The sequence below is a fragment of the Maniola jurtina genome, chromosome 13, assembly GCF_905333055.1.
Source record: "Maniola jurtina chromosome 13, ilManJurt1.1, whole genome shotgun sequence".
Classification (NCBI taxonomy): Eukaryota; Metazoa; Arthropoda; class Insecta; order Lepidoptera; family Nymphalidae; genus Maniola; species Maniola jurtina.
Genome location: NC_060041.1, coordinates 2,765,872 through 2,910,050, shown reverse-complemented (window position 1 = coordinate 2,910,050; position 144,179 = coordinate 2,765,872). Strand labels below are relative to the sequence as shown.

Here is a 144,179-nt window from a genome sequence, read left to right as displayed (position 1 = left end):
TAACTAGGAATCATCTCGATTAAACACGCTTTCAGTAAAGAAAACTGCATTTAAATCGGTCCATCCGTTTGAGCGCTACGATACCACAAACCGACACACAGATACACAAATTTTTATAAGACGTCTCTATTTGCGTCTGAGTTCAAAGCGACTAAACTCAAAAGGGTTTTTTTCTTGAGTTAAAAAACACGCCAAAAGCACGGTAATTTTGGAAAACTGAGTTTTTTCAAAAAGTATGCTACTTAAAATCGAACTATAACTTTTTATAATTATCTACTAAACCTTGGGGTATCACAAAAAGAATCAATAGTGATGAATGAACAGTGACGATTTCATACGTGCTTTATTTCACCGTTAAAGTCACGGAACAGAAAAAACAGGTTAAAGTATTAGTAGCGTGTTCTTTTATAAGTATGCTTTAGCCTTTACCACAAACAATACCTACCTCTCTTGTGGTTTGTGTACCTAAATAACATAGACGTCCATCAATATTGAATCTTTTAAACCGAATTACCTATTAAATATTTACGTATATAATCTGGACCCATAGGGTTCCCGTTCCCAATATGAAAACCTATTTTAATTTCTTTGATATAAAATTACTACTTATCTGAGGACTGCAACTTCATCTGCGTAAATTTGGGTAATTAAGGTATCCAGGATAGGTACCTCCATACTACCTCCGTGGTAAATTAAGTCAAAATCGATCGGTAACAAACTAGACTAGGTAACAAATTTTTATTTTTCCACAAGAAATTTCTTGTGGGAAAATAAAAATTATAATATGCTTCTTTTGTGGTACACGTAGATACGTGCTATGAAAACTCGCATAATTTTGTAAGGTACCGTCTCATATTCTCTCATGATTAGATTTAGGGATTTTGGGCAGTTATTTAGGTAATAGGTAGGTGTAGGTTTTTTAGACACAATGATGGTATTATTAAGGGTTGTTTAAATGTAATGACTAGTGAAGTATTACGCCTATTATTATTTAAGTAGAGCGAACATAAGGTGCACGGATAAACCCGGACAGGTTTTTGATGCACCGGAATGCACATTGAAATATTGTAGTAATTAAAATGGATTATGTTTGTTTTAAATAAAATGAAATAAAAATATGAGGCCCAGTGCGGATTGGCAGACTTCACACACCTTTGAGGACATTATGGAGAACTCTCTGGCATACAGGTTTCCACACGATATTTTCTTTACAGCTAGTGAAAGCTATATTATTATTATTATTAGTGATATATTTAATTGCTTAAAAATTTAACTCCGAGAAGTTAGAGGTGCGTGCCCGAGATAAAACCCCCGACTTCACGAATGGTTATTCCGGCCTTAATATCAGTCTGATATTTGGTCGTTGGACGAAGAGCCAGTCAGTAGTAATTTCCCGCGGGAAATACACTAACGATACACATCGTTGGTTCTTACGTGATCAGGATTGTTGTGAGGTTTGATTTGTTAGGTTTTCACTGAGGCCGGTTGCTGCAGACTTGAATATCAATAGCTCTTAGCTAGGAATGATACCTAGGTGCTTGTTTCATTTTTAGAGTTCCGTACCCGAAGCGTGCTAACGGGACGGGGGCCTCCGTTGTTCGTCCGTCCGTTCATTCGTTCGTCCCGTCTGTCTGTATTTCGGCGGCCTGTATCTCGTGAACCGTATTTTTTCCGTAGGTAATAGTTCAACTCTAACCGTAATAGTTACACACGTGAATGACACAGAATGACGTGATTTCAATTGCCACTAAATGATAAAATTTTCAAAATGATAATTTAAAAAATTAAAAAGTGTCAATTCTTGTATGATGGTACGGAACCTTTCGGGTGCGAGTCCGACTTACACTTGACCGATTTTTTTATAGGATTCCAAATTATTACAAAAACATAAGAATTCGTAATACCAAACAAACATCAGGCGGAAATTGCTATTTATTTTTGATTGCTAAAGTTTAATTGAACTGAACTTGAAATAAATAACTGGTGGATACTATACTAACTACCTACGTAGCGCAAAACCCTTCGTTTAGTCGTTTCATAGCCTGCTAGTGTAAAGCCTCGAGGTTTTGTTACAAGTTTCATTACTATGGTGAACTGAGATCGAGGTATAAGTACTCGTAGAGTACTCGTACTACTACTATAGAATAGAATAGAACAGAATAGAATAGAATAGAACAGAATAGATTTTTATTCAAATAAACTTTTACATGTGCTTTTGAATCGTCAAATAATTTACCACTGGTTCGGAATGCCGCTACCAAAAAGAACCAGCAAGAAACTCAGCGGTTGCTCTTTTCAATTGGTTAATTTACAATAATATTCCATACTTCTATGTTTCTATGGGCACGTACCTACGTTACAATCTGTAAACGTATCGATATATCATGATTAGATTTATCGATATTTTGGAATGATACACTTCCAAAAGATATGCATCGGTTTGATAACATTATGAGCAGTAAGTACTACAGGTAGGTAGAGTGCACAGTTATTAATAAAACCGGCCAAGTGCGAGTCGGTCTCGCACACCAAGGACTCCGTACCATCGTACAACATAATATGACAATATAATATACTTACTTTTTATTTTATTTTCATTTTCATGGCGGCCATTTTGAATTTTTTGTGTTCCGTACCTCAAAAAGAAAAACGGAACCCTTATAGGATCATTTTGTTGCCTGTCTGTCTGTCTATCTGTCCGTCTGTCCGTCCGTCGTGTCTGTCAAGAAACCTATAGGGTACTTTTCGTTGACCTAGAATTATGAAATTTGGCAGATAAGTAGGTCTTATAGCACAAGTAAAGGAATAAACCTGAAAACCGTGAATTTGTGGTAACGTCACAGGAAAAACATAAAAATTTGTTTCAATTTTTAAAGTAAGATAACTATACCAAGTGGGGTATCATATGAAAGGGCTTTACTTGTACATTCTAAAACAGATTTTTATTTATGCATAATAGTTTTCTTGAGCAAAATGTCGCAAAAATACCCGAGTACGGAACCTGCGCGAGTCTGACTCGCACTTGGCCGGTTTTTTTATTATTTGTTGTTATAGCGGCAATAGAAATACACAATCTGTGACTACTCTCTGTCTATTATGGTCACTTGTTTATATGTGAAATATAATATAAACACGCCCACTAAATGACCTATAAATTATTATCGGATAATGAGTAATTAGTATTACAAATTAACACAACATCATATAATCGACTGATTTCAAGAACATTATTAATCATATTTTTAACTTAAATCATATTATAAGCGGTTCCTCTGGTGCTGCAAATGTTCATGGGCGACGGTAATCACTTAACATCAGGTGACCCGCCTGCTCGTTTGCTCGCTATTTTTTATTTAAAAAAATATGCATTGTTTATTTCAAAACCAAACTGAGCAGGTAGGTAAGTACTTTTCGAGAGCACTCTACAGCACATGGTCCTTGGCGTATCTCATCCAGCCACTAAGCGTCATCATGTTAAGGTCGTCTTATCAAGTGGAGGTCCATCAAGAGGTGGAGGTCGTCAGAGGTCGCGTACCTGTATCCAGTCTCCCATTTCCATCAGACAACGATTTTGACGACCCAGGGCTCAATGGTAAGCGCTGTGGTCTTATAAGTGGGAGTTCCCGGGTTCGATTCCCGGTAGGAGTTCGGAATTTCCTGTTTGTCTGGTGGGAGGCTTCGGCCGTGGCTAGTTATCACCCCACCGGCAAAGCCTTGCCGCTAAGCGATTTAGCGTTCCGGCCCAATGCCGTGTAGATACCAAGGGGAACTTATGGATTTGATAAAAAACTGCCATACTCCTTCCAGGTTAGCCCACTTCCATCTTAGACTGCATCATCACTTACCACCTGGTGAGATGGCAGTCAAGAGCTAACTTATATCTGTATAAATAAATGAAAACACGTCTGACCCCCGTCTGCGACAAACATGACCTGCTCAATGCCACTTCTTGCTAATGTTTTGCACTTACTGGCCAAAAGATTAATAATTATTGTGTAAATAATAAAAGTAACAGGGTGTTATTAAAACAGTAGCAAGAACAACGATATATTATTGATAAGATACCATAAAAAACCGCGAAATTAAAATTAAAAATGCTGTATTGTCTTAAAGTTTGCAATGTATTGCAATTACAAGTGTAAATTAAAAATTCATAACACCCCCGACAAGTGAAGGTTTTCCTGGATTATAGCTAAGAACATTCTCGATCAAGCCACCTTTCAAACAAAAAAAACTAAATTAAAATTGGTTCATTAGTTTAGGAGCTACGATGCTACAGACAGATACACAAATACACACGTCAAACTTATAACACCTCTCTTTTTGGGTCGTTTGGGTCGGGGGTTTGACTGACAGTTGACTAGCGTAGTCCGCGGAGTGCTCGCTATACATTGCAGGTTTGAAAAATACTACCTTAGAAATATTAGTACAAGGCAAGAATAAGGCAAATTGTTATTAGTATTGAATTGTGTTATGTAGTATAATAATAGCGCTAGGTTTTTACTAGCCTTCTAATTACATATACAGGGTGTCAACAGAACGCTAGCAAACACGAAGACCGATGATGGTACTGATGATGGTACATAAGATGTTATAAAAAGAACAACGACAATTTTTTTTAAACCCTTTTTTTTTAAAAGTTTACAATATATTGCTAATAAAACATCTGATTGACGCTAGAGTTCAACGAACGTTCCGTAAATAGGCCACTCGAAGTCAATGCCGCGTCGTAGGTGGGGCATTGACCCGAGTTTTGCACGCTATACAATGCGGCTTTGAAAAATACTAAATCACTAAACCTAAGACAAGGCAAATGGTTATTGGCCTTGGATTGTATTAACTATTAAGGTAGTATAATATTATCGCTAAGTTTTTGCTAGTGTTCTGGTTACAACCTGTATATATAGCGAAGAATCCATATACAGTGACATGAACCCCCGGTAATCTGGCCCCTGTCTAATCCGGCACCCTCTGTAATCCGACATGTTGTCGGATTACCGGGGGTCCACTGAAGTTAATTTCAGACATGAATTCTACATCAGGCGGACAAAAGTTGCATTGTCATTATAAACGTAAAACTGATACAAGGAAGAGGATTAACAATAATGGTTTTCCCAGTCAAAATAAAGGAAAAAGGTTGAAATATGACCTTTTGCAAAACTAGCGAGGATAGATTCGTATTACGAGATATGACTATCAACAACCTATTTAATTCCAAACAATACTGTTTGAAACCAAATATAATAATATTCTCTAACATGTTTTATAAGAATTTTTTAAATATGATTTTTTACCCCCGACCCAAGAAGGAGGGGTGTTATAAGTTTCACGTGTGTATATGTGTATTTGTGTATCTGTCTGTGGCATCGTAGCTCCTAAACTAATGAACCGATTTTAATTTAGTTTTTTTTGTTTGAAATGTGGCTTGATCGAGAGTGTTCTAAGGTATAATCTAAGAAAATCGGTTCAGCCGTTCGAAAGTTATCAGCTCTTTTCTAGTTACTGTAACCTTCACTTGTCGGGGGTGTTATAAATTTTTAATTTACACTTGTAGGGCTAATAATATTAAGAAGCATACTAGTCGAATATGTATTTGGATGAGAGTAGGTCTTTATGTACCTACACAGGGGTAATAGCACAGAATATAATAACAGAGGGGTAGTGTCCCCGCCAAAGCGAGCTAAACTAAAGGGCGCAGCACTATCTCCCTTTTCTCGAAGCGTTTCGTCGTATTTTCGAGTCGTTCATATTTACAAATTATTCTATTCATATTTTCTACGTAATAAGGTATATATTTACATTAATATTACCAACTATTCGACTATTATCATTATAGAAACTGACTGCTGAGAACCAACTACTTAATGTATATTTAAAGTCTTAATAATGCCAAGTTCATATTATTTGTTCAGATAAAAAAAAACACACACACACGAGTTCCACTGTCATAATACTTTACGTTTTGGGAACTGTACAAAAAATATTTGAATACCTATCTATAATTTGCATTATTCGAGGCCGAGTCTAAGTAAATATTGTCTATGCTTCACCATTATTAGTCTCAGTCCAAGGAAGCACTTCAGGTAATTTAACTTTTTCAACTTTCAACCAAATATATTTGTAAAATAATACAGCCAACACTGATCCAACTAAAGGTCCCACCCAATATATCCAATGTCCGTTCCAAGTGTTGGTCCAAACTGCTGGTGCAAATGATCTCGCTGGATTCATACTAGCCCCGGTCAAAGGGCCTCCTGCGACTGACAGACCAGCGACAGTCAGGCCCAATTTAATTGGATTGGACCCATCTTTATCCGCATTAACTGGATCCCATAAATTGCAATTAATGAACACTAAAGATGCCGTCAATAAAATTTCAATTCCCAAAGCTTGGTATATATTATGCTTTTCATGAGGTTGGGTGGTACAAACTCCGTCTGTATATAAATCTATGGGCGACATTCCCATGAGAGCGCCAAAACCGATGACAGCGCCCAAGCATTGTACAACAAAATACGCAAATCCAAGAGCTACAGACATTTTACCCCAGATCACTCCAGCTAACGTCACTGCAGGGTTCATGTACGCACCAGATATACCTCCAAATGTCTGGATGTTGATGAGAACTATTAATCCAAATCCAAGAGCACCATATAACGGTGGATTTTTTGGGAAACCATCTATTGGTATACATCCCATACATCCAAGGAATAGCAACAATGACGTGGACACCAGTTCAGAAAGGATAGCTCTCCAGTTATTTGTCCACCAAAGGCGCAGTCCTTTTGACTGTTTTGGCTTGTCTTCCTTCGCCATCATTTCATCTGTTGCAGATTCGAGATGATTATCCATTGTCATTGTTTGTGGTTTAATAACCGGTTGCGTGTCCTGAAGCTACCGAACGAATGAATCACATTACAATAGTCACTAATTGTATGAAGATTCAGGAATAACACGTTTTTCCTTATACGTATACGTGTTAACACAAGGTGTTCTGCTTGCAATCTGGTGAAATCACACATCAGTGTTTGATACAATCACGGCATTTTGTGTTAAATACGTACAGATATGATACCTTTATCAAAACGTCCATATTACGTCTGAAAAATAAAAATTTTGATTAATGGGAATCAAATACCACGGATTTGTTTTGTTTTATTACATTCAACTTTTGAGCAGCAATTCCTTATCTACGAGTATTTAATACCGTTTTTGTACCTACTACATTTTATTTACGTATTTACTTTTGTATTATTCCTAGTTTTTTCTCTTATTTCCTAGTTTCGCAGGTCATTAGACTGACAGATAAAACTACATTAGAGAAAGCCCGCAGACCTTCGTTTTATTATATAAAAGTTTAAAAAGCTTTTTAAGGGTATCTGTTTATAATATAAGACTTTGCCACGATACTTAGTGTCTGGCAAGGCATGATGTGAATTCTAATAAATACTATTCCAAAGAAAATATATTAAAAAATGTACTTTATACTTTGACGTAAGATTTTTTACACATTTGTTACCTGTTATCTCCCAAAGCCACCGAGTGATTTGATGCAAACTTCAGTCACTGATTTTTCCTCCCTTTGTTGGAAACAATACGAAGAGGACTTTTATAAAATAACAAAGGTCTGGCTCTCGCGGGTCCATTATGAGTAAATGAGTGCAGTTTACCTAATAACGATTTATTGCATTATGTTAAAGCGAAAAACGGTAAATGAAAATAATAATTGAAGATCTCATTTACACACAATCGATAGCTAATTTTGATACCTGTTTCCAGAAGTTTATTGACAAGTGCCAGCAACAACAGTACCTAATAGTTTAACAAGTGTAAATTAAAAATTTATAACACCCCCGACAAGTGAAGGTTACAGTTACTAGAAAAGAGCTGATAACTTTCAAACGGCTGAACCGATTTTCTTGGATTATAGCTAAGAACACTCTCGATCAAGCCACCTTTCAAACAAAAAAACTAAATTAAAATCGGTTCATTAGTTTAGGAGCTATGATGCCCCAGACAGATACACAGATACACACGTCAAACTTGTAACACCCCTCTTTTTGGGTTGAATTAGGCCGCGACTTTGCCACGTAAATTTCACGTCGTGATCGGAGCAACATCTAATTTAGCATCTATTCCTTTGTCCCTACATTATTTTTGTTTTTTAACCGACTTCAAAAAGGTAGAGGTTCTCAATTTGTCAGAATCTTTTTTTTTATGTATGTTTCCCGATTACTCAAAGACGCCTGCAACAATTTGGAAATGTTATTTTGTTTTTGTTCGAAAGGGTATACTTACCAAGTGATTCCATATAAATTTTGTGAAGATCTGATGAATATCTTCGGAGATGGAGAACAGAACTCCTCAATAAATAAGAGTAAATTGCTCGCGATCAGTGTAATAGCTTAGTAAACAGTAGGTTTTTAACTAAAAAACCTAAATAAACGTGAACAAAGTCACGGGCATCAGCTACTTTGTAATAATATAGGTAAGTATGGATTTACTTAGTGAATAAGTACCTACTTTGATAAATTAATTTTAGCAATGGCACCCTCCTTTAATTAAAACGAAACGTCTTAGCCTACAATAAGGGAGCGTAATGAGATAAATGGATTGCGCCTAAAAGTTGAATTACTACGAATTAGCAGAATGTTCAAAATTTTTCACACCACTCGCTTGACAATGCGTTAGAGACTTGTTATCTAAAGTTAAAGTACGTCATAACATTCCTATAACTTAGCCGGGTTGTAATTTTGTACTGAAATCCGTAATGTAATTTGAATTTAGAAATTCCGCATCTGAAGCAAATTCTGTTCCTTACAATGAATTTTAACCCCCGACCCAAAAAGAGAGGTGTTACAAGTTTGACGTGTGCTGTGTATCTGTCCGTGGCATCGTAGCTCCCAAACTAATGAACCGATTTTAATTTAGTTTTTTATTTTTGAAATGTGGCTTGATCAATAGTTCTTAGCTATAATCCAAGAAAATCGGTTCAGTCGTTTGAGAGTTATAAGAAGTTTTGTGTCGGGGGTTTTTAAATTTTTCAATTGAAAATATGTTATTACATAGAGTTTTTAGTTTATCATCTATTGCTGTCTCGCTTCGACGTGTGATGGCGCCCCTCTCATTCACGCTATTAAAATTTTGCTATCATGATTTGATGAGTGATGGCGTCCCTTCCACTCGCCAGAAACACGAACCATACAGTAAAGACTAATGATAATTGAAATTTCCCTCCAAAACTTATCTGTGAAACGTTATATTGTGGACTTTGGTGTTTTTTTTTTAATACTCCTGATTAATTTTTATTGCCCTTCGCTTTAAAAAAAAAAAAAACTTTGGTGTTATTGTAATTTATTTTTTGTTTCACTTGAATTTAAAATATCGAGTGACGACGATGAGGGCAGCACTTTTAACTCCGGAAATTATTAATGCTCAAAGTGTGATAAATGATTTGCTTGAATTTGAATTTGTGGTCACATCATTTAAAAAAAAAATGTTTTAAAGTAAGATAACTATACGAAGTGGGGTATCATATGAAAGGGCTTTACCTGTACCTACATTCTAAAACAGATTTTTATTTATTTTTACGCATAATGGTTTTTGATTTATCGAGCAAAATGTCGAAAAAATGCCCGAGTACGGAACCCTCGGTACGCGAGTCTGACTCGCACTTGGCCGGTTTTTTGTTTCAGCATTAATATACTCAGTATTAATCTTGATTAATTAATCACTCTGAAGTTGATCGATCACGGGATTTGTACTATTAAAGCGTACTTACATTGTGTATTGCCAAAGATTTGTAATAATAAAAGGTGAAACCTAGTGTTATCTGTTAATCCATCCATAAGAAACTAATACTTTTTATCTAGTTACTATTTTCTTTATATAAAATAGTATTATTATAAGTAAAAAAAATATATTTGTGTCTTATTTATTTTCTCGGATTCTTAGGCTTCATTTACGGCAGAGTAACAGAGTGCAACGGGCTGCGGGGTACAGTAAAGCTTCATTTACGCCAGAGCAACATAGTTTGACATTTCGGCGTACCACAGTGTTGCATGGTAAAATAAAGCTTCATTTACGCCAGAACAAAAAAGTGTGAATTGCGCCATGACACATTGTTGCACGGTACAGTAAAGCTTGATTAACGCAAGAGCAACACTGTGCTATATTGCGATATGCCATAATGTTGCATGGTACAATAAAGCTTCATTTACGCCAGGGCAACATAATGTGACATTGCAGCATGCCACTTAGTGCAGTGCAGTAAACCTCATTCAGCACGTTACACACCTTTGAGAACAACCATGTTCCCAAAGGTGTGTAACGGGGCAGACTATGGTCCAAATCTCACTCTGAGAAGAAAACCGTGCTCAGTAGTGGACCGGTAATGGTTTGATCATGATGATTGTCGCATGTTGTTCCTCCAGCGTAAAACAGCCTTTACCCTTCCGATATCGAATTCTTAACTTATTAATTAATCTAATGATAAATAAGCAAGAATTATTACCGAGGTCGCCCCAATTCTGCTACGAAACTCCTCGTCAGCGGCAAATTGGCTCGGTTTTAAGCTGTGCCTTAAATATGAAACTCCATCAATCAGCAAAATAAAGGGGACGCTCCATTTAGCGTACCAACAGAAGGATTTCTGATTTCCCACAAAAGGGTTGTGAATAGTATGTAAAAATAACAATTCATTGCTCTGACAAGAACACATTTTTAGTGACTACTAGCTGATGCCCGCGACTTCGTTCGTGTGGATTTAGGTTTGTAAAAATCCCGTGGGAACTTTTTGATTTTCCGGATAAAATGTAGCCTATGTGTTAATTCATGGGGTTATCCACCTCAATTCTTTTCAGCAAAATCCGTCCGGTAGTTTTTGCGCGAAAGAGTTACAAACAAACACACAATATCATACACACAAACTTTCGCCTTTATAATATTAGTGTGATTGACTTTTGAGAGTTTAGCAGTGTTATGACTGGGTGATAGACGGACAGACAGCCGCAATAAAAAGTATTGAAGATGAAAGCTAATATTTGGCTAGTATTTTCCCCCGTTTGGTTTGGCGCCGACTTCAAAAACTACCTACTCTACATAAACCTAAGTTTTGATTAAGTAAAATGGTTTGGAAGTATTATTTAAAAATCATCGTAGGTAGGTACTACTGCTTTTGAAGTCAGTTAATTTTTTTAAATTTCAACTGTTTAACTACCTAACCGGTTCTTGATGCAAGTTCAAAAACAAAAGTCTCATCTGCTCTTTTCTTTTTTTCATTTTGGAATTTTTTTATTTTTATTCATAGGTAAGTATAAAGTTTTATTTGATTTATTTATGATCGACAGTGTTAGATAATGCATGGAATGCTAATTTATCAACACTTGACAGGTACCTGCATACTTAGGTACGTAAGAAATATCTGATAGAAAATATCAATTGTTAACAGGGCTCTCTCCGTCACTCGTTTCCACTCGTTTCATACAATCGTAGTTCCAATTTCATTTGAATATTAAGCAACCAAAGTCCATGAAATTTTGCAGACATATTCTAGAAACTAATATCTGTGTCTGTGGTGTTTTAGATTTTTCTAAAAATATGTAGTTTTAAAATTACAGGGGCTCCAAGATTTGTATGAAAATTTTAAGACCGCGTAACTTTGAAACCGAATATTTTAACAGAAATCTGGAAAACCACAGACATAGATATTAGTTTCTAGAATATGTCTGCAAAATTTCATGGACTTAGGTTGCTTAATATTCAAATGAAATTGGAACTACGATTGTATGAAACGAGTGGAAACGAGTGACGGAGAGAGCCCTCTTAAGAGATCGTTATTTATTATTTTATCTTCAGATTGGGTTTAGTTATTATCTTTAATCCATACTAATACTATAAATGCGAAAGTGTGTCTGTCTGTCTGCTACCTTTTCACGACCCAACAGTTTAACCTATTCTGACGAGGTACAGGGTCAGCTTATATCCCGGGGACGGACGTAGGCTACTTTTCATCTCGGAAAATCAAAGCGTTCCCAAAGACCCATCCGCTTTGTATTGTAACCGATTTGTATGTTTGGTACCAAGGTAGCTTACGTCCTTGTTATTGACAAAGGCAACTTTTTATCCCGGAAAATCAAACAGTTCCTACGGGATCTTTAAAAATCTAAATCCACGCATCGAAGTCGCGGGGATCCTCTAGTTTCTAATAAGCTATATTGGTGAGCTATATCGGCTACTCTGGTTCTCCTACGGATCCCCTCATTTCTGCTTTAATAAACTCCAAGCATCGCGAAATAGTGGATACCGCATCGAAATTGTTTTCCGATGTTCCCGCGCTGTGGGAGCGAACAGGAACTTTGTTCACTGAAACCGCGTAATTAATTTATGGCGATAGTAATTTTCAATTTAATTACTTAAATACAACATTAATTAATTATCGATAAACGCCCACCCACCCACTACCATTTTATAACTAACCCCCGACCCAAAAAGAGGGGTGTTATAAGTTTCTAATCTGTGTGTCGGTCTGTGGCATCGTAGCTCCTAAACTATGAACCGATTTTAATGTAGTTTTTTTTTTGTTTGAAAGGTGGCTTGATCGAGAGTGTACTTAGCTATAATCAAAGAAAATCGGTTCAGCCGTTTGAAAGTTATCAGGTCTTTTCTAGTTACTGTAACCTTCACTTGTCGGGGGTGTTATAAATTTTTAATTTACACTTGTAATAACAGCTGGCGATGGTACTTTTATGGTAACTTAGATGATGTTCCATGTGGATTATGATTATATTATTTTTGACGACCTCCTGGCGAAGTGGTAGGTAAGTGCTGTGGTCTTATTAGTGGGAGGTCCCGGTTTCAATTCCCGGCAGTTTGGAATTTTATAATTTCTAGTCTGGTCTGGTGGGAGGCTTCGGCCGTGGCTAGTTACCACCCTACTGGCAAAGCCGTGCCACCAAGCGATTTAGCTTATATTTAGGTACGATGCCATATAGAAACCAAAGGGTAGGTATGAGTTTAATTAAAACTGCCATACCCCTTCCAGGTTAGCCCGCTTCCATCTTAGACTGCATCATCACTTACCACCAGGTGAGATTGCAGTCAAGGGCTAACTTGTATAAGATAGTAATTATTGTTTTATTTTATTGGTTCCTAAGCCAACACATTTAAAAAAAACAACGATAATGATTTAATGTTCATTCAGTAATTACTTAATTAATTACTTTATAAAATACTACTAAAATTCATATTTTTGTCAACCAACATCATTGCTTACAAGGATACAGATGACCGATTCTTTACACCGTATGACAAATACGAAGTAAGTACGATCACACAATATGCTTTTATACTGTTTAAGAATCTACTGTAAAATTATTTCAGTTGCACCAACACCATGAAATATGTCACAACTGCACCAAGTACCTGGGGACAAGTATATGTGTAGTTAGTACTAATACCCTAATACTTATCAAATCAGAAAATAGAATAGATCTGTAGGAGTTATAGGCACCAGATAATCATAATAGTTTTACGGGAGAGATCTTTAATGGAGCGCACTTTGACTTTGCTCGGACTTAATACAGAGTTAAAATAAGACTTTATATCCCATACATAAATCTGTCTCATTTTAACTCTGATTTAACAGCGCTCTCTCCGTCACTTAGTCCATGCAATCGTAGTCCCGATTACATTTGAATATTAAGCAACCAAAGTCCATGAAATTTTGCAGACATATTCTAGAAACTAATATCTGTGCTTGTGGTGTTTTAGATTTTTCTAAAAATATGTAGTTTTAAAATTACAAATTTCCGTTAAAATATTCGGTTTCAAAGTTACGCGGTCTTAAAAATTCACATACAAATCATTGAGCCCCTGTAATTTTAAACTACATATTTTTAGAAAAATCTAAAACACCACAGGCACAGATATTAGTTTCTAGAATATGACTGCAAAATTTCATGGACTTTGGTTGCTTAATATTCAAATGAAATTTGGGCTATGATTGTATGGAGTAAGTGACGGAGAGAGCCCTGTTAAAAAAGTCGAACTCACAAACGACAATGAAATTGTAGCAAATATTTCAGTGACCGCAGTATAATCAATCAGCGATACTGACTCCAGGGAAGGAGGCGAGGGAAATCACCCGCTTGTTTGTTACTTAAAACAATAAATCTTGCTGTTTTCCCAAACCACTGTACAAGGGTAGTGGAGACAATGGTAGGCGGTAGCGGTAAAAGTTCTATTACTTTGGCTTTTTTTTTTAATAAAAATATAACAATAAAACTTAAAGCTAGCCTTATCTAATTACTATACAAATCATGCTCACGTGGAATGGTGCCAAGAATACTGGCTGCATTTCCACACTGGACAGCCAGGCTAATCCGTTGCGCAAAAAATGGGCCAGCCCTTCTGTCACCCGATGTGAAATATCACGTAAAAATTTTTTAGCACTAAACTAAGACTCCACGGCCCCAGGGTCTCCACGGCAAACGGAACAAAAATGTAACTCTCAATAAGAGAGGCATAAATTTACTTTGGTTGTAAATTTTATGTTGGACATTCATTAATTCTACTCATTGCAATTTCTCTATAACTAAACAAAATTTCCTAAGAGATACTTTTTGTGATTGTAGGCATGAGGTAATTTTCTTGTCGAATTTCAAATTGAGTTTTACTGTCAAAAAGTTGCATCTGCCGAAGTTAAATCTGGCAATATGAATTACTAAATATTTAGTTTTTGTGATATTTTACTATTTAGGTACATTTCATTTCTTCATAAGTCTATGCCTCAATTCTTAAGATAGCTCCTCCGTCACACGTTTCTACTCGTTTCATACAATCGTAGTTCCAATTTCATTTGAATATTAAGCAACCTAAGTCCATGAAATTTTGCAGACATATTCTAGAAACTAATATCTATGTCTGTGGTTTTCCAGATTTCTGTTAGAATATTCGGTTTCAAAGTTACGCGGTCTTAAAATTTTTATACAAATCTTGGAGCCCCTGTAATTTTAAAACTACATATTTTTAGAAAAATGTAAAACACCACAGACACAGATATTAGTTTTTAGAATATGTCTGCAAAATTTCATGGACTTTGCTTGCTTAATATTCAAATGAAATTAGAACTACGATTGTATGAAACGAGTGGAAACGAGTGACGGAGAGAGCCCTGTTAAGCCTCAATAGCTCAACGGTTAATAGGACTGTAATCTGAAAGCTCGCAGCGTTTCAACCGCTGCACTATTGTAGTAACTATAACTTCTAGCACAAGGTTTATGCTTAGTTTCAGCAGAAAATTGTATATTAGTCGTGATAAATATGTCAAATATTCTTTAAAAAAATGTTATCAAAGCCCAATTTTCAACATCGACATTTAGCAGTTGTTTCAATAAAGCCATTATCATCTCTAGCTTACAATAAAAGTATCTGGGCGACTGCTATCCGCTTTTCTTTAAGTAAAATGTCCACAACATTACAAACAAAATTGAAAGACTTCGTGTACAGTAAGTTTGTTAGAAACTCGCACTGTTTGCTCTCGAAAAGCTGAGTGGCGCAGTCGTGCAAATAATAACAATGGAGTGGCAATGAGTTTAAATTGCTGTTTTCAAAATGTAAGCACTAACAACATTAGGTATGTAGTTACAATGAAATATGATTTTAGGATTTCGTTTTGAGTAGGTATTAAGTAGAAAATAAGCATATTTTGCAATAAATTTATAGCTTACATCATTTGAATAGTGAACATCTACCTGTTCTATTTTTACCATGGTGAGATTATTTAGTAAGTACCACTTGATAGATCACTGTGATTTTTGAAATGATCGTTATCAGCGTTGAATTTATTGATATCAGATAACAAGAAAGAATTTTTCAAGTAAAAATTTGCAGAAATAGTGTTCCGTACGCGAAAAGTGCCCATGGGACCCTGTTACTAGTCTACTACTACTACTAGGACTAGGACCCTGTTAATAGCCTTTGCTATCGGTCCGTCTGTCCGTCCATCTGTCTGTAAGTCGGCTATATCCCATGAACCGTAATAGGTAGAGAGTTGAAATTTTCAGTGTGTAGGTATTTCTATTGCCGCTATAACAACAAGTATTAAAAAATTAAAAAATCGAGATTAATACCTTTTCAATATGACCGTCATGCAAATTAAAAAAAAAGTGCATCTACCTCGTACAATGGATACGGAACCCTTCGCGTGCGAGTCCAACTCGCACTTGATAGATTTTTGTTTTAATTTAAAAATTTACAATGTTAACTGTGCAGGCTCAAATGTTTAAAAAAAATATAAATAATTCCATTTTATAATAATAATCACTTTATTATTGTTTAAACCCATACTTACGGATGCGAATAAATCCAGAGAGACAGTAAAGAACTTGGCGCCGGAAATGCTCATGGCTTTCTGGCATTGCTGGCAGACGATCTGCACGAAGGTCTTCGCCTCCTCAGAGCCGTCGTACCACTGGCAGGAGTACGCCGCTTCCATCACTGATGAGCTCTGTGGAATCAAAGTGCATGCAGTATGTTTTTTACTAGCGCTTGGCTGCAACCAGACCTGCTAATATTGTGATGAAATAATAATGCAGCCTAAGATGAAGTGCGCTTGCGTAGAAGATGCCTATTCACTGCAGCTGACTTGAAGGAATCCATATTAAAAATGGAAGGGAAATCTGATGCCAAAAGGGTGTTCCATATCCTAGCGGTTCGAATTAGAAAAGAGGAGGCAAATTGCTTCATACGCGTCCGTGGTATTTCGACTGCATACGGTTGTAAACTTTGACGATGCTTTGCGGTGCGATAGTAGAAAGGTGAAGGGGGTAGGACAACTTTGCGCCGACCAGCCGACTAGAACTGACCAGCGCTTACACCAAGTATTTAAAGCTTAAATTTTCTCTTCTTGACCGAATTTTGGAAAAGGCGACCAAGAAAGCCAATTCCAATTTTATTAGGTTATGGGAAATCTAGATATGAATTTAAATCTAGCTACCTCTTCAATAAGCCTGTTTCCAAAGATGCAGAAGTGAAACACTTGCCCCAGTGTGTAGCTCAGATAACCAATCGTAGTGAAAGCATACACGTTCAATCCATTGATCTAGAAATAACCGGTGATGAAATAAAACGAATCAAAATCAAGATGATAATTATTAGTGTTCCAAAAACATTTGAAAACTAGTAAAAATATTAACTACTTTGGTAATACCTACAAAGGACAGAAAATCAAAAGTATGACTTACCTTAGTAGCTTGATAAGCCAGCAATGTTAAGGTGATAGTAGATACCAGCATATGAAACAATAGAGCAGTTCCATAGGTGTCTCCTATAGAAGACACTAATCTGAGAAACAAAGATATTATGTCATGATAACATTTTCAAGCAAAAGAAAGTAGGTATTTTATTTAATGCTGTAGCAGGAACTGACCCTTTTGCAAAATGTAACTTTCCAAAATTCCAAAATTATAGCCCAGTCTCTTTAGAATGATTTCCTGTAGCTACTCGAGTTCAAATACTTTCGATTTTCACTAAGACATTTCACATTACCACCCGGTCAATTTGAACAACTTCAAAATTTATCTGAATCCATTTACACTGTTACCTTGTAACAAGGTACTATGATGTTCATTAAGAACTTCTCTTTGAAGAAAGATTTTTATCACTAACCTCACAATATGTTTGTGCCTTTCAACCCAATACTTAATAGCGGACCGCGCTAACATCTCTTGCTTCTGAGTTAATCCATTTGGGTTGTTAGGATTCTGCCCAAAAGTCTGTAGCCTGCCGCCAGCACCTCGTAACGTCATACCGAAATCTTGCTGAGTTGAATATATGCCCCTGATGTCCATGTCAATTGGATCTGGTATCTTTTCGGTGACTGGTGATTTTTCTGCAAAGATACATTTTATTGTACATAGACTCTTTATATTATGTTGTTTCTTTGATAGTATGGTATCGATAGTAAACCAGGAGCGGCTTATGTTTGCTTGGAGCATTATTTTAAATTTTGACAGGGCTTTATTAGCATACTCGTCGAAAGATGTTCTTCATGGTAAGTATTTATGAATAACTGTTGCTTGAACATCTAACCCGATAACGAAATCTTACAGTTTTAATAGGATTTTTATTTTTTCTTTAAAAAGCAAGTTGGATCACTAGGGGATTACCGCCGCGCCACCCACGAATGTCTGTAGCTCCCAATACCTTTGTCTTCCCGCCTTTAAGTAATTTCTTTATCCATTCCTTTGTTCACAATCTTTAAGCTAGATTTAACTCTAGTTTAAAGATTCGTTTGTAATAGTCTTTGCTGCCTATTATGAGGAAGAATTTCCAGATGGACAAACAGGTATTGCAGTCCTAAATTGATAAAATTGGACATCATTGGTCTTCGAGTTTAGACCGCGTCTAGTGGAGCGATGACATCCGAAAAATGGCTGGGAGGGTGGATGGCTGTAAAAGCTGAAGTACGATCTTAAAAAGGTCTATACACAGTATAGGTCAGTAGTTACACAACGGCAGATGATGATGATAAGGAAATGTCTATTTGTAACAAAATATTTTTACCATTAGTGTTCACTTTGAACAGCTCAGCAGTGTTAGGTCTATATGTGTCCAGCGAAGCGCTGAGCTCCATCAGCGGTTTCATGATGGCCTTCAGGTGTTGCAGCTGTTCGCAGGCAAAGATCAGCCAGGAGCAGAACATCACGTCCAGCAGATTTGCGATGCCCATCGAGAAGAGGAGCCAGTAGATCTAGAAGACGTATCCACACTGTATGTTATATAAGCCTCGTAAGAAAGTTCGGGAGTCACTCAGAGGAGGAGAGAACTATGCTCGAAGTTTTTCTAACCAAATTATTCTAAAGAAGAGCAACCGACAGTACAAGGAATTGTGAAGCTAAACTCCTGAATAAAGCAAAATAAAAAAGCTCTGTAAAAATAAGGTTTACCTGAAAAGCAAAAGCAGCAATGTACATAGTTCCACTCATAGCGTTAAATGGATACCATGCTTTTAATGGTAATCTCGGCACCTCTTCCGTGAGGGTTTCATTCGTCTCCTTGTCTACCAGGAAGCGGACAGATTCACCGAAGAATGTGATCGTGACCCAGGCTAAAAACATCACATAGAAATATCAGGACTCCACCGAAACGAATGTACTTAAAGATAAATAAATTTTCATTTCATTTCACTGATTCTGAGCACAGTTAAATTTAAGAGTATCTACTTATTAGTCTATAAATGTATATTTTATATATTTTAGTCCTCTTCTTAGTAGCCTATACCAATAAATAAGAATATAATAATACGAATCCGCGGGCATCATATACATAGTTGTGTATAAAATTCCATTTATTATGAGAGTTGAAATTATAATGATACAAGTTTCTTTCTGAGTGAGCGAGACTGAATATCTGAGGGCTAATAGATACACATAATTTCCGTCAGACATTTCAGAACATTATTAGAAAAAGGAATGAAGAAAAAACGGAATCAAAGACCCGTGCTTTTAGAAAAATTATCAAGCTCTCTATTCCCATCTACATAATATTATACCCAATTTTTATTAACAAACTTCTTGAGACTGTCCACATTGGCTCTCTGATTGGCTGACTTTATCAATATTAGCTAAAATGCCCAGTTGAAGAAATCCTCATCGTCATGATCAACCTTCACTACTGAGCATGGATCTCCTCTCAATTAATGAGAAGAGTTTAAGTATAGAATGTACCAGCTATATTCAAGTATTTAGTCAATGTTAGCCTGACTAGTTTCGAACCCATCTGGGGTCCTTTTTCATAGGGAAGTTTAGGTCTTAGGAGAAGAGTTTAGGCCACAGTCCGCCACACTGGCCATGTGCGGATTGGCAGGCTTGACTACCTTTAAAAACGTTATGGTTAACTCTCAAGCATGCAGATCGAGTATGTCACATACTTACCAGTGACAGAAAAAATGGTTGTCCCGCAAATGAAGTACAGCAACCTTCGCATCTTGGTGAGGGCGAGCTGGTGGTATCTCGCATCAGACTCGGTGAACAGCGGGTGGCTGTTCGACTGGTTCCACACTGCTAGAGTCCTGGATAAGGAGGCAAAAGGATAAAAGTTTTTAAAAAATGTATTTATAGACTCTTGGCTGCAATCAGATCTGTAGGCAAGTGATGATGAATCCTTTTTATTAATTAAAAAATTGCGAGCAGGCGGGTCACCTGATGTTAAGTGATTTACGCCATCCATGAACATTTGCAGCACCCAAAACCCAATTACAAACGGCTTACTGAAGTTAAAAGGGGTCTCTCCGTCACTCGCTCCATACAAGCGTAGTTCCAATTTCATTTGAATATTAAGCAACCAAAGTCCATGAAATTTTGCAGACATATTCAAGAAACTAATATCTATGTCTGTGGTTTTCCAGATTTCTGTTAATATATTCGATTTCAAAGTTACGCGGTCTTAAAAATTCACATACAAATCTTTGAGCCCCTGTAATTTTAAAACTACATATTTTTAGAAAAATCTAAAAAACCACAGGCACAGATATTAGTTTCTAGAATATGACTGCAAAATTTCATGGACTTTGGTTGCTTAATATTCTAATGAAATTGGAACTACGATTGTATGAAGCGAGTGACGGAGAGAACCCTGTTAACGAGTTTATCTCCAAAGCCCGCATTAACCGGAGTCTACAGTTGCATATGACGGGATTTAAAGCTATTAATAATACATTATTTAAATATAAAACGAGCTTATGCTTGCATTTCACTGGATTATAATGAAAACCGGTCAAGTGCGTGTTGGGCCACGCAGAAAGTAGAGTTCCGTAGCAGCCCGTTACAACTAGCTGTTTTATATCGTGATGTTACGTACGGTATACGGTATGAATTAAATTAAAAAAAAAAACTTCAAAATAGTGCATATCCAACGACATGGTGTGGACTGTGGGGCGTGGCCCACAGTCCACACCATAAGAAAGACGAATAAAATAATTCACTTTACCTACGTCTAGGGAAGGTAGGTTACTACTACCACAGCCTTGAAAAACTGTGCTACTACCATGCCAAATGGATTTCTCTTATGGCTATAGCCACTATACACATATATATTATATAATGTGGCTTTCTATATGTACTATAAATAATAATAAATCAAGATGGCGAATTTCAAAATGGCCGCCATGAAAATTTAAAAAAATGTACGGAACCCTTCGCGTGCGAGTCCTAGTTACATTTCACTCTTTGTAGGTTCTTTACATACCTAATATAAATTCGTCAATGCCAAAGTTTTTAATTGAAAGTGTTTTGATATCACCATCTTATCTGAAGTGTCAAGATAAAGGCAATGAAAAAGCCATTTCGGAGAAAATAATTTTTCTATTTACAACGCCTTTGTAAGCTCAGGCTACAAGAAAATTGAGTGAAAATTAATTCTCTTGGAAAACTCGGTAACTTGACGGCCATTGTGTCCTATTTTTCTTAATTTCCTAGACTGTGGTATTTTTCTGTTTTATTAGAAAAGTTTTTGTTTTGTTTGTGAATATTTTTAACCCCCGACCCAAAAAGAGGGGTGTTATAAGTTTGACGTGTGTATCTGTGTATCTGTGTGTCTGTGTATCTGTGTATCTGTGTATCTGTGTATCTGTGTATCTGTGTATCTGTGTATCTGTCTGTGGCATCGTAGCGCCTAAACGAATGAACCAATTTTAATTTAGTTTTTTTTGTTTGAAAGCTGGCTTGATCGAGAGTGTTCTTAGCTATAATCTAAAAAAATTGGTTCAGCCGTTTAAGAGTTATCAGCTCTTTTCTAGTTTTTTGTAGAAAAGAAGGTTAGATAACCGTTTGGTTCATAATATTATGTCAATAGACAAATGTCAAGCTGTCAAGATGGACGTTGCCTAAATACATAATTATTTATTTGAAAATGATGTTTTGGAAAACTCAAATACTTTGGATCGTCGGGGGTGTTATAAATTTTTAATTTACACTTGTTTGCATACTCTTTTTTCTATTAAAGAATTTTACTTTCGCTATATCCTAAGAAAACTTCAAAAAGTTTCATTTTCTTATTTTTATTCGGAAGTTATAAGACGATTGGATTTTTTGTGAGTTATGCTTTAGCTAAAATGTAAAATATTTGGTAATATAATAATACAGATAAAACGTACAATAATAACCTTGTTAGGTATATAATATTTGCAAAAACGGGATGAAAACGAAGTGAGTTAGTAACATATACTTTTAAGTAAGTAATGGAATTAAAAATTTGATAATTAATTAATAAATAAATAAATCTTAATATAAACAATTTTATCAGACTATGTTTGAAATCTTATAAAATAGCTAAAAAATCTGATATCGTCTTTCAAAGCAAACGATAATTAAAAAATCTAACCAAATCATAGGAGCTCTGGGTTTTTATTCTAAGTACGACCGTATTTCTCCACTTTGCATTGCAAAACAAAAGCCGGAAAAATTTTGCACACTCCTAAACGATACGAATCTTCCCAGATTCTATCACAGCTAAGAACTCGCACAATTTTACTGTACTCGAGCTGTCCAATCCCGCAATCCCCTTAAGCCTTATATCAACCCAGACCTCCCTTGGTATAAACTTGAACAGAAGATTGGATCTTTGCTGTATCGTCGTTTGTTACTCCTGAACACACTTGAGTACTTATCTAATGCTTTGTTTTTTAACTCCCGACCCAAAAAGAGGGATGTTATAAGTATGACGTGTGTATCTGTGTATCTGCCTGTGGCATCGTAGCTCCTAAACTAATGAACCGATTTTAAAATTTTCCAAGAAAATCGGTTCAGCCGTTTGAAAGTTATCAGCTCTTTTCTAGTCACTGTAACCTTCACTTGTCGGGGGTGCTATAAATTTTTAATTTACACTTTTTTACATTACTATAATTATTTTATTGAATTAAATTCTTTATTTGAACCAAATAATAGGTGTTCATTATCAGCTTGACATCCTGAAACTCTCTTGAGTTTGTATAATAGTAACACAAAATACACAATAGATACCGAAACACTCGTACATGGGCTGCACTAAAAGTATCGGGAATGGAATATTTCCACTGTCCCTGTCATATTAAAATCTTTTTAATTGAAAACTCCTTGTTTTTAAAAATCGAATACCATTTATTTATTTAAAAAAAGATTCTCGGTCTTGTCACAATGTCTTGTCAAACTTGTTTAGTCGTTGAGAAAATGGAATTGACTCGAGAAAATTCTAGAGCGATGATTTATTATGACTTTCGAAGTGGTTTAACACAAAAACAGTGTGTTGACCGGATGATTTCTACATTTGGTGATGAAGCCCCATCCAAAACCACAATTTATTGCTGGTTTGCTGAATTTCAACGTGGACGTGTCAAGCTCAGTGATGATCCCCGTCAAGGTCGTCCAAAAACTGCAGTCACCCAAGAAAACGTTGATGCTGTGCGTAAGCTGATTGAGGAAGATCGACATGTGACATAACGCGAGATTCAGGCAACATTAGACATTGGCATGAGTCAAATACAAATAATCTTGCATGAACAATTATTAGGTGTAAAAAGGGTGTAAAAAAGTTGTTTTCCCGATGGATACCGCATTTGCTCTGTGAAGAGCAAAAAGCGGCTCGCGTTACTTGGTGCGTCAGAAGTCTCGAAAGATTCGACGCAGGATCCTCAAATGCTGTATACAACATCGTATCAGGTGACGAATCCTGGATATATGCGTACGAACCCGAAACAAAAAACCAGTCACGAGTTTGGGTGTTCGAAAATGAGTTAAAGCCAACAAAAATTGTTCGTTCACGAAGTGTTGCAAAAAAAATGGTTGCCACGTTTGTCTCCAAAACCGGCCATGTTGCGACTATTCCTCTTGAGGGACAAAGTACGGTTAATGCAGATTGGTATGCTAGCATTTGTTTGCCACAGGTCGTTTCTGAACTCCGTAAAGAGAACTGCAACCGCCGCATCATCCTCCATCACGACAATGCGAGTTCTCACACCGCGCACAGAACAAAAGAGTTTTTAGAGCAAGAAAACATAGAATTATTAGACCATCCGCCGTACAGCCCCGACCTAAGCCCTGATGATTTCTGTACTATCCCTAAAATAAAGAATACATTGCGTGGTCAGAGATTTTCATCACCTGAAGGAGCTGTGGACGCCTACAAAACGGCCATTTTGAAGAACTTTGGCCAACTTCCGCATGGAATGGTTGCTTCAATGATTGGTTCCATCGTATGGAAAAATGTGTCAAATTTTGCGGAGAATACTTCGAAAAGCAATAAATACATTTTTAAATAGTAATGTTGTGTCACTTCCTTGATTCCCGAAATTTTCAGTGCCGCCCTCGTACTACCACTCAGCTCTGAGCTACTTGTTTTTAGTGTACCGTCCATCAGAATGAAAAACGGAACCCTTGTGTCCGTTGTGTGTGTGTTGTGTCCTTGAACCGTTGTGTGTGTTGGGAACCTTGTGATCACTCGTGTGTCTGTCTGCCTATCCGTCCGTTACATCCAATTTACAACGAATATACTGGATAGTGAAATTTTATATTTCGACTGTATGCCACATAGTCCACATACTACGAATTTCTGAGACTCAAACACGAACATGAGCCATAAATAAATGAATTTGAAATATGGGAGTCACTTTTGTGGGGCAAATTAGAAAACCTAATAAAAGTTTTGCAAACTGTAGATACCGTGTATTATAATATGAAAGAGCTTATTGTGAGGGTCTCAGTTTTTTTTTATTATTTAAAAATAAAGAGTTTTAAAGTTATTTGAGAAAATTTATGATAATTGATCTGTCCCCCTTATCTTACTGAGTCTAAAGTTTTGAAAAAAATACTGAAAAATACAGATCTTGACAAGATTACAGAAAAATGTTAAGTCTATAGTTTTAAGACAAAATAATAATAGTATTTATCTCTCAATACTGTGCTTACAAACTTACGTATATCTATCTATTCATCGTACGGAACCTTCTCCACGCTGGTTCAACTCGCGCTTGTCCGGTTTTCTTTAGCTCAGAATAATATTTTAAATACAGTGCTTTTTCGATTTGTAAACATAAACCATGCTTTTACCTTTTACAGAATATAAACAAATATCTCTGTTGAATCAGCTCTGAAACATCGGTTTATTTTGATATTTTTACTACATCGGTACCTTTTCTTTATAAATGGTTGCCTTTTGAAATCAAGTACCTATTGGCATTATTCATTTTAGTATCCACGTTTCACAAAAGGAAAGAACTTTTATTACAGATAAAGGATCTCGAATAAAAAAATTTATACTATGTTTTGTAGCAGATAAAAGCCAATTATTATTTTTTTTTCAATTTTCAATCAATTTGTTCTAATTGCTTCTACTATTAGAAACACATCGTTTTCTAGAATTAACTTTCCCTCTCTTTCCCTCCCTCATGATCCTCATAATCCCTTTCCATCAATCACATAATGTAGGGGATTTTTTGAGACAGGTACCTTAATACAGGTTCTTCCGCATACAACTCGGCTAAGAATATTTACTATTTCAACCTTAAGTTTAACGATTCAGATGTTAGCGGTAATAAACCGGAATCGATGGCCTAGTGCTCTCGGAGGCACGGGTAGAATTCACTTTAGAAATATGGAAATCAATCGAGCTGAAGTGCTTGAGGGGTTTCCGGGTACCGCCTACACTCAGCAAGGTAATTACTCTCCATTGAAGCTGAACACGCTTGCACCGGGTACCTAATGGCGGCTCCATTTATTAAGTACCGAGGAATAGGTAGGTATACACAAGTGTAAATTAAAAATTTATATTAGACAAGTAATGGTTACAGTAACTAGAAAAGAGCTGATAACTTTCAAACGGCTGAACCGATTTTCTTGAATTATAGCTAAGAACACTTTCGATCAAGCCACCTTTCAAACAAAAAAAAACTAAATTAAAATCGGTTCATAAGTTTAGGAGCTACGATGCCACAGACAGATACACAGATTCACAGATACACACGTCAAACTTATAACACCCCTCTTTTTGGGTCGAAGGTTAAAAATACAACGAGGTATACAGTACCTACTACTTACCAAATAGTCTTTCGTTGTTTTTAATATTTGAAAAATGTTCATAGGATCCTTCAAGAACCATCGATGTTGGGACCTCAATGTTTATCGGTTTTTCGAAGTATGTGCCCTGCTCATTGCCACTTCAGCTTCGCAACCCGTTGTTCTACCGTCGGTCGGTTACACTGGTTCTACGTATCTGCTCATTCCTAATTTGATCAGGTAGAGAAACGGTTAGCATAGCCCTCTTGCTTTCTTTCTTTGCAAAGTTAAAGAAAGCTTACAGCTTCACAAAATAAAAGCATACCTGTAAAAATTCTTCGATGTGATAGCAAAGAAGACCAATTTGATAATTGAGTGGGCGAAGAACAGTACTGTGATGGTGTTAGCTGTCAATTCGTTGACTTCTTCAGAGTACTTGGCCATGTTGACACCCATGCAGAGGTAGTGGGCCACTATCAAGATGGCATGGACGCTGGAGTAAACCTTGCGGAGCAGAACGGACATTCCTGCATTTTCTGAAATAGCAATACTGTCAGTAAAAATAATTAATCAATAAATTACGGGGACTATCAGTAATTTACGGGAAGTATTAATCGATGACTCTCTCATGTATTATTAACATTATTTTAGTGAAAGGTATTCTTTAAATCCCAGAAACTTAAACGAATCCTACAGAATTTTTAAACCGAATCTCACACGGACGAAGAAGTGAGCAATATAATAAAAGTAAGTACACTTTTTGAAAAGTGAAGAGTTCTGAAAAGGTAATTCATCATACCAATGATTTTACTAGTAACTTAAACTACTCTTATTTTATTTACCTGAATGATAGTTAAACAAGAAATGTCCTACTGCTTGCATCAGCTTAATATTTGGCATTAAGTCGGACACAAGGCCCTGCGTCTTCACTTTGGTCATCATCTGTAAAAAAAAATTACAATGTTACAATAAAACTTGAAGCTAGGCCTTATCTAATTACTGTACAAATCATGCCCGCGTGGAATAGTACCAAGAATACTGTCTGCATTTCCGCGCTGGACAGCCAGGCTGATCCTTTGCGTCAAAAATGAACCAACCCTTTTATCACCAGATGAGGCTATTAACCGCGGTGAAATATCTCATATTTTTTTAGCATGACCCCAGGGTCTCCACGGTAAACGGAACAAAAATGTAACTCTCGATAAAAGAGGCATATTTGCGTCGCTTAATGGTTTCAGCCATTTCTGCTACGACTCCCAGTCTTGATGCTGTCTCCCCGATATGAGACCAGACCAATGTGTGAACATACATTGCGTTCCACATCAGGTCCAGTCCCAGGGAACCAGCGTCAATCCATCAGGTCTATTGCCACTATCCCAACTAAACTCATGAACGCATGGTATCAATGGTGGCAAGAGCCCTTTTGATCGTATCGTTAAGAGAGCCTTGCCGAAATTGCCTACAGGCGCTCCTTTGGAAAGAGAGTCCGTTAAATTATCATGTTTATTTGTATCAGTATTTGAACCACCATTTATTAAAGCCTTATATTATGGTATATATTCATTATCATGTTTGCATCCACTACGAGACATCTAAGGTCCTTCCTAAGGTCCATCTGAGGTCCTAGTATGGAGTTATGGAGACGGGGTCTCCATAACTCCATACTATATGCTTCTTCTATCTTATGCAGCCACCTCCTGCCAGTTATTTATTAATTTAGGTTTTTAACATTAAAATTATTAATATTATGACCTACCAATATAAACAATAAGTATTGGCTTTACCTTGGTAGATTTTTTGAGTCTTAACTACGCAATTTGTATTTAGGTACTTCTGAATGTTTGAATGTTTGGTGAATAATTATATAAAGTTTATAGCCATTTTATTTTCTTCATTGTAAACTTGTGAATATTTGAAACGTCTACAGTAATAAATTAATTTATTTATTTATTATAAAATTAATATTAAATTAGCGTCTAGAAATACGTGTTATGTATCGAGGACTTTTGGGTCAAGTGATCGATTTTTTATTTCACTGTCATGTTCCAAGTTTTGCACTGACGTGTTCCAATTTCAAAGTCATACGGACCAATGGGAGTCCGTTTCCGTGGGAGTACGCACATGTTCCTCGAACAGCCGGCTACGTCTTCTGGTTAAATATGTATGATCCTTCGCCTATCTGGAAGGCCTATACTTATTTATAATTAGTGCCCCCCATATAAATTCATTACTGGATCGATTGCTATCATGGGTCAATGTTAGCATATTGCTAGCTTACCACTCTTCTACACTTACGTACGTGCTCGACTCTCGCAGCTCGCCTCATTCATTCAATTCATAACTCAAAATTTAAAAAACCCCCGACACAAAAATCTCTATAAGAAAACTAGAAAAGAGCTGATAACTTTCAAACGGCTGGACCAATTTTCTTTAATTATAGCTAAAAACACTCTCGATCAAGCCACCTTTCAAACAAAAAAAACGAAATTAAAATCGGTTCATTTGTTTAGGAGCTACGATGTCATAGACAGATACACAGACACAAAGATACATAGATACATACGTCAAACTTATAACACCCCTCTGTTTGGTTCGGGGGTTAAAAATTGAAATCGACGCGACACATTGAACAATGCTATGCTCTTAATTTTTTTTTCATTTGTTGGCTTAAAAGTTAAGCAAATCGCCTATTCCTCATTGCTAAGAACTTACTCTTTCTTCTGTCTTGCCTTACTCACATATTAATAGGGTTTTCTTGGCATTATAATTTACAAGATGAAGCTTGCAACTTACCCGCGTGGATTTAGGGTTTTATAATTCCCGTGGAAGCTTTTTGATTAATATTATCGGTTTGGTATAAAATAAGGCTATGTTTGTCTCCGGGAAAGCTTTGTACCAATTTTTTCAATATTGATCAAGCGAATGGGCTGTAAAAAAGTAAAATGTAATTTCTGAATTCAAATCCGGAACCGCTAAGGATCTTTAAAACCTACGTGAAAGCCAGTAATATACGATAGTGAAAAAAATTTCAAAAACGGTTCATTGATCTTTTAGATAATCCAGAACATACATAATTTAAACAGATTGAAAGAATACATAACCACCTTTTTTAAGGTCGGTTAAGACATAGATTCAGACGACATAATTTAAACTTGTTCAAACTTCAAGTGCATGAACGCACAGATTTCATGAACTAATATGGAACCTGAAAACAAAAGGCTAACTCATCGAGCTTGTACCTGCATAGAGACGCAGCTTATGAATTAGGTATTTGTTTTTGTCCTTTGTTTGTATATACTTGTTTTACAGCTTTCAATGTTTGTGTTTAGTTTCCAATGCGCATTTTGTTTGAGTTTGTAGTACCCTTGTGTATTTAAATGGAGGCATGTTTGTGTTTTCATGTAACAATCACGAATTGTAGCCTTATTTTGTAGTTTACCTTACAGTTGCATACTAAATGGAAATATGTATTGCTTTAAAATAATTGTAAATGAAATCTTACATTTTAGAATTAGTTATCTAGGTTTATTTAGGTAAGTAGTAGTACTAGATGACGCTCGGAAAATTCGTCCACGAATATATAGATTTTTGAAAATCCAGTGGGAACTAAGATGTATGATAGCGCCTATGTCCTTCCCCGGGATGCAAGCTAACTATATCTCCGTAATCAACAGCAAAATCGGTTAATCGCTTTACGGGTAGGCTAGTTACCACGGGCGATGCTCGCCAGATCAAAACTAAGCCACACTAAATTTTTATCCCAGAAAATCAAAAAGTTCCCATGGAATCTTCAAAAATCTTAATCCACACGGACCAAGTCAAGACTTACATAAGAGAAGACGCGGAGAAGTTAAAACTGGACAAGATAATAATACCTATATTTCCACCGCAAAGCTAAGTTAACGTGCAAAAGATGTTCAAACCCAATTTCCCAAAATGGCACCCGCACGTAGAGAAAATTGAATAGAGTGGTTTCTGTCTTGGGTAATATAACGAAAAAGGATAATAACAATATTTCACCCGAAAAATATATCCAACATATTTACTGCCTTTCGCAGACTACCAACAAAAGTCAGCGATAAATAGCACACAGGAAAATTACTCAACTCTGAGTCCCACATAAAACGGTTCTACTATTTTGTCAAATCCTCAATAGCTCAACGGAGCGGACTGAATCCTAAAGGTCGCCGGTTCAAATAATTAAAAAAAAATTGTGGTCGTATAAGATTGAAAAACCAAACCGATTGTACAGGTATATTTGTACAGATATTTGATGTATATATAGCGCCGTGTTCTCTACCAGGGTAGAAAGAAAAACAAAAGAAATGAACACTAAAAAATATATATTATAATTCACTATTTAAAGTTACAATTTCTTTGGAAACTACTACACGCTACAACGGGCTAGATGCAACTAACGAATTACGCTACGTCGTGGCACGCGTAGCTTCTAAAATGATTACTCGCAGTGCCTCTACATCACACCACCCCAAATTTTTATCTTAATAAAAATTAAACAAATACAAATTTCCGCAACCTTAATTTTATTTCACAATATTCGTTCTTCATTTTTCGACAACCCTAGCAATGTTTCCGATCCGCTTACCCAACAAATCATAATTTAAACACGTCACCCAGTTAAAGTGTTCCTTTGATTCGATGCATGGTACATCTCTTAACACATTATACTTGAGATGAGGTCACTAGAACTTGAGCGGGTGGCGACGGGGTCGCTGTGGCAAGTCCACTTACAATTGTTGCTATTCCCACGCCATCCAGCCTTCGTTGCACTCAACGCTTCGAATGTTTGTTACATTACATTTTACATTTACACACTATCCAATAAACTATAACAATCGTCAACCACGCTAACACTCCCAATAATAAGGTTTAGTTATGTCTTCTAATAAAAAATAATATATGCGGATCGGGCCATTTTACAATACTTATTTCGTAATACTCATTTGCTTAATTGCTATGTTACTACTCGAATTATTCTACTGATACCTAACGGGCGTTTTGCTGACTCTCCCACTCCGAGTAGTACGGATTGTATGAGTCGGCAAAACGTCATCGTCGCTAAATCTACATTTTTTCTTACATGTCGTTTCATCCGGCGTCTGTCGTGGATTTTTGATATCCAGGACAAAAGCCGGTTTTAACCTGTCAATTGAAATAAGTGCTTGTCTATTGGGTAACTGTACTAAGTATGCTTTTTCCAACCGCTTTATGACGTCATAGGGACCGTCATACGGTGGTTGTAGACACTTACGCATTACATCGTTTCTAACAAAAACTTTTTTACAGTCTTTTAAAGCAGGGTGCACAAAAATAGTTCGAGAGTCTCTCTGTGTCTCGGGTTTCGGTCTTAAATTACTAATTACCTGTTTCAACTGCTTTAGGTACTCCTCACCGTCCGTTATCTTACTATCCGATGGTTCGAAAAATTCTCCAGGGAGCCTCAGAGTTCGCCCAAAGGTTAATTCCGCGGCACTTACCCCTGTGTCACTGCGTGGTGCTGCACGTAGTCCCATCATAATGGTGTGCATTTCTTCAACCCACGATCTATTGTCCTTTAATCTCGCCATTAAGGCGGCCTTAAAACTACGATGCCATCGTTCGATCATGCCATTACTTTGTGGATGGTACGGTGTCGTCCTAAACTTATGAACCCCTAAATATTTCATTAAATGTCTAAAAAGACTGCTTTCAAATTGCTTTCCTTGATCTGAGCTCAAATTAATAAAACACCCATGTCTAGTAATCCATCCTTCATACACGAGTTTGGCTACTGTCTTCGCACAAATATCTTTAATTGGAAATGCTTCCGGCCAACCCGTTTCTCTATCTATCATTGTAAGACAATACCTGTAGCCTTCCTCTGAAATAGTGAATGGGCCTGTAATGTCAATGTGTAAATGACACATTCTATCTACTTTTGCAAATTGCCCTAAAGGTGACATAGTGTGTCTGTGAACCTTTGCTTTTTGACACTCTATGCACGACCTAGCCCAAATACCTATATCTTTATTCATCCCAGGCCAAAAATAATTATTAGTTACCATTTTCCTTGTTGTTCTAATGCCGGGATGGCTTAGGTTATGTATTGTTTCGTATGCGATACGCCTAAACTGTTTTGGTAAGTAAGGCCTAGCCTTATCGCCTCGCAAGTTACAAACAATGGGCTTATTTACACTCGGCAAGTCAATTTTTATTAGTCTCGTGTTACCGTTTTTTGTTCCTAACAATTCTGTGAGCTCTTTGTCGTTCGCTTGCGCAATAGCCACTTCTGTGAAGTCAAGTACAGACGGGCACGAAATTGTTTCAACGCGCGATAACGCGTCCGCGGGCGCGTTCTCTTCGCCTTTTGTATAGCGTATATCCGTCGTGAACTCACTAATAAATAATAACTGACGGGTCCTTCGCGGCGTTTCTTTACTACTACTTAGCTTTTTAAACGCAAACGTTAACGGCTTATGATCTGTATACAAAACGAGATCTCTACCTTCGAACATGTTCCTAAAATATTGCACTGACAAATAAAGCGAAAGTAACTCCCTGTCGTAGGTACTGTACTTTTGTTGCGTGTCAGTCAATTTTTTCGAAAAATAACCTAACGGAACCCATTCGTTATTTACTCTTTGTTGCAATGTGCCTCCAACGCAAGTATTTGACGCGTCTGCCATTATAGCAAGCACTTGACCTGTTATCGGATACGCTAACAAAGCAGCGTTCTGTAAATTCAACTTGCATTGTTCGAAAGCTTGAATAGCACTTTCTGTCCACACTATACTACTTTTGTCACGTTTCTTTGCTCCGTGAAGATACTTATTTAATTCAGCTTGATATTCGGCTGCCTGACGCAAATGACTTCTATAGAAATTTACCATGCCTAGAAATCTACGAAGTTCCTCTACCGTTTTCGGTCTGGGAAAGTCTACAATGGCTTGGACCTTGCTTGGCAACGGCCTTAAGCCACTGGCTGAGACCTCATGACCCAGAAACTCAACTTTATCCTGCAAAAACGCGCACTTCGCTAAATTAATAGTTAGTCCAACTTGTTGTAATCTTTCAAAAACGGCCTCTAAATGTTTTTCGTGAAGCGAACTATTTTCACTAGCTATTATTAAATCATCTAAGTATGAAAAAACAAATTCTGCTTTATAATTCGCACAATCCGGGTTATTTTGTTGAAAATTTGCCTCTAAATCCTGTAAGACATAATTATTCATGAAACGTTGAAACGTCTGTGCTGCGTTTCTTAAACCGAAAGACATACATGGCCATTCAAATAAACCAAAAGGTGTAATGATTGCTGTTTTCTCCACGTCATCCTCTGCTATCGGAATAAAATGATACGCTCGGTTAATATCAATCCTGCTAAATACTTTCTTATCTGCTAAAATAAACGTAAAATCCTTTATGTGAGGAATTGGGTATCTATCAGGCTTCGTAATTGCATTCAGCGCTCTATAGTCTCCACACGGCCTTATATTACCATCTTTTTTAGGTACAACGTGTAGAGGACTCGCCCACGCACTCTTTGACGGGCGGCAAATACCCATTTCCTGCATAAGGCGAAATTCCTCTCTTACCTTTTTAAATCGGTCCGGCGGCAGTGGCCTTGGGCGCGCATGCACCGGAGGACCTGAAGTCTCGATGTGATGTCTTACGCTGTGACGTGGTGGTTCTTTGAACGTCGCTGGCATTGTCAATTCTGGGAACCTACTTAGGAGAGAATAACATGGATGCGACTCGGCTATAGTAAAAATAGATGAATGCTCCGAGTTTACTATAGTGGAAATTACATACATGTTAGTCTCCTGATCTAACAATCGTCTGTTTCTTAAGTCTACTAACAAATTATACTTAGCTAAAAAATCCGCTCCTAAAATGGGTTGTTTAACGTCGGCTATTACAAAAGTCCACTTAAACGCACGACGCAATCTTAAATTTAACACTAGAGTCTTTGTTCCGAAAGTCTGTATTTCACTACCATTCGCGGCATAAAGTTTGTATTTATTATTTACTGTACTGTCACACACTGATTTATAACTTTTAGGCAACACTGAAATGTTCGCACCTGTGTCTATTAAATAACGTACAGGTATATTTGTACAGATATTTGATGTATATATAGCGCCGTGTTCTCTACCAGGGTAGAAAGAAAAACAAAAGAAATGAACACTAAAAAATATATATTATAATTCACTATTTAAAGTTACAATTTCTTTGGAAACTACTACACGCTACAACGGGCTAGATGCAACTAACGAATTACGCTACGTCGTGGCACGCGTAGCTTCTAAAATGATTACTCGCAGTGCCTCTACACCGATCACAATGTGTCATTTACGAGTGTTAGTTAGTATAGTTATTTTTGATGGTTGATAAATAACGTTCAGCTTATCACAGTCCAAAATCGGCTGTAGTTGTATTAAAATCGATCTCGGACAAAAGTCGATCGTCTGCGTTTGCTCTAGGTACATGCTACCGAAATGCGTTGAAAGAATATATCTTTTTGTAAGACAAAGTGCCTACTCTGGCAGCTTATTTTCTTTTGTATATTCAATTGGAGTACCCTCCATAAATATTTCACAAGTTTTTTTTACAGTAAAATATGTCGAATTTGTATGGAAACGTACGAGTTGGTATGAGGATCACTTTTCTATCTATCTAGAAACCCTCTAATATAAATAAGTATACCCACCAAACAAACCACAAAGAATGTCCACCCACTTGTTGGACTATTTATGTCCAACAGTGGATGTCCACAGACTTCTGAAAATGAATGATTATGATGGTGTCGCACACAGTACATAGACTTTTCCTCATGTTAGAACTAATCTTGTGTTTTCAATCTAGGGTAGATTTATCTCAATTTATTCGTTGAACTAAATCTTAAGATGAAATCAACATATTTTCTCCGCAGGAATGCGGGCGTAAGAAATGGAAAAGGCTTCGTTTTCCGACAAAAAAAGGGAATTAAATTCTAGCTTCGCCTGTTAGCGAGCGGGGGCGATGGTACGTGTTATGAGCTATATGTAGGCAATTTAGATCTTTTTAACCCCCGACCCAAAAGATGGGTGTGTTATATTTGACGTGTGTATCTTTGTATCTGTCTGTGGTATCGTAGCTCCTAAACTAATGAACTGATATTAATTTTTTTTTTGTTTGAAAGGTGGCTTGATCGAGAGTGTTCTTAGTTATAATCCAAGAAAATCGGTTCAGCAGTTTGAAAGCTATCAGCTCTTTTCTATTTACTGGAACCTTCACTTGTCGGGGTTGTTAAAAATTTTTAATTTACACTTGTTAGTACAAATTGGTGAGCTGGCGAACAAAACGACAATTATTAGCCCGCTTCCATCTTAGACTGCATCATCACTTACCACCAGGTGAGATCGCTGTCAATAGCTTACTTATATCTGAACAAAAAAAAGATACACTTTTGCTTTTATTGGATCTATTTAGGTATATTTCGTTACATGGATTCCCCAAAAAACTGGCGGTCAATGAAAAAGGCAGATATAACATCAAAAATACTCGATAATACGACGATGTTAGCTCGTCCTCTAATGACATTATTAAGTAAATTAGAAAGCCAAATGTAAGTTACTTACTTACTTTAATAATTTATTTGTAGCGTCAGGATTGTATGCTTCAAACAGGTGGCAAAGTTCACACGGTCGCGCTTTAGTAAAATAAATACAGCTTTAGATATTACCTAGGTAATCTACATCCTAATATACAAAATACTTTAATTAAGTATAAGTATATGTATATCCCTCTCTCTCTGCCTCGACTGTCTCATTCCTGAATGTCGTGACCGGTTCCTTGTTTTATTATATTTTAGGGTTCCGTGGCTCAAAAGGAAAAGGAACCCTTACACTTTAAACTCCCCCCCCCCCCCTCTCCACCGCGAATTTCCTTTCCGAAACCTTTCATCGTCGTCCAAGCCTTTTGCGTGGTGCATAACAGCTATCCTCGGTCGTCCGGCGTGCGTGAAAATAAAACCGACTTCAAAAACCAAAAACACTAAAAAGTAGAAAATAATTTTTGTTTAGCTACACATGTAATGTACCTAGGTATGAAGTCGAGCGAGCATATTAAAACAAAATTAGAAATCCAAGAGTGAAGCTCGCCCGACTTCATACCTAGGTACATTACATGTGTAGCTAAACAAAAATTATTTTCTACTTTTTAGTGTTTTTGGTTTTTGAAGTCGGTTTTATTTTTCTTTTGAAAATTTTTTATTTCACAATTTTTAGTGGCCCCACTGTACTATAATATGCTATGCCCAGTTAAAACCCTACTGTTTACTAAGCTATTACACTGATCGCGAGCAATTTGCTCTTATCCATTGAGGAGTTCTGTTCTCCATCTCCGAAGATATTCATCAGATCTTCACCAAATTTTTATGGGACCACCTGCACAGTATACCCTTTCAAACAAAAAAAAAATTTTCCAAATCGGTCCAGGGGTCTTTGAGTAATCGGGGAACATACATAAAAAATAAAAAAAATAAAAAAAAGATCCCGACGAATTGAGAACCTCCTCCTTTTTTGGAAGTCGGTTAAAAATCCGCCCAATCACTGTTGAGAGAGAAGTTGGCATTAGAGAGAAATTCTCACAAGAACCAAACTTTGTAAAACAAACGGAAATACAGAAACGGTACAATCTCAACCCGTCTCGCAAACTTTCTTTACGTTCGAAAGATAAACAAAGCGGATTTTCCTTTTGCAACAAATTCGTTGCCAACTCCGTACTTTTAACTTCGTTTGCTGGGAGAACAAATTATCGGGTTTTATTATTTTGTTAGAACTGACTGTATATGTGTTTGTTTGTGAGTTTCCTTCGATCACCTTGCAACGGAGCAACGGATCGACGTAATTTGGAAATACATAGTTAAAGATCAGAAGAGTGATATGGATTACTTTTTATCCTGAAAATCATAGATTTTTGGCGAATTTTTAGAAAGCAGAATGCTGGCGACTTTTCCACGTGTTGCTTAAAAATCCCGTTGAACTTTTCAAAATTCTTTGTTATGGGGGGGTTTAAGCTTATGGAGAGAGATCCCATATAAAAATCTCAAGATTATAGACCCAGCAGTTCGAGCTGTGTACTTTCAAATATTATATCAGTCAGTTAGTGTCAACTTTCAACCTTCTTTCAACCTTTAAATCAGTGCCTCCAGTAAAAAAGAGACTAGGTACTTCAATAAATTCGACACTTTTCAGAAGTTACTTTTTTTTTTTTTAATGAAAATATTACAATAAAACTTAAAGCTAGCCTTATCTAATTACTATAAAAATCATGCCCGCGTGGAATGGTGCCAAGAATACTGGCTGCATTTCCGCGCTGGACAGCCAGGCTGATCCGTTGCGCAAAAAATGAGCCAGCCCTTCTGTCACCCGATGAGGCTATTAAACGCGGTGCAATGTCTCGTAAAACTACTAACAAACTTAGACGTACCTACAGTAATTCCTTTACAATAATAGGTACTAGTAACAGGTAAGTAGGTATATTATTGAAAAATCAGGTAGGCATCCATCTTAACTTATAGGAACTTAATTTAGGTTGAACAGATTATCCAGTATTTTCATTTTATTTCATTAATTTAACACATTTACCCGTTTTAATAACCAATCAAGCCAGATTTGTTTTTGCTCCAGCGTGTTTGCTGGTTCAAACAATTTCGTTAATTTATATATTATTACCCGTTAAATTATCAACCTTAGAGCTTTACAGATAAAGATTAAAATCGGATGGTGTTACCCAGGGTCTGTTTCGTTTATATTTTGGACTAACGTACACAAAACTGTGTGTCGAAAGGATCCCAGATTGGATCTTGTTTGTTCATTATCCGTTAAATTGCCAGCTTCAGTAAAGCGCTAAATCTACCTATATAAAAGGAAATGCTGACTGACTGACTGATCGACTGACTGAATAACTGATCTATGAACGCACAGCTCAAAATACTGAACGTATTGGGCTGAAAGGCGTATTAATAGTAGTATTAATTAATAAGTGTATTTAATAGCTATTATGACGACACGCACTAAGAAAGGATTTTGGAAAATTCACCCCCTTAGGGGGTAAAATAGGGGTTTGTTTGTGTAGTCTACGCGGACTAAGTCGCGGGCATTAGCTGTCACAGTATAAGAAGAGACACAGAGGTCCTGCGCCTTTGATCTTGTGGTAAATAATGACCACGACGACTCTTCAATATACATAGGTCCCAGATTTTAATGGGGCCGTCTCGGGTCATCAATGACATTCACATACTAATGATCATGATGGTGGTAATGGGTTGATCATGGTGAATGTCATTGATGTATATTCCTGCAGGTACCTGCTCATCACTCGTCGCCGCTTCAATAAAAATGTGTCGTAAGACTGCCTTTTCACCAGGGATGTGCAATAGGATCGTTTCTTCAAAGATCCATTTTCCACCAGAGATAAGATTAAATGAAGCTAACCCATTGGTTAGTTTCAAATACCACGCATCGTTATCGCACGATGTAAAGGCAGCCTGAAGATAAAACTATGAAAATGAGAGAGCGGCTCGCGTTTACGACGTAGGGTTTATGATCCCCTCTGGAACAAAAGGGAGCGTAAACTTTGTATGCGGAAAATATTTCAGCGTAAGTAGGTAGAAGGTAATAACTTGAAAACTTAACATAATATTACATTTTCCTATATGTCTAACTGACAAAAAATAATCAAAAATTTATAACACCCCCGACAAGTGCAAAGGTTACAGTAACAAGAAAAGAGCTGATAACTTTCAAACGGCTGAACCGATTTTCTTGAATTATAGCTAAGAACACTCTCGATCAAGCCACCTTTCAAACAAAAAAAAAAACTAAATTAAAATCGGTTCATTAGTTTAGGAGCTACGATGCCACAGACAGATACACAGATACACAGATACACTGATACACCGATACACAGATACACACGTCAAACTTATAACACCCCTCTTTTTGGGTCGGAGGTTAAAAAAGGTGTGACCTAAATAATTCCAGAGGGCAAATATGTTTTACTTACAGATACCTATTTTAGGTTTTCAGAATTACGAAAACTTCAATTTTTCAATTTGAATAAAATTAGTAAGTAATTTATCCTAGGTAATTATAGATAGTAGATGCTCGAATACCTCTACTGCTCTCCTGTAAATTTAAATTGTTTTTGTTTATGAACCTTGAAATTTTCAGGATCGTTTGACCAACGTCAAAATGCGTCATACAATTATTTCAAAAATTCGCAAAAAGCCACTGGATTCAGGCGGCGCGGCGCAAGACCACTGCGTGTAAAAGTCAATGCAAGAGACCTATGCCCAACAGTGGACATCTGTTGATTGACGAGGACGACGGTAATTATAAAAATCCGCAAGTTATGGTTTATCTAGGTGTATATACTACATCCATACTACCATACTCAATATTATAAATACGAAAGTGTGTCTGTCAGTCTGTCTGTCTGTCTGCTAGCTTTTCACGGTCCAACAGTTTGACCGATTTATATATTTGGTACAGCGGTAGCTTGCATCCCGGAAAATGACATAGACAACTTTTATCCCGGAAAATCGAAGAGTTCTCACGGGATTTTGAGATGGCCTTGCCATCCGTCATACGGTTTTATGACTGTCGGAAATTTGAAGCCTTGCTCTTAAAAACAAAAATCTCGCACGAAAAGAAATAAATTAGTTAAGATTCTGAGTAATTGTAGGAAAGGAAGTATAAAAAACAAAAGGGCAAAATAAATTGCTCTAAAGCTAAATTGCGTTAGGGTCGGTCATAAATTAGATAAAAGTCGTAAATTTTAACTTAGAAATCTCTACAAGTGTACAAAATTGCAATCACGTGTTATGCGAGTGGTCTAGGCAAGGCAAGGGCGTGAGAAAGTAAAAGGTACGGCCCATTAAGGGAAGTTTGAAATACATTTTATTTTCAGCCAATTAGCCATCAGCCAGAGAAATTCTGTGCGCAAGAGTGAACCAATCAGAAACCGAAATTTCGCTGGTTTTTTTTTGCATTTCAGATCATGGGCGTGGACAAAGATATCCGTGTGGACGTTTTAAGTCTACACTGGGGGACCGAGAGGGACATTCGATTGAGGTCTGGCTCAACGTGCAGTAGAGCCTAACAGTGAATATTAAAGTGTAGAAATATATTGCAATTGTATAGTTAATAATAGAAAAATTATAAATAGAATAAAATAGTGTGTATCCGGGCCAGCAGAAGCTGATATAGGGTGATGTACTAATTTACATTATATTTTAAACTAGATTATTTGAAAATCAGTTCCAAAAATCTTGAGTATAGAATTACCTCACAAACTAAACTAGAGATGGTATTTGAGATATTAGGAGGTGTTACAATATTGTGTATAGCTATTAGATTTTGAATCCGAAATTAGAGAAATGGGACATTTCTCTTTGTGGAACTAAGATTCAAATATATCTAGAACAAATAATGAATATATTATAATTTATACATAATGTGTGTTCTTAGACTTTTCTTTGTCATGTGTAGGGTTAGATTCATAGAATAATTAAAATTTATGGCATGTGTGTACCTATTTAGGACATAAGGTTATACATAATATCTAAAGCCGAAAGGGTTTTTCGTTCTGAATATTTGCTTTTCCCTTTCAATAACTAGTATGGCTTAGGAAGCAAGTATTCGGCCGGGAATTAATTAATATAATAAAGTTACTTAATTTCCAGTCTAAATAATAAATTCAGTTTCTCTTCTTTCTTTTTCTAAATACTCAACTGTATGAGTAAATAAACACTTATTTACCAGAAATAAATGCACTTGGGTATAACTGTCATCTTTTATTTGCTATATTTAGATACATTTCCTAGACATTTAATAATGGAGATTCAATTTGTTTGGAGGCTAGACTACCATATTATAATATTAACAAAGCCATTGATACAAAGAAACCATGTATCGAACTAACTTGAACTCCAATATTAAGATTTTCTCATATGACCTACATACCAATCACAATTCCTTTACTATTAAGTAAAATTTAGCCTAGTTTTTTTTTCAGCAATTCATCTAATTATAATACTAGCTCTTATTCAGCATTAAATAGGGATTATAATTGAATTAGCAGTCTAATGCAGTCCGATGGAATGACTTTTGTCGTTACGATTATTGATTTGGTAGAAAAATCACTCAATAGCTAAAATAAGGTGGTGTGCTATAAACTACTAGCTACCACGGTATAAACATCGTCTTCATCAACATGAACAGCTTTCACCGGCTCACTACTGAGCGCGGACTTCATAGAGAACTCTCGATCAAGTTTTCCTTCATCATATGGTATTTTATACCATTATGTGAAATTCTCACGATGGTTTTTCCGTATACTTTTACTATCACAAAACGATCAGTACCTAATTTACCAAGAATGCTCTCCACTACTAAAGATAATAGAGTCGGCTGAGTTCGAATCTCAGGCTAAAGACAAAGGGACTTTTTACTTTCGAGTAACAGCTAAATTTCATCTACCTACTAAAAATACCCTGAACGAGACAATGGAGTACACGCTGCCTCCGAAGGACAGATGGCGAGGCAGGTAGGTACCTTTTTTTATTGTGTACCGATCTTTCCCAAACAGCATTTTAGGTAACATTATCTGTTAAAACCGACGCCAGCTGAATTTGTGAATCACCGAGTTTTTGAATAGATAAAAATACTAGTTTTGCTGTACTTTGTAATTCCTTTGCTTGATATTATATGGTACATGGTTGATTGGTGACGTACCAGCAGCGAGATTCCGGCACAAAGCAAACACGTCATGTCTTTATACAGCTGGACTCTCCGAACTAATAAATTGGCCAATTTATTGACAATCAATCAAACAAATATATATATATATACAAAAATACCATGGTTTTTGGGGCGAGCCCAGAGCTCACTGAAAAGAACCTAGGTTTCCGTACCTAGGCAATTGAAAACGCTTCGCAGCGAAAATAGGAGAGTCCAATTGCTGTGCCCCACATAACATGGATTAAGGCTGAAGTTTCAGCGTAGGTATTTCCCCCGTGCTTGAGGAATGCCGGTTGGTCTCAAACCGATGGCCTAAATAAGGCAAATACACGTATCAACTGATTTTCCACACTAACAGGACGTTCTAAATTAACAAATCTCTCCATTCATTATATTTATTTTGAGGAGTTGAAATTTTACATTAATTTTTTATAATTCAATCCGTGTAAACCTGTTAGCTGGTCGAGAAGTCTACGTGTTCACCCAACGTACTGTACCAATTAATTACTTGTAAATAACTCATGACTTAAATACCTAGGTGTTTCTATAATTCAGCTGAGTTTATTTCTTATTTTATCTCTTCATAATGCCTAATCTTAACCACTAGTATAGACGATCACACCGTACCATCACAGAAATTTGATGCCGAGTGACCAGGGATCTATGTACGTATTCGAAATAACGATATGACTAGATTTACATTAACATAAAAATAACACAACGTAGAAATTGTGATTGGGTATTTGAGAGAGAAAAATTTATAAACTTACATTACTATTTATAAATTATAAGTTTTAAGGACACACTGCGTGTTGTTTTATATTTATATGTTGTACATTTACATTTATTTATGTATAGGGGGAGCAGGAGAGCAGAAATAAGCTGTATGTCTTATAAATGTAAAATTTACAGGTTTTCAGAAGATACTACAGAGATCGAGCTATTATTCCTTGCTTATTTCTCAGACTTAATTTTTTTCAAACTCTGAGAATACATATAATCAAAGCAGACCCAAACATGTGATTGCAATTAGTATCAGTATTATATTAGTATTAAAAATACGGCTTCGCGACTTATGAAAGTTATTCAAATAAAATTTAAAATAGTACCAAAGTAGGTAAAAGAAATAGGGTCAAATTGAAAAAAAAAAGGATGTCTTCAGGTAGAAAAGGACGTAGAACAAAGCAAGTAGGTGCGGGGCAAAGCGATGTTAGTACCGTAGAATCGAACGAGCAAACAACGACCTTAGGGAATGCTACATTAGAGTTGATTTTGAAAAAAAATCACCGAATTCGAAGCAAAATTACAACAGTTAAATTCAAATACCGGTTCAAATGAAATCGCGAGCATTTCTTCACACGAGTCGAACGGGATTAATGAAAATGAAAAATCTGATAGGCAGGGGTCGAATCTTGAAACCGCGAGCACAAGTACATTATCTGAGACCCGGAATTTATATGTTGTACAGCCGTCAGTAACTAAACCAAATTTCGACGGAAAACCATTCACTAACCCCATCGTTTTTCTTAAACGATTAAAGAAATATATAAGGGCGGTAAATGGATTAGATCGCGAAATAGATATAGCGTTAGGTTGCATCTCGGGGCATGCTCGGAAGGTTATGGACTTGTATTCGAAGGGCTGGACTACGTTCGCTGACTTCGAGATTGATTTTAGACGAAATTATTGGACCGAACAAATTCAGGAATCTATAAGATATAAATTGATTAATGCGGTATATTCAAGCGATTCGGGAATGTCGATGTCCGAACATTTTGCTGAGCAAGCAGAATCAATGCAGTCATTAACTATTGCGTTTAGTGAGAGAGATTTGGTCAATTCTATTATGCGACATTATGCTATAGATATACAGCGATTATGGTTTACTAGAACAGAGGAAGTTAACATCATGAACGGAGCGAAATTTCTTCGAAACATAGAGCAAAATATTGTTGAAAAACCTAGGCAATTTACGAGAGGTAGCGTTAGTAATAATTACAGAGGTAGACGATACAATGAGTCATCATCGAGACGACCTATTGTAGCAACAATGTCAACAAGAAGTTGGAGAGCTAGGGGAAATTCGACGAGGGGACGCGGCTATCGTGGTCGATTAGGTTCTAGGGTTAACTTTAACAGGCCTACGGTATCCGAATCTAAACAAATTAGGCCAGCTATCACGTTCGTGAAAGAGGGCGAGAATCTTACTGTGTCTAAGAATGTGGGGGAGGGTTTATCAAAAAACTAGAATGCCCAACACAAACGAGGTCAAGTCAGTTAGTCTTGTGTGGCACGGGCGTCAGAAAGACCTCAGAACACGAAGGGACAGGTGTAGTCTATAGAATCTTAATTAATAGTGGATGGAAGCCAGGACAGAGTTTGGGGACCGGAGATAAGGGACTTAAACGGTTGTTAAGAGGCGGCGTTGATTATAACGAGTATAGTAGTCAATTTGAAATTAGGAGTATAGGAATCTTATTGGAAAACCAGTTTGAAAATGTAACAGAGTGTAATGAGTTAGGCGTGACTTGTGAAACTTGTATGAGGAGAGGTTTGAATGTGTACACAATGTATCATGAATTAGATGAACAAACCGATGTGAGTGTTGATTATTCTTTACCTAGGTTACCTGAAGTATGTGTTAGATTGTATGGAAGAAGTATGAGTGCACTCATAGATACGGGAAGTCAGATTAGTGGAATAACTAGGGAATTGTACGACTCTATTCTAAGAGAACATGGGACATTGCCAGAGATCGCTATTCCAGCAATTCAAATACAAGGCGCGTTTGGATCGCGAAGTGAAAGCACGAATCGGTTAGTGCTAATAGAGTTTCAGTTAGGTAGTACTTTAGTTGAAGCACCTGTACTAGTTATGCGACGTCTTCCTAGGTCATTGATACTAGGATACGATTGGTTAGAGCGGGTAAAGGGAATAGTGAACTGTAATGGTGAACACACTTTGACTATTGAACATATGGGCGTTAGGTCTTGTGTTAGGCTGAATTCGGACTGCAAAATCGAAAGGTTAGGGGGAGAGACGAACGCAGCCACGATCAATTTAATATTAAATCAAAACTCTAGGCCAGTGGAACAAAGTGTATTAGACATGAATTTAGATAATGAGAAATTTAAGGGATTAAAATTAGATGACGCGAACTTAAGTAATGAACAAAAGGAATTATTACTACCTGTGTTAAACAAACACTGTAAGGTATTTACGGAAGGTTTAGGTTTGACAAACAAGTACGAACACGTAATTGAGCTATTAGACGAAACACCTTTTGTAAAACACAGTTATCCGGTACCTTTGGCGTATAGGGAACAGGTAAAGACCGAATTAGAAGAGTTAGAAAAACTAGGCGTGATCAGACAGGAAGCGACTCCTTACTGTAGTCCTCTCACTTTCACTAAGAAGCGAGATGGGTCAATAAGACTCTTATTGGACGCACGAGAGTTGAATAAGAAAATGGTAGGTGACGCGGGCGCGCCTCCACTCACATCTGAGATTTTACAATCCTTTCATGGTGTAAATTATATCAGTTTAATTGATTTGAATAATGCCTATTTTCAAATACCTTTGCATAAAGATTCTAGGAAGTATACTGGGTTCTCGTTCATGGGGAAGACGTATACTTATAATGTTCTACCTCAAGGTTTAAAGACTTCTGTAGCAGGGTTCTCGAGAGCAATGGATTATATCCTAGTAGGAGTACGAGAGTTTTGCGTAAACTATTTAGACGACATAGTCATATTCACTACGGGGGACATGAAGTTACACTTAGAACATTTAGATCGAGTGTTAGATAAATTAGAAACCGCAGGTTTAACTGGAAGGTTAGAGAAGTGTCGGTTCTTATGTGTAGAGGTAAAGTTGTTAGGACACATAGTAAATACTAACGGGGTACGTATGGATCCTGAACGGGTTAAAGCCATATTAGACTTCCCTATACCTCGGACTATAAAACAATTACGAGGATTTCTGGGATTAATAAATTATTTCAAAAGATTTATTTCAAAATATAGCGAAGAGGTTAAACCACTGTGTGACCTATTAAAACAAAATACGAAATGGTCATGGACAGAGGAAATTAACGATTGTTTTGAAAGGGTCAAGAAATTGTTTATAGACACGATACTTCTTGTACACCCAGATCCTAAGGGAACTTATTATTTACAAACCGATAGCAGTAATTTGGGGGTTTCAGGTTATGTCTATCAATTGAATGAAGCAGGTGAAGAACAAATATTAGGGTTCTGTAGTAAAGCATTGACAGAGACAGAACGCAAATGGACAGTTACTGAACAAGAACTATGGGCCATCATTTTCAGTTTGTCAAAGTTTGAAACATATTTGAGAGGAGCGAATTTAGTCATTAGGACTGATCATAAGAGTCTGATTTTCTTGCAGACGTGCAAACTATTGAGCGCTAGGATGATACGTTGGGTACATTATATAGGGCGATTTAATTACACAGTCGAACATGTGAAGGGTAAACTAAACATTGTAGCAGACGTATTGTCTCGACACTTAAAGGGGACCACTGATGTATTAACTAACAAGGTCACGGGGCCTGAAATGAATCTATTTAAAACATCATTAGGACGATTAGTGCGGGAGCGATGGAGAGAGATAGGTAGTTATCAAAGTCGCGACAAGACTGCTAGTGAGATAATTAGACGCGTGCAAACAGCAGACACTTCTGAACCAAAGTACTACGTGCTTAAAGAAGGGATTCTTTATAGAACAGACATAAAAGGGGATATCTTAAGATTATATGTTCCCGAGAACATACTAAGGGATTTGATAGTTAGCATACATGAAGAAGTAGGTCATTTCGGGCGATACAAGGTTTATGCTCTGATGAAACGTCAATATTATTTCCCAAATATGTCTCGTATAATAGGTCGTGTTGTAAGAGCTTGCGAGGCATGTCAAAAGTCAAAGCATGCTTTGGAAACGCACACGGGGCCGATAAAAACTGTAATAGCGAAGGAAATAGGGGAGAGAGTTTTTTGCGATATTTTTGGACCTTTACCGGCAGGACGATTTGGTTTTAAATACATATTCGTAATGCAAGATGCTTATAGTAAGTTAATCAGACTATACCCACTACGCCAGGCTAGTGGGAAGGCTACTTTAACTTGTGTAAAAAAGTTTCATAAGCAGGTCACAATTAAGACATTATGTTCAGACAGAGGCGCGAATTTTACTTCAAAAGTTTTCGAGTTAGGTATTCGCCAACTAGGTATCGAATTAACGCACACATCTGTTAGAAATCCGCGGCCAAATTCGACAGAGAGGGTTAATAAAGAGTTAGGTAGATTATTCAGGACGTATTGCGACAAATCGCATCGTTCATGGGTAGATCTATTATCGGATATAGAAGATTGTTATAATCAGGTAATACATACTACAACGGGATATTCGCCAAACGAGATTATATATGGAAAACGTACTCTGCTATCGACTGATTTCAACACTGACTCATCGGTGAGGACAGACTTACAGGGTGAACCGTTAGAACAGATTCGACAGCAGGCACGACAAAACATAGATAAGGCGGCCGAAAGTAGACAATTACATTATAACAAAAATCATAAGTTAATACAATTCGAAATCGGAGATTTAGTGAAACTTAAGACTTTTACGAAGTCAGATGCGGATAAAAAGTTGACAAAAAAAATTCATGCGCTTATATGAAGGACCGTACATAATAGGGGCAGTTCCATATAGTAATGTATATACATTAATAGACGTTCATACTGGTAAAGTTAAGGGTAACTACAATGCCATTCATTTGTTTAGGTACTATGTAGATAAATAGAAAGATAGGTAAAACTAGAGTATTAAAAGGGACAGAAAACAGGTAGTTTGGGGTACACTAAACAAAGAGATACCTGAGTTAAATAGCTATGGTCATGCCCGAGGGTATAATAGATAGGCGTAGGAGGTCTGATACTAGCGTTCTAATACAGATAAGGGGAAAAATAGATTTTGAAACGACTAGCACAGCTGCAGGGACAAAAGGAGCTACGTGTATTAAAAATCTATTTTGGGGGAGCGTGAGATGGCCTTGCCATCCGTCATACGGTTTTATGACTGTCGGAAATTTGAAGCCTTGCTCTTAAAAACAAAAATCTCGCACGAAAAGAAATAAATTAGTTAAGATTCTGAGTAATTGTAGGAAAGGAAGTATAAAAAACAAAAGGGCAAAATAAATTGCTCTAAAGCTAAATTGCGTTAGGGTCGGTCATAAATTAGATAAAAGTCGTAAATTTTAACTTAGAAATCTCTACAAGTGTACAAAATTGCAATCACGTGTTATGCGAGTGGTCTAGGCAAGGCAAGGGCGTGAGAAAGTAAAAGGTACGGCCCATTAAGGGAAGTTTGAAATACATTTTATTTTCAGCCAATTAGCCATCAGCCAGAGAAATTCTGTGCGCAAGAGTGAACCAATCAGAAACCGAAATTTCGCTGGTTTTTTTTTGCATTTCAGATCATGGGCGTGGACAAAGATATCCGTGTGGACGTTTTAAGTCTACACTGGGGGACCGAGAGGGACATTCGATTGAGGTCTGGCTCAACGTGCAGTAGAGCCTAACAGTGAATATTAAAGTGTAGAAATATATTGCAATTGTATAGTTAATAATAGAAAAATTATAAATAGAATAAAATAGTGTGTATCCGGGCCAGCAGAAGCTGATATAGGGTGATGTACTAATTTACATTATATTTTAAACTAGATTATTTGAAAATCAGTTCCAAAAATCTTGAGTATAGAATTACCTCACAAACTAAACTAGAGATGGTATTTGAGATATTAGGAGGTGTTACAATATTGTGTATAGCTATTAGATTTTGAATCCGAAATTAGAGAAATGGGACATTTCTCTTTGTGGAACTAAGATTCAAATATATCTAGAACAAATAATGAATATATTATAATTTATACATAATGTGTGTTCTTAGACTTTTCTTTGTCATGTGTAGGGTTAGATTCATAGAATAATTAAAATTTATGGCATGTGTGTACCTATTTAGGACATAAGGTTATACATAATATCTAAAGCCGAAAGGGTTTTTCGTTCTGAATATTTGCTTTTCCCTTTCAATAACTAGTATGGCTTAGGAAGCAAGTATTCGGCCGGGAATTAATTAATATAATAAAGTTACTTAATTTCCAGTCTAAATAATAAATTCAGTTTCTCTTCTTTCTTTTTCTAAATACTCAACTGTATGAGTAAATAAACACTTATTTACCAGAAATAAATGCACTTGGGTATAACTGTCATCTTTTATTTGCTATATTTAGATACATTTCCTAGACATTTAATAATGGAGATTCAATTTGTTTGGAGGCTAGACTACCATATTATAATATTAACAAAGCCATTGATACAAAGAAACCATGTATCGAACTAACTTGAACTCCAATATTAAGATTTTCTCATATGACCTACATACCAATCACAATTCCTTTACTATTAAGTAAAATTTAGCCTAGTTTTTTTTTCAGCAATTCATCTAATTATAATACTAGCTCTTATTCAGCATTAAATAGGGATTATAATTGAATTAGCAGTCTAATGCAGTCCGATGGAATGACTTTTGTCGTTACGATTATTGATTTGGTAGAAAAATCACTCAATAGCTAAAATAAGGTGGTGTGCTATAAACTACTAGCTACCACGGTATAAACATCGTCTTCATCAACATGAACAGCTTTCACCGGCTCACTACTGAGCGCGGACTTCATAGAGAACTCTCGATCAAGTTTTCCTTCATCATATGGTATTTTATACCATTATGTGAAATTCTCACGATGGTTTTTCCGTATACTTTTACTATCACAAAACGATCAGTACCTAATTTACCAAGAATGCTCTCCACTACTAAAGATAATAGAGTCGGCTGAGTTCGAATCTCAGGCTAAAGACAAAGGGACTTTTTACTTTCGAGTAACAGCTAAATTTCATCTACCTACTAAAAATACCCTGAACGAGACAATGGAGTACACGCTGCCTCCGAAGGACAGATGGCGAGGCAGGTAGGTACCTTTTTTTATTGTGTACCGATCTTTCCCAAACAGCATTTTAGGTAACATTATCTGTTAAAACCGACGCCAGCTGAATTTGTGAATCACCGAGTTTTTGAATAGATAAAAATACTAGTTTTGCTGTACTTTGTAATTCCTTTGCTTGATATTATATGGTACATGGTTGATTGGTGACGTACCAGCAGCGAGATTCCGGCACAAAGCAAACACGTCATGTCTTTATACAGCTGGACTCTCCGAACTAATAAATTGGCCAATTTATTGACAATCAATCAAACAAATATATATATATATACAAAAATACCATGGTTTTTGGGGCGAGCCCAGAGCTCACTGAAAAGAACCTAGGTTTCCGTACCTAGGCAATTGAAAACGCTTCGCAGCGAAAATAGGAGAGTCCAATTGCTGTGCCCCACATAACATGGATTAAGGCTGAAGTTTCAGCGTAGGTATTTCCCCCGTGCTTGAGGAATGCCGGTTGGTCTCAAACCGATGGCCTAAATAAGGCAAATACACGTATCAACTGATTTTCCACACTAACAGGACGTTCTAAATTAACAAATCTCTCCATTCATTATATTTATTTTGAGGAGTTGAAATTTTACATTAATTTTTTATAATTCAATCCGTGTAAACCTGTTAGCTGGTCGAGAAGTCTACGTGTTCACCCAACGTACTGTACCAATTAATTACTTGTAAATAACTCATGACTTAAATACCTAGGTGTTTCTATAATTCAGCTGAGTTTATTTCTTATTTTATCTCTTCATAATGCCTAATCTTAACCACTAGTATAGACGATCACACCGTACCATCACAATTTTCGAAAAATTTCAATCCACGCGGACGAATTCGCGGGCATCATTTAGTAAATAATAATAGACGATCCTCTCTCAACCTTTATACTCATAGATGAGACGTGCATGTACGACCTGTCATCCCTTAGAAGCTTAGAAGGGATCAAGGCATGATCAAGGGACGTAAAATTAATAATACCATGTCCCAACATGTCAGTGTCGGAATTAAATTAAGTATTGGTACCTTCGCTGGAACAGCTGTCCATTCCATTTTGTTATAGGCTAGTACAAGCATATCTCATCCACGTTAATAGATTTCGAGTGTTGAAAAAAATCAGGGATAGATTCTAGATAGATAGATAGATAGAACACTTTATTGCACACAAAAACACGTGTAAAGAAAAACAATTGTGTGCAAAGGCGGCCTTATTGTTTAGAGCAATCTCTACCAGGCAACCTTTATTATTCTACATTCGCTTAGTTCGAATTCATATTGTACAATACTGCCACTTTGTAAAATAAATATCGGTGTAGAGCTAAAAAGATACAACTATTAGATATGGTAAGTGTCCACTTGCAATAAAACTTGCAGATGTGAACCGACATTGTCTTGCAATAATCTAAATAAATACTAGTAAATTAAAAATTTATAAAACCCCCGACAAATGAAGGTTACAGTAACTAGAATTTCAAACGGCTGAACCGATTTTCTTGGACTATAGCTAAAACACTCTCGATCAATCCACCTTTCAAACAAAAAAAAACAAAAATAAAATCGGTTCATTAGTTTAGGAGCTACGATGCCACAGACAGATACACAGATACACACGTCAAATTTATAACTGATTAGTCTGCTGTCCGCTCCGATCCGCTTTAGTGGACAGGCATCCCATAGCCGATATGATGGTTGTCTTGATTAGGCACAAATATATATTTTCCTATAACCATCATCAACCCATCGCCGGCCCACTACTAAGTAGGGCTCTCTTCTCAGAATGAAACGGGTTTGGCCATAGCCCACCACTTTGACCAAGTCCGGATTCTCCTATAATATACCTACCCGATCTTTGTGATGTGAAATCTCTTATCCGTCTCTCAGTGTTACTTAGTTACTTACCGTCGTACCTACTATAAATTTACATCATACATACAAATAATATCACACACACACACACACACACACACACAAACACACACACACTTGCACACTTCTGTTTTACATTACTATTCTACATAATTATTATTTTTAAAATACAAATTTGTATAGTTAAGTTCTAATCGATGGATCCGAGGGAAGGCTGCGGTGCCCGTAACACAGGTTTTCCTAGTACGGGTGCCAAAGCACTCACAAAAAATCTTTATTTTACTTTGTGCTTTATTTTGTTTTGTATTCTCCGTTTTGGAAGCCCTGTTTTCCGAGACACAGTTTTTACTAGTTCAGGAAACAGGTGCACATGCAGTAATGTTTATTATTATAACTAATTGTGTTTTGTTACGTTTATGTTACATTTGTTTCTGAGCCAAATAAAATTTATCTTATCTTATTTACTTATATTTATTTCTCGCTCTAGAAATAAGCCGGGTAGATAGGTAGGTACTTACATACAACCCTCGGTAGTCACGGCCTATATACATTTACGTTCTTTCAAACTTGTGTGTGACGGCGTGCTTCGATTACGGTAGATGGTTATAAAAATAAAAAATGACTCTTGGTACAATAGATAAGACAACGCGAATTTTTTTTTTTCAAGTCTAAAAAACTGACTGTCATTGTTGGAGATAGAATTGAGTCTAATATAGGTAATCTATCCATGCAGAGAAGTAAGTTATTTTATTTTTATTTTTCATGTACCAAAATTGTAGTTAGGTACAAAGTAATTATAAAGTTTACATTGGAAATGCTTATCTCTAAACAGAGTAGGGCTGTAATCCCGTAATCCCATACAAAAGACAGAAACCAAAAACTGAGTGGGCGATTTTGAGTCACCTATGACCTAACTGATAGTACTATCTACGTAATTTTAAGTTTTAGGGCTCAAAAACTTTAGATTTTGTAAGTTTGAGTCAGCATGGGTCAGAAAGTTAATCCTACTCTAGATAGGTATATTTTTTATATTGTTTTGTTTTGTTGGTTATATGTTATTTTGTAAGATTAAGAATTTCTTGTTTTTATTTTATGTACGTGCTTACTTAGATTATAATAGGGCTGGCATGTACTACATAGATATAAAATACCTTAATTAATAAAGAAATAAAATACTAAAGTATTCAAGAAAAATATCCCGAGAGAATGTCAAAGACACACATAAAATTCTGTAAAAACTAAAGCAAGTAGCAACTGCATCATCATTTACTACCAGATGAGCCTGCAGTAAAGTGCTAACTTGTATCTGAATAAAAAAAATAAAAAAAAAACCAATTTATAACTTGTCCCACAAAATAAAACAGACCCGTCAAACCAATTCAGCCCTAGAAAGCTCGCAATCACCTCTGACGAATTTCTGCCTCCGAGAGAAAATTGAATCAATGCAAAACAATATGTTACATATGTACCTTCAGGAATATAATAATAGGAAAGCGGTTATTGTTCTACCTGAAAAAGGAAAAAGATTTGCCGCGCCCACTCTATCATCTAAGAAACAAATTGAATTTTCGTTAGTAAAATATTAGGTATACACCACCTTTTGAACATAATATCAGAGTGTACCTACAACTCTCGGTTCGAACCTGAATCGACGATATATATATGTCAAATATTAGGCCAATGGTCTATGGTGACGTGAAATCAAAGATAAGTGTAAATTAAAAATTTATAACACCGCCGACAAGTGAAGGCTACAGTAACTAGAAAAGAGCTGATAACTTTCAAACGGTTGAACCGATTTTCTTGGATTATAGCTAAGAACACTCTCGATCGACCCACCTTTCAAAATAAAATCAGTTCATTAGTTTAGGGGCTACGATGCCACAGACAGATACACAGATACACACGTCAAACTTATAACACCCCTCTTTTTGGGTCGGGGGTCAAAAAGGAAAGGTGACTGTTTGACTGACGAGCTGATCATAGTTCAAAATACTGGACTTAGATGAAATTTCAACGAGATAGGAAGATCTCTTTAGACGTACCTATGTTGGTTTTTTACGCTATAGTTTTCATTGTAAAAAGCAATGAAGTAGAAATGAAAAAAATATAAATGAAATTTTCGTTGGCACAACATAATATAGTACTACTACTATACACGCATAGTAAACATAGTGTTGTGGTACCACAACACTATGTTTAAGTTAAGTTAGTTTTTAAGTTTTATATTTTAAGTTTTATTTATTTTTTAAGTTTTATATTTTAAGCGTATTTTGTATTACCTGTATGTTGATCCAATGAATAAATTTCATTCTATTCTATTCTAAATAATTACTCTACTTTAGTTTAGTGTATAAACGAATAGGCATCTTACCTACCTTATATCTATTATCACTTTGAATTCTCATCATTTACATTTTTCGTCGAATCCTCTAAAGGGAAATTAGAACGAATTCTCTTTCACATACCGCAATATCCACACGGCGGTGCAATAGAGATGTAAATTTTATTGCCAATGTTTCAGGCAAAATTGCCGACAATCTTCGGTCCTGTATCCATTTTACCACGATTAATTCTGAACGGGAGCACTAAAATGTCCGACTTCCCATTTTATTCTGAAACTGGAAACTGGTAGAAACTGGAAACACCGCGATAAATGCTTTCGCTTTATGCAGGTATTTTAAACTTTGAAAAATAGTACTTTTTAGGTTCCGTACGTCGCGTCGGAATAAATAAACCCAAAGGCTTATAGGATCACTCGTGTGTAGTCTGTTTGTCGGTCTATCCGTCTGTCACAGCCAATTTGCTCCGAATCTTTTGGACCGATTATTTGAAAGAATACACTCAAAACTCAAAAAAAACAGATTTATGTAAATAACTACCAATTAAATATATTAACATTATTATATACCATTGGTAAATTCAAGAGTCTTTTATGATTATTGTAAATGTACCTGCTCAGTGTAATTTATTAGCCATAATAAATTGCGACATTGTTGTTGCATAGTGCATACTTGTCCATGCAATGCGATAAACTATCATCTTTTATTTACTTTTATTTATCTCTTCATAATAAATAGATATAGATACAGGATGCTATTTTAGGAGCGGTCATTGTGGCAAAAATTTAAACCATTAAGTAACTATTACTAAGTAGATAATATTACAAACCATTTTCATTTAATAGGTACTTATACTTACCTAGAAATTGATAATCATTATTTTTTAGGGTTCCATACCTCAAAAGAAAAACGGAACCCTCATAGGATTACTTTGTTGTCTGTCTGTCTGTCTGTCTGTCTGTTCGTCCGTCGTGTCTGTCAAGAAAACCTATAGGGTACTTCCCGTTGACCTACAATTATGAAATTTGGCAGGAAGGTAGGTCTTATAGTAAAAGTAAAGAAAAAATCCAAAACTGTGGGTTTGTAGTTACATCACAAAAAAATTAAAATTGTGTTCATAAATTAATTAGTATTTTAAATTTTCAAATCAAGGTAACTATACCAAGTGGGGTATCATATGAAAGGGCTTTACCAGTATATTCTAAAAATTCAATTTGTATGATACACATAATTAAATCGATAAGAATAAGAATAAGAAGTGTTTATTTGCTAGAATATGGTTTGGTCTTAAATATTATGTAGAATCGCATATTCTGCCAAGCATGGCGTGCAAAACACATATGAAACAAGTGTAAATTAAAAATTTATAACACCCCCGACAAGTCAAGGTTACAGTAACTAGAAAAGAGCTGATAACTTTCAAACGGCTGAACCGATTTTCTTGGACTATTCCGCGCCTACGATCCAAAGTATCTGAGTTTTCCAAAACATCATTTTAAAATAAATAATTATGTATTTAGGCAACGTCCATCTTGACAGCTTGACATTTGTCAATTGACATAATATTATAAACCTAACGGTTATGTAACCTTCTTTTATACAAGAAAACTAGAAAAGAGCTGATAACTCTTAAACGGCTGCACCAATTTTTTTGGATTATAGCTAAGAACACTCTCGATCGAGCCACCTTTTAAACAAAAAAAAGTAAATTAAAATCGGTTCATTCGTTTAGGCGCTACGATGCCACAGACAGATACACAGATACACAGATACACAGATACACACGTCAAACTTATAACACCCCTCTTTTTGGGTCGGGGGTTAATAAAACAAATTAATAGGTACACGTATAACATTTATTTTGGTGCAAAGGCTGCACTGAAAAATATATAATGTTCTTCAGGTAAGGTATTTTTCTCTATGACTAGAGTTCAAATGATAAACCAATGAAAAAATCCGTACTCATCAATTGAAGAACACAAAAATACAATACTAAGTATCTACAAATACATTTGGAATAGGTAATAAGTTATTACGCGTCTAAAAACAAGGAAACTTTTAAAAACATAGTAGATAAATTCTAATTTAAAGGGTAAATAAATCTTATTTATAAGGTACTGACCAAGTTATTGATACAATAATAATATGATTATCTAATAATTGAAATCGTCTCGTTGTCAATAACAAATTTTAAGAAGCAAACTCATAAATATAATTTCGCAAAAAATATACAGGCTTTACTATTAAATGCTAGAAAAAGTTTTTTTATTTTATTTACTTACATCACAGAAGATAATAAAGAAAACCAATAAAGCAACACGATTGTTAAATCATACAAATCTATAATAATTATAACTAAGTATTTTAAATTGTCACTGGTTAAAAATACAATACGAGCAACCATCTAAGTAGTTATTAATATTAAATCAGATTAGCACTACCTTTTAATATCTAGCCATATTGTTTTAAATTTACTTGTTTTATTTTTCGTAATAAAAACGTCTATCACTGATCATCAGGCACACAAATAGGCCCGACTCTATGATACCCAGCTGGACACCCTCCGAATCCTATAATGCACTCCGAATTTGCCACTTGCACTGGTTTCCCAATCACTTCCTCCACCACCTCTGCTTGAACCACCGGAGGTTTTTGACTCGCACTGTCCAATCCAGTTTCACTGGCTTCAACTTTTTCAGTTTCAGCCTTTTCCTGTGTAGTAAAATCCATTTTTTACGTGCCTCTGTTTAACTTGTCTTGCAGAATATTTTACCGATTTCTTAATTTTAAATCGTCTTTACGCTTTTAATATTGTATTAATTAATAAGGTTTTATTTTAGGAGAATGAATCGAAACTGTAAAATACTCTTGTTTATGCTTGAATGATGCATCTGCATTCAACAGTATAGAATGATTTTCATTCGACCAATAGCATTTTATTTATATCCTTTTTGGATCGCTGCCGAGAGTGTTTGCTTTTATAACATTTTAGACTTTATTTTTATTTAGATAAGTTTCAATTTAGCATAGCTTACTAACTATTTTATACTAATGTGAATATGTTTATTCGGATACGTAATTTCCCAGAGTATCGGGATGACGGGAACGCTAAAATATTGAGAATGTTTTAATTAATAAAATGTACCTACTCAATAGTAGGTAGGTATATGGCTGAACCAAAATCTAACATTAAAATAAGGTCACAGTTGAGTCTAAACCGCAGAGACCGATGATAGGTAGGTAAGTATTTTAATGAAGAATGAAGGGTTTGGACCTTGGCCATAGTCTACCACTCTGGCCAAATGTGGATGGGGAGACATCACACAGCTTGAGAACATAATGGAGAACTCTCAGGTATGCAGGTTTTCTCACAATGTTTTCAATAATCGTCGTTAAAGCCAATCAGAAAACTCAAATGTATGTATGTATGTATGTAGCATCAACCCATTGCCGGTTCACTACTGAGTACAGGTCTCCTCTCTGAATAAGAATCTGGTCTGGACATTAGCCATAGTCTACCATTCTGGCCAAATGCGGATTGGCAGACTTCACACACCTTGAGAACATAATGGAGAACTCTCAGGCATGCAGGTTTTCTCACGATGTTTCCATCGCCGTTAAAGCAAGTCAGAAAACTCAGATGTACGTACCTACATAACATTGCCCATGGGAGGCATATATTTGTTTTCTTTGCAGCATCCCCCGAAATCAAATCTAGGTAACTTGATAAAGGGAGCACAACGTTTTTTGATATTAATGCAGGCTTATTCCTATAAACGCAAACAAAACGAGCGTAGTTTATTGCAATACTTTTAGGTATTGCAAGAGTTAAGTTTTATAAGTGGGAAGTCCCAAGTTTGATTCCCAGCAAAGACAATTTGGAGGTTTTTGTTTCGCCAGACAGAACAGACTATAATACAGGACATACGATACATACATACGACAGAACAATAATATCCTTGGTTTCAAAAAAAGTATAGATTTTCAGAGTTACTCAAGGTATGGGACGTATGGGTATTTTGGTAATGAGGTATTTTCCCCATTTATTAAATAAAATAAATTAAATTCGTTGTAAATTAGATGAATAATTACACTAAAAAAAATGAACTACTTAGTAATTATACCTTTATTGAGGGTATTCCCTCAATGCAATGCTAGTTTGTAATAGTATAGGTACGTAGAGATGGGTGATTTTATACGGTGTTAATTTGGTCTTTTCGTTTCGTTTCGTTTTCTTCTGGGAAATCTGAATTCTGACTTAGATAATTTATGTTCGAGAAACGTAAGCTTTAACCTAACCAAAGCTTTAAAGCCCTTTATTAGTAGGTAGGTATTTCTCTCCATATATGATGACCTCCCTACCGCAATTGTCAGCGCTGTGGTCTTAAAAGTGGAAGGTCCCAGGATCGATTCCCAGTATGGACCATTTGGGAATTCATAATTTCTAAACTGTCTCTGGTCTGGTCTGGTGGGAGATTACGGCCGTGGCTAGTTGCCATTACTAACCACATTACCACAGCCGTTACGCTAAGAGATTTAGCGTTCTGGTACGATGCCATCTAAAAACTAGAAACCGATAAGGGGTATGGGTTCAATAAAACTGCCAAACCCTTTGTAATTAGTTACCCCGCTTCCATTTTAGACTGCATCATCACTTACCACCAGCTAGGTGATTCGCTAACTGAGTGTCTAACACCGAATGATATCCACCGAAGTTAGTTGGTTCTACATTGCTGCTTCATTGGGTGATATTAGAACATTGTTTCGTAGAAAACCTTCTATAGATTAAAAAATGTGCTCGTGGCTATTATTCGTTGTTAGACACTGATAGATACATAGATAGAAGTCTTTATTGCACACAAAAACATGTAAACGAACAACACAGAAGGAAGAATACAGAAAAAACAATTGTGTGCAAAGGCGGCCTTATTGCTTAGAGCAATCTCTACCAGGCAACCTTTTAAACGCTGAGTAAGCGAATCACCCTGCCGTTGCTGGTGAGATTGCAATCAGGGGCTAACTTGTAATGAAATAAAAAATCTACTATGCAATTTTGAATTTCTTGAAAACTGCTCTTAATAAAAATGTAGGCGTTTATAGTTCAAGAAAATCGTGTTAGTGAAATTCATCATCATCATCAACCGATAAAACTCCTGCAACTCGTTTGATGTAGTCGGTCCACCAAATGGAGGGTCTTCCAACGCTGCGCTTTCAGGTGAGAGGTCGCAATTCTAGCCCCTTGGGACCCCAACATGTATCGGTATCGAACCATATGCCGTGCCCACATACTGAAATTACTGATATTCAATTCGTTTGTTACAAATTATGGCCTATGCATGGCCACCTAGGTAAAGGTGTTTACGACAGTTTATGACAGACAGTACCACAGCGTAAAACTACAGCGTTTTACAATCGTAGCACAGTACGAACCTGCTGAACAACTGATCCTGTCCACAACTAAGCAAAATAATTTTAAAGTTTTTTCTACTGACTTCTGCGGTCCTGGGGTGGTGGGAGTCATAGGGGAAGGAGGTATTATACTAACCGGTTGGTATAATCCCCCACAAGATCCATCTAGACATTTCTATCGGCCGACTGAATGAAGGATCTCTTTAGGCTGTGACAGTACCTTTATTTTTTGGTCTAGACATAGAGCAACTATACATACCTACCTACCTACTTGCGAGCAATCAAGAATCACATTCTAAGCGTACTGTATGCTCTTAGAATGGTAATTAGATTGATCGTAAGTGTATAAATTAAAGTAACCTTCAAATTATATTAGAATGACTAAAAAATACTAGGTTCATTTGGATACTTAAAGAAAATTAAGTTTTAAAAGGAAAACGTTTATTTTATTTTTCCACACATAGAAAAATGATGTTATACAATGGTAACTATACAATTTAAGCACTCCCTTAACAACAGCATCACATAATATTTGATATCATGATAATGAAGGCAAATAAAAAATAAAACATGTACTACTCAGTCTACATATTTTCTACAATAGTCTTCTACTTAAGATGTAAATACGTTTGTACTTTGTAACGACCTCCATCTCCAGACACGAGACAGAGAGCTGTCATTGAAGTTCTTATTCATTCAGATAAGTTGAATCGCGAATCTCTTGGCCAAAATAACCATTTTCTTTCTAATATGGATCTTGGTTCCCAATGCATCAAATCATCTTGTAGTCCAATCCAACATAATTATTATCAATTTTTTCTAATTGATCTTTTATTATTAGGTTTAGGTACGCAAATAGGTCCACGCCTTTCTTGCCCTGAAGGACAATTTTGACCTGCACCACCTATACCAAATTTATTTTCAAAATTCGGTATATCACCGTTTGCTGGTTTCACAAATTGATTGATAAGATTGTGAGACACATTTTTATTTATGTTCGGGTCTTCTTTGGACTTTGTGTCTTTATTCTTTTCAACCATTCCAATTTTAATCGTTGCTACTGGCATTCCTTTTTCATCCTGTTTGACTAAAACATCTGTGGATATATCCCCTTGTAGCGAGACATTAAGAAGTTTCATCATTGAACACTCGGTATATACGATTGCAACTACTACAAGCACTGACAAAACCCTCACTGAAATCATTATTGTTATTTTTAACTTAAGTATATTTTTTAACTTTTCGCACGACTTTATTCGTCTGAAGTATCAATGCACTTGTAATTCATTCGCAGTGAGTATTTATACTTACTATCAAGTTAATGCGGGAAATTGAAGAGCAGTTTTCCTGGGCCATTACATCGTTTCCATTTTCCTGTGACTCAATAAAGATATTACTGTATTTAGTCAGGCCGTTGACTTAAATTATGACAAAAGTTATGTGTCTCGAGAATGATTCATAAGTCACCAGTCATTATTTCATAACTCTGTTAGTTATATTCGAAGGATAATCATTATCTTCACTACAACACTAACACTAGCTTCTCCTTTCAGCAAAGGTTGCTTGGTAGAGATTGCTCTAAGCAATAAGGCCGCCTTTGCACTTTCGCATTTATAATAGGTAGGGGTAGTGAGCAGTGATTAAAACAGGCCATTGACTTAAATTATGACTAAGCTTAATTAATTTGTTTCTCAAGAGTGAATCATAATATTTTATTATTGCATAATTTTACAACCAATTTTTGCAGGATTATGTCCTACTAATCACTATCTATATTGTAAATGCGAAAGTACGCTTGTTTGCCACTTTGTACTCTAAGCATGCCACGACGGACCAACGGAAGAGTAAGATTAGTTTCTTTATCCTGGAATATCAGAGTTCTTATGAAGGAATTCAGGTTTAACCTAAATTTACGCGAACAAAGTTGCTAATGGCATAGGTAGCTATAGAAAGGACGTCTAATCGCATCATAAAAAATCACACATTAAAATCAAAATAACGTTTCAAGAAGGAAAATACTTTATTAATTTTCCTAATATGCATTATAAAATTACATAATAGATCTATTAGATATATTATAACATAAGCAGTTAAGGGTATATTTAATAACAGCAGCACAATAATAATAATAATTAATCACGTTTCGCACGAAGCAAATTATCATTGCCTCGTCAACAATCAACATCAACATTGAACTAGTCTTCCAGTCTAGTCGTCCATCTCCAGAGCTAATATACAGATTTTCAGAGCAGCTATGATTGAACTTGTCAGCAATCATTCCATACAAGTCCACGATCCACTTCTCCCAAAAATCTTCTTCACCCAATATCGATCTTAGCTGCATCAAAATCAGGATACTACTCTTTACAGCAATGTATCCCCGACATCCAACTTAGTACTGTTTAAATTTACACCAAATTCTAAGCATGCACGCAAATAGGACCACGTCTCACTTGCCCTGAAGGACAATTTCCACCTGCGACCCCTATTCCAAATTTATTTTCAAAATTCGGTATCACACCACTTGAGGGTATTACAAATTGATTGATAAGATGATGAGAAGTATCTTTATCTATGTTCGGGTCTTCTTTGGGCAAAGTTTCTTTATTCTTTTCATCCATAGCAATTTTGATCGTTGCTACTGGTATTCCTTTTTCGTTTTCTTTGACTAGAATATCTGTAGATACACCTCCTTGTAGTGGGATATCGTGTAGTCTTATCACAGAACATTCTGCGTATACGATTGCAACTACTATAAGAACTGACAAAACACTCACTGAAATCATTGTTATTACAGTTTATTTCTTTAACTTTAATACGACTTTACTGGTCTGAAGTATCAATGACTTTGAAATTCATTCAATAATCATAAAATATTTATACTACGTTCATGTTACGATAGTTTGAATATAGACAATTTTTAACCCCCGACCCAAAAAGAGGGGTGTTATAAGTTTGACGTGTGTATCTGTGTATCTGTGTGTCTGTGTATCTGTGTATCTGTGTATCTGTGTATCTGTGTATCTGTGTATCTGTGTATCTGTGTATCTGTCTGTGGCATCGTAGCGCCTAAACGAATGAACCGATTTTAATTTAGTTTTTTTTGTTTGAAAGGTGGCTTGATCGAGAGTGTTCTTAGCTATAATCTAAAAAAATTGGTTCAGCCGTTTAAGAGTTATCAGCTCTTTTCTAGTTTTCTTGTAGAAAAGAAGGTTACATAACCGTTAGGTTCTTAATATTATGTCAATTGACAAATGTCAAGCTGTCAAGATGGACGTTGCCTAAATACATAATTATTTATTTGAAAATGATGTTTTGGAAAACTCAAATACTTTGGATCGTCGGGGGTGTTATAAATTTTTAATTTACACTTGTTGAACAGCAGTTTCCCTGTGCATTTACGTCAACCCGATTTTCCTGTGACTCAATAAGACTTGTCATTGACTTAAAAATTCATTACGGTATTAAAGCAGGCCATTGACATAGAAAAAAACTAAGTTTCTGAAGATTGACTCATATAATATTTCATAAGTTTATTAGTAGTAGCAGGATATATGAGTTTACTTATGGGGTTTTATCCCTTTGGGCTATTATAAAATTAGATAGATTCATTCAGAAAATTATTAAGTTTAGTTATATTTTGCTAAAATGAACGTACTTAGTGCTAAACCGCTAATTACAAATGCAAAAAAATTACGTGCCAGATTAAAACAACTTTTATTAAACTTGTATCATTAGACCTGTTCTTTTTTATTATCATTTTCGTCAATGTCTTATCCTACCGTTACTTAATAATTAATAAAATACATTAACATGCGACTTTTGGTTTTAATAAGTTGTCTTAGTAAAATCTGAAATCCAAGTTCGCTCATAATAAAATTGCTAGTAAAAGTACATAATATTAATAATAATTATTTTATTATATTGCTAACATGAAACAAGGAATTGAAGTTATTTTTTTTTAAGGTTGAATAGCAAAATCTCACCAGATAAGTAGGTACCTAGGTAATGTCCTGTCGTACCCTAAATTTTTTAAATTTAATAACATATAATATAACATTATGTATATTAAGTATAACATCGCTTACAGCATTTTAGTCATTATATCAGGTTACTGTGTCATTAAATAAAATATTAGGAAATTCTAATTAAAAGATTAATATTTAATTTTTATTAAATATAATCAATATTGTGTCACCCAACAATTATTATTGATGTCTGATGTGTATATAATTAATTAACATACGAGTAGATCTTGAATAAATTAAAATCGTAGGAGGAAAAACGATATGTTGCCAGAGTATCAAAAGATATCTACCTGTTAACATAATATGTGTGATTTAATATGACCGTGTATATTTATAAAGACCTGTATTTATTATTGAACAACAGTACAAACAGGCGATACAACCAAATAACACCAAGTGATCAAAGTTGCGATTAAAATTCAAGAATAAAAAATAATGTCATTAAAAGTGTGGTGTCCACTTTTATTATGTTTAGTAGCAGTTCTAAACATAGAATGCTCTGTCATTAAAGAGGAAACTAATGCAAATGTAAAGAAAGTTGATAAAGAAGTTCCAGGTGAAGTAATAATGCAAAAAAATGATAAAGGAAACGTGGAGTCAAACAATACAGGTGCTGAAGAAGGTCCAAGTGATGTCATAATGTCAGACAATGATAAAGAAAATACGGGTTCAAACAAAACACAGACAAGTGATGAAAATGCTGACGACGATTTGGGAAATAGATTTGGCATAGGTGCTTCCGGAGCTTGTGCATCGGGATCAAAAAGACGTGGACCGATTTGTGTCCAATTTTTATAAGCAGTTGAAGAAACAATCACCCGTGAAAATAAGTGTATAAACCTACAGATGAAGAATTAAACGACACACATACAGAAATACAATAAGTAGAGCACGATACTAACCGATAGAAGATGAAAGAGTAAAACTTTTTTAATTATTGTAATAAAGAACAAAGTTGAATATATATTTTTTTCGCACCCAAGATATTTTAGTTTTTCCTTGCTGTGCCAAAAAAAAAACCAAAATCGCTAGTGAAGAATTCAGGTTGGTCACAATCTTCAGTACCTATAGTTTCTTCACTTTCTTTTGTATCTTATATTTTTTCCTGCATGTTTTTATGTACAATAAAAAATTCTAAATTAAAAAAATTATAACCTGATCTATTAGATATTTTGACTATGAAATGAGTATGGTCACAAGAAATCTCTCACCGACAGGTTCAGTTTATTCCCTTCAAACAAAGCAGTTCATCAAAAAGCTCACAAAATATTGCAAGCAGCAGATAGTGCAAGGTATTTTTTGAGATCAGGGAGAACAGGTTTGCTTCCAATTATTATTTATGTTTTCCTGTTTCTCAGTGACCCTGATAATGCAAAGTTTGATCGAGAGTTTGACAATACTTTCATCAAGGTCCCCAAGCATCTCAAAGCGCTCGGTCAAGAAATTTTTGGTAATTTTTGTAACCTAGACTCATCAATCATTGAAACCTGATAAAGTCCTGGGAAAGACATTTTGACATAGGTAACTACCTAATTTGATTCCTCATAATACTACTTTGCATATTATATTACCAACTAATTAAAATCTTAAGGAGGAAAAATAAGATGTGTATGTACGTAAGTGATACTTGTTCAAAAGGAAACCTGTTAACAATAACTGTTAGCAACAAAATAAGCGTATTCGATCGTATATATATTAACGTCTCCACTTAACCTAACCACAAAGCATCAGGCGACACGACCAAGTGCAGACAGTTCCAAAGCTTAACCACAATCAAATTAAAAATAATGACTTCAAAAGTATGGTTGCCCCTAGCACTATGTATTGTTGCAGTTCTAAATATACAATGCTCTGTTATTAAAGCAAAAAGTAATGATGAAGAGAAAAATGATGAATTAAGTCTGAGTGATATCATAGTTTTTGAATATGACAGAGAAAACGTAAAGCCAAATAAGCCACAGCAAGACGAAAATGATGATAATGGTTTGGGAAATAAATTTGGTATAAGTGCCTTTGGGCGCTGTGCATCAGGATCTCGAAGACGTGGACCAGTTTGTATATGAGAAGCTAAAGAAATTAATACCAGTGAAAAATTACGCCGTGTGCCGAAATACGTATTTTTAAGTTAATGTAACGTCTACTTTTATAGTTATTAAATTATTCTGTTGAGACTTCTGTGATTGTATCGTATTAAATAATAAATTATTTATGTAAATTGATTCTCATGTTTTATTCTGTTTTTATACCCCGACTCAAAAAGAGAGGTGTTATAAGTTTGACGTATGTATCTGTGTATCTGTGTATCTGTCTGTGGCATAGTAGCGCCTAAACGAATGAACCGATTTTAATTTAGTTTTTTTTTTGTTTGAAAGGTGGCTTGATCGAGAGTGTTCTTAGCTATCATCCAAGAAAATCGGTTCAGCCGTTTGAAAGTTATCAGCTTTTTTCTAGTTACTGTAACCTTCACTTGTCGGGGGTGTTATAAATTTTTAATTTACACTTGTCTATCTACTGCTACTAACCAAAATTATAATAAAATGTTAAAATTTTGGTTAGTAAATCATTTGGATAATAAGGTCACAATGTGAGTAAAGAGAAATTCAAAATCTTACACAGACAGGCTTGTAGCATTATCTGACCCTCCCACAACCTCAGCACACTTTTAGAGAACGAAAGTTTTTGTGCGGCAATAGGTCTCAGACTGTGCTATGGGGACAGCTGATGTCAATATGGAAAAGAGATTGAAAAATTGAAATTTATAGACTCTCTCGCCTAAGGGCTGCCACAATGAATATTCCAGCGTTCATTAGTTGGGATGATAGCAAGAGACCCGATGGATTGACCCATGGGAACGACCAATGTACGGTCTATGGCCCCGTGTCATATCAGCCGACATTATTATCAGGGAGACACATCAAGGCCATTGACATAATTATCTGGATCAAGACCGGGAGCCGCAACAGAAATGACTTTGATTTTGACTTTGACAGGCAGTCGTTACAATAAAAAATGCTATATTTATTATTTACCTAAGTATGAGAAAGGGTTTCAAAAGTATCACCTGAACAATGCTTGAGAGGAAACACCTAGTAAATTGTAGGTATTATAATATAGACACATTAATTTAAATCTGCATTAATAATATTGGAAGATACACGTACCTACAAGGAAAATGCAGCTGTTGCAGACGTATGTAAATGTGTACCTAAGTAATTAACATTAGTTGTTGTGTTTATTAGACATTTATTATTGGTATTTCTACAACGCAAAGTTTTTCATTTCCTACGTGGAAAGATAAAATACCTACAGATATATTAATTTGAATGTTATATAAAAGTTATTAACCCCCGACCTAAAAAGAGGGGTGTTACAAGTTTGACCTGTGTATCTGTGTATCTGTCTGTGGTATCGTAGCTTCTAAACTAATTGCTTGAAAGGTAGCTTGATCGAGCGTGTTCTTAGCTATAATCCAAGGAAATCGGTTCAGCCGTTTGAAAGCTGTTATCAGCTCTTTTCTAGTTACTGTAACCTTCACTTGTCGGGGGTGTTAAAATTTTTTAATTTACACTTGTATTGATTTTGTTCATATGTAAAATGTAACGGGCCATAATAATGGATTGATTGACACCTCATTCATCAAAATCGGGTCAGTACTTCAGGCGCTAAGGTGGAACATACATAAATACGAACATACATACATAGACTGCTAAAGTAACAAAGTAACAACTCTTCCTTTCGGCTTTGCGGTTTGCCGTAGTCGGGTAAAAGATACCTAAATTACTCATTTGCGGGGAAAATGTAGGTCTACAGAAAAGGTAGATAGTAAAGACTACATTTTGTGGTTTAAAGGTTGGTCAAAAGGTTCATTCCTGCATACGTAACAAAAATGAGTAATGGAGTTAACTGGAATGGAAAGCATGAGGTTTTATCTTTTTGTTACGAATTAGGTGAATCATTCCTGGTTTTCGGCTTTGTCCCTCAAAATTTCAAGTTATTGGTTGTTTCCAGTTTTCATTGTGAGTTGAGTAGGTAACTATAAAGTAGTAAGTAAAGGTTAACTATGAGTTAAGTGGTGACGATGTTAGTTTTCTATTCTAGGGTCCAGGGTTCGATCTCAACCACGACCTCTATCTAACTTCTCGGAGAAATGAAAATATTATTTGATTTAAGGGAGTTTCTGGGAGTTCTCAAAAGCATGTGAAGCCAGCTTAATTAATCAGCTTAAACCTACACAAGTCTTCCTGAAATTAGGTATAATTAGCCAAATATGACGTCCTGTATTTACGTAACCAGTTATGTCAATGAGTTGTTTATTTATCCTTTCTAAGTATTTAGATATCACGTGTCCAAAAGCCTAGTATTTATGGTTTTTACTGCATAATAAATTAAATAACATGCATCATTTTGTCGATGTTACGTATTTCAGTGCGTATTTCCCCAGGGAAGCGAGCCTGTTAGCCTGAAATAACCAATAATAATAACAATTACAATGAACATTTACCTTTTACCAATTACCAATTAATAAAAACCCTTAATAGCTCAACGGTTATAACAGCGGACTGAAATCCGAAAGGTCGCCGGTTCAAATCCCACCCGTTGCACTATTGTCGTATTCACTCCTAAGCACAAGCTTTACGCTTAGTTGGAGGGGATGGGAAAATATTAGGTTAGTCATTATTAAAAATGACTAACATTATTTTTAAAATAACCGGGTACTTCCTAACCTACTTACTACTAAAAGTACTTGTTTTAGTCGAATGTTTTGGACATACCTACCTATAATACGCCATAGGTCGAGATTGCAATCGGGGTATGAGGCGGGGGGGATGCCCCGCACGTCACCCGCGGTATCCCGCACCGAGTTAAAGCATATTATAGTGGGTGTGCGGGGCCGATTGCCATGTCGACCTGTCGCGAACAATAGCTAAGTATAAGTAGCGATGATATAGCCTATAAGGTGTTGTGAGCCTCCTCGGCCTCCTATTCGGAAGGTCGGGAGTTCGATTCCGGTCATGCACCTGTAACTTTTCGGAATTATGTCCGTTTAAGCAATTAGATAAGATGCTTTGAGGATGAAGGAAAACATCGTGACAGTTCTACATAATGTTCTCAAAGTTAGTTGTGTGAAGTCGTCTATTCCACACTTGGCTAGGGTGGTAGACTATGGCAAAACTGTTTTTTTTTTAAAGAGAGGAGATCCTTGCTCTGTGGTGAGCCGACAATGGGTTGGATGATGATGCTGATGTTATTGCTATTGCCTAACCGATTTTTTTTCAAAATTGGAACTTCCATTAACTGTAGGTAACTATGACTTGTTTCCAATTCCAATAACCATCGATAAAATAGAAACGTAGGATTAATCCTTTTTGGTAAAAAAACCTATAGTCCGTACAAAATGACTTCTCACGCGCCATTTTAACTTTAATATCTTGTATTCATACATCCATGGATTAAGTAGGTATAATAGAAAAACTGTGATTATGATACATAATAATAAAGACTAGTTAATTCCATGAAGAGGTAGGTACCCATAAGGTACCTACCTCACTACTTCATGTAATAGTCTATGGACTCTATGTAATAAATCCACCATAGAGCTTTTAAATAGAACCATAGAGCAAAATGAAAAGTGACAACTTGACAGGTGACGCCAAAACAAAGTGTAATTTTTTCAGCTGAGTGCTTGAATATAGTCGATTAATTTTTATCGATAATTTTTTTTGGACCAGTTTATTACAGCAACAGACCTAAAGCAATTTTATTTTATTCTCGCTACTCTACTTGAATGTACTTACTATGTAGATAAGTATTAAAATAGGAAGACGTATCGACGTGACAAGTTTTAAGTCTCTTTGTATGGCATTCCTCATTTCTGAACCCTTTCCATTAATTTCTTAAGGGTGGGAGGGAGATTTATCTATACAGATACATAAGTAACGTATACGAATAAATGTTGTCTGTTTTATTAAACACGAAAGACAAATCGCGGAAGTATACCTAAATAAATGAAGCCTTCCTAATCCTTAATCCTAGAAACGGCAAATAAATCTCAACACCAGAGATATATGTGCGAGTTAATCAGAACCAACTCCTAAGCCGTCGTCGTAATCAACTTAGATTACCTTTGGGGCCTGGGTACCTACAGCTTAACATAGGGAGGAATAGTATAGGTATGATAAACTTGCATTAAACTTGCAATTGTTTAATTGATATTTTTTTGATACAGAACTCAGATACAAATTATACCTTGACTGCAATCTCACTTGGTGGTAAGTGATCACAGAGTGCATTGGTATACTGTAAGTTTTTTTTTTTTTTTAAAGAATATTAGCCATGTTAAATGACTAATATTCCCCTTTTCTCTCCAATAAGTGATGTAATGCCTATTTTTTATTTATTTATTTACTAGGTTTAGTAACATAAATAAGAAGTTGTATTATATCTACAATACACGTATTCTACGTAACGTGATAAAATTTACAGATTTAATATAAGTACTTATTTAATTAATATTACGGAAATTCTGTGATGGAAATTAATTTGTTTATTTTCAAGAGTACTTACTATTCGGCGTTCAACTCAGCATTTTATTGAATAATACTTACCTATTATGAAATTATTGCGGTCGACGATCCCTTGTGAGAGTTATGAGAACTAAATAGCATGGCGCACTCGGTGATTTTCATGAACCCACTATACATAACGATAGAGTTTGTAAATAACTATATAGATGGCGCTCTTATATGCTTTATGTATTAGCTAAACAGTATTCGAATAGGTGGCAGGATTTATAATTAAGTCGGTAAAACAGATTCCACTGCTTGAATTTGTTATCAGACCTTCAAATGACCTTTAATTCGTGTCCGCTCCTTTCTTAACTATTTTGAGTTTTGACAGTTCTATTCAGCAGCAGTCAGGGTGTGCAATAGTTCGAATTAGAATCTTTTATCAAAATGTAAGTGAAGTTTTTAATTTATTTTTACTCATAAAATACTTTACTTTTATATTAGCGTTAATCTTAATTGGTATAACATGATTTGGAGACATCTTAATAATTATGAATTCATTGCCCACATGATGTAATAATGTTATGATTTTTTTTAATAACTACAATAAATTTTATTTGAATAGTTCATGTTTCTCAAACAAAATTGAATGATAAAAATTATTATATTTAACAGAATACCTGCATTTCTAATTACCTACTTTGAATTAAGTACTTAAATTTACTTATTTTATTTTTGAATGAGGTAGGTAGAAAAATAAATTAAATCTGCAAAATAATATTTGCTACTATTTCATAGAAAGTCATAAGAAGATACATCCTTGCTATTTATTATCTGTCTTTATTAATGAATTAAAATATTTATTACTAATAGATTGCAACACAACCATACATGCCATTTATTTTGGTAGACACTTGCAGCTCTAATTTTAGGATAGAAAGTACTTTTCTTTGGATATCATAAATAAAACTATCACGTTTGTGGCGGCGTATCTAAAGTGACCTCTGAAGGTCACGGTCACCTTAACACCAGAGTAGATTTAATTTTGAGTAATATAACAAAACATACTATATGCCATTAAATATTTTATTTATACCTAAGTTATTTTTTCGTAATAATTAGGTACCTACAAGCTAGGTATTCCGAATTAATTTTATCAATTTTAAATATCGATATTTTTTTTGTTTTCGAATTGTAATGGACATCACTTTTTTCCTAATATCAAACGTCAAAAGGTCAACTGTTTGATCAATCTATTTTTTATTTTTAGTTTCAAAAATAAAAACTATCTGATTGTTGATTGTTTTGAATTTTGATAAGCGAATGTGTGTGTGACAGTTTTTGGTAAGTTTTTTTTAAGTTTTCTTGCATAAATTATATTATGTTATTTTCGTTTTAATAAATATCATAAGTTTAATGTCGAGTATGGGATTTTCCTTTCATTAATTTTATAAGTCGAACTTTTGTTACTAATTTGATAAAAATAACTGCACAATGCCGCCGAAAAAAGGGAAAAAGAAAGGCAAAGGCCCACCGGAATCAGGATGGATGCCTGGATTTGGGACAAAAGGTGCCCTTTCAATTACTTAAACTTCATAATAATATTGATTGATAAAACACCTACAACCTGCCTACAACGCAAACGCTACCATGTCTTTTGTATGCTATTTGTATGTAATCTATGTTTTATACATTTTTTAACAAATGTATTTTAAAAGTATACTAAAGTGATGAGAGTGGAAATATTTGTCAATTTGAAACTGAGATAAAAATGTCCCCTGAAAAAACTCAGTCGGGTAGTTAAATACCTACTCTTAAAACTGTCACAATCTCACAAAACTATTCAAAACTATTATTACCTAACTAGTTACAGTTATTTAAGCACCTTGGCCTTATTTTGATTCAGTATTAAGGAAATAAAATTTATTTAAAATTAGTCAAGGTCTAGTCATAGATCAAGTCAAACAACTTTTTAGAACCGGAGGTGTGTCAAAATAACTTATTTATAATACACACCATTGATCTGGTGACGTAACAGCACACCCATTATGTAAATAATGTTTAATTTTATATTATGTACTTGATAAACTTGTTCTTGTTTTTTAATGATAAAAATTATATAGTCATGTTGTAAAATGTTATCAGTAAGAAGCTTTAGGTGTGGTATGATTGTTTCAACATTTAAGTTTATTTGGTACTTATGAAATTGTGAAGTTATGTTGTGAAAGAATCAGAATGTGAATTTTTTAGTTTTTAGGGTTCTTTAGAACAAGGAACCCTACTGAGGCTTATAGTTTCATTCAGTCAGTTTGGCCCTCTGTCCAGGACTCTTTTCGTCCAGTCCATCTGTTCGTCTATATGTCTGTCACAGCCATTTATATACAACTATAAGAGTTGTAGTCTACTCTGTCCATCTGTCTGTTTATACAAATCCATCAAGAAAGTAGAAATAGTTCAGTAATATTTTGAGGTACCATGAGATTGTTGTCATCCACTTTTGGATATATAAGTCTCTGGTAGGGAATTCACACGCTAAGGTCTTAGAAGCCTAGGTCTTAGGTCTCGAAGCCTCCTGGATCTAATGACTCCCTGCAACTCGTTTGATGTCTTCTGTCCACCAGTAGGGGGTTTTCCAATGCTGCGCTTTTTTTAAATAAATATATAGACTAGTGCTTGACTACTAGCAAATGATGATGCAGCCTAAGATGGAGCGCGCTTGCCTAGAAGTTCCCTGTTCACTCTTGACTTGAAGGTACCCATATTAGAAGTGGGAGGGAAAACTGATGCCGGAAGGGCGTTCCATATCCTAGTGGTTCAGATTAGAAACGAGGAAGCAAATCGCTTCGTACGTGTTTGAGGAATTTCGACTATGTACGGATGCAAACCTTGATGTAGACCTTGCAGTACGATGGTAGAAAGGTGAAGGAGGAACCAGGTCAAAGAGTTCTTGTGCACACTCTCCGAAATATATCCTGTAGAATACCAATAGACTGGCAACTTTGCGCTGATTTCTTGTGCGAAGTCACCATCTGGCAACTTGATGAGTTTTGCGACTTGTTTGATGTCATGTCACTCAGTGGAATGCTAACTCTGTGCTTTCTTGATCTACACAGTACACTTTAAATTTTCCAAGTAATTACCAGGATGTCATTTGTTGTCAAGAGATCTAACTGTCCTGTTTCTTTACAGCCACAATGAGTACTTACTTCCAATACCCGACCCCTGAGCTTCAGGAGGAGCTGAAGAAGATCGCCCAGGCGATTGTCGCTCCAGGCAAGGGCATCCTTGCTGCCGATGAGTCCACTGGTAAGTTTTAGAGCACAACCAGACAGACAGAAAACTGGCAATACAATAGCTGTCGCTTAGATTGGCTGGAATTTACAGTATAATGCTTGCTGCAAATGTGAATTTAGCCAATAGTGAAAGATTTCTGCCAATCAGAAGTGATTGGGAGCATCATTTTGTTACTATGCCTAGAGGTCTGCAAAGAATCGAATGGGGTCTAAGCAGTTACCACCTGCAAAGTGGTGCGAATAAGTAATTTAGTTTATCACTATAAGTATATAATAGTTATTCAATTACACACATTTTGCACAGGATTAACTTTATTATTCTATGTATGATAGGTAACATCCAAGATTGCTTTTATCACTTATTTTTTTGGACTCAATAAATGTAGGAATTATATATAATCCCTTGATTTTTGGTTGTTACAAGAAATAAAATCCAAAAGTTTTTTTATTCAAGTACTTTTGAATCTTCAAGTGAATCTTCTATTGGTTCAGTATTTCCTCCCTGCAAGTTGTATTAAAACTGAACGTTTCTGCTCAGGTACTATGGGAAAACGTCTTCAAGACATCGGCGTTGAAAACACCGAGGAGAACCGTCGCAAATACCGTCAGCTCCTTTTCACCACTGACCCTGTTAGTACATTTTTCAATAATTCAGTTTTTATACATTGCTACTACAATCCTTTCTGATAAAAACCCTGTCAAGTCCGAACTTTTTGTGACGAACGAGTTTGAAATTTGTGATGTCCACAAGCATACGAAGTTGCGGGCATAAGCTATTTTTATTTTAATATAAATTTGAAAGTGTGTTTGTCTGTCTGTTACCTTTTCACAGCACATCTGCTTAAGTAATTTTGACGAAAAGTACCGAGATACCTTGCATTCTGGAGTCGTCATTCGGAGACGAACATAGGCTAGTCGACTTTTTATTTCGTTAAAAGTTTCCGCGTCATAAATCCACGCGGACGAAGTCGCGAGCATTATTATTTATTAAATAAAATATTGCTAGGTACAGGGAGTAAATTGTATTGACTATGAGTTTATCATGCTTTTTTATCTGTTTTCCTTAACCTCGACCACTTGTACTTAGTCGTATTAATGACTTGTGACTTACATCACACAGTCACGAATAGATCTTATGATATAGGCAGGCACTGTGAGGTAACTCAAAACTTCGTTCAGACTTCAGAGTTCAATTTTTTTTATTTCTACATAAGTAATACCATACTCGTTCCAGGTTAGCCCTTAGACTGCACTATCACTTACCACCAGGTGAAATTGCAGTCAAGGGCTAACGTTTATCTGAATAAAAAAATCTTGGATTAAAGGTGCCCCAAAACTAACTTATGCGCAACGTTCTAACGTTCCTACTGCGACAGTTCCACTTAGAAATCTTTAAGTAAAATCTTTAAGCATTATGTTTTGTTCAGGCCATCTCCGAAAATATCTCTGGAGTGATCTTGTTCCACGAGACCTTGTACCAGAAGGCTGATGACGGTACTCCACTGGTCTCCCTGCTCGAGAAGCGCGGCATCATCCCCGGCATCAAGGTCGACAAGGGTGTTGTACCCCTCTTCGGCTCGGAGGACGAATGCACAACCCAGGGTGAGTGAGATAAAACACATTTTCCTTAATGAAGAGTAGGATGGACATATCCAGTTCGGCATCAAGATCGACAATGGTGTTCTATTGAATTGAAGAATAAAATTTGGTACCTAAGTATGCGTAGGCAGCTAGTATGGCATCCATTAAGACGGGAGTTTTGGAAATTTAATCCCTAAGGGGATACATTAGGGGTTGGAAATTTGTGTAGTCCACGCAGACGTAGTCGCTGGAATGAGCTAGTCAATATTTTGTCCAATGTCCAAAGGTTGATTGGAATGAACTCGATTCATTCGAGCATTAATATTTATGCATATTATCATTATTAGGGGCTCGCCGTTTTATCAGTCGATACCAATGTCAAAGTCTCATAAACAACTTAATGATATGTAGAATAGATGATTCAAGAGTGATAAAAATATTCCACTTTATATTTTGTTGTAAAATGTTAAAATTTTCGTCCGAAACAACTACATATAAAACTTAACTTATGCTAAGCAAAGTAGACTTATTTTCGTGGTTCAACTTCGATAATTTGTAAAACTATACTTACGGCGTACTTTAGGCTATAGGTAAGACTAATTTGCGAGTTACAGTCGATACTAGAGCTAATTTCTTAAACTGGACCCTTTCAAGTAAAGATCTTTATATAAATTAGTGGGGATGATACTGTTATTGTCGCAAATAGAATGCCATAAGCCTACTTTGTCGTATTAGTTTACAAATTGCGAAAAACCAAATAAGCTTGAATTTCGCGGGCAGGCCCGTCACATCCATCTTAAGCTGCATATATATCACTTGCCTTGACAACGCATGCTTGGCTTTTAGTCTGCTATTGCCTTGCTCTAATGCATGAACGTAGCATCCACCCAGGGAAATATATCGTATACCCTGAGGATGCTACTTTAATTCCAGTCAAAAAGTGCTGCTCTAACTGGCGGCCATAGGTTTTGACAAGTAAATGTAAAGTGGAGGCGTAGAGGCGACCCCAATAGATCGGAAATGGTCGAACTGATACAGGGTACTCAAAAACCTGCATAGCATCAAAGAATAAGGAGAAGAACCTATTATTAACTTGACCTTGCGAAATGACCGAACGACAACTCAATTAAATTCTCCTGTATTACAGATGTAACTGTACTCTATTATTTAGGAGATTTCACGAAATGTAATATATATCATATCATACTTTTCCACCAATTTATTAATTCGCTGGCACAGTGGTCAGTGACCCAAAAAAGATCTTTGACTTTCGACAATCAGCACTTCTGAAGACCATCTCTGATACCTGAGGTATCCAACAATTGAATGGCTCAAGAATGCTCTTACAGCACAATCCGATAGTTTACAACAAAAAATTTACTTAATATTTTCTTTTCCACTAGGCTTGGACGACTTGGCCCAACGTTGTGCCCAATACAAGAAAGATGGCTGCCACTTCGCCAAGTGGCGTTGCGTGCTCAAGATCGGCCGCAACACACCATCGTACCAGGCTATCATGGAGAACGCGAACGTTCTTGCTCGCTACGCTTCCATTTGTCAGAGCCAGCGCATTGTTCCTATTGTTGAACCCGAAGTTTTGCCCGATGGTAAGTTTGTTTAATCTTTGAAATTACCAGGTTTGGATGGCTTGGTCAAACATTGTGCGGTGTACCCAATACAAGATACGAGTAGCTTGCACTTCGCCAAGCTGCGTTGCATGCCAGTGCATTTTCTCTTATAGGTACCTATGTATATCTACCTACTAATTGATGCCCAGCATCCGTTGCAATGGGATTTGCGTCTCACCTACGTTGTACTGTACGTTGATTATACTATGTGAGACAGCTCCCAGCAAGTGCCAACAACAAGTGTATTATAAAAGCGAAAGTTTGTGTAAGTAAATGTATAGTCTGTGTACGTTTGTTACTGCTTCACGCAAAAACTACTGGACGGATTTGGCTGAAATTTGGAATGGACAAAGATTATATCCTGGATTAACACAAGGGCTACTTTTTATCCCGGAAAATCAAAGAGTTCCCGCGGGATTTTGAAAAACGTAAATCCACGCGGAAAAGTTGCGGGCGTCAGCTAGTTGTATATTTTAAACAATGCGCGGCTTTGTTATCAATAACTGATAATGTCATTGCTTTGCAGGTGAGCACGATTTGGACCGCGCCCAAAAGGTGACAGAGCAGGTCCTTGCTGCCGTCTACAAGGCTCTCAGTGACCACCACGTCTACCTCGAGGGCACACTCCTCAAGCCAAACATGGTAACAACTCGTTACAAAATTGGTATACCTAATACTATTCTGACCCGAAATGCAAGAGCTTAGTATTACATCTTTGATCCGGTTTTTGTTTGTAGCAATCGTAACTTCCTGGGGGAAGGGTTGATTTATTTTGTTTCTAAGATTGGGGTTGTATTTAGGGTTCCGTACCTCAAAAGGAAAAACGGAACCCTTATAGAATTACTTAGTTGTCTGTCTGTCCGTCCGTCCGTCCGTCGTGTCTGTCAAGAAAACCTATAGGGTACTTCCCGTTGACCTAGAATTACGAAATTTGGCAGGTAGGTAGGTCTTATAGTACAAGTAAAGGAATAAATCTGACAACTGTGAATTTGTGGTTACATCATAGAAAAAAATTAAAATGTGTTTTAATTTTCAAAGTAAGATAGCTATACCAAGTGGGGTTTCATATGAAAGGACTTTACTTGTACATTCTAAAACAGATTTTTATTTATTTTTAAGCATGATAGTTTTTGATTTATCGCGCAAAATGTCGGAAAAATACCTGAGTAGGGAACCCTCGGTGCGCGAGTCTGACTTGCACTTTGCCGGTTTTTTAGCTATGTTACTTTGTCTTGATAAGATTGATCAGATTAAAACACTACGCCAATGGCATGACATTTGTGGAATTATTGACCTAAAGAATTCATATCAGAAGTCAAACTGCAGTCCCGCATATTATGACTTGCAAACGAAATTACTAAAGTCTTCTATCTTCCTTGCCTAAAAGTCTTTTAATGTCGTTTACAGGTAACCGCCGGTCAGTCTTGCAAGAAGACGTACACTCCAATGGACATCGGACGCGCAACCGTCACCGCACTTCTGAGGACCGTGCCGGCTGCAGTTCCCGGTATGTTTGCAGTTTTCGGTTTTGTATTCATTTTTTTCTCCGTTCAAACATCTTTTACTCTATGATCTCCTAACAACTTATTGGTCAACCCCAACCCTAGCAACGGGCCGCCCTCAAGCTTGAAGGTGTCAAAAGTCATTTGGTTCTTCTAATCTCTAAATAGTGTTAAAATGTTGTGATGGTTTCTTTTTCAGGAGTCACATTCCTCTCTGGTGGTCAGTCTGAAGAGGAGGCCTCCGTGAACCTGAACGCCATCAACACCGTGGACCTCAAGAGGCCATGGTCCCTCACCTTCAGCTACGGTCGTGCCCTCCAGGCCTCCGTGCTCCGTGCCTGGGCAGGCAAGCAGGAGAACTTGCTCGCTGGACAACAGGAACTGTTGAAGCGTGCTAAGGTATTATCCTCAGACCTTATGGTACCCTAGTACTTGAGATTATAAAGATAAAAACTTCCACATGTTTGAGCAACAATCCAACATCAAAGCAGTGAAGCTTGATCACTGGACAACGGGAACTGTTGAACAGCGCTAAGGTATTTTCCTCTAACTTTATCATAGCCTAGTACTTGAGAATCTTAGCATAAAGGTCAGAAGAAACACATGAACACAGTAGACCTCAAGAAGCTTTGGTCCCCTCACCTTCAGCTACGGTTGTGCCCTGCAGTGCTCCGTGCCTGGGCAGGCAAGCCGGAAAACTTGCATGTTGTACAACAGGAGTAATTGAAGCGTGCTAAGGTAATATTATGTTACTCTTGTACTTGAGATTCTTAGCATACTGACTTGTAAGAAAAGAAGAAACCACCATCAAGAATGTAGACCTTATGAGGCGGTGTAGTCCTTCAGTTATGGTCCTGCTCTCCAGGCCTCGGTACTGTTGCAGCTGGAGAACTTGATATTTTCGAAGCAAGGTAGTGTTGTTTTTCTTAAGTATTATGCATAAATTTTAAGTACTCACTCGCCATTTTAACTCTGTGTCAATAATCACTAAAATCGTACTTTTGACATGACAGTTGACATATATAGTTAAAATAAAAAAAATTCAAAAGAAAAATAAAACCGACTTCAAAAACCAAAAACACTAAAAAGTAGAAAATAATTTTTGTTTAGCTACACATGTAATGTACCTAGGTATGAAGTCGAGCGAGCATATTAAAACAAAATTAGAAATCCAAGAGTGAAGCTCGCCCGACTTCATACCTAGGTACATTACATGTGTAGCTAAACAAAAATTATTTTCTACTTTTTAGTGTTTTTGGTTTTTGAAGTCGGTTTTATTTTTCTTTTGAAAATTTTTTATTTCACAATTTTTAGTGGCCCCACTGTACTATAATATGCTATGCCCAGTTAAAACCCTACTGTTTACTAAGCTATTACAGTGATCGCGAGCAATTTGCTCTTATCCATTGAGGAGTTCTGTTCTCCATCTCCGAAGATATTCATCAGATCTTCACCAAATTTATATGGGACCACCTGCACAGTATACCCTTTCAAACAAAAAAAAAAATTCCAAATCGGTCCAGGGGTCTTTGAGTAATCGGGGAACATACATAAAAAATAAAAAAAAAAATAAAAAATAAAAAAAAAAAAAGATCCCGACGAATTGAGAACCTCCTCCTTTTTTGGAAGTCGGTTAAAAATGGCGAGTGAGTTCTCCTTTCGTACGGACTATAACAGTGTTATTTTATTACCGATTCCATATTCGCATGCCAACTAGTTTTGAATCTTGCTTTATGTGTGTGTGTCCTAGCATATAACCTAATGTAAATTAGTAACCATTATAATAGTAGCTGCTCATTGTAAAATTAATGCATCTCTCTGCAAATATGTCTATTTCCTTCCCGCTCGTTTCTATTTTGATCGAGCGAGAGGTAAATAGACTATCATAACTTTTAATCGTTTTATTAGCTGTTGTGAGTAGCTTCTATAACAATTTTGCCTTAGAATGTAGAATGTAACTAATATATTTGTTTTTCTTTTCTTATGCACGTCCATTACGCATCAATGTCGACGCATCACGGCACATCAACAATCGAAATTTTGGAACATTAAAATCTACCACTACTTTAAAATCCTACGAAATTAATTTTAAAACCTACCACTTATTTGGCTGTGAAAAAATGGGTTGCCATAATTATGAATCGAAAATCGCGTTTTTAAATTAAAATATTTAGGCGAATGGTCTTGCTGTTAGAGGACAATATGTAGCAGGTTCGATTCCGTCGCTCGCTGCTTCCAAATCTAATTTTGTCAAATCACACGCTTACTAAACTGGCTAATATTAGATGCTATCTATTTCTTGGCACTTATACCCTATAAGCTATTCACGAGACTATGAATTGAAAATCTATCTGTCCTTTTCTAAACAAATATCTTGAAAAGGATGGCAGAACTATATTTTTATTGTTATGTTTTATATTTTATGTGCCAAATAAATCGCGTAATTTGCTGTATGAATACATGATAGTGAAATTTAAAAAAGAACAAATTAAATTACATTTTTTTTTTTGATTAACTTGCATATTTTATTTAAACAGTCCTTATTATTAATTATCTGTGGTAAAATTTTGCTCGAATTATGGCAACTCTGCATACAAATAACGCATTTAGTTAAGATTTTTATTTGTATACTAATTTACTCACATTTAAATATTAAAATTGGTCTACACAAAAATTAATTCTATAACAAAAATACATTTTTCACAGTAAAATGTATTATTGGGAATCCTAATTTTTTAAACGTCCATTAGACAATAGATTTTGCATTAGTCAATTCTATATCCATTAGCATTGAACCGATCTCCAAAAATGTTCTCGAATTGAATTACAAATGATTTTTTATAAACATTTTCGGGCTGAATTTCGAATGTTTTTTGAAATCATGTTTGTGATTGGTTGGTTGGAATCCTATATTATCTTCTTTCCGTGGGTCGAGTGTAAACTTCATCGGTTTTTACTAAGCATTGCTGTCAAGTGCAAAAATTATCATATTACGGCAGTGACTATTGCAAAATTGACAGCAAAATCTGTCGTCTAATTGACAGTTTTACGTTTACGAATGAAAATAGCATTTTAAATTGTTTTTTTTTTACTCATTTGTATGTGTGTCGTAGTTAGAACTTAGCTAGTTTTGCTACATCTCCATCTATTTATTAGTTTCCTAACATAAAATCATTGAATAGGCTCTCTACCTATTCAGTGCATAAAATATACAAGGTTCAGTTATTTATAATTTACATGATAGTGTTTTACGTACCTACACTTCAAGGAAATTCAAAAAAAATTTAAAATACAAAAATTGGGGAACTGGTAAGATTCGAACCTACGTCTCTTTTGGTGAACACTTAAGTCAACTCTAGTATGGTGGTCAAGAGAGATGCCCAAGAGAGACACAGGTTCATATCCTTCTAGTTCCCCAAATTTTGGTGTGTATTAACAAAAAATTATTCTAAAATTCAGTTATTAGTTTTTTTAAGGAAAAAAATGATCATTTTTATTACTCCTAGTGACTAAAAATCCGTGAAAAACGTTGAGAATCTTGTACATTTTATGTCAGTCAGTTTTTGTGCTTGTTGTAGATGTTTATTGCACTAACAATATGGAACACAATTATTGCTAACCCTGTTTGTTATCGTTTTCAATAAAACATAGACCTTTGTCGTTTTCTTTTTATTTTTTACCTGACGAAGAAGTAGAACTGACGTGGGCAAGGCAGTTAATATGCTTCTAATGGCCGAATCATACCCACAGACAGTGCAGTCTTTTTGATAATAACTTAGATATCGCCATACAATAATCGCCCGGCGACTTGTCGACCGTGCGTAATGGGCTTAAAACTCGGCTTTATGTACTTGGACATACGGTTGAAATTCATCATATCAAGTCATCACCGACCTACTATCTACTGAGCACGGGTTTTCTCTCGAAATGAGATGGATTTACGTCAAAGTGGGCAAGTGCTAAAAATAACACGCAATTAGTGCGTGCAGCGCCGCCTTCATGCCAAAGTAGATTAAGCTTAGTTTGAGTTGTTATCAAGAAAGCTGCCAAGTTTCGATTTGAGGTGTGTACGTTGCGCCTAAAACGTTCCCACGGCCAATGTGATTTTAATTTTATATAGAAAACTGAAACATTACGGTAATATCTTTAGAACTCTATTATAAAAAAACTGGGCTAAACTGTACAGTACAGTAATCTTTGTTCGTCGCTTAGGTTTTTGAATATCCCATGGAGACTTCGATTTTCCGGGACCAAAACTTACCCTGTCCTTCCCCGGGATGTAAGCTACCTCCGTATATCAGGGCTGTGAAAAGTGAAAAACTAGCTGACAGACGGACAAATACTTTCACATTTATAATATAGACCGTAAAACGGTTAAAATATTATAATGGATTATGATAAGGAAGTCCATAGCGCCTATTCAAAAAATCGCCGCTTTTAGGCAAAATCGTTAACATGCTATTATTTTCTTTCCAGGCTAACGGTCAGGCGTCCCAGGGCAAATACGTCGCCGGATCAGTCACAGGTGTGGGCGCCGAAGCAGGCCTTTTCGTTGCTAACCACGCGTACTAGGCTCGAACACAAAACCACCCCCTAAAAGCTCTTATATCCTAGTACAGCGGCCGGTATACAACGTTGAATGACGTCACTGGAACGTTTTCTAAATGACGTCACTGAAACGTTTTCGGAATGACGTCATTGAAACGTTTTCTAAATGACGTCACTGAAAATTCAGAAAATGGCGTTCCCAGAGGACGTTTTTCGACATAATTCTATCACTATAGAAATAAGAGCTTTTTATTAAAACGCAACTCAAAATCCAAGGCCACCTTTAAGGTTTAAACATTTTTGGCATTTTGTTCATCAAAAGCCAAAAGTGTCACTTAATATTTAAGTTGTCTCCAAACTGATAAGTGGGCATTACAGTAAGGATCTGTTACAAATCAGTAATTTCGTGTATAATATTATCGAATTTGATAAATATAATCGTAAAAAGTTATTTAGTTCCTACAATCCGATCAAATAGGTAGGCATTTGTTCAAAAAAGTTATTGCTCCTGCTTTGCTGTAGGAGTTTTAACTGATTTATTTAAAGTTATATTGAGATAATGCCTGAGGCTAGATTCCATACAAAATAGACACTCTACTATACATAATTACTGTCAGTTTTCAGATGTATATTATGGTTTCAACGTATAGGTACATTTTGTAAGCATAATCAACTTTCAACAAGGGATAACAACGACATAACTACAGAAACACTTAAAATATTCACATTTTGTTTTATGACAGTCTTTAAGCAACGTTGAAAAAACTTTTAAAATAAATACAACAAAATGGCGTCTTTGGCATTAGATGCCCAATAAATTATTGTCTATACGCTAAATGACAAATGAATATAATAATGGCGTTACTCGTAATTTGCTGTATTTTGAAAAATATGTTGTTTGAAGTAGGTATAGGAGAATATCTTAAATATTTGCAGAAAACTATATAAAATTAAAATGTATTTGTCGTTGGTCCGTTGAAGTAGTATATTGTCATAGTTAATGAGATTAGATGTCATTTTAGTTGCTTCACTATATTTGGGTAAGTGTATTAATACGTATATTTTAATAGAAATCTGTACAAAAATCACAGTTTATACATTTGTATATGTCTAGAGGTAAATTATTTTAGAGTAATTTATTTTATAAAATTGTAATAAAAAATACCGTTTACACCCTTGGCTATTTATATTATTTATAATGGTAATGATTTTTACTTAGTTTTTAATGTATTTTGATATTTTAAGAGTAAAATATATCTTATATTATCGATCAGTACGGTAGTTTTATTTAGACCTTTGATTAATACAAAAGTTAAGGTACAAAAGAAATTGACTGATACAAAAGGCACCTCTCGCCGTCACTTACTCCATACAATCGTAGCCCCAATTTCATTTGAATGTTAAGCAACCAAAGTCCATGAAATTTTGCAGACATATTCTAGAAACTAATATCTGTGCCTGTGGTGTTTTAGATTTTTCTAAAAATATGTAGTTTTAAAATTACAGGGGCTCAAAGATTTGTATGAATGAAGAACTTTTAAGACCGCGTAAATTTGAAACCGAATATTTTAACGGAAATCTAGAAAACCACAGGCATAGATATTAGTTCCCGGAACGTTTCTACAAAATTCCATTGAGTATGATTGGTTAGTATTCCAATGAGAGACGAACTACGTTTGTATAGAGCGAGTGACGGAGAGAACCCTCTTAAAAACTTTTGTCCTCCGTATACTATTCCGTCGTCTGCGCTGGCCCTACAAGGTCATAATTTTATTAACACCCCACAAGAAAATACTAAGTTAACCTCGTTTAGAAAACAGGCATTTAAACTTATAATTATTAAGTACTTAGTCAATAAATAGGTACTACCTACAGGCAAGGTGTTTGACCCCTAAAACACTAGGGTTAATTAAGGGGCAAAGACATCTGAAAAGATTTCAGGGATACTTTAATGGGAATAAATTATGAATTTTAATAACTTGAGTGCCTCTCGAGTTTTGGGGATAAGATGATTAAAAGTTACCTTTACATTTTAAATTGGATAACTGCCTAAAGTTTCTAAATTAAAGGTAAGTAATTTTTACCTACCGTCAAATCAAGCAACATGATTCTAACTTTACTAATCGAACATTAAAATATTCATGGAAAGTAACATGACATCTCAACAAAAGGGCAAAGACTTACATTCATTATACTGGGTGTGTTTCCATTGTAGCTAGCTAGTTATGATTCTATCTTACTTAATTTTCAACTTCTAGCGACGTAGGTAGGTACCTAATTAATTCTGACGTATTCTGACATTTTCTGGATATTTTACTGTAGCTTGCTACCTATGCAAAATTCTTTTTGACATGCAAACTGTAGAATCAAGTACCTTCTGCGGTGTTCCCATTAGATTACAACATAAGGTTATTCAAGGGGCGAACCAACAAATTCCTGCAACGCATTGGCGGTTCCTCTGGTACTGCAGTTCGAGGGCGGCGGTAATCACTTGCCGCCTGCTCGTTTGCTCGCTATTTTTTATTTTAAATAAAAGACGCAAATTAAACACGTAACGATTGACGTGCCGTAACCAAACAAATCAATGGGAACGTACACAAGTCTATATGCTCTATGTAAATGGGTTCACTACACAATATTGTACTTGCCAAGTTGCCTCGTGCTTGCACATAATGAACTTACTTGTTTGTTTATTTGGTCTCGTGCAAATCTACAGGGTGTTACCAGAACGCTATCAAAAACGAAGACTGATGATTACTGATAAGATACCATTAAAAAAAAACTACGATTTTTTTAATTCCTGTATTTTTAAAAGTTCACAATATATTGCAAATAAAACATCTGACTGACGCTAGAGGTCAACGAACGTTCCGTAAATAGGTCACTCGAAGTCAATGCCACGTCGTAGGTGAGGCATTGACCTGAGTTTTGCATGCTTTACAATGCGGGTTTGAAAAATACTAAATTACTAAAACTACAAGATAAGGCAAACGGTTATTGGCATTGGATTATATTGAGGTAGTATAATGATAACGGTAAGTTTTTGCTAGCGTTCTGGTTACACCCTGTATATACCTAGCGGCTCAATGCGTCTCGTTTGATGTCATCTGTCCACATAATAGAGGGTCTTCCAACGCTGCGCTTTTAAGTCCGGGGTTGCCATTTTATAGCAATTTGAGACCCCAACGTGTACCAATTTTTTGAACTATGTGACCTCCTTATTGTCGCTTCAGCTTCTCAGCCTGCTGATTTTCTCTGTTTTTCCTACCGATACATATCTGATTCGATCACGGAGAGAAACCCTTGGAGTTTCTCTCCATCGCTCGCTGAGTACCTAACTCTCACCTTTCTTATGAGGCTCATAGTGACCGGCCATGTCTCGTATCCATATAATTATGTATCTATCTATTTTTCAGCCAAACAGCCAAATTGTGGTATGAAGAAGTAAACAAACATTCAAACTTTCACAATAATAATTAAGTATTATCATAGTAAGATTAGGATTTGTAAAGAAAGTATCTAATTTCTTATTTGCAAAGATTCGGAAGTTATGAAGCTTTTTTTTTATTCACTATAGGTAAGCGCTTGACCACAATCACACCTGATGGAAAGTGATGATGTGGTCTAAGATGGGACGCGTTTACTTAGAAGGTGCCTATTCACTCTTGTTTTAAAGATACCCGGATTGTAATTGGTAAGCTCTGACAGACGGACAGACAAATAAATGCAAGTTCACCCAAGTAGACTCGGAGACTACGCTTCGCTTGGTCAATTACATACCTCGTAAATATGTAACACACTAATGTACGTTTTCTAATTAGTATGAGTAGATATACGAATTTAATAAGTACTAAGGAAGATACCTACTATGGCACACTTAGAATCCATTAGTATTTAGGTTGTAGGCAGGTACCTACTTGGTTATCTTTTAAAAGCTTCCATCCGAAATAGGATACATTTTCTACTCAGTCACTTAGTTTAAAACTTCTAATGACAAGATAACGTCAGTCATGGAGTTTTAGGGTTGCCCGTAAAACTTCCCGTTACTCTGAATAGTGCGTTTCATCGAATAGTACCTATGGCGTTATGTTGGCTCCCCTGTCTGTCCAAGTCATTGGGACCATATTTGCATAAGAAGGCGCAGATTTTGTTTATTTTCATTTGATTTTCCTGAATGAATGAAATGAAAATCAAATGAAAATAAACAAAATCTGCCAATATGGTGCCAATGACCACCCAACAGACAGGGGAGCCAACATAACGCCATAGGTATTATTCGATGAAACGCACTATACTAGGTATGGCACTATCCAACACAAGCTTAGCTTCTCCTTTCAGCAAAGGTTGCCTGGTAGAGATTGCTCCAAGCAATAAGGCCGCCTTTGCACACAATTGTTTTTTCTGTTTTCTTTTTTCTGTGTTGTGTTTCCTTTATATGTGTTTTGTGTGCAATAAAGTGTTCTATCTATATCTATCTAAGGGTTGGCACGTGGCCGTCATCTCATTGATGGGTTCAGTACATACCTTGTGCAAAACCTTGTGGAAGTCCCTACAAGAGACCATGTTTAGCAGTGAACGTCTATCAGTAGACGGTGTGATGAATGGCGAACCTAGGCGCAAATTCTATTCGCACTTGATTGTTTTGTTTCGAGGAACCAAAAGCAACAGACAAATCTATATGATGCGACATCATCATACGATATGCAGAACCCGCCCTCCTACTGCTAAACATGCGGGAAAAGCCAGCCACTAATCAAGCAATACGCATTATCACGAAGCGCTACACGAATCACCCAAAATACACTCGACGCACGTTTCGCTCTGACAACGTATTGCTTGTTTGGTGACTGACTTTTCCTGCATGTTTAGCAGTGGGAGGGCGGGCGGTGCCTATCATACAGATTTATCTGTTACAGGGGTTATAGCAAATTAAGCATTTGGTTCCATGTAAATATATCATGGACTTCCGCAAAGTAACGTAAAAAAAATCTTGTTTCGGTACCTTTAGATCTCAATATTAATAACTAGAGCATGCCCGCGACTTCGTTCGCGTGGATTTAGATTTATAAAGATCCCATGGGAACTGTTTGATTTTCTGGGATAAAAAGTTGCCTATGTCAATTTCAGGGACGCAAGCTACCTCGGTACCTTTCGTACAAATCGCTTAAGCGGATGGGTTTTTGGGAATCCCGTGGGAACTCTTTGATTTTCCGTGTCTATATTATGTCCGTTCCCGGGATATAAGCTAACCGTGTACCAAATTTCGTCAGAATCGGTGAAACTGTTGGGCCGTGAAAAGGTAGCAGACAGACAGACAGACAGACTTTCGCATTTATAATATTAGTATGGATTTTTTCGAGGACGAATGTTTAATTAACATAATTAAGTAGGTGCTTTATCATTTGAAAGTCGTTAAATGGCAAAATTATTTGAACACGCGCAGCCACACACGAGTTGCTTGATACCAACACGTGACAGGCCATGTGAGTTCTTGATCAGTTTGAAATTGGTTGGTATACCTACTCTATCATCTTGTAATTTGGCAATTAACTTTAATAATGAGAGTTAAATATGATATTTATTTTTTCTGAATAGCGGCGGCTGTTTGTTTATACCTATAATATGGTTTTCCTCCTCTTTAAATAGGTAGGTTTAAATGTGCGTTTCAAACAATTTTATAGCACTTGCTTTAAAAGAAAACTTCGTGAGGAACCCTGCATGCCTCCATAATGTTCTGTGTGTGAAGCCTGTTAATCCGCATTGCGAAAACCGTGCTCAGTAGTGAGCCGGCGATGAGTTGTCCCATCTTTTTATTAGTCATCATCATTACCCTGCTGGAATTGATTCACTAACAAAAAGGTTAACTTAGTCCTTAACCTACTAAAAAAATATTTACTTGCTTACAGGTTGAGAAAATCGCTGAACGTTCGTCTAAAGAAGAGGGTGCATGTTTATTCACTTTACCGCTTGTTTTAATAATATTTTAAGCTTTAATAAAGGAAAATTGTACTCGGCATTGAAAAAAGTGGTTTTAATTTTTCCCAAAACACCCTACATTTTTAGGATTCCGAAATTTAATGGGAATCCTCTAAGTGAATCCAAGAGATATAATAGAAAGTAGATAACCTACTAGAAAGAGAGCCAGCGCTTGCCAGACCTTCGTTATTTTATAAAAGCTGAAAGTTTCTCTGCGTATCGTCCCCAACACAGGGACGAACGACCTTTCAACTCTAGATCAACTGAAGTTACTTCAAATCAACTCGAGTTTAACTCAAATTGAGCTCTCTGTTGTTATTGAACGCTCCGAGTTCAATTCTAGTTCAACTTACTCGTATGTTCATCGCGTGTTGGATACACAATACACATGGACATAGTTAAAGCCCCTCTACTCACGACATTGCGGCAGGGCCGATTCAGGGTGTAAAAGGGGGGAGGATCTGTGTAGGGTCATTCTAGTTCTTTCACACGTCTGCGTACGCACAGATTAGACCCATGTGTAGGGAGTAGGGACCACCCTAGATTACTCCAATCTAAGTGCCTCCTAAATCGGACCTGCCGCAGTGTCGTGAGTAGAATGGCTCAGAATCTATACTTCTATACTAATAAATAAAATTGGAGTGTCTGTCTGTAATTTCGAAATAACTACCGCATATTAAGGTCATATGGTTATTTGAACGATACTATAACCGAATCACACGTTTTTAAAATTTTTGTCTGTCTGTCTGTCTGTCTGTCTGTCTGTTTGAAAAGGCTAATCTTGGGAACGGCTGAACCGATTTTGACGGGATTTTCACAGACAAGTAGAGAATTGACCAGGGAGTAACATAGGCTACTTTTTTAACCGACTTTCAAAAAGGGAGTTGTGTTTTTCTATCGATCTCCGAGATTTCTGAACCGATTTGCGTCATTTCTTTTTTAATCGATAGAGGAACTTTGCGACATTGTTTCATAAAAAATTTGGAGTCCAACTCCTCAATCCTGATGCTGCAGGGGATCTGATCTATCCACGCGGGCGAAGCTGCGGGCATCAGCTAGTACATAATAACACAGGTAGCCGAGGCCCGAGAGTGACCTAGGCTACTAGGTCGGAAAAATCAAAACCTTTCCACGCGCTTTTTAAAAACCTAAATCCAAGCAGACGAAGTCGCGGACATCAGCTAGTCAACATAATAAAATACGGAAGCTATTCTGTATATTTAACGTAGTCCTTGAAATTTTTTCAGTACATTTTTGTAACGGTTTGTTTTGCAGTGAAATATACTGAAAACATTTTTTATCTGTTTCATTTGGCAAGCCTTTTGTCTGCTGATTGGATATTTCAACTGCTAGTATTGTATACTTAGTAGGTAAATGTTTATTTAAAACTTCTTCAAATATATTGTCAGCTCTATTGGAGGTTTTGATGAGAAAAACTGTCAAGTGCGAGACGGACAAGCACACGAAGATTTCCGTACTATTGTACAAGAAATAATACTTTAGGGTTACGTAACCTCAAAAGGAAAAACGGAACCTTTATGGGATCACTTTGTTGTCTGCCTGTCTGTCTGTCTGTCCGTCGTGTCTGGTAAGAAACCTATAGGGTACTTTCCGTTGACCTAGAATCATGAAATTTTGCAGGTAGGTAGGTCTTATAGCACAAGTAGAGGAATAAATCTGAAAACCGCAAAGTGATCACATAATTTAAAAAAAAATTAAAATATTTTTTTAATTTTCAAAGTAAGATAACTAGTACCAAGTGGGGTATCATATGAAAGGGCTTTACCTGTACATGTAAAACAGATTTTTATTTATTTTTATGCACAATAGTTTTTGATTTATCCTGCAAAATGTTAGAAAAAATACCCGAGTACGGAACCCTCAGTGCGAGTGTCTGACTCGCACTTTGCCAATTTTTTTTTATGGCGGCAATAGATATTCTGTGCTCTACTTATCACGAGATACAGCCGCTGATATACAAACAAACGGACAACGGAGGCTAAAATAGTAAAAACGATGTATAGAAGTACGCAATAAGGCAAGTAATCTTAATAGTTTTCTCCATTAGAAAACCATGAGAAAACCCATTAAACAGAATTAACCTCATTCTTTCTGACCAAGACGCACCTATTGTTTCTGTACTATTATAGCATAATATTAGACTATTATGTCTTATTATAAAACAGTCACGCGTCGTGTCTCGTGAGAGCAATTAGGTAGTTGATGTTTATTTGTAACTAAGTAGCAATTTCTTATTTTTTACATCTTCCATACAATAGGTACCTAGATCTATATGTAAGCGCAAAGAACTAATACTTTGCTTGGCGTATTTTTTTTTGAACTGAAATAGGGGGCGAAAGTTTGTGTGAAAGTCAGTTTTTCAAGTTATATTCATGAAAATTGGTATTTGGACTTTCAGTGAAGAAATACTAGACGAGTCAGAGCGCATAAAATTCCGCTATGTGGAAAATCACAAGTTTTCCGTAGACACTAAATTGAACTCAATTTTTTGAAAAAAAAAAAATTTTTACTTTTAGATCAAAATCATAATATATCTAAATATCTATCTAAAAATTTCTTGACATAGCAGGCTAGAGAACATGTATCTGCATGTACACGCGCCTTATAAAACAGAACAAAATGACATCAAAAACGAAAATTCGGAAAAATCACATAGCGGATTTGTCATAAGCAGTAACGATAGTAAGCTAAAAGAATTGGAATGTTCTAATTTACCTAGATATACATATCTAGGCATCTTCTGTAAAAAGTTATCTAGTCCAAATCAACAATTAATCCAATTATCTGCCATTACATTATCTCAGTAAAATTATTATCACACCTTACACAATGGTTGGGTGCGACGGCGACCCCATAGCAGTGTTCCGGAAAGCCTAATTGCTTTACGATGCAATAAATGCTATAAGTGTGTCAATCAACACTGACTCGGATAGTGTGGTTGACCCTCTGAACTTTTGTAGGGTGACCATTCGTCGTCGTCAATCTATAGAGCCACTGATGATTTGGTCAAGCTGAGTTTGCACCTTGCTGGAATGCGGTGCCTCTCCCACTTACCCGCTCACCTCCCCGCGCAGGACGGTTCGCCTACTTCGGTAATCGACGCGAGGTGCAAACTTAAATAAAACGCTATCTGTTTCACGCCGCTTCCCTGCCTTCTCCGTATCGTGCGATAGAGAGAGTTGCAAATCCAGTTGGCATTTGCCCACATTTTATTCTTGAAGTGTTGTTTTGGGTATTTAGTATTTTACCCATAAAACGTTAGCAAAATTCGACAATTTTGGTCTCATTATTTTCAGTACACCTTAATCGTTAACGTTAAACGGCTTTTCGCAATATTATGTGCCCAGTCAACTGCCTCTACATTCTGCACCTGAGAACCAAGCTTACGAATTTGTCTTCACTTTTTAAAATACGAATGTATGAGCTTTGACTATCTCTATAAGATCTTTGCTCTGTGATTACACACATTTCGAGATACTCCAGAAACTAAAGGAAAGTCCTACATAACATAACTCATGGTGTCTACAGGCCACTAGGAAATAGGGCAGTTTTTGCACGCTAGTCGCTATTATATTATAATTTAGTGCTATGGTTGTTCCCTTAACAATTACGTATCACGGTGACCCGTATGGCTGTAATTGGTACATCCTGATTTTGATTAAGTAATCAAAAAAGTAAGTACTTTAGTTCGGTCTCCAGGGCTGAAGAAGTGTCACAGACAAATACTTTAGATAGATAATTACTGTTCTTAGAAATAATTTCAATAAACCGTCATAGAATGTAGAGTAAATGTGTTGGCTGGATGTAGTTTATACAATAGGCAAGAACTAATGACTAGAGATGGGTGTTATTGCTGCTTTTAAATGATTTTCATTTGATGAAAGTATTACTTTTCTTCACAATTATTTCACAGGCATTATTCATGAACACTGATTTTTCAATTTGCGTTCTTACATTTTAACTGTGAATTATGATCGTGATCAAAATAGAACTGTATTATCTCACAGGTGGTTTTTCACGGTAAGTTTTTTTTTTGTCATTTTCGATTGTAAATGCGAAAATTCGCTACCTTTCTAATAGCCATGCGAGTATATTATACAACAAAGCGGAATTAAATGTAATTATTTCAAACTATGAGATTTTGCTTCGTGATTTTTCACATGCTACTCTTTATACTTTAACTTTATACCTTACTAGGTAGCAAGTTACGAAATGAAAAGGCTTTTTACATGAATTTTCAGACGCTACCTGCGAAACGATCCATTGCTACTAATAACTAATGTTTAAATCAATAACAGATCCATAATATTGGACGAAAAACTGGATACGCTACACATTCCAACACCTCGTGGATTATGGAATGCGGAATGCGCACCTGTCCGCCTTCCTGTCACAGTCGACCTGACTCGCTGTGCTTTTATTATTGTAATATCAACTTTACCATCATCAACTTAGAGCTGATAGTCCATGTCTGGAATCCAGATCACATGTTGATAGATAGGCATGGGATATCGTTTATTGATTTGTTCGATAGAACTCTCACTGTCTATGCTCGCCTAATACTTTTCGATACTTCCTCCATTATCGATGATTTCCGATACCCCTGATTTTCAAATACATAATGGATTCAAATACAAATTCATGATGGCTGGATGATCAATGGATTCATTTTGATTTGAATTTCGAATATGAACCGGTACAACTTTGCCCTTTCTTTTTAACCCCCGACCCAAAAAGAGGGGTGTTATAAGTTTGACGTGTGTATCTGTGTATCTGTGTGTCTGTGTATCTGTGTATCTGTGTATCTGTGTATCTGTGTATCTGTGTATCTGTGTATCTGTGTATCTGTGTATCTGTGTATCTGTCTGTGGCATCGTAGCGCCTAAACGAATGAACCGATTTTAATTTAGTTTTTTTTGTTTGAAAGGTGGCTTGATCGAGAGTGTTCTTAGCTATAATCCAAAAAAATTGGTTCAGCCGTTTAAAAGTTATCAGCTATTTTCTAGTTTTCTTGTAGAAAAGAAGGTTAGATAACCCTTAGGTTCATAATATTCAAGTGTCAATTGACAAATGTCAAGCTGTCAAGAAGGACGTTGCCTAGATATACATAATTATTTATTTGAAAATGATTTGTCGGGGGTGTTGAAAATTTTTAATTTACACTTGTTTGATTCAATGTTGGATATTTTAAAAATCATTAAGTATTATTTTTAATATGTTTGTGTGCTACGATACTGTTAAAATACGTACTGATCTTGTCAAATAACAAAAGTCTATAAAATTAAATTTATATGATAACAAGTGTAAATTAAAAATTTATAACACCCCCGACGATCCAAAGTATTTGAGTTTTCCAAAACATCATTTTCATATAAATAATTATGCATTTAGGCAACGTCCATCTTGACAGCTTGACATTTGTCTATTGACATAATATTATGAACCTAACGGTTATCTAACCTTCTTTTCTACAAGAAAACTAGAAAAGAGCTATTAACTCTTAAACGGCTGAACTAATTTTTTTAGATTATAGCTAAGAACACTCTCGATCAAGCCATCTTTCAAACAAAAAAAACTAAATTAAAATCGGTTCATTCGTTTAGGCGCTACGATGCCACAGACAGATACACAGTTACACAGATACACAGATACACAGATACACAGATACACACGTCAAACTTATAACACCCCTCTTTTTGGGTCGGGGGTTAAAAAGGCAAATTTAGAGAGCGGACCAAAAACAGACAATTTTTTACAAGTATGCCCACTTTAGGAAAACTTATAAGGTCTATGAAAATAGTCTATGTAACTTTAAATCTTATTACTAAACGCTTTTAAAATACTTACCTCACTAAATAGAGTGGGCAAAGTCACGATAATTTTTTTTTATAACTTTTCACACTAATAATATAACAAGTGTAAATTAAAAATTTATAACACCCCCGACGATCCAAAGTATTTGAGTTTTCCAAAACATCATTTTCAAATAAATAATTATGTATTTAGGCAACGTCCATCTTGACAGCTTGACATTTGTCTATTGACATAATATTAAGAACCTAACGGTTATCTAACCTTCTTTTCTACAACAAAACTAGAAAAGAGCTGATAACTCTTAAACGGCTCAACCAATTTTTTTAGATTATAGCTAAGAACACTCTCGATCAAGCCACCTTTCAAACAAAAAAAACTAAATTAAAATCGGTTCATTCGTTTAGGCGTTACGATGCCACAGACAGATACACAGATACACAGATACACAGATACACACGTCAAACTTATAACACCCCTCTTTTTGGGTCGGGGGTTAATAAAATGATAAGTAGGGTTGCCATTTTTATTAACACTACGGTTTATGGATAGGCACCTTTTTCATTCAATTCATTGCTATTTTTAACGAACTCAATTCTAGGATTTTCTTTGAATAAGCTCCTTAATAAAATTATGTGCTTGATACCTACCTACCTAGTTTTCTTTTTTCTTAGTGTTTTTGGGCTTATAAAGCTGATTTTATGAAATCTTTTTACGGGACAAAATCTGTCCTAGTTTTGAATTGAAAAATGGAATTGAATAAAGTCAAATTCTCTCACAAAAGTTTAATCAGGCGGGAAGGAAGTATGGGGTATTTATATTCAATAGGCGTGAGAAATATTTACCTGAGCTGTGGGAAACAAAACTCTTGTCACAGTATGTGTTCCTGGTGATATCGAAGAAGTTTCTTCCCGAATTTCTCACGCTCAAAACCCTAAAAGTCAAGATTGTCCGAGCGAGTTTCACTCTTGTTACAAAGAAAATAAAATTGCAATTAGGTTTTTTGTAAACTTACAAATAAGGTATTTTTAATCATCTGCTTCTGAATCAGCTGGTCTTTCGATTTATGCATCCGGTTTGAAAATATAAAATATTTGATTGAAGGAATTTAAGCTTTATTTATGATAGCTCTAGAGGTTATCCTGTAAATTGAATATAGGCATCCCGTTTATGTCCTTGTCTAACCTATGGTTCGTTGACTCCGACGTTTAGTACATCCGCTGAAGTAGGATAGTTCGGTCAGGAACAGACAGGAATGCGGTTGATCTCTACATACCTCTACAGTCCTAGTATTTGTGGAGGCTTGGAACTCTGTTGGAGCCATTTTTGTTTCATCCCCTCTTATATTTTAACAACCACAGAGCCAAAGAATAGCAGAAAACCATTGATTTTGAAAGAGCCACCCCTAAACAAAAAAAAATATTGACAAAATATTCGACTGAAATAACTTCGAATCGAATCGAGCGACCTTTTTTTTACTTTTATATATATCTTAATAATTGAAGCGAAAATGTAAAGTCCCAAAATGTAGAGAGAGAAAATAAGAGGTAATTTTGTATTTTTAACCTCCGACCCAAAAAAGGGGTGTTATAAGTTTGACGTTATCTGTGTATCTGTCTATGGCATCGTAGCTCCTAAACTAATGAACCTATTTTAATTTAATTTTTTGTTTGAAAGGTGGCTTGATCGAGAGTGATCTTAGCTATAATCCAAGAAAATCGGTTCAGCCGTTTGAAAGTTATCAGTTATTTTCTAGTTACTGTAACCTTCACTTGGCGGGGGTGTTATAAATTTTTAATTTACACTTGTTAAGACCTAATTACTTAGAACAAGAGCTAATATAACAAGTGTATATTAAAAATTTATAACACCCCCGACAAGTAAAGGTTACAGCAATAACTAGAAAAGAGCTGATAACTTTAAAACGGCTGAACCGATTTTCTTGGATTATAGCAGCTAAGAACACTCTCGATCAAGCCACCTTTCAATCGGTTCATTTGTTTAGGAGCTACGATGCCACAGACAGATACACAGATATACACGTCAAACTTATTACACCCCTCTTTTTGGGTCGGGGGTTAAAAACTACGAGTAGGTATACCTATACCTACAAAATATGACTTTCGAGCAGTGTGAGTCTTTTTCGTTTAGCCGTAATAGCCAAGCTGAGGTGTGTACGGGCAACGAGGCACGGCCTCCTTACCCGGGCGAGGCGCAGGGCAACTTTGTGTCCTGGTGGCCATCTTTTAACCGGGATTCCACCAGCTAGGGCCCGCCAGGTTGGATTATAATAAGACTATAAGGATTATAAGACCACAGCCAAAGTGGACTACCACAGCACTCACAACTCACATGATTTAGGGAAGTCAATAATAAAAAGAATACCCGGCTGAGTTTGTTATGGGCTCTTCTCAGACCTGGGCGCATTTGGAACCCTCGTAGCTTTAGTTTTAAGTTTACGTAATTAATTATATCATTATATCATCTTAAAAATCTAACAATTCTAACTATCAAAAGGTGTACTATAAATATTATACTTTATAAAAATGATTTTGCTTTTGATTTGAATAAATATTATTGGAATATATTGCTGCGTAATCGATTGATTAATTATTATATTAGAGGTCAACGAAAACTGAAACGAGCTTTTAAGTTACCTATTCTTATTTTTATAACAATATCGTTAATCGTTATGCTTGAATGTCTTGAGAACCATGGTCAGAGCAATCGGCGATAGGAAACGGTCGGTTATTGGTGAGCGAGTATCGGCAATCATCGATAATGGATAGCTGATCGGAAAGTACTAGGAGATAACGAACTAGAGAGAGTTCTTCCGAACCGATCAATACTCGATATCCCGGACGACCCACACCAGTTACCAGTGCACGGAATGTACACATTTCCATAAATTTTCCAAAGATACCATGGTTGGATGGATAACTTATCAATCGAGTCGTGACGGTGCGAACTCTAACGGGTGATATTAATAAATAATTAATTAATCAATGCGATTGTGATCTGTCGATATGTTTCTTACTTAGAAATAAGCTACGTTATTTGACAAAAATTGTACCAATGTTGCTAAGTAATTTATCGACAGATGACAGATCCAAGCATATCTGAGATTGATAATAATTTGTATTCATTAAATTGGAGTTATACGAATGGACAACTTTGCAGATAGATTGTGAATATTCTTCAAGGCACATTTTCTAAGTCATTCTTTTTAATATGAATAATTCTAGCATTTTGCAAATGTAGCTCATTTTATTCAAAACATAGACCGTACCGAATTCTACTCATCAAGAAAACATAAGCGGACGCTTAAAAAACTTATTAAAAAACTTTGGTTAGCAAAAAGATAACTACCTACTAACTTATTATCTAGGACTAAGTTGAAGTTCAAAAAACTGGTCAAGTGCAAATCGGACTCGCACACGAAGGGTTCCGTATCAGTAATAAGGTCCTGTTGGCTTGGCACTTCGCACTCTTCGGGTGCCCATGGAACCCTAAAATACACCAGGCTAGGGCACGGAGTATTTATTACTTTTTAAATTAAAAAAAAACGCTATAGACAAATCGTTTATAGCAGCACTGAAATTGCCATCTAGATTTAAATCTAAAATTAATCGCAATTTACAACCATAAAAGCTCGTCGAATAGTGTAATAAAATGCCCATAAATAAGCTTGTAATAGAATTTGATTCTTTTAGAAGATAGGTCTTCTTTGAGTGATGGCTTTATACCTATCTAACAATTATTATTATTATCCTACCGTTTAAAAATCTAGATTCATTTTAAAAATACTAGATTTAATTTTTGTAATCAACACCCCAAGAAACCTCAAAAATGAGCTTATTAAACCACATACATACTTACATTTGAAAGTAAAAAATTCTTTAGGCGCTTGGACGATTTTGGAATGGGTAAAAAAAAGATTCCGACGAATTGATAACCTCCTCCTTTTTTCGAAGTCGGTTAAAAAGCTTCAAACTAGCGTCATCGACACGCTAGTTAATACTGCTCGGAGTGCCAATAGATCTATCTATGTCCTAGAATAATCAAAGGCTCTTTCAAAATCAATGATCTATGTCAAAACTAAACAAACAAAAGACATTTTAATTTTTGACCGAATTTTGACCACAGCAGTCAAGCCCAGTGGCGACTAGCCAAGTGCACGGGAGATAATATAGTGCACAAGTATGTGTGCTAACATACACCTGCATTCTCTTTTCCCTCACTCTCATAGTCCGATAGGACCATATCCGACACGACCAGGGAGAGAGCAGGCGCATGACCAATGGAAGTAGCAATGAATCGAAGAATGGAATGGAATGGATGAATGGAAGCTCTACGAAAGTACAGAACATCACCAACTTTCCAACTCTGGTATGCTTCTAAGGATGTCTTGATAGAAAACCCCAACAAGTTTTTTTCGGGACCCAGGACCCTTATGATCCACAAACCACAGTCAAAAAACCGGCCAAGTGCGAGTCAGACTCGCGCACTGAGGGTTCTGTACTCGGGTATTTTTCCAACATTTTGCACGATAAATCAAAAACTATTATACATAAAAATAAATAAAAATCTGTTTTAGAATGTACAGGCAAACCCTTTCATATACCCCACTTGGTATAGAATTATCTTACTTTGAAAATTGAAACACGTTTTAATTTTTTTTTTAATGATATAACCACAAATTCGCGGTTTTCAGATTTATTCCTGTACTTGTGCTATAAGACCTACCTACCTGCCAAATTTCATGATTCTAGGTCAACGGGAAGTTGACAGACACGACGGATAGACAGACAGACAGACAACAAAGTGATCCTAAGGGTTCCGTTTTTCCTTTTGAGGTATGGAACTCTAAAATGAGCACTGGACTAATGAGATTAAAATGATTTCTTTGATTGATATTCAAATATAATCAGAATGCCTTTTATTTGTAGACAGCCCTAGAGAAATTTTCTTGAACTTTTCCGAACGAAGGTTAAATTGCCCTTGGAATTCCCGTTTTCGCGGAAAAATCTCCCCGCGTCACGACCTCTGCTACTAGGGTTGCAGAGGGTTCAGGGGTAGTAACTTTGCCGTGGTAAACGCTTATAAACCGGATTTTCTTGGCGCCCAAAACGCTTCATGAAAATAAACTCAATTTTATTTCTGTAATCATCATTTTTTGCCGATTTTCCCACTAATCACGTGAATTCCTATAATTTTCTGGTTAAATATCACACATATATCTCATTAAAAACCTAAAACGGCAGTTAAAAAGTTACTATGTAGTTTATGACCATGAAAAAGTGAACATTGCGAATAATAACATTTTTTCGGATCATTCTGAAACGTACTTCGAATAAAAAGGTCGATTGGGCGTGGCGATTCGGGATCAACAACCTGAGGGAAGCCTCCCTGCGCAAAAGGACATTGCGCAGGGTTATAAAGAAAATATGGGAAAGCCGCTTTTCCTTTCATTCGGATCATGTGGTCCTGGTAACTCATGTTTTCATACTGACGAACTATTTAACTGGTTGGAGTTTTCTAGAATGCAGGATTTTCCAGTACATTGATTGTAGAGTAGGGGTGCAAGTAAGTTCCAAACGTTAAATCTGTGTGAGTACAGATTGGAAAAGCACCTTTGAAAACATTCTAAAAACAGCTCTAAAAACGATACCTAACTGGACGAAGGAAGTTTGAATGACTCTTTCTAATCAATAAACTTTTATTTTTAACCCCCGACCCAATAAGAGGGGTGTTATAAGTTTGACAAGTGTATCTGTGTATCTGTCTGTGGCATCGTAGCTTCTAAACTAATGAATCGATTTTAATTTAGTTTTTTTTTTTGTTTCAAAGGTGGCTTGGTCGAGAGTGTTCTTAGCTATAATCCAAGAAAATCGGTTCAGTCGTTTAAAAGTTATCAGGTCTTTTCTAGTTACTGTAACCCTTCCTTTCGGCTTTGCCGTAGTCGGGTAAAAAATAGAGGGCTATTTTAATTTTTTAAAACTTGAATAAAGTCGGGTTAGCACGTTTCAGATTGCTTTTCAATCATGCATGATCTTGAAAATCTTACAAAATGAAAGTTGGAAAATCTCTTCAGAGGACGATCGGGCAACTGAACGACCGACCTGTTGCGTAACCAAAATACCGACTACCAGAACATCATAAACTATGAAGCCATAACATAACAAAGCCTTCACAAAAAACGCAATTATGCTTTGTTTAACGGCGTTTTAACGGTTACACCACCTGTTGTAAACTATAACGTTCACGACCAGGATATTAAAAATAGGTAAGAGCTGTTATTATCCCTTGAAACCTTCCGTCATTATTTTATCCTATTTATTATAAACAAGAGAATAGAGATAAATATAAAATCCATACTTAACAGGGCTCTCTCCGTCACTCGCTTCATACAATCGTAGTTCCAATTTCATTTTAGAATATGTCTGCAAAATTTCATGGACTTTGGTTGCTTAATATTATTCAAATGAAATTGGAACTATGTTTGTATGAAGCTAGTGACGGAGAGACCCCTCTTAATAAATGCGAAAGTGTGTCTGTCTGTCTATCTGTCTGTCTGTCTGTCATGTTGCAGGCCGCAAAATTTAAAGTTACCATAAGTTTTAGCATCGTGCCGCATTGTCTTATGTTGGTTGCTTCGACGGCCACGTTTGTTTAGGTTGTTTTGTGTTCATAATATTTATGTTCGTAATATTCTGTACATAATTATTATGTACGGAATCCTAAAAGAGCGAGGCCCGACTCGCACTTGACTGGTTTTTAATGCCTAGTGAATCAATGAAATGCGGATGACAGTTGATGATTATGACAATGATTATTGCCTTTCTAGTACCTGAACCACAGGCCTGAACTTGCGAATTTCCTTAGAATAAGTCAGTTTTAAACTGTAGCACCTGTAGGTAACCATAACATTGAGCACTAGGATATCATAAGCATAGAAGAGAAATTTCACCCCGCCTGCTCCAACCCCCCACAGGTAAAGTGTACCTAATGTAAACAAATATGAAAGCGCCATACTAGAGTACTAAATGTAGCCAAACATTGAAGATGTGGGCCAAAAAGACTAAATTTTGTGTATTATAGCCTCAATAGCTCAACGCGTATAGGAGCGGACTGAAATCCGAAAGGTCGGCGGTTCAAACCCCACCCGTTGCACTATTGTCGTACCTATAAGAATACCAGAAGTGAACCTCAATAAAAATATAAGAATGAATAAATACAACCCTTATTTCCATGATTAAGGCTTGATACTCAACAAAACTAAGTTAGCGCAATAATAACAGATTGATAAAACACGTCTGCACACTAAGATCGCCCGAACCAAAGTGAGTAGAACTCTCACAAAGATAGTTTTTCGAGGTGGCGCCACCGTTGCGTTCCTAAAAACATTACCAACAGATGCCACGTGACTTCCGTTCAAAAGCGCGGCAAACATGTGCGATAACACGGCCGTCCTGTGCACGCCTCCGTCCCTGGATGGCGTTTATGTCTGGTGCAGTTGCTGAGAACAAAAACAGCAATAAGAAAATTTGATTTGGCTATTTTCCGAATACCAAGACGTGGCCTCCAATCTACTATCCCATCAACGGCCAGCAACCGGAGGTCCACATGTCCCAAATTCCAATACGTGGCCTCCAATCTACTATCCCATCAACGGCCAGTAACTGGAGGTCCACATGCCCCAAATTCCAATACGTGGCCTCCAATCTACTATCCCATCAACAGCCAGTAACTGGAGGTCCACATGCCCCAAATTCCAATACGTGGCCTCCAATCTACTATCCCATCAACGGCAAGCAACTGGAGGTCCACATGTCCCATATTCCAATACGTGGTCTCCAATCTACTATCCCATCAACGGCCAGCAACTGGAGATCCACATGTCCCGTATTCCAATACGTGGCCTCCAATCTACTATCCCATCAACGGCCAGCAACTGGAGGTCCACATGTCCCAAATTCCAATACGTGGCCTCCAATCTACTATCCCATCAACGGCCAGCAACTGGAGGTCCACATGCCCCGAATTCCAATACGTGGCCTCCAATCTACTATCCCATCAACGGCCAGCAATCGGAGGTCCATCCAACACATGGAATTCGCAAAATTTAATCAAACAAAATGATTTATGAACAACCTATTTCCCGAATTCCAATGAGTGGCCTCCAATCCACTATCCCATCAACAGCTAGTAATTGGAGGTCCATCCAACAAGAACTTCGAGAAATTTAACCAATTAAACAAAGGGATGTACGAGCTACTTGTATATCTGATACGTAGACTTATTCTGAACTGTTCCATCGGCGGCCAGTTCATCTTACTATAAATCTTAACTTCTATTGTAATTGATTAATTCTACACGATTAAATACCGTCACAACTTTTATCTTCGTACCGATATACAAATTTGAAGTATAATGACATAAAAGACATTTAAGATAAGGTAAAAGTAAGTCTCATACTAGGTACTTTAAAATAATATCAATCAATCCAAGAGCCATAAGATGCATTAAAATGGTATTATTACCTGACAACATCTTAGGCCATCTCTAAACGCTTGACACACACGTCATCCAGTTTTAACCAGGGGTTCATATTGAATAAACTAAATAAATGCAATCCTTTATATATTTAGATACAACCTTTTTCATTTTAGGGAACCAATATAATAACTAGATTCTTTCCAATGATTTATCCACAGCAAATGGCCTATCTCGTCATGATTCACTCTAATCACTTGCCAAATACAAGTCATAGGAACGACCCATCTCCTATCATATTCAGTCCGTCGGTGGGTATATTTTATTTTCTAACAACTCAGTCATTAATTTTTTTTTTTAGCTCGGCTTGTCCTGATCTTAACAATGAAGAGCAAAAGAACATTCATATTTAATACGATTCTAATAAAAGTACTAACGGAAATCTAAAATTAAAAATGAGACTGACTCGATTGAAATCTTTTTGGCTAAAGTAATTCACATGTATATGTATAGTATACACAATATAAGCAATTCCCTTTTATGAAGTAACAGAAGTATTATTAAAAACATAAGTATATCTCACTGGTAACAGGCATTATTGCCTTTCTCAAAGCGTTGAATGTGCCTACGTACCAACACACTGGCTTGCATATCTCACGAGATCAAGTCTAAGTCGGTATGTGAGTAAGAGTTACTCACTGTGCTCGCAACTATTCAAAGAAAGTGCCTCATACTACAACACATACCGACATCATGAACACAAGTAAAAACAAACTGGAATGGTCTTACCAAACAGCATAAACAAACGCTTAGCAGCACTTATCATATTGCCTCATGAGACAGGCAGCAGATCTCACTGATACGCCACGATGAGGTACCACGTTTTGCAGCAACGTGCGTGGCGTAGCACCACAGCACTATCAAGATGTCACGGCTAGTGACAAGCCTCGCATCCACGTGGAATGCGCAGTATTACACCGGAAATTTCAAAGAAAAGAAAGGTAAATGTGAGCACAGAGTTCAAATGAAGGAACTCTCGTTCGGTTAAGTACGTCTGTCTTTATTATGACAGGTGTACCTATTCACATAACGATTTAAGACCATATTAAAATCAATTTCAAATGTTATATCGAAAAACTCAATAGGCAACGTCTTAAATATTAGGTTCTTGCATTGGACTGAAAGTAACCATTCGCGTTCTGTTATTGCCAACACATGTAACGTCTACCGGTACCTTCAACGACAGCATAACGCCGGTACTGAATTCTGAGACGCTATGTCTAATTATTATTATTATTATTTTTCAAAAATTTACATTATTGGTACTTCACAAAAAGTTACATTAGTCATTAATGGATCAAGGTTGACTGATTCTGAACGTTTATCAAAACAGACAATATAACGTGGCCATATTTTATTTTACCAAACTTAAGTAGGTTTTCATGGAAGGTGACAGTAACAAAAAATGAGATATTAATTTACCGGCTACTTTCTTATTTTCTTAATAGATATCGGACAGTGGAAGAACCAAAACTAGTTCACAAAAACCGTAGGATATCGTGGTTTGAACGGAAATATTTTTTTCAGTTTTACCTACATCGACAAAAAATCTACTGTCACTGTAAATTATTATTTATGGCAGTAGCCTAAACGTGAGGGTATGTGATAACCCTTAGAACTATGACAACAATCAACAAATTTAAACATTCGTTAAGCCACACACTCGTTTCCGTGTAATATTTTCCACACCAAACATTGATATTGAAAATATGCGCGTCAAAGTTACAAATGAAATAATTATTAGACCTTACTTTAATCAACGAAGATGCAGGTAGATATGCGGCTAGCAGTTGATTCGTCGCCACGCACAATGTTGGTACCTGTACCACTCGTTAGCGCGGGTACCGGGCAGCAGCGATTGTCGAGTATCCACGCAACCCGTAAACGTAGCTCGGACGACGGATGCGACGGTGGAAGAATAACACTTTCTTACTTGAATCACGTTTCCGTTTACCACAATGCGATTGTTCGTACATTGAAACAACACTTACACAGATTTTACAAAAAGCAAAACTACTACGAAACTTTAAAAATCAAGTTTAAGTACTTTATTTTGATTAATCGATTCTAATGTCAGTCAGATGAACCAAAAGCGAGTGGGCAATTAGGTTACCATCCCACTTCTGATATAAGAATACCAGAAGTGAACCTCAATAAAAATATAAGAATGAATAAATACAACCCTTATTTCCATGATTAAGGCTTGATACTCAACAAAACTAAGTTAGCGCAATAATAACAGATTGATAAAACACGTCTGCACACTAAGATCGCCCGAACCAAAGTGAGTAGAACTCTCACAAAGATAGTTTTTCGAGGTGGCGCCACCGTTGCGTTCCTAAAAACATTACCAACAGATGCCACGTGACTTCCGTTCAAAAGCGCGGCAAACATGTGCGATAACATACCCACTCCTAGCACAAGCTTAACGCTTAGTTGGAGGGGAAAAGGGAATGTTAGTCGTGATTATAAATGAAAATTCAAAATTAATTTGTTTTGTGGTTTCACTCTTCAGGAAAGTACAAAAATAACAAGACAGAGGTTTTTTTTTTTTCTCTCTCGTCTGGCTTTACAAAGATTAGCCAATGTCAAGTTTGTAGTTATTTCTAACAAGTTATGGAAACTATACAACTATGGACCCCGTCTGTGCCGGCGCTCGCCGACATACGCACGGCACCCCCTTAGAGCGCTTTCCAGTCAGTTTTAACTAAAAAAACACTCCAAAAAGGCAGAGCACGCCCGCCAGCCAACACCAACACAGACGAAGTCCCGGCGAGGTTTTAGTTCGGAATTATTATTTACTATTAATAGTTATAAATACCACTGTACGATAGTAGAGTAGGATGGGCTGAGTTTTCACTTTTACTTGTTTTAAATCAATACTCAATACGCTCTACAGCAGCCGTTTAACCCTCAGCGTTTGATATATTCCTGGTACTTATGTTTTGAATTCGTTGCCAATGTTAACGGTTTCCAAGTTAAAAAAAAAGTGTTAAGAAAGAGTGAGTGAGTGCATTCTTTGATCACTTTTGTTACTCCTCACAATTATGCTATTTGTGTTTTATGGTATCCTAGTACTCCGTGTTTATAGTTGGTGGACAAGGAGGTGGACAAAACAAGCCTTTTTTTGTAGGACGCCGGAACCATTTGTTTTTGTTTCGTTTGATATACACGCTATCGTTAATTGCTTAGACTGAATAATTTGAACTCATAAAGCTTCTCGTAGTATTTTATAAGGTACAAACGCTACAAATCTAAATGTTATAGTAAATTCCCTGATGCAATGAAGCCGTAGGATCTTTATTGACTGGAAGTACTGGAACTTTCTGGAAAACCCGTTATACAACAAGTGTTTACGAGTTAGTAGATGAAGGAGGGTGGTTTACCCTTTATATAAGATCCTTACTATGTAACTAGTTGGATATAAAGTAAGTAGGTACGATGTAGGCAACTAAAGGTTAACCTCAAGCACCAGCCTCAAGCCTTACTCGGTTTCATTGTAACCTACCGAATGGCTTATAAGCTTGCCTTATAAGTTGGATCTCTACTAACTAATACCTAATGTCTAACATGTGGGTATAGAAATGGATTTGATTGGTGAGTTTCGCAGGTGAATCAAAAATTTGAACTTAGAATGCGACTTATCGTGGAGATCGGCACGTAAAACACCAACTTTACCTCGCCTTTGAAATAATGTATTACTGTCTAGGCCGGAAATAAAGCAGTTCCCGGCCGAGTAATTTCGGAAGGACGAGGTGAAGCAAAGGACTTCCTACCTAAGTGATTTTAAAGGACGAGGTGCTCGCCGAACCCTTTTGAACTAAACGAAATTGCTATTTTGACCGAGACATTTAGTATGTATTTCTCTCCCATTTGCGAGAATTCAAGAAAAAAATTACATTCCAGTTTGTACATACATACATAACGATAATAATCGTTTTGAAACACACACAACTTTTGAAACAATTAAATACTTTTGCCAAGCAAATTAATGTAATATGCATTTTTTTGATGAAATCAGTAATAGGCACGGTAGTACTTACTCATTTTGACTAAACAACTTAAAAATTGTATTATTGTTGTGTTAGAAATTGCTGATGTGCGAACATAAAAGAGCCGATTGACGTTTTTTTTTTCAAATAATGAAGCAATTTCCGACCAAGTGGGAGAAAAGATTATTTTCGTAGTAGAATTAGGTAGGAGAGATTTAACATCATCGCATCCCTAGAGATTATTATTGACGTTGACAGAGTGAACTAGAGTGAAGAAACTCTCGGGTTTGATCCTGAACCGACACTCTTATCAAATATTTGGCTAAAGGTAACGTGAAATCAAAGATACCTAGTTATTGCAAAACCTATCTAGGGTCAAATGAGACGTTAGATGTTAACGGTTCACGACAGTTAATTAAAACTTACCACGTCACGTTGCATTCAGCCAAGCTTGTACCAGGCAAAGATAAACACAAAAGCGGTGCATTCACGTCATTGAAATTTCCACTGAGCTGATAAGTTCCATGGAAATTTCACCCATATCCCCTTGTAGGGAGCTTCATGGAAAGCTTTCCCTCCCTATAAATACTAGCTAAGTACGCGTATTGCGTTTAAACGTTTAACTAAACTAACCACGTCACATTGCTTGCAGACGAGCTCGTACCAGGCAAAAATAAATAGGGAAGGGTAACGTCAGTGTAGTTTTACCCTCCATATACCCTTGTAGCTGGATGGCTCACCTCTCTCCCCCATCCACCAGGGAGTTGCACCGCAGAGTACAATAGGTATTACAATATTGAATTGGCTGGGTTTATTGCTATCAGTTCTAGTAAACAAAGTTGTTATTTCTATATCACAATTCACAAACATGTTGTAACAATGCATTTTCAATTTAATTGCTAGTTTGATCGCGCGCGCGGCGGATTAACAGGGCTCTCTCCGTCACTCATTTCATACAATCGTTGTTCCAATTTCATTTGAATATTAAGCCACCAAAGTACATGAAATTTTGCAGACATATTCTAGAAACTATTATCTGTGTCTGTGGTGTTTTAGATTTTTCTAAAAATATGTAGTTTTAAAATTACAGGGGCTCAAAGATTTGTATGAAAATTTTTAAGACCGCGTAACTTTGAAACCGAATATTTTAACAGAAATCTGGAAAACCACAGACATAGATATTAGTTTCTAGAATATGTCTGCAAAATTTTATGGACTTTGGTAGCTTAATATTCAAATGAAATTGGAACTACGATTGTATGAAACGAGTGACGGAGAGAGCCCTCTTAAGTCAACACTGAATAGGCAACTTCTAGGCAAGTGCGCTCCATCTTAGGCTGCATCATCACTTGCTAGCAGGTCTGATTGCAGCCAAGCGCTAGTCTATATAATTTAAAAAAAACTGCGAAGTTACCAGAGGGACTTATTCCGTTTATTCACCCTAAAACAGCTACACTAGGGTGTATACTCGGAAAAGTCAGAAATACTATGTCCATCTATCCGCCTTATCCGCGGAATTTGTTTTACATATTAATATTATTATTAGGTGGAAGACAGACACACGTTTCCGAGTATATACCCTAGGATGGCTGTTTTAGGGTGGATAAACGGAATAAAGCGGCACAGTAGTGGAACAATTTGGCCTTTGAAAATCCCCTACGAAGTCACCATTGGTATTAGATGGATCCATCTATAGTCACCATCCTCTTTAGGGTGCCATAGTAAGCGTTGAATCGAGCAGAAAATCGCAAGCAGAATTTATCGCATCATTGTGGATATGGGGTGAAACTAGACCATAAATTATCGAAAAAAAAATTATATTATAATATTAAAAACAGTCATAAAAAACCGGCCAAGTACGAGTTTAAGTAATGATTATATTTTTTTGCGAGCTATTTGTTGATATTATGTGGCATAACTTCTTTTATTTCGAAGAAATCGGTCCGATCAAATAAAAGGAAGAATATTTTTTTTTGTACACAAAGTCCACGTTAGAAATAAAAATCTTAACTCATCAATAAAAGAAGAATCATTTTGAATAGGTACTGTTTTTATCTTTGTTTTTATATCTTTTTAACCCCCGACCCAAAAAGAGGGGTGTTATAAGTTTGACGTGTGTATCTGTGTATCTGTGTGTCTGTGTATCTGTGTATCTGTGTATCTGTCTGTGGCATCGTAGCGCCTAAACGAATGAACCGATTTTAATTTAGTTTTTTTTGTTTGAAAGGTGGTTTGATCGAGAGTGTTCTTAGCTATAATCCAAAAAAATTGGTGCAGCCGTTTAAGAGTTATCAGCTCTTTTCTAGTTTTCTTGTAGAAAAGAAGGTTACATAACCGTTAGGTTCATAATATTATATCAATTGACAAATGTCAAGCTGTCAAGATGGACGTTGCCTTGATACATAATTATTTATTTGAAAATGATGTTTTGGAAAACTCTGATACTTTGGATCGTAGGCGCGGAATAGTCCAAGAAAATCGGTTCAGCCGTTTGAAAGTTATCAGGTCTTTTCGGTCTTTTCTAGTTACTGTAACTTCACTTGTCGGGGGTGATATAAATTTTTAATTTACACTTGTTGAGCAATCGTGTAAAAATCTAAGTTACAGAAACAATGTTTTGTCACGTGAGCCTATCGTAAATTCTATAAAATCATGGTCCGTGTGTTCACTGAAAGTAATTTTCCGTGTCGACCTCGGTGGCTTGTTGCGACGAAGACTAATGGCGTCCTGTGGTGTGACGCCGACAACCCATTGAAGGGTGCATGAAAAATATACCTCGGAGGCGTACAATTATAGTGAACTATATTAATACGAGAACCTATAGGTCCGTGAGTTAATAAGGTCTTTTGGATTTAATGCTCAAAGAGGCGCCAGGATAAACAAAACCTAAGGTATTTAACTGGTGTTGAGTGGCACAACTTTAAAAAATAAACTGTTTTCTTTAAACGGCACCATACTTTGTTTTATTTAAGCGTTAAATAAGTAATTTATTCCACTGAAAGATCCCATAAAGAATAAGATTTGGTAATTGAAAAATCAGCCTTAATTTTTTGTTGTTTATTTTAATCAATAAAATATTATCTTAAAGAAAATTACAGCTATTATGTAACCGGACGGAAGTCTGAAAACCCCTAGTCTTATATTGCTTAAGGATAATACATTTTCCACTACATTACCCATAAAATTAATTGTACCTAAGTGATCTTATATGACCGATTTCATAAGATTAATTTGATGCGTTTTTTTTTGTAATAAGCTATTGTAATAAGGTCACACCATTTCCCATTGTCTCCTATTTAAGTGGTACTAACGTAATAATAATTGATGAATCATTAATTACTCAGGATACCAAGACGCAAATTGCAGTAACCCCGATAGCTCAGTTTTTAACCCAAGTGGTTTACTACGTTGATAAACCAGTCAGTTAGTCTGAACAAGTATTTTGTATATACTTAAGTGATAAGTAGTATTTTTATGGACAACTTACGTTTGACCACAAGTGTAAATTAGATTAAGCCCCATCACAAAATAAAGAATAAAAAAAAAAAAAAAAAAAGTGTAAATTAAAAATTTATAACACCCCCGACAAGTGAAGGTAACTAGAAAAGAGCTGATAACTTTCAAACGGCTGAACCGGTTTTCTTGGATTATAGCTAAGAACACCCTCGATCAAGCCACCTTTCAAACAAAAAAAACTAAATTAAATCGGTTCATCAGTTTAGGAGCTACGAGACTACACACGTGAAACTTATAACATCCCTCTTTTTGGGTCAGGGGTTAAAAAATGTCAATTTTTTTTAGCAAAAAAAGACCTAATAGTTCCTAAAACAGTTTTCTTGTAATTCACCTACGGTTTTAAATTCCCCATACTGTCCCAGTTAAAAAACACGCACTGTATAACGGGGTCTTCTTATTACCACGATTGGGCAAAGCATTTAAAGTATTGAGTTCTGCTGAAACTCGTCCACGCCCAACATTGATATATGCCATGCTTAACGTCCATTAATCTAAATAGCGGTTCGTGGTAGTGCTAAACACGGTGCCCGTTCCCATTGTGACACGGGAAAATGAAACTTTCGATTGGACTTTAGAAAACTAGGACTACGTTAGATTACCAATGTATTCTTCTGTCAGCTTCCTTGTCAAAGATGTTCCTCCCGAGTTGTATTACTTGACCTAGATAGTTACATAATCTTGAACAACTTCGATGCTATATTTTCGACGGAGACGGATCTTGGGATGACATACTCATTAACAGAGGTCTCTCTGTCACTTACTCCCACAGAAATCCAAATAATATCTATGCTTGCTCCATTCAATCGTAGATCCATTCTCATTTGAATACTAAGCAACCAAAGTCTATGAAGTTTTGCTAGCAAAATTTCACAACTAATATCTGTGCCTGTGGTGTCTTAGATTTCTCTAAAAATATGTAGTTTTAAAATTACAGGGGCTCAAATATTTATAATTTTCTTTAAAAAAAGGCCCAACTTTGTGCTCGTGTTTCTAGACAACGGAGCAATTTAATACATTTGGGAAACACCACAAGCCTAGATTTAATGAATATTATGTATTAAAAAATTTATCATTATATCTACCTCGTACCTACATACTATGTCTATTATCTATCTGTCTATCTATCTATCTATCGTTAATAAACATTAAATAACAATGGACACGCGTAAGCTACCCATCTTCTATCGAATGGCTGATCGATAGCTAATTTTTCTAGAAACGCCCACCCGCAAAGTCAAGGACATTTGTGGTAATTTATCTTTCTTCAATTTTTTTATTACCTAGAAATACCGGAAATTAGGTTTTAATAAGGGCCGGCCAACTCTCCACCTATTACGGTTCTTGAGATACAGCTCGCTGACAGACAGACGGACAGACAGCGGATGCTTAGTAATTCGGGTACAGGGCCCCAAAAATTACATTTCCCTTAAAAAATACAGAAAATATAGTATTTTTTCTGGCCCCTGGTTTTCTTACAGTTTTGTCCGTGGGTGGTCAAACTATCGTAGACCTTTGACATACCTAGGAGCCCTAGAAGGGCGTATACCATTGCGCGACCTTGTATTAAAAATACAAATTTAATTTCTTTTTAATCCAGTTCATTGAAAGTAGGTAACCTAATCTATTAGATATTTATATTAAATCGTTCTTGAGCTACATATTTATGGGGCATTTATTGTTATTTATTTATAATAATAATATAAAATTTATTTTATAAGCAAGGTGATAGGATAAGGTAGGTCAAACAAAATGAAATGTTCAATATTTATCGGTTCGATAACTTTTTTTCGCCTTTGATATATTTTTTAACAATTTTTCAGGGTTCCATACCCTACCAGAGTGCTCCAACGGGATCCTGTTACCAATCCTCCGCAGTTAGTCCAGTACTGAGAGCTCCTCTCTAAATAAGATGGGTTTAAAGCCATAGTCCACCATGCTAGCCTGTATTAGCAGACTTTCTATACTTTTGAGGACATTATGGGGAATTTAATTGTTTAAAACGCACATAACTCCGAAAACGTAGAGGTGTTCTCGAAATTGCGGACCCCAAAATAGGAGGTCGAAGTTTTAAGCACTAGGCTGTCGCCGCTTTATGAGGGCATTAATATTTTTATTATTGTATTGTAAGTACTATTAAACCACCATACTACTACACCATAAAATTTTATGTAACCCCTCTTGGATCGATACACGTGGACCACTTCGAATTGAATAGGAAATTACCAATTTGCGAATGAAGTTTTTGTATCGTGATTATTTCACTCTCTTTAGACATATTACTTCCACGTGGATTTTTTTTTATTTGATATATATTTGGAACACAGATTATGAATGAGGGCAAAGTAAAAACCTACTTTTTTATAAGAATTGAGTCAATAAGTAACACACAATACCAAAAACGCAAAATGCCAAAAGACGTTAAATGGTACTGGTACGCAGTAGATCTTTGCATACTTAATGCCATTTAGCCCATAATAAACGGAAATTCCAAATAGGTAGTAAAAAATTAATACAAGAAACAAACTAAACTATGAAAAATAATAATTGATCAAATTTTAAAGATATAGGTAGGTATTACAGATAAATACAGGTCTTTAAAATTTAAACATTTTAAAATGTGAAATATTTGTATTTTGCTTAAGTAATTTTGGACTATTGCAAAACACCACAATTTTTAACTTTGCCTTTTTAGCGTTGTGCGTGTAAACGAATACATATATTAAGCCCGTGAAAGCATTATAAAACGGACATATAAGCGAAATCAAGGCAAAATTCCAATAAGAGTGGAGTTGCAAATACATCTCTTTTAACAGATTTATTTTTATTTTTATTTTCTTTTTAAAGGGGAAATAAATTTTACAGCTTTGCATCCTGAAACTCTCACGATACGGTGTCAAAGTATATCTTATACACTTCTATACCAATTCTCAATTCTATGGTATCTACCAAATAGACACCTTCTACACGGACCGTGTCAATACATTAGGCAGCCTATTCAAGAAGCCTATAAACTTTTTTGTATGTCCTTGGAATGTCCTCTTTCCATTAGATAAGTGCGTATAAAAACTCGTTTACCGTCCTTTCAGCGTTTTCAGAATTTCGTTATCATAGAAAGTAAATAAACCTATCAATAGGTTTATTTACTTTCTATGATAACGAAATTCCGTTATTCCAAAGGAATACCTTACAGGGTAATAATCATAATAATGAAATTATTATCTAGACATTATTTAGATTGTTTGTGTGGGTTTATTTTTACCACAGCATAGAGATTTTATTGCATTTTTTCCTAAGTTATAAAAGTCATAAACAGGTTTGTGTTGCCTGTCTGTCTATAGTAGGTATACCTACAATTATTTTACAATTACAAAAAAGTATTAGTCCTATCCACATATTATTATTATCTACTATACTTATTCTGTGATTGACCAATCCATACTAATATTAGGAATGAAAAAGTCTGTCTATATGTCTATTATGTCTGTCTATATGTCTGTCTGTATGTCTGCTAGCTTTATTTTGATGAAGTTTGGTCTATACCAGGATGCAAGCTATATCTGTCTATAGCTTGCATCGTGGGGAAGGCCATAGCCACAGGACACACCAATAGTGTGTCAATTTTATCGGAAATTAAAAAAAAACATGCGGGCGAAGTCACGGGCATCAGCTAGTAGCATCTAAAATTCGTGCTCAGTGATAAGTAAGACAGAAGGAGATACAAAACGCACGAGAGTAAAAAAGACAGAGCTCTACAAAAAATGTGACCAAGTGTCATAATATTAAAGACTTTAAATATTATGTATGTAAAGTATCTACAAGTGAGTAATAAGTAAAGTGTAGAAGCTATTAGACGGATTACTGAGAGATTATCTCGTTAAGAGGGCTCTCTCCGTCACTCGCTCCATACAAACGTAGTTCCAATTTCATTTGAAATTTTGCAGACAAATTCTAGAAACTAATATCTAGGTCTGTGGTTTTCCAGATTTCTGTTAAAATATTCGGTTTCAAAGTTACGCGGTCTTAAAAATTTTCATACAAATCTTTGAGCCCCTGTAATTTTAAAACTACATATTTTTAGAAAAATCTAAAACACCACAGACAGAGAGTGACGGAGAGAGCCCTGTTAAAGACATTAAATATTATGTATGTAAGGTATCTACAAGTGAGTAATAAGTAAAGTGTAGAAGCTATTAGAAGGATTACTGAGAGATTATCTCGTTAACTCGGGCTGGAAGCGTGGCAGAGGGCGTGGCAACCAGTGGTGGCAACCGATGAGTCAATTTTGTCGAGTACCGTGTCACTAGGTCACTATGTGAGATGGATCGCTACTGACCTAATTATTTATTGGCGGGTTCCGTAGGTTACATACTGACAATATGTAATAAACTTGACTTAGACTTCGCCCATGTAGATTCCACGTATATTTAGGTTTTTAAAAATCCCATGATGCGAGATCTTTAACAATATCCCCATGCGTATCACGTCGATGCGTTGCTTGCTCCGTAGCTGCGTGGTTGAAGGATATATAATTTTATTAATTATATTTAATAATTATAAAAATATAGATTATACTATACATCCTTCAACCATATTACAATTATGTATAATTGTAGTATATTTATTCATATTTTGATGGATTTTCTGTGGAAAAATCAAAAAATAAACACACTTTCGCATAATTATAATATGGTAGGCAGTGACACTGATTATACCTACATACCATAAAACACTTCTATCATTAATTTTGATTTGAAGGCCATGTAGATAGGTATATACCTAAGCAGTTTATATTTTTTGCATTATTAAAATTTTATATAAATAAAGTAATCGTATCGTTACTCATTATATTTTTTGCTAGCTTTAATAGCTTCAAAAATTCGAGGAAGGTTCACACAACGTTACTGCGTACCTCTAAAACAAAAGACATGTGGGTTTCTCATTTGAAACGTAAGTCATGTAAGTATATCATTCTGAATTAGGCTTATCACGAGATCATTATTGATACACCAACACATTTATTATGACAAAAAATGTATTAATGCAGTTATCCAAATTGATATTTAATGCGCAAAGAATAAGAAACATATTAGCATGTTCGTTTTTGTTTTGTATAACGAGTGTTATTCACTCATTATGACACATTATTTTATGTTACAAGAGAAAGAAAGCGTGGGTGGTTATGATTTTTGTCACAAGTTTTTTTGTGAAACGTTTTTTTACTAAAATAATGCATGAATGCATGAAGTAATTACAGACGAGCGAAGTGAGCGCAAAAATTCACGGAAACGATGCAGATTATTCATAGTGAACAGATATGAAACATAAAATAATATGTTTTTATTTACTAGATTCAGTAATGAACAGAAAATAACAATTTGATCATGTATAATATACGCATACGAGCGAAGTGAGTCCGAAAAGTTTTCTTTAATTTGACAGAAACGATCCTAATAGTCCTAAGCTTTTCAATTTTGATCCTTCAGGAGCATCCAACTCATACTTACTCGTACTTACCTATCATTTATTCATAATATTTTAGCCTGATTTGGCATTTGACTAAAGATAATTTTCAAGCTTTATAGCCGGAAGACCCAAGCTAGCGTGTCATGCGCCCAATCTGAATCATCATCATCATCATCTCAACCCCACGGGTCACTATAAAGCACAGGTCCTTTCTCAAAATGAAAAGAGTTTGGGCACCACGCGAGCCATGTTCGGATTGGCAGACTTCACATACCTTTGAGAACATTATGAAAGACTCTCAAACATGCAGGTTTCATCACTCTGCTTTCCTTCGTCGTTAAAGCAAATGATATTTCTAAAAGTCAGATGTGCGTTCCCGAGAATGAACCCTGGACTCCCGGAGTAGGTTATCCAGGGCTATCATCGATTTACCACTAGTGTGATGTATGTAATATAGGCACTAAATAATGCATTTTTTAACATATAGCCATGACATCTATAAATAAAACCATTATCTTAACCAGTTTATCCTTAACAGTTTAGCTTCTTGGAAACTTGATAAGGGAAATAACCGATTTAATTTCGGTTTTGTGACCACGTAATAAAATATAAACTGACACAAGAATAAGACATAATAGACTGTATTAACATATCAAAAGGGTTAATAAATGACGTGTTTATATTACGAATAGGATCATTACAATTTTTGTAAAGATCGTGCGATAAACACACGTTTTCTGCATTCATTATAATAATCGTGGTCCAACATTATTTTTTGTATTTTAACTTATTGAAAGGTCTTAGAAAAAGGTTATTTCAACAACTAGATGATGCCAGCGACTTCGTCGTAAATACCTCGACTTAACAAAATATGTTCTTCGTTATGACTATATATTATCTAAAATTTATAGGTAAATATATAAGTTTCGAACCCATCTGGTGTCCATTTTCATAGGACGTGAGTAAAGCCGGATCTGTATACTTGTAATGTATATTTATAATGAATCTCTCACAATAGTTTAAACACTAAAATATTTAAAATTTATGCGTTACACCGTTAATGTCGGTTCAAAATCTTTCGCAGTCCACAATCTCTCGCAATACAAATTGCAGCCACATCGTGCATTTAAAACATATATTAATTATGCTATTCATGACTAAAATTCTCCTTTTCCTTCCAACTAAGCGTAAAGCTTGAGCTAAGAATAGGTACGACAATAGTGCAACGGATGGGGCATGGGGTTTGAACCGCCGACCTTTCGGAATTCAGTCCGCTCCTCAACCGTTGAGCTAACTATGAGGCGTTCCGACATGCGTTCGTAAAACGAGCGTTGACTGCACGTGAAAACGTAGCCATGTACAAAGGCTCCTACTGTTGTTTTACTACGATTTCCTCAATAAGGCAATACGTTCGTCGACTTGAATCCATTCAATTGTTCCTATTCAACTTCCATTGTTTCAAAATTCATTAGAAACTTGTTGTTCACGTTCAAAGGTTACGCCACGGACATTACCCATAAAATGGAGTGTTGGAGAATAATTAAGCAGGAACTCGTATAATATATAAAATCACAATCGTCATAATAATATAATAAAACACATATATGTAATTGTATTGTAGCTACGAAATATTTAAAGCTGTCACCCAGAATAGCGTATTATTTAGGAAAAAAGCGGCCAAGTGCAAGTCCAAACTCGAGCACTGAGGGTTCTGTACCTACTACAGAAGAAGTTAAACGGTAAGAATCACTTTCAACTACTGACAGTGCAGTTCAAATTGTATGCCCGTAATACTACTGCACCAAAGTTCACGTCACTGGCAGGTGTTAAATGTTTTAATGCACTTGACACAGGTAGCCGTAAAGTAGCCCTATTTTTCTTCGATTTCACGTCACCATTGCCCAATATTTGACATAGTCATGATCAAACCGATAGTTCCCTCAATCTACATACTCGTAATTCACTCTAACTGCACGCGCGCCGCGCCGACTGCATGCGGCAAGGCAACCGGTCGGCAGTTGCGATGCTGTTGTGTCAATTGTCAACTACAATAAAAATGCATCCCAACTGCAATTTTGCAGTCAGTTTGCAGTTCATCTATATGACACGTGTACATTACTACATGTATAAACATTTATGGCTAAATTGTTGATGTCCGTATTAAGTTTGATGGTAGAGTCAGAGCGGCTACGCACTTATCCGATCCGAGTCCGTGAAAATACGGATATATGAAAAAAAAAGATTCCGACGAATTGAGAACCTCCTCCTTTTTTGAAGTCGGTTAAAAACTCGTACCGAACTCGGATATTGCTTACGCACTAATAAATCTGATCTCTCATCCAAATGTAAGCTAATCAGTGGACATCTTTGACATATCTACGTCATAAGTACGTCCGATTTGAATCTGAGGCACATATTCTCACGGATGGCGGAGAGAACTCGGATGACGGAAGTCGGAGCTAGCGTAAGCTACCATACAAATAGTTCTATGACTACTTCGGAACGTATTTTCACGGTTTCGCCCTCATAAACTAAATGCTGACCAAAAATAAAATAACTTTTTTAAGACTTGAGCATAAGATCTCATAATATGGCTTTTAAAAATGATAATTTATACTCCGAATGTACATAGTGGACTAAGCTTAGACTTAGCTGTGATGACATAACTTGATAGACTGTATTGTAAAGGTCGGTACTTGATGACTACGGTATTCAAATCATAATCCATTGTCACGTAGGGAGGGCCAATAGGGTTGTCCACGTCGACGCGGACGTAAGTCAGATCAGTGCATTCGGGTATCTGGAAATAAAATAGATGCATAAGTACGATACCCGACACGAAATATTGTACATCGAACTTTAGGAAAGAGACGGTCCCGTAGAGCGTTGTCTCTGTCGTTTAAACCGACGAAACGTCACATAGGTATGAGTAACAGAGACGACGCTCTACGAAGCCAAATTCTCTTTCTAAAGTTCGATGATGTGCAATATTTCCTGCTGGGTATTGTAGGTGTACAAGGATTTCTGTCATACTAGGGTGTACTACAGGTTAAAACGTTCGCCTCCTACTTGAGAGGTTATAGGTTTGATCCCGGGCACGCACTTCTAACGGCCGAGTTTCTTTGCTGGTTCTTCTCGGGTGTCGGTAGGAACGGCATTCCGAACCAGTGGTAAATTATTTGACGATTAAAAAGCACTTGTAAAAGTTTAGTTGAATAAAAATCTATTCTATTCTATTCTAACTTTTTTGGGTTCCGTACCTCAAAAGGACCAACGGAACTTTTAAAGGATCACTTTGTTGCCTGTCTGTGTGTCTGTCTATTTGTCTGTCTGTCTATCTGTCCGTCCGTCCGTCCGTCCGTCCGTCGTGTTTGTCAAGAAAACCCATAGGGTACTGTATTTATTTGGATTTCTGTGGGTACGTCCCATTGATCTAGAATCAATCCGTTTTTCCTTTTGAGGTACGGAACCGTGAAAACCTTTTTTTTGTGTATTTCATGATTCTTAATATTTGTAACTGTAGCCTAATTACGTAATAACAGATAGTATTTGTCCTTCTAGTAGGCTTTCCTAAATAAAGTCTATAGTTTGCTAATTTACGAACAGAAAACTTACCACTATCGGTATTCTCACATTCTTCTCTAAGGCTCCAATTGTCCCAGACTTAGTAAACGTCACTTCACCACTTTGCCTTTTTATAGGATCTCCACCTGCACGAAGAAATACTATTAAATGCCAATTTCACCAACATCGAGTGACGTTGAACCGAAGAATAAATTGGGCGTGATAGCAGTTTTTGTATCGAAAACATGCCAAAATATCACACTAATATTATAAAGGCGAAAGTTTGTGTGTATGTGTGTGTGTGTGTATGTATGTGTGTGTGTGTGTGTGTGTGTATGTTTGTTACTCCTTTACGCAAAAACTACTGGACGGATTTGGTGGAATTGGAATGGAGATAGATGGATGATATTATGGATTAGCACATAGGCTACTTTTTACCCCGGAAAATCAATGAGTTCCGACGGGATTTCGAAAAACCTAAATCCACGCGGGCGAAGTCGCGAGCATCGGCTAGTATCAAAATATTTACTCCCAGATAAGACTTATTTTACGTTGGTGAAATCGGCCCTAAGTACATTATAGCATTTATTTATATTTTTAACCCCCGACTCAAAAAGAGGGGTGTTATAAGTTTGACGTGTGTATCTGTCTGCGGCATCGTAGCTCCTAAACTAATGAACCGATTTTAATTTAGTTTTTTTTTGTTTGAAAGGTGGCTTGATCGAGAGTGTTTGTAGCTATAATCTAGGAAAATCGGTTCAGCCGTTTGAAAGTTATCAGCTCTTTTCTAGTTACTGTAACCTTCACTTGTCGGGGGTGTTATAATAATAATTTACACTTGTGGACAGTTTAGTTGACGTAGCGGCTTATTCCGTTTATCAACCCTAATACAGCCACTCTACACACAGGGACTAGAGTGTATACTCGAACACGACGCGTGTGACTATCTTTCCCCTCCCGACGGCGAATTTGTATACAGATATTATTTTTTAATCCGGGGTGGATAAACGGCCATATATATTTTCTACTATTCAATTCCTCATTGGCTGTTTTAGGGTAGATACACTGACATAGCCAAACTATCAGCAAGCTAGTGGGCAGGCCATGCCTGTCGTAGAGGCGATGGCCGTTGGAGCCGGTGAGTCCTTGAGTGGAGACTAGTGTGGGACGCCCTCCACCACGATTGACTGACGATATAAAGCGGCTGGCGGGAAGTGACTAGATGAGGAAGGCTCAGTCCTTTCAGCCCTTTAGGGAAAGCACATAGGCAACAGTGGAAGTCCACAGGCTGATGAAGATGATGATGAAACTGAATATACCGAGGATAGAGATAACAGCTTATTCCGTTTATACACCCTAAAACAGCTACCCGAGGGGTTAGGAGTGCATACTGCATAGACGAAAACGTGTGACCATCTGTGCATCCCGGATGGTGAATTTGTATACTTACTTATTAATTTTTGGTCCGCGGTGGACACACATTTCTGACCATTTGTCCTAGAGCCACTGTTTAAGGGTGAATAAACGGATTAAGCCCAGGAAACACTAAGTAAGTATTGTGTTTTCTACAGTAAAAGCGAAACAAGTAGGTACTTAATTGAAAAAGTTTTGAAAAAACCCGACAGTGGTTTGCGCTGCATCTTTTTCAGCCATCTTTTGTAGGTTTTTTTATCCTACCCAGTGATATTCGCACTATCAAGACGAATCTAATGACGCGACGTATCATTTATCAAAATCGGTTGAGCCGTTGAGTAGTTATGAGCGGACATAGGAACGGAAGTACATATATAAAGGTCAACATTAACCCTCATTTTAAGCTTCGCCACAGCCGGATAAAAAGTCAAGCCAACGACTTACCAAACTCAAAGGTGTCCATAGTTCCACTAGAACTACGCGAGCGCACACCTTCGTCACATTGTGAAATACCAATAAAGAAAATAAAATATACACACAGTATTTTATTCTTCATTGTTTTGTTACCTCTAGGAACAAGTACTCTTAATAATCTATAAATTAATCTCCGTAAACACTGTATTTATATACGTACATTTAATACCTAATTAAAATTGTGAATAATCGATTTGTTTTAAACTGTAGTGTAAAACAAATCGATTATTCACAAATTAGATGATAGTTACCAAGATATTTACTTACACTGTTTCTCAAAGTTTACCTACTATTTCATGACTGGACATTGAAATATATCATTTGCATGTTTGCATATGCAAATGCATAACACAATTTTCATAGCGTAATTGCATTATATTAGTAGGTACATTTTCATTGATATTGCATATTTCACTATCGGAAATGGTTCTCGGCAAATTAGATGCTGTTTGTTCTGTATAAAAACTAAATATTGAAGGAATAAAGTTGAAATGGTTAATACCCACAGAGATTTTTCTCTTTGTCATTTGTATGGGATTACATAAAAGAGAGAGAGAGTCCTATACTAACGTCTTTCCATGAATAGAGTATAGATATAAATTCTCGCTTCATTCATAAGGAAAAATAAACCTCTTTATTCCATATTGAGCCTCCACGTTGAGCCTCGATAGCTCAACGGTTCAGGAGTGGACTGAATTCCGAAAGGTCGGCGGTTCAAACCCTACCCGTTGCACTATTGTCGTACCCACTACTGGCACAAACTTTACGCTTAATTGGAGGGGAAAGGGGAATAATAGTCATCATTAGCATGGCTAATTTATATATATATTTTTTTTCGTGAAAATTTCGATAAATCTGGCCTAATTTCATGTCTACGTTAGGAAGGGAACCTTTGTGCATTTCAGTTTTCTAGATCTACGGGTTTGGATTGATGATAATAATGAGTCAGTCAGTGAGTCAGGACCTCTCTGTTTGTTATCATTATCATCATCGTCATATATAGATGTCCTATACCTATAGTCCGCGACAGGATGACTTGGCAATCGGGGAACGCCCCGCGAACCCGCACTCGCCCACTGCGGAACGTTCCTTCTCCGATTGCCATTCCAACCTGTCGCGTACTAAAATGGGCCTCTTGACACGTCACTGTCTTGCCAGTGGCTCCTTGCGACTCGTTTGATAAATTTTCTATTATTTACATAGACCAACGACTTTATAGCCAGATGGATATATATTATGTTAATAATAACAGGTAATTAATTATAAATCGGAACAATTTTCTTTTGCTAAGAGAAAGTAATTATGCGCCACTACGTTTTATCGTATCAAAACCGTCCTTAATTTTTCGTCGATATTTTTTTTTTTAATAAATTAGTAAAAAACTTGAAAAATAAATTAATTCAATTTTTGCTAGACCCCTATTATCTGTTTCTTTATTCATAATAATTAAGTATAGCGAAAAAATTTGATGTAAAATAAAAAATATCATAAAAAGTGTATTTTGGTTTCGACCGTGACAGGACTCGAACCTGCAATCTTCGGATCCGAAGTCCGACGCCTTATCCATTAGGCCACACGGTCTCTGCAAAATATTGTGAAATAGGTCATGCAATGCCACGCAGGCCTTGTCTAGACGTCATAGATTACGTCAGAGGTTATTCAACCCATAACCTTCGAGGCAATGTAACGTTGTGATAGGGAATGTACAATTTACAATACATGGTTTGACTAAGATACACTCATATCTTGATAGGCATTAATTTGTATTTTATTGGTAGGGAAATTCCCAGTTCTGTGCACCTCAATACAATTTTCCGTCAGCATGAAAACTTTTTCTCTGACAACTTACAAGAATCTAAAACTACAACATAATTAAAATAACATTAATTACTAATATTGAATTGAAATACTATTAAACAATAAATTTGCACCTAGGTTAAATTGGGATTAATGTCATCCCTAATTCCCTAAAATAATTAAAAAAATAAAATGAAATAGTTAAACGCGTAGGTATAACTCAAAATTTTAAAACCCCCGACACAAAAATCTCTATAGGAAAACTAGAAAAGAGCTGATAACTTTCAAACGGCTGAACCGATTTTTTTCAATTATAGCTTAGAACACTCTCGATCAAGCCACCTTTCAAACAAAAAAACTTAATTAAAATCGGTTCATCCGTTTAGGACCTGCGATGCCACAGACAGATACACAGATACACACGTCAAACATTTCACCCCTCTTTTTGGGTCAGGAGTTAAATGAAATAAAATAAATAAAATAAAAATATTTTATTTCAGACAATACATGTCAATGCATACAATAAAAAATAAAAAAAAATAAAAAACGTTATAGCCTTGGTACCACTTTATACGTTATATTCATCGCTTCAAATAAGACTTCGCAAACTACACCTACCTAGACACAGGTCCTTTGTGCCGTCAGAATACCTCTTACCTACTTGCTTAATATGTGAGCCTAGTGATGTTCCCAAAGGAAAAGTCCTTTTAAAAAACCTCCTTATAACGAGAGTCAGAGAAAAGCGGGTTATACTGTGACTCTCTAAAGTCTAAACTGTCTACTGTTCATGTTATGAATAAGCGATTTTTTTTAAGTTATAAAAGTCCAGTAGAGTTTCCGAAGGTTTACCAGTTATCTTTAATGCAATTAAAATAGAGTATCTAACTAATATCTACATAGCTATCTAGTAAATAGAATAAAAGGGTCCGATTTATATTCCAAAAACTCGCACTGTCCTAATTCCAATCGCTTGTCATAGAAACATAATAACAGATTTGAACTACAGTTCAAATCTGTGTTCAATTGTACACGATACAAGTACAATTAGTTGAAGAGGAAAGAGGAAAATTATTGATGTTCAAAACAGTTTCCTATCCATGATCATATGATAAACAAAATACATATTACATTTGAATTGTTACTTTATTATTATTCTAATCTAGCTTTTGCTCGAAACTTCGCCCGCGTGGAATTAGGTTTTGAAAAATCCCGTGTAGCCTAGATCATTGAAAGCCCGTTTTTGGACAAATATCAAACCCCTATTTTAGCCCCTTAGCCCTAAGCCCTAATTCGCACGAGCGTCAAAAAAGCGTTGCGTTAAAACCCGGCGTTTTGGCAGCTGAAAATACAAAGTGCGCGTTAAAAAAGCGTTGACGTGTGAACATATACTTGGGGACGCATTTGTTCTATTTGAACGTTTTTTAACGGACGTTAAAAAAGCTCTCGTGCGAATGAGGCCTTAGTGTGCCAATTCGATCCGTCCATGGTATGAGCTGTGTGTTGACAGATCAGTCTGTCAGTCATCTTTTCCTTTTCCTTTATAGTGTGAATAGTAAAATAATATTGAATAGGTAAATTAAATTGGAACGGACTATCTATGAATTGTTTAACTATGGATTTGATAACAGCATGGATACAGTAGATATTTACATAAGCAGTTAGATAATGCGTTTATGTAATCTGTTTTGTCCTAGTGTCCTAATAACGACCACCCAGACACTTCGTGTTTCAGACATTTATTTATTTATTCTAACTACATATAAAACAGTAGGTGGTATACTTACTTAAGCTTTCCAACAAACAAAGTAAGTATAACCGAAATTTTCACTTTTAATTTTTTTTCACTTTTAGTAAGAATATCTGAAAGTTTTATAGGTAGGATCTCTACATAATTCAAGTTATTAAACACCATAATATCATGGTGTAGTTCAAATCGTAGTCAGGGTTTATGAAAACCTGTTCTCACACTCGCCTACAATGAAAGCATACACCTTATAACCTTTTTTTATTTTTAGCATCTAATCTTCACAATCCAATACGACGCTCGAGTAAATTCTTACTTAGCCTCTTAGGCTCCCCTAATATAGTTAAATGATTAATAACTTAAAATTAAAAAAAAACCCCCCGACCCAAAAACCTCTATAAGACCACTAGAAAAAAGAAACTTTCAAACGGCTGAACCGATTTTCTTCGATTATAGCTAAGAACGCTCTAGATCAAGCCACCTTGCAAACAAAAAAGACTAAATTAAAATTGGTCCATTCGTTTAGGAGCTACGATGCCATAGACAGATACAAAGATACACACGTCAAACTAATAACACCCCTCTTTTTGGGTCGGGGGTTAAAAACAATGCTGAATCATGAATCTATTTCGTGATAGTTTGCAGTTTTTCTCGTATAGCTCGAGATAAATTTTCAGTAGTATGGTAACTCGCATGTTGGAATGTACTTGTGCGGATTCTATCCTCCTTCGGCATCCCGTCACCCTCCCTAGAAATACCAGGCACCCATAAACTAAAGCATCTATAGTACAATAATAAACGAGAGTGCATTATTGTACCGGTCACTTCCTATATGGAGCTATTTTGAATCTTAAATCCTAACACTACGTTTTATTTTCGAATAAACATTTGCAATTATAGGATGTACTCATTAAATAGAGATCACTGAATGCACCCTCGTAGAAGTAAATCCTTCCAATCTTTTACTCGTTGTGGTAAGGTCTATATTTCAGTGGCATGTCCTCTTCCTGTACAGATCGTTCCCTAGTTCCCAGTGTAACTCCTCATAACATCTTATTCCCTAGTGTATTGTTATGTAATTCCGTTCCGTAGTCGTCACGGTAACGGTTTGTTCGGCTTTGTTGCGGAAAGGAATCGAGCCACATCGTGAACTGTAAGCGACCAGAGACAATAAAGGTTCCTGGTTTCGAATACCTAGAGAAAAAAGAATACCAACAAAAATTAAGAAACTTTGGAACATTAAAATAATATTATGTACCTAGACATTAGATAAGATAATAAAATTTTACATCGCAAGTGATCGGAAGCTATTTATAGATAAACTAAACGCAATTTTTTTAAACAAGTAAATACATAGTTATTTAAAATTACAAATAAAAAATAACATCTAAACTACTGTAATGAGGCAAGGTGCCCCGAAGGCTACTGCTTTACCTCGTCGAATAGCCATACATGACAAACAAATCTAGCATCCTCGACCCATGAACCCATGATTTCTACATCAAAAGGCACAATATGAAATGATTTCTTATATTTTCATAATAAGTTTGCGTCTCTTGGCCTCTGGTTGAGATTGAATTTACGCATTTTCAAAGTGAAAACGTCAAGAAGAGAAATTGAAACTAAACAAACACAGTAAAAGTACTTGACCCTTTTAACTACAAACAAAGCAGTAAATAGGGTGAACGATCGTTTGTATTAAACTGCCTAATGACCCCAACATTTGGGTCAGGACGGGTTAATGAAGGCCAATATTTGGACTGCTTGCCCCACATTTCAATGAAGGGATAAGTGCCCCTAGAACAAAGAAAATCTACAATATGGGACGCCTGCAAAAAATGTTTGGGATAAAAGTATAACAAGTTTGAAGTATGATGGATGATTTCAGAGGATAGAGAGGTTTAGTAATAGAGATAGACTATTTCACAGACCGTACCATGTGAAAAATCAGGTGAAAATCATTTTCATTGTACCTATAACACGTCTTGTTACCTTTCTTAAAAAAAATTAATAATTAACTGTTGCCCGCGAATTCGTTCCCGTAGATATGAATTTTTTTAAATCCCATATGAATAATAACCATACAAGAGTATCAAACATCCATACATAATGTACATACATACAAACTTTCGCGTTATAATATTAGTAGCATTACGAAGCAAAATCTCAGTGTCTCACAAAGTTTGTAAATAATTATATTTGATCCCACTTTATTGTTTTAATTTCGCGCACGTATGATCACCGATCCGACATCAGACGCTAAAGAGCGCACGGGCGAGAACACTCGCATCACTGCGTATTGGGCAGGCAAAAATATCTAGTTAATATAGCAAACATTCGCTTGCTACGTTTTACAGAAAGCAAATTTTCGCACTTATTCACTTTTCACTTTCCGTGTAAAACCATCTGTGAAATATCATTGCTACTCCTTAAGGCATCATATTTTTTTTTTTTTTTTATTTATTTGCTCGTAATCAACAGCATACAAATTATTTTTAACCCCCGACCCAAAAAGAGGGGTGTTATAAGTTTGACGTGTGTATCTGTGTATCTGTGTGTCTGTGTATCTGTGTATCTGTCTGTGGCATCGTAGCGCCTAAACGAATGAACCGATTTTAATTTAGTTTTTTTTGTTTGAAAGGTGGCTTGATCGAGAGTGTTCTTAGCTATAATCTAAAAAAATTGGTTCAGCCGTTTAAGAGTTATCAGCTCTTTTCTAGTTTTCTTGTAGAAAAGAAGGTTAGATAACCGTTAGGTTCATAATATTATGTCAATTGACAAATGTCAAGCTGTCAAGATGGACGTTGCCTAAATACATAATTATTTATTTAAAAATGATGTTTTGGAAAACTCAAATACTTTGGATCGTCGGGGGTGTTATAAATTTTTAATTTACACTTGTTTTTACAATCTTAATCTTAATTCCTAGCATTTATGTAGCAGACGACTAGTACGAAATTTGAAAACTCACTTTCCGTGAAAAATTATCTGTGAAATCATTGTGAAGAAAAATAATAATTTCACCAAATTAAAAATTATTTCAAACAAGCAATAATGCCCATCTCTAGTTAATAGAGATCAATATTGGAACTACGCTACCCCACATTTCAATGCAAGGTTAAGTGCTTTTACAAAGATAATTCAGGTCGCCTACGAAAAGTTATCGTCTTCGGCAAAAATGTTACACGAATGATGAATGACTGTGTCAGAGCTTTTTGCCGAAAATTCGGAATGGATATCATTTTCCATGTAATGCTAACTTCAATTTATCTCTTAACAGGGCTCTCTCCGTCACTTACTCCATACAATCGTAGCCCCAATTTCATTTGAATATTAAGCAACCAAAGTCCATGAAATTTTGCAGCCATATTCTTGAAACTAATATCTGTGCCTGTGGTGTTTTAGATTTTTCTAAAAATCTAAAAAATACGACCTTAAATACTATCGATTGATGGTTATGGATCGCAATAAAATTTTAAAAAATCGTTCAAGTGCGGACAAGAGTCAGGAAGAATTCCGTATCATCCGTACAAGAAATAACACTTTTTAATTTTCATGGCGGTTTTTTTTGTATTTGTTGTAATAGCAGCAATAGAAATATTTAATAATTTTTTTTAAAGTATCTTTTAATAATGAATTCTAGCCCAATAACTACCGCTTTACACAACATCACATCATTTTAATTTTTATACAGTCCAAGACCATAATGAGCAAGAAATTTCGTTATAATTAAGAATTTTGTTTCTTTATATCATACTGTGAGATCTTGGGCTTAAATAAAAATAAATATTCTCGATATTTCGCTATGCTATCTATAGTTCTGCCTCCAAGCCAATCTAATAATTGAAATATCTCAAACACACAAGGTCAAGATACACGTGAAGCTATAGGCAAGAAACAAGTGAATCCAAGACTCTCACGTGTCTACATCCACTTTGATCTTTAGATTAGTTTCAGTGACTTTACACGTGCCAAGTTGTTTGTGAAAGCGTTCAGTAGAATATCATATTTTATTGGATCTGAAACACTAGCCTTGTTATTTTTTTATGTCTACATTTGGAAAAAATATCTGCTTTTCGCTCTAAGGCCAAAGGGGGTGTCAAATACCCTCCGGCCGCCCACCAAGTTTCCTGTAAAGAATAATTGTGATTTTTTTAAAATATTTTTTTTTTAATAATTCGTACTCGTAAGCGTTCGATGGCCTATATTAGGTATATTATGAGAACTCTGAGCACTCATTCCTCCATTGATGTTGGAGAAATCCTTTATTAGGTAATGTGGGAGGAGTGTATTCTTCATTAATTTAACATAGATCTAAATACGAAGGATTCTGTATTGCTTATTTATGGCAAACTTAACGATGCCCGCGACTTTGTTCACGTGGATTTAGATTTTTTTAGAAACCCGTCCGAACTCTTTGATTTTCCGGGAAAAAAGTAGCATTAGATCCTTCTTCGGGATGCAAGCTATCTCTGCACCCGTCAAGATCGGTTAAGCAGATGGACCGTGAAAAGCTAGCAGACAGACAGGCACTTCGCATATTTATGATATTCTAAGTAAGTATGGACTAAAAACAAAGTACTTATACTTACATGCCTTTCAATTGGTTCGTGGTGATTTCACAAGGTGAATTTAAGTAGATATAACTAGATGATGCCCGCAGCTTCGCCCGCGTGGGTTGGACAGATCCCCTGCAGAATCAGGATTGAGGAGTTAGAATCCAAATTTTTTATGGAACAATGTCGAAAGTACCTCTATCGATTAAAAAAAAATTACACTAATCGGTTCAGAAATCTCGGAGATATAAGTGCATAGGTAGAAAAACACAACTCCTCCATTTTTAAAGTCGGCTAAAAAAGTAGCCTATGTTACTCCTTGGTTAATCCTCTACTTGTCTGTGAAAGTCTCGTCAAAATAGGTTCAGCCATACCGAAGATTAGCCCGTTCAAACAGATAGTCACTTCAATTTTATTTATTAGTATAGATATAGATTTAGCTCAACACGTACTTCAAATATCGATTATATCAAACAACCTTCATCAGATAAATTAATAATTTTATATTATTTTTGACAATTCAAATCAATTTTTAAAAGTAATCTTCCACTATGGGTAAGGGATGGGTTGTGATGATGATGAAGATACACATTTAGTAACTACACAACTTAAATAGGTACCTAACTACTTTCCAAACTTTTTGGTAACCTATTTAGCAAAGTTCCTTCAAACTGGCTCAATCTGACTCTTAGAAAATTCCATTGTTAAAACGGGTCAGGGCTAATGTAATTACTACCGTACTATTTTCAGAAAGGTTTAGTAAGGTTACAGATTGTTTGTAAAGAAAACACACTAGTTCCAAGCTCCGAATGCATCTTGGGTCGAGCCCCCGAAGCGCGGGACGAGGTCGGACGAATGCTAAGTCAACAAAAGTCATATCCGAGGACGAGCTTATACCAAACCGAATAATGCATTCGATTTTTAAAAATTTGTGTGGATAATTCGGGAGATATTCTGTTTCACCGAATTATGCATTCCATTTTTAAAATATTAGGTATAGTCTCCAGGGTCCAGTAGGTATGGACTACGGAAGCTCAAGAAAGACGGACGTTCAGAATTATAGAGAGCAATTTCGAAAATTAAGATAACAATTGACTTTCATGAGGAATAAAATATTATTGAAACATGAATTAAAAAAAAGAATATTAGCCATGTTAGTTAAATAGGTATAATTAAAATTCCTCTTTCCTCTCCAACCAAGTGAAAGCTTGTGCTAGGAGTGTAGGGTCTATGTTGTAGGGTCTATGTTGGTCCCCTGAGTAGGGTCCTTAGCAGGCGCTGCTGGTTGGGTTGCGCGAACGTGTTTGGTTGGCCCCGTAGCCCAGCCAGCGGACGCTGCATGGAAAACCGTAGGGTCATAGTCAGTAAGAGTCTGACATAACCTCCGTGTCTCCGCGCGCGAGGGTGCGGTGGTATCCATGAGGATTTCCCCACAAAAAAAAGGAGTGTGTACGACAATAGTGCAACGGGTGGGATTTGAACTGCCAATCTTTCGAATTTCAGTCCACTATATAATAATAATAATAATCCTTTATTTGCATAATGTGTGTTACAAGATGTTGGTAATTATTACATAGTTCAATACATCGATGGTTCAAACACATTAGCCGTAGCGGCGTACAAATATTTTGAATGTTAATTATAAATGCAGTGATATAATCATTATTTCATAAATGATTTTATGTAGATTTGCATGCAGTTTATATGACATGCATTAATTTGACTGCACTATTGAGACTCTGTGAAGTTATTGTATTTGTAGTATTAAAATAAGTAGCCTCCAAAAGTTCCATAGTGTTGCAAATGGACCGTTAAAGTATACGGTGTCATAATACAACCGAGTGAGTAAAATATTGACTTATCAAATTGCCTCGTAACATCATAGGTAAGAAAGTTTCCATTCATTTCCCATCAGGGACGCGCTGGGTCGTTACGACGAAACTCCGGGAAAACTACTGCAGTTAAGAGTAATTCCATGGCCGACAAGCAATTGTGTGTCATGGCCAGTTTTGAAGCGGGTTATTATAAAAGTTCTACTTTTTACCCGTGCTCGTTGCTCATACCCACTGCATTCAAAAAAAAATCAAAATTCAAAATATTTTTACTCAATTAAACTTTTACAAGTGCTTTTGAATCGTCAAAATAATCTACCACTGGTTCCGAATGCCGTTCCTACCGAGAAGAACCAGCAAGAAACTCGGCGGTTGCTCTTTTCAAGTATTTAATTTACAAATAATACGCCCTACTGTACAATTACAAGCAATTTAATTAAAAAAAAAAAAAAAAAATTGCAGCCCCGTGTATTGCTGGAGCGAGTCAAATCCAAGCTTTTTTGTCATTTACATAATCTTCGATTGTATTATAAGCTTTTTTCAGGAGCATACCTACTTTTAGTGAGTGAGAGTGAGTGAGTGAGTGAGTGAGTGAGTGAGTGAGTGAGAGTGAGTGAGTGAGTGAGAGTGCTTTCTTATGAGGCTCATAGCTAGCAACCATGGCTCGGATCCGTATACCATCACTGGCAACGCGCACTGTGATAACACACACTTTTTGTTTGGTGGGAGGTTTTGGCCGTGGCTAGTCACCACCCTACCGGCAAAGTCGTGCCGCCAAGCGTTCCGTTACGATGCCGTGTAAAATCAAAGTATGGGTTTGATAAAAACCGCCATACTCCTTCCAGGTTAGCCCGCTGCCATCTTAGACTGTATCATCACTTACCACCAGGTGAGATTGCAGGGCTAACTTGTGTATCTAAATAAAAATTAAATTGTTTCTGAATAAAAATAAAAATATGAAAAAACTGAGGACCATATTGACGGCAATAGATGACAGATGCATATCCGGCATGAGATGCATACTTGTAAATGTGTTATGGCATAATGAGTTTTTGTAGTATACTTAAGCATTATACTCGTACAAGCGAATTCCGGCGAACTCAAACAATAGTATTAAAATAACCTCCATTGAATCAACTCGTGAAGTATTTGAAAACATTGCGTGTTTGTATTGCGTATCCTTTGAACTTTCCCGTGTGTCTGTGGTAACCTTCAGACTTTAGACGAGATAAATTGAGGAGCTGGTGAAAAAAATAAAACCATTACAAAGAACTCGCTTCGACTTCCAATGGGAGTCTTCTTTGTAATAGGCCAAAAAAGACGATTTATAAGAACAATTACTAAGTAGGTACAGCGTTTTGTTCGCCAGCTCCTCAATTTCAATTCAATTCAATTCAATTTCTCAATTTCAGTCTAAGGTCTGAACTCTAAGGTTAACCATGCAACCCGTTTTAGCACAGTGTGCTAAAATGCCCAATTTTTTAATTTTGGTCACTGAACAGAAATCTAAATTGACTTCTAAACAAAATGGACTAAGACACAAAACTGTTGGTACCTACTAAAATGTAGCCCAAGTTCGTGATTTCGATCATCACACTAATATTATAAAGGTGAAATTGTGTGTGTGTATGTTTGTTACTCCTTCACGAAAAAACCACTGGACGGATTTGGCTGAAATTCGGAATGGAGATCACACTAATATTATAAAGGTGAAAGTTTGTGTGTATGTGTGTGTGTGTGTGTGTGTGTGTGTGTGTGTTTGTTACTCCTTCACGCAAAAACCACTGGACGGATTTGGATGAAATTCGGAATGGAGATAGATAATATCCTGAATTAGCACACTGGCTACTTTTTATCCCGGAAAACCAGAGTTCCCCCGGGATATCGAAAAACCTAAATCCACGCGGACGAAGTCGCGGGCGTCAGCTAGTCTAAATATAATATGAAAGGAAAAGGTGGTTGACTGACTGCTCTATCAATGCACAAGACAAATTACTGGACGGATCGGACTAGTAACATTGAACTTTCTGAAGTATAACAAGCAACAGAGTTTAACTGTAAATGTACTTTCCATTGTTTCAAATATACATATATTAAGAATTTGTTCTTTAGGTTAGTGTTAGATTAGTTTTATTATAAAGTATACACCTGTAATTGACAACCATACTGAAGTTATTTTGTAATTTTTTTTTGTCTTATTTGTATGGAAGTTGTTGGTGAAATAATAAAAAAAAACAGATAACAAAACAAAAATACGTAATTATGAAATCATTTCACACCCTTCCAGTCCGCAATCACGATATTGCGAAAACAAAACTAATAACTAAACCACGTGTAACGTGTATTTTCTTCGGTATGCCTGTTAAGGTCATCGACAATGCACCTACGACAGGTGATCATAGGTGGACGCACCTTAGTGTGTTTTTAAGAGCATTCTTTTGAAGTTCGCTTATCGCTAGCTAATTTCTTACTATAATATAACCTACCTTTAAGTAAGTATGTTAGTTATTTCAAGGTAATTAAGGATGAATAATCCAACAAAGATGCGTAGACGTGTTTATTTTAAGCATATGTATTTTTTTTTTATTTATTTTTTTGCGTAGGTATATATTTGCGATGCCTTATATTTTACGTATAACAAATAGAACCCAAGTTATTATTACATTTTCAACTTTTTTCCCTAGATTTTTCCCGTAGGTAATACGTAATACGTACCTTTTCGTCATAATAATGTCCATCCGACCAAAGCGGCCGATCTCCAGAGAGATAGAACTTAATAGAGAATTTAATTTAGAACCGCGCGAGGCATGTTATGCACAAGTGTACACTCTCTATCCCCTTACTGTCGTAGCTCGATGGGACGGAAATCTGACACGACCGGAAAGAGACAAGCGCAAAACCGATGGATTTACGTGTTTTCCAAGGCACGGGGTGACACACCACCAAATTCCAGGCTAGTAAGTACTGAGAATTAACCCACATAAACCCAATAAGTACATCCCACCCAACCCGAAAGTCGAACCCAGGACCTCGTCATCTGCAGTCGAACATGCTAACCGTAGACCAACGCCGAGGCTGAGTTCTCGTAATAATATTATAACTTTACTTACGTAATAATGAACGATGAGTCAGCCACCCGCACATCCCACAATAACGATTAATTTTTTGCAAATAACGGTCCTGATTACGAAGCGTCATCACACATCATTAATATCAATCCGTAAATATTGATCCTTGACGTAAGAAAACGTAACTAATAATGTTATTTTTCTGAAAGCTTTAGAAATTCCTTCAAACTGATACTTTACAAGCCTTAGCTCACCGGCCCAGAAGCGTATCTGCGTGGTCCCCGGTTCAAATCCATCCTCCTGGATGGAATGATCCTTACTTAATATTATAAAATATGTGAAAGTGTGTCTGTCTGTCTGCTAGCTTTTCACCGATTTACAGCTTAACACCAACACAACAGCTTAACCGATTTTGATAAAATATTGGTATGAAGTTAGCTTACATCCCGGGGATGGACATGGGCTAATTTTTATCCCGGACAAGCAGAGTTCCTACGGGATTTTCAAAAAAACCTAAATCCACGCGGACGAAGTCGCGGGCATCATCTAGATTCTAGTGAATAATAAAATGTATTTTTGTTCCACTTACGTTAACAATTAATTATTATTGTTTCATTATTTATTCAGTCCAAATAAAAATTCTAATTTCTACTTTCGAATTACCAATATCGATCGAGTATCAATCGTCGAATACAAAGTCGTAAACGGGAGTGACAAGGTCAGCTATAGTGTCCGGTACAACGATCTCTGACCTTTCGAATAGGTATTGCCATTACTAGGCACGGGTCTCCTCTTAGAATAAGAAGGGTTTTAGGCCTTAGTCTACCACGCTGGCCAAGGGCGCATTGATAGACTACTCACACTGTTGAGTACATTATAAAGAACTCTCAGGTATGCAGGTTTCTTCACGATGTTTTTCTTTGTCGTTAAAACAAGTGATATTTAAATGCTTAAAACGCACAAAACTCTGATGCCCGGGATCGAACCCGCAACCTCCCGAAAAGGAGGCTGACATCTTAACCATTAGGCTGTCACCGCTCTTATTAACCCCCGACCCAAAAAGAGGGGTGTTATAAGTTTGACGTGTGTATCTGTGAATCTGTGTATCTGTATATATGTGTATCTGTCTGTGGCATCGTAGCTCCTAAACTAATGAACCGATTTTAATTTAGTTTTTTTTTTGTTTTAAAAGTGGCTTGATCCAAGAAAATCGGTTCAGCCGTTTGAAAGTTATCAGCTCTTTTCTAGTTTCTTTAACCTTCACTTGTCGGGGGTATTATAAATTAATTTACACTTGTCATAGAGTATCAAATACAAAGTCGTAATCGGAAGTAACATGTGCGTCTATATGTACTTATTACAATTGTTACTTTGTTACATTTCAACCTTATTTACTAAACAAACACATTTTGAACTCATTCATATTCTGTACGGTCCATAGTCCATGCCCATAACTATGTATCTACATTGTTTCCCAAATCTATACTAATATTTTAAGAAATGTGAAAGTTGTGTCTGTCTGTCTGCTAGCTTTTTATGGTACATCCGTTTATAAGATTTTGGCGTTTGGTACAGAGATAGCTTGTACCCCGGTGATGGGCATAGGCTACTTTTTGTCCTGGAAAATCAAAGCTCAAAAAGGCCTACGACTCAGCGAATATTTAAGTATTTTTAAAAGTCCCGTGGGAACTCTACGATTTTCCAGGATAAATATGAGCTTATTTCCGTCTCCGGGATGCGAGCTACCTTGCTTTGTAACACGTGCAAATCAGCTAAACGGATGGATGGCCCTTAAAAGGTGGCATACAGACAGACAAACAATAATATTCTAACGCAAAAATGATCCGCAACGTGAAACGTCCGTACACCCTGGAGTGCCCTGGCTGAGATCTATAGACCGCACTTTAACTTTGCTAAGACTTAAGACACTGTTAAAACGAGACAGCGTTATACGGCTGGCATAAATCTGTTTCGTTTTAAATTCAGCTTAAATCTAAGCAAAGTTAAAGTGCGCTCTATAGATTTCAACCTTAGTGTGCGAACGTTTTTCCTGCGTGCGTCAGAAAGTTTTCTGATCGATCATTTCCGATAACAAAGGTAGTATGCGGCCGGCCTTATACCATCAGCTGTTATAATAAAAGCAAAGGTGTTTTTATTATAATGATCACTTTAGATGACGTTTATACCTAACTTAAATGCTGACGTCAATTAACAAATTAGTGACGTTGAAATTGTGCTCGTAGGTCAAAGATGAAAGAAAATTAAACTTTGAATTGAACTTTTTATCACTTTTTGGCTGAAATACGCTAATTTGAAATATTCTATTCGAGTTGTTTTTTGTATTAAAAACCTTTGTGCTCTTTGTTTTATTTTTTGTCGATGTATTATAAATTATAGTGCTTAATTTTAAATTATTATCGTATGCGAAGTTATATTAATTAATTTTTTAATCATTTTAAACCAAATACCTATTTATTAACATTAATTTATATTCAATTCATTAAGTTGCTTTATACAAATTCTTTCATACAAAAAAAATTTGTGCTTATATACCTACAGCTCCGATAAAATCTAGAAATAGCCAAAAAAGGTCATTAGACAAAACAAAGTAATGTTTTCGGGTTCAAGTATGTGTGTGTGAGTTTCTTTATTTCATCAAAACCTCTAAATACTGGAGCAGAATGTAAATGAAAGTTTCGTTAGAAATCTTACACCATCCTGATCAATTCCTTATTCCTGAGTGACACTGGCGATAATTTTGAAAAAAAAAAAAAAACAGTATTGCATTCAAATGTGATTTTTTTAATTGTACTTTTTTGGGATTTTTGGCTTAGTAATCGTGCTTTTAATTACGTAAGTATGTATGTATATAATAATTGTTTCTCGAAAAGATAATAATGAGTTATGAGTATGACACGTTTTCTTTATGTACTTACCTACTTATTTCAGATTTTATTTTTGTGCTATTGTGCACATAAAAAATTAACATTTTCAGGTATAGCACGATTCTAGGAAATAAGGTAATAATTTTTGTTTAATGTTACTTTTACATTGTTATTTTTTGTAGGTTTGTTTGTTGTTGGTAGGTAAGTACATAAAATCTTTCTAGAATGTAGTTAAATGCTCGCGTGACTAAATCCATAAAAAAAGTATCAAAGTATATAGATATACTTTAATGTGTTCATGGTCAACAACAGCGCAGTTTAGGACGCTATTCTTTACTTCCATCATGTAATAGATACAAATTACAGATACTTATGTAATATTGTATTATAGAAATATTATGAGTTTTCATCAAACCGTTTACACTTTCGAGTTTCGAGGCTTCCTTGGAGGTTGAATTAAAGTGATAGAGCTCTTAATGTTTCTGATCTCCTGGTAGTCTTTGTTACGGTTACGTACAGGTGGTGGTACTACAACGGTGCTACAGCGTAACAAAAAAGTATTTCAATCGTTTGCTTCTAAGATACTCACTATTACTTAATATGTTTCAAAACTTGTTTTTTTAATATTCTTATCACACTTTTAATATTATCAAGGCGAAAGTTTGTGTGTGTGTGTGTATGTTTGTTATTCTTTCACGTAAAAATTACTGGTCAGATTTGGCTGAAAGATCTGAGATAGTTTTATACCTTGGATTAAAACATTTGCTACTTTTATGCCGTTCCCCACGGCATAAAAGTAGCAAAAGTAAGTAGTAAAAACCCACGGTTCCCGCGGGATTTTTTTAACATGTATTCAGCGGACGAAGTCGTGGGCATCATCTAGTTTTCAATACCAAATTGCCACAAAGTAATTTTTTTCTGAATTAATTGGGCTACTAAAAATCTGTCTGTGATTTCGTTGAAGACAATAAATACCAAGTGCATCATTTAAAGCGCCACATACTACACTTACACAGGAGAGTCACTGTTTTCGAATGTGCTTAGTTTTCAGAATATTTGAAATCGAACTGTTCAGTCAGTTAGTTAACCTATAGAAACCGAAAAGGGCTAGGTTTTGTCTTAAAACTTTTCTACGAAGATTTATCAAACTTCACAGACTAAGATCGAGATAAAATAACTTTGTTGTTACTTCTTAGTGTTAGGGATTACCTACTCATTACTTTTATAATATTGCTATTTCCTACATGTTTCTGATATCATGCATGGGTCAGATCGCAGGTGGAGTAACCAAGGTAACCTACGAATAAAATAGGGGTGAAAAGGTTGTTAACCGCTCAAAGTTGGAGCGTTCCACCCCTATCGTAAATTTTCTAGTGAACGAAGGCTGTTGAGTTAAACCGCTTTAGTGCTTATGGTATCCTAGTACTCGGTGTTTTGGTTACGCAACAGGTGATCGTTCGTTCAACTCCCATCGGTAGAAAAGAGATAGATAATATTACCGTGACGATACAGCCTGGTAGCTTAGCCATTAATTAACAATTAGTTAACACTGTAAATCAACGTAGCTATCAGCTAAAATAAAAAACCCGGCTAAGTGCGAGTCAGACTCGCGCACCGAGGGTTCCGTACTCGAGTATTTTTCCGACATTTTGCACGATAAATCAAAAACTATTATGCATAAATATGAATAAAATTTATTTTAGAATTTACAGGTAAAGTTCTTTAATATGATACCCCACTAGGTATAGTTATCTCACTTTGAAATTTAAAAATACTAATTTGTTAAGTCGCATAATCAATAAAGACAGCAGCGTAGGCCCGATGCATCGTGCCTTGCCGGTGTGCATTGCGCTTAAGAAAGGTTACAATAATATTTGCATATGAAATTGATCCCAACTTCCGATCGGGGAGGTCAGCCGTCAGATGTATGCGATACTAAATCAAGCTACAATTGCCCACAAATCATTGTACTTACGTTGTATAATATCGGATATGGGTCATGACCTTGTTAGCATTGAATTATGCTGTATGCATTCTTTGTAGTTATTATATTTATCGACATTCGGAAAAATGTTCCAACCCTCCATCGAGTCCAAAGTGCATTATGAAACAAAAACTAATACCACTTTTTTATATTTTATCGACTACAAGTTAGCCTTTGACTGCGATTTCATCTGGTGGTGAGTGAGGATGCAGTCTAAGATGGAATCGGCCTAAATTGGAAGGGGTATGGATGTTTTATTTAACCCGATAGAGTATCTCAACTTCTATACACGGAAACATCGGAACGCTAAATCGCTTGGCGGCACGGCTTTTCCAGTAGAACTAGCCACGGCCGAAGCCTCCCACCAGACCAGACCAGAGACAATTTAGAAATTATAAATTCGAAAATTGCAAAACTCATACAAATTGTACATAATATTACTCAGAATACATAATAGTACAGTGCCTATTATAAGAATTGAAGACAAATTCATACGCTTGTACGTAACACATAGACGCATACTACCTACATATCTATACTTAACTAGCTGACCCGACAGACTTCGTCCTGTCAAAAAGATTTGTAATGTGGCAGTTTTTGTGCCTACGTATTTTAAAAAATTCTCCTGAACAGAACCGTTGACGTTAGGAACACACCTACATTGCTTAGACAACAGTGAGTGCTTGTAATTTAATATGAACTTTATACCATAGCAATAAAGCTCAAATTGACTACGTTTTAGTTAGAAATCATTTGTATGGGAAAAAGAAAAGGGCTATTTTTAGGGTTTTTCCAGCAATAATTCTAATTTTTCTCGCCGTAAAAACCATCCTTGAACTTCAACGAACATTTTAAAAAAAGATTTGGCCAAATTGGTCCAGGCGTTGTTGAGTTATGCGCTTACCAACACATTTTGCGATTCATTTTTATATTATAGATATTATAAAGAGGAAACCTTTGTATTTTTGTATTTTTGTATGTTTGTATTGAATAGGCTCAAAAACTACTGGACCGATTTCAAAATTTCTTTTACCATTACTTAGAGGGATTCTTCCGAATCCGTATAGGTTATATTTTATCCCGGAAAATAGATAGGATTTTTCGTGGTAGTGAAAATTGTGGAGTAAGGCGTCGAAAAACCTGCCGTACGTTAACGATTCTCACGAACGCTGCCTTAATGGTTAGAGATGTATGGTTGATTTCTATAGAAAAGTTGTAGAACTCAATAATGCCTACAAAAAAGTCCGCGATAGTATAAACCAAACATTTATATTTTAGCCATTATAACCACTTTTCCATAGAATAAAAGTAAATGTCCACCCGTGCGAAGCCGGGGCGGGTCGCTAGTAGGTACTAGGTAGATATTGACGTGGAGTTTACGCATTTTTTGACACCTACGAGCGTGTTTCGAGAAATGGACCCGATTAAATCCGATTAGACCATTAGGTCTAATCGAATTTGATATCGATCAAAGATTCTGATTTCTCTAGGTACTGACAGCCTTCCCGTGCGAAGTCGAGAATCAGCTAAAACAAAACCTACAATTCATTAGAAAAAGGCAGCCAGATCAGGTAACATAACTGATATCAGTTTCATAATTTTTAACACTAATCAATAAAAATACTTAGAAACTAAAACAAGATTATGATATACGAGTAAAATGTCGCAATGAAATTTCAATCTGTTAGGCGCCTGGGCGCCTGTAATATGCTGACTTTACGTCTTGATTATGTAGTGTGTCCAACATTTTTCTTTTACTGGACACTTCTTGTTTTAATGCTAATGTCATTTGTCTAAGCTTAGCTCCAAGAAACGACTAAACTTTAACTTCTACAATTACCTCAAGCATCTAAACTCTAAAGTAACGTAAATTAAACTGTAATGTGATTCAAATAAGTCCGTTGTCAACTGTCCATACCTGTTCTTCATTAATCATTTGTAACAGCTTGAATAGATTTAGCACACGTTCATACCTCGTATTGTCAACCACCGACGGTGAGCGAGTGTTACGCAGTTTACTTTTCCATACATATTCAACTTTTCATTCACACCAAATCGACAATACTCTACTACTACGTTATGCGTAGACGTAGATTTGATATATTGTAGCTAACAGTATATTGTCAACATAGTGTGAACGAAAAAAATATACAATCGGACTTCACGTTCACTATGAGGCTCATAGTGAGCCTGCTCAAACTCAGCGGCTGACATTACATTAGATTATAGATGTGAAGGTTTACTAACAATGTGAATTTTATTCAACGTTTTTGAAAGTTTAATTCCTCGAAACTCAAGAGATTTATTTTAAAGTAGGTACCTAATTTGTAACCTTTTTAAATATCAAACAGTTGGATTTATTTTAACAAGTAAGTAAGTTAATAAATTATAGAAATGTGTATTTCGTGTACGAATTTGACCATTCGCCTAACTTGAACTAGCAGCAAAAAGGTGACTTGGACTTAATGAGAATTAGACCAATCGGGCCTTAACTAAATATCCTCTATCTAGCCTTTCAAACTTATACCAAACGTCAAAATCAGTTAAAAGGATGTGTTGTGAAAAGGTTGAATCCTGTTTTTCAAGTTTTGGAGATGCAAACCCTAGGCTAGTACAGGTGCCATTTTCTGCCCACTAAGCATTATAACCATCAAACAAACTGAAAAGTCCGGATAAAAACTATGTTACACGCGCATCGATATTGATGATTCGATAGTATCTATTTGTATGTAATCGAGAAGAATAGATCGACTGACCAGTTGCTAGGCACTGAATCTTAGCTTGCACACGTGAGACATTGATGAAATCATTGAAACGGTTTCAAACACGTTTATGGTATGATATCTTCCGCTGATTCTGCGATTAGTTGATTTGTTAGGTCAAGGGTACTTTTTAGAAAAAAAAAAAAAAAATCTCTCTCGTCTGGCTTTACAAAGATTAGCCAATGTCAAGTTTGTAGTTATTTGTAACAAGTTAGGGAAACTATACAAGTATGGACTTCGTCTGTACCGACGCCCGCCGACACACACGCGGAACCCCTTTAGAGCGCTTCCCAGTCAGTTTTAAAAAAAAAAAAAAAAACACTCCAAAAAGGCAGAGCACGCGCGCCAGCTAACACCACACAGACGAAGTCCATAAAAAAAATATAATTTAACTTTCAGAAAAATAAAAAAAGTGACTTAAGCTGCGAGATTAATTGGATGGTGCAAAGGTCAGCAATTTCCTGAATTTCCTGGTTTTTCCTTGTAATTTTCTCTTTTTAATAACTTTGCATTTCGCTTTCGACAAGACTTTTGCAGTTCTAGTAGTTTAGTTTAATTTCGTTAAGATAGATTTGACCGCCTCTTGGCAATCTTGGACTCTTAGAATTGGAGCGTCGCTGAGCAAGATTTTTTTCTTTGATAACTGTTTTTTTTTTTTGTTAAGGAAACTAAAGAAAAAAACTCAGATTTCCTATACAAAACCCTAAAAACTGTGAAAAGCTCAAATTTATTCCTCGGATAAAAGTTATTTGACGATTGAAAAATCAGCATATATTACATATTTTTCACACAAAATCATACCAGTATTAGGTAGTAGGTAGATCGATGATCGAATGAAAATAGTCGATATTCGATAGCTAGTCGCTTTCTTGTCGGCGGCGATGGGACTAATCACTAATGCTTTCCTACATGAAATCAATATAAAGATACTAAATGATGCCCGCGACTTCGTCAGCGTGGATTAATATTTTTAAAAATCCCGTGTGAACTCTACTATTCCGGGATAAAAAGCTCAGTCCTTCCCTGGGATGTAAGCTAACTCCGTACCGAATTTCATCAAAATTGGTCAAACTGTTGGGCCGCGAGTAGCTAGCAGACAGACAGACAGACACACTTTCCCATTTATAATATTAGTATGGAAGTATGTATATTTTGAACTGACTAAGGCCGTTTCTCTTAAGACAGTAATGTACCTATTACTTACATAAAATGCTGCGTTCACTGAAGATGAATAATTTAAAAGAAGTATTATTGCAGTGGCAGTGCAAAGATGTGTAAATCAGCAACGATATCTATTATTTTTAGAAAACTCTAGAATTTGTTTACTCTACATTTTCTATTTTAAGCTGTTGGTTACATAATCGAGCGAATGAAATTCTAAAAATGCCAAACTTAGCAAACATAAAACATATTGAGAAAACATTTATTATGTTGAAACATTGCCTTGCCTTTACTTACTCGAAGATTCATATAAACGGGTGATGAAATCACGACCATTTTAGAAATTATGGCTAAAAGGATCTATTCGAAAAAAAATACACAGAATTTTTATCCATTTGTGTCAAATATTACTCATAATTAATGAAAATTATTTCTGGAGAGCAGCGCAAAATTTTACCATCTCTATCCTAATCAATTTCAAAACTTTTGTATTCTTTTACCCGGGACTTCATCTGCGTGGATTCTAAAGCTCTCGTTGGAATTTATCAACTTATAAAGAGAATCTACGACTACGGATAGGCACTTACTATCTTAGACCCAGCTTTGGTATTACTCTTTATCGCTTTTATTTGATCTGGAATTTGGTTATTTTTAACGCACATCGGATTGGAATCGGTTTTACCGGAATTTCAGGTTGTAGCTTGGATATGTAACATATTTTGGAGTCCAGAGTCCAGACCGCGTGACAGCAAGCGCAGAGACCTCCAACCTGCCGGACTGACGAGCTAGAAGATAGCGGAAAGTGGATGGATGAGGAAGGCGGAGGAGCGTGTGTGGTGGCGCGCTCCTTTCGAGACCTACGTACTATGTCCAGCTGTGGACGCAAACAGGCTTATTGATTGATAAATAACGTTACGAACTCGGAGTTTTGACGTTACATCTTCTATTTTTTAACCCCCGACCCAAACAGAGGGTTTTTATAAGTTTCACGTGTGTATCTGTGTATCTGTCTGTG

At 36.1% G+C, this 144,179-nt stretch overlaps 4 protein-coding genes, 1 long non-coding RNA gene and 1 other non-coding gene across 9 annotated transcripts in view; 2 read left to right on the top strand and 4 right to left on the bottom strand.

The window, feature by feature from the left end:
• Nucleotides 1–7,102, bottom strand: part of LOC123870773 (aquaporin-like) — a 22,998-nt gene extending 15,896 nt beyond the window's left edge. Inside the window, exon 1 of the mRNA XM_045914181.1 lies at nucleotides 5,859–7,102. Coding sequence (XP_045770137.1) covers nucleotides 6,040–6,858 — 819 coding nt within the window. The 5' untranslated portion in view covers nucleotides 6,859–7,102 and the 3' untranslated portion in view covers nucleotides 5,859–6,039. The remainder of the gene's footprint in view (nucleotides 1–5,858) is intronic.
• A 6,209-nt stretch (nucleotides 7,103–13,311) lies between these two features.
• LOC123870759 (odorant receptor coreceptor) lies at nucleotides 13,312–54,394 on the bottom strand. Of its 2 annotated transcripts, none has more exons than XM_045914167.1 (11): nucleotides 54,221–54,394; nucleotides 26,867–26,966; nucleotides 26,350–26,560; nucleotides 19,935–20,071; nucleotides 18,948–19,108; nucleotides 18,565–18,751; nucleotides 17,668–17,890; nucleotides 17,244–17,343; nucleotides 16,997–17,101; nucleotides 16,352–16,507; nucleotides 13,312–13,422 (listed from the first exon to the last, which is right to left on the bottom strand). In XM_045914167.1, exons 2-11 carry the CDS (start codon nucleotides 26,964–26,966, stop codon nucleotides 13,372–13,374), a joined length of 1,431 nt encoding a protein of 476 aa, XP_045770123.1. In that variant the 5' UTR covers nucleotides 54,221–54,394; the 3' UTR covers nucleotides 13,312–13,371. The 2 variants fall into 2 exon arrangements, with proteins under 2 accessions (XP_045770123.1, XP_045770122.1); XM_045914166.1 differs by lacking the exon at nucleotides 54,221–54,394 and adding an exon at nucleotides 27,809–28,235.
• A 15,954-nt stretch (nucleotides 54,395–70,348) lies between these two features.
• Nucleotides 70,349–83,862, top strand: LOC123870636 (fructose-bisphosphate aldolase). 3 transcript variants are annotated; one of them, XM_045913982.1, is made up of 10 exons: nucleotides 70,349–70,486; nucleotides 73,227–73,343; nucleotides 73,869–73,960; nucleotides 74,758–74,932; nucleotides 76,315–76,518; nucleotides 77,066–77,181; nucleotides 77,947–78,046; nucleotides 78,241–78,440; nucleotides 80,216–80,290; nucleotides 82,518–83,862. In XM_045913982.1, the coding sequence occupies exons 2-10, from the start codon at nucleotides 73,232–73,234 to the stop codon at nucleotides 82,611–82,613; spliced, it is 1,170 nt and encodes a 389-aa protein (XP_045769938.1). In that variant the 5' UTR covers nucleotides 70,349–70,486; nucleotides 73,227–73,231; the 3' UTR covers nucleotides 82,614–83,862. The 3 variants fall into 3 exon arrangements, with proteins under 3 accessions (XP_045769938.1, XP_045769936.1, XP_045769937.1); XM_045913980.1 differs by lacking the exon at nucleotides 80,216–80,290; XM_045913981.1 differs by lacking the exon at nucleotides 82,518–83,862 and having other exon boundaries at nucleotides 80,216–81,698.
• A 13,663-nt stretch (nucleotides 83,863–97,525) lies between these two features.
• LOC123870710 lies at nucleotides 97,526–108,420 on the top strand. Its single transcript, XR_006797129.1, has 3 exons — nucleotides 97,526–97,535; nucleotides 97,793–97,797; nucleotides 108,365–108,420. It is a non-coding gene; the product is annotated as an uncharacterized LOC123870710 (long non-coding RNA).
• A 9,785-nt stretch (nucleotides 108,421–118,205) lies between these two features.
• On the bottom strand, nucleotides 118,206–121,488 carry LOC123870949. Its single transcript, XM_045914465.1, has 3 exons — nucleotides 121,346–121,488; nucleotides 119,540–119,634; nucleotides 118,206–118,724 (listed from the first exon to the last, which is right to left on the bottom strand). The coding sequence occupies exons 1-3, from the start codon at nucleotides 121,455–121,457 to the stop codon at nucleotides 118,536–118,538; spliced, it is 396 nt and encodes a 131-aa protein (XP_045770421.1). The 5' UTR covers nucleotides 121,458–121,488; the 3' UTR covers nucleotides 118,206–118,535.
• A 1,395-nt stretch (nucleotides 121,489–122,883) lies between these two features.
• Nucleotides 122,884–122,956, bottom strand: Trnar-ucg. The gene has a single exon. It is a non-coding gene; the product is annotated as a tRNA-Arg (tRNA).
• Nucleotides 122,957–144,179: the final 21,223 nt, after the last annotated feature.

Coding starts and splice junctions, on each gene's coding strand:
- LOC123870759 (XM_045914167.1), bottom strand. CDS start 26,966: ATGATGACCAAAGTGAAGACGCAGGGCCTTGTGTCCGACTTAATGCCA. Junction 26,561..26,866: donor CTTGTTTAACTATCATTCAG/GTAAATAAAATA, acceptor TTGCTATTTCAG/AAAATGCAGGAATGTCCGTT. Junction 16,508..16,996: donor GAAACAGGCTTATTGAAGAG/GTAGCTAGATTT, acceptor TTGATTCCACAG/AGCTCATCAGTGATGGAAGC.
- LOC123870636 (XM_045913982.1), top strand. CDS start 73,232: ATGAGTACTTACTTCCAATACCCGACCCCTGAGCTTCAGGAGGAGCTG. Junction 77,182..77,946: donor CACTCCTCAAGCCAAACATG/GTAACAACTCGT, acceptor TGTCGTTTACAG/GTAACCGCCGGTCAGTCTTG. Junction 78,047..78,240: donor CGTGCCGGCTGCAGTTCCCG/GTATGTTTGCAG, acceptor TTTCTTTTTCAG/GAGTCACATTCCTCTCTGGT.
- LOC123870949 (XM_045914465.1), bottom strand. CDS start 121,457: ATGAAGAATAAAATACTGTGTGTATATTTTATTTTCTTTATTGGTATT. Junction 119,635..121,345: donor TATGGACACCTTTGAGTTTG/GTAAGTCGTTGG, acceptor TTCTTCGTGCAG/GTGGAGATCCTATAAAAAGG. Junction 118,725..119,539: donor ATGTGAGAATACCGATAGTG/GTAAGTTTTCTG, acceptor TTTTATTTCCAG/ATACCCGAATGCACTGATCT.